General features: G+C 49.5%; 5 protein-coding genes across 5 annotated transcripts; 4 read left to right on the forward strand and 1 right to left on the reverse strand.

The window, feature by feature from the left end:
- Positions 1–17,774: 17,774 nt before the first annotated feature.
- Positions 17,775–28,712, forward strand: nat9 (N-acetyltransferase 9). The gene is made up of 6 exons (XM_080209128.1): positions 17,775–17,918; positions 18,705–18,814; positions 20,078–20,218; positions 21,265–21,324; positions 22,839–22,933; positions 24,673–28,712. The coding sequence occupies exons 1-6, from the start codon at positions 17,842–17,844 to the stop codon at positions 24,826–24,828; spliced, it is 639 nt and encodes a 212-aa protein (XP_080065254.1). The 5' UTR covers positions 17,775–17,841; the 3' UTR covers positions 24,829–28,712.
- Positions 28,713–30,989: 2,277 nt separating this feature from the next.
- LOC145356416 (uncharacterized) lies at positions 30,990–34,946 on the reverse strand. Its single transcript, XM_080209129.1, has 2 exons — positions 34,912–34,946; positions 30,990–33,463 (listed from the first exon to the last, which is right to left on the reverse strand). The coding sequence occupies exon 2, from the start codon at positions 33,121–33,123 to the stop codon at positions 32,113–32,115; it is 1,011 nt and encodes a 336-aa protein (XP_080065255.1). The 5' UTR covers positions 33,124–33,463; positions 34,912–34,946; the 3' UTR covers positions 30,990–32,112.
- Positions 34,947–35,310: 364 nt separating this feature from the next.
- On the forward strand, positions 35,311–39,531 carry LOC145356504 (uncharacterized). Its single transcript, XM_080209231.1, has 2 exons — positions 35,311–35,351; positions 38,238–39,531. Exon 2 carries the CDS (start codon positions 38,581–38,583, stop codon positions 39,253–39,255), a length of 675 nt encoding a protein of 224 aa, XP_080065357.1. The 5' UTR covers positions 35,311–35,351; positions 38,238–38,580; the 3' UTR covers positions 39,256–39,531.
- A 5,823-nt stretch (positions 39,532–45,354) lies between these two features.
- Positions 45,355–82,542, forward strand: LOC145356613 (baculoviral IAP repeat-containing protein 7-like). Its single transcript, XM_080209428.1, has 8 exons — positions 45,355–45,546; positions 51,495–52,143; positions 60,929–61,028; positions 66,232–66,313; positions 67,046–67,085; positions 76,399–76,608; positions 76,754–76,825; positions 82,349–82,542. Exons 1-8 carry the CDS (start codon positions 45,355–45,357, stop codon positions 82,540–82,542), a joined length of 1,539 nt encoding a protein of 512 aa, XP_080065554.1.
- A 9,714-nt stretch (positions 82,543–92,256) lies between these two features.
- LOC145356418 (HUWE1-associated protein modifying stress responses 1-like) lies at positions 92,257–103,766 on the forward strand. The gene is made up of 4 exons (XM_080209131.1): positions 92,257–92,557; positions 94,375–94,461; positions 100,327–100,599; positions 102,467–103,766. The coding sequence occupies exons 1-4, from the start codon at positions 92,329–92,331 to the stop codon at positions 102,703–102,705; spliced, it is 828 nt and encodes a 275-aa protein (XP_080065257.1). The 5' UTR covers positions 92,257–92,328; the 3' UTR covers positions 102,706–103,766.
- The last annotated feature ends 40,413 nt before the right edge of the window (positions 103,767–144,179 follow it).

Below are 144,179 nucleotides of genomic sequence, written 5' to 3' on the forward strand. Positions count from 1 at the left end.
CCATTCCATTTCATTTCATTTGTCCATACGGGCGGCATGGTGGTTAGCGCTGCTGCCTCACAGCACCAGGGACCCGAATTCAATTCTGGCCCCAGGTCACTGTCTGTGAGGAGTTTGCACATTCTCCTTGTGTCTACATGGGTTTCCTCTGGGTGCTCCAGTTTCCTCCCACAGTCCAAAGACGTGCGGGTTAGGTTGATTGGCCGTGCTAAATTGACCCGAGTGTCAGGGGGACTAGGAGAGTCAATCTGTGGGGTTTCAGGAATAGGGCCTGGGTGTAGATTCACTGGGTCAAATGGCCTCCTCTGCACTGCAGGGATTGTCTGACTCATCACTGTGGTCAGCCTGGGTTCAGAGCCAGTGCCCTACCATGTGGCAGAGGAGCTCCATTGACAAACAAAAGCAGTTTTTAAAAACTCAGCCAAATTTTATTTGGGATATGAGAATTGCTGCCAAAGTCAGCCCTGGTCCTGACCCATCCCTGACCCATTTCTTGAGAAGGCAATGATGAGCCACCTTCAGGAACTACAGCAGTCCATGTGGTAAATTTTATTTATATAATATAATATAGGCATTTTATTCCTATATTAGAGGCAAGAGAGTAGTTAGAGGGAAAATTGGTCCTCTTAGGGACAAGAGTGGAGAGTTGTGTATTGAGTCGGAGGGAATGGGGGAGCTCCTGAATGAATACTTTGCGTCGGTATTCACGAAGGAGAGGGGTTCGGAATCGTGCGGTCTCTTGGAGGGAGCGGAGGTTCAGTTGCAGGATATAGTTATTACGAGAGAGGAAGTGCTAGGGCTTTTAGGTAGCGTAAGGACGGATAAAGCTCCGGGGCCTGATGGTATTTATCCCAGGCTGCTTAGGGAGGCGAAAGATGAAATTGCTGGGCCTCTGGCGCACATCTTTGTCTCTTCTTTGGACACAGGTGAGGTCCCAGAAGACTGGAGGGTAGCAAATGTGGTCCCGTTGTTCAAAAAAGGTAGTAGGGATAACCCTGGGAATTATAGGCCAGTGAGTTTGACGTCGGTGGTAGGGAAGTTAATGGAAAAAATACTTAGGGGTAGGATGTATGAGCATTTGGAGCGTTGCGATCTGATTAGGGATACGCAACATGGCTTTGTTAGAGGGAGGTCTTGCCTTACGAATCTGGTGGAATTCTTTGAGGAGGTGACAAAAACGGTTGACGATGGGAGAGCCGTTGAGGTCATCTACATGGATTTCAGTAAGGCGTTTGACAAAGTCCCTCACGGTAGGCTGGTAGAAAAGGTTAAGGCGCATGGGATACGAGGCCAGGTAGCTAGGTGGATTGAGAACTGGCTGGGAAATAGGAGACAGAGGGTAGTTGTGGAGGGTACCTTGTCGGGCTGGAGGTCAGTGACCAGTGGTGTGCCGCAGGGCTCGGTACTGGGACCTCTCCTCTTTGTAGTCTACATAAATGACTTAGAAGAGGGAGTAGGTGGTGTGATCAGCAAGTTTGCTGATGACACCAAGATGGCAGGGTTGGCGGGTACAGAACTGGATTGTCAGGTGATACAACAGGATATAGATAGGTTGGTGCAGTGGGCAGATAGGTGGCAGATGGCATTTAATCCTGACAAATGCGAGGTGATGCATTTTGGAAGGAATAATGCAGAGAGGAGTTATGTGATAAAAGGTAGGCCGATTAGGAGTATAGATGTACAGAGAGACCTGGGAGTGCAGGTCCACAAATCCATGAAGGTTGTGTCACAAGTGGAGAACGTTGTTAGGAAGGCTTATGGGATGTTAGCCTTTATAGGAAGGGGCTTAGAGTATAAAAGCTGCCGTCTAATGCTTCAGTTATACAGAACGTTGGTTAGACCGCATTTGGAGTACTGCGTCCAGTTCTGGTCACCTTATTACCGGAAGGACGTGGAGTCTCTGGAAAGGGTGCAGAGGAGGTTTACCAGGATGTTGCCTGGCATGGGGGGACTGGGTTACGAGGAGAGACTGAAGAGACTGGGGCTATTCTCCTTGGAAAGAAGGAGATTGAGAGGGGACATGATAGAGGTATATAAGATACTGAAGGGAATAGATAGAGTTAATAGTGAGAGACTGCTCCCTAGACTGGGTACGAACACAAGAGGTCATCAATTAAGGGTGAGGGGGGGGAGGTATAATTTGGAGGTAAGAGGAAGGTTCTTTACACAGAGAGTTGTGGGGGTCTGGAATGCGCTACCGAGTAGGGTGGTGGAGGCAGGCACGTTGGACTCGTTTAAGATGCAGTTAGATAGGCATATGAGTGAAACGGGAATGGAGGGATATGGTAGGGGCTATTAAATAGGGTAAACCTCGGGAGACACCGGAAGGGCAGGCTGTATAACTAATATGTTTTGTCTTTATTCCACAGGTGGAGGTCCACCTCGTGTCAAGCGAGGGGCATGCACACGGCAGGTTGTGCGTGGGCTGCTCTTGGAAGTCCAGGAGTGGCCTAGTACTTCATGTCGGTGTGTGTGCTTGATCCTGGACCGATAGACGGGCTCCACAACAGCTCAGTGACTAGCACTGCTAGCTGTGCAGATACATGGATTTGGGCCTGTGTCTGTGGGAGTTTGCGCATTCTCCCTGTGGTTGCGTGGGTTTCCTCCGGGCGCTCCGGTTTCCTCCCACACCCCAAAGATGTGCTCTTAGGCTAATTGGTTTCCACCAAATTGACACTATTTCTTCCCTGAATCTGACTGAGTAGGGTTCCATTCGTAGACATGCAGGGTAGAATAGGTGTAGGGTGATGCGGCGGCGCGGGCTCGTTGGGCCGAAGGGCCTGTTTCCCGTGCTGGGTTGTTCTTTGTTCTTTGTTCTTTGTAAATATACAGCCACAGTACTGTGTGTTTTGACCCAACAACAAAGAAGGAACAGCAATATATTTCCATCTCAGATTGGTGTGTGACTTGGAAGGCGATTAGTAAACAGTGATTCCATGCGTCTTCTGCCCTTATTATTTTAGGTGCAAGAGCTCACATATTTTAGAACATAGAAAAACTACAGCACAAACAGGCCCTTCGGCCCACAAGTTGCGCCGAACATATCCCTACCTACTAGGCTTTTTTGAACTAGGTTGCCGCAGTAGGTGATGTACAATTGTTTAAGGTGCTGGATGGGATGCCAACCAAACGGGCTGCTTCAGTTTGGATGGTATTTAGCTTGCATTTTCTGTGGTGCATGTAGATCCGCAGGGCCATTAGGAAGGAATTCCAGGATTTTGACCTGTGAAGGAACAGTGCTATATTTCCAATCAGGATATTGAGTGGTTTGAAGGGGAACCTCCAGATGGTGGTGTACACACAGCATAGCATAGCATCCCTACAGTGCAGGAAGAGGCCATTCAGCCTAACCTGCACCAACAATAATCCCACCCAGGCCCTATCCCCATCACCCCACATATTTACCCTGCTAATTCCCCTGACACAAAGGGGCAATTGAGCATCAATCTAACCCACACATCGTTGTAGATAAATAGAATCTTTTATATACTGTCACAAGTAGGCTTACATTAACACTGCAATGAAGATACTGTGAAAATCCCCTTGTCCCCACACTCCATTCGGGTACACTGAGGAGAATTTAGCATGGCTGCTAAACTTGCCTGAACTTGTAACATCTCACTTACTGTCATGTCTGGAGACAATACACATCTCTTTAACCTGTGCTTAATGCTATCTCCACTCACATTGTCTGCACCTTTGAGACTTGAATAGCAGATTAGCTGTAAAGACTCACATTCTAATCAGTATTCTGTAAACTGTGTGCCTTTATATGCCCTGTTTCTGATCAGAACTCTCCAATCACCTGACGACGGAACAGTGCTCCGAAAGCTAGTGGCATTTACTATCAAATAAACTTGTTGGACTTTAACCTGGTGTTGTGAGACTTCTTACTGTGTTTACCCCAGTTCAACGCCGGCATCTCCACATCAATATATCTCCAAGTCAGCATGGTGAGTTGTTTGGAGGGGAACTTGCAGGTGGTGGTGTTCCTATGTATGTCTGCTGCCCTTGTCCTTCTAGATGGAAGTGGTCATGAGTTTGGAAGGTGCTGTCTGAGGACCTTTGGTGAATTGCTGCAGTGTATCTTGTAGATAGTACACACTGCTGCTACTAAGTATTGGTTGCAGAGGCAGTGGTTATTTGTGGATATGGTGCCAATTAAGCAGGCTGCTTTGTCCTGGATGGTGTCAAGCTTCTTGAGTGTTATTGTAGTTGCACCCATCCAGGTAAGTGGAGAGTATTCCATCACACTTCTGATTTGTACCTTGTAGGTGGTGGATAGGCTTTGGGGAGTCATAAGGTAAGTTACTCACCACAGTATTCCTAGCCTCTGACCTGCTCTTGTAGCCATTGTGTTTATGTGGTAAGTCCAGTTGAGTTTCTAGTCAATGGTAACCCCGGGGGGGGATTCAGTGACGGTAACAACATTGAATGTCAAGGGGCTGAGATTAGAGTGTCTCTTATTGGAGAAGGTCATTGCCTGGCATTTGTGTGGCATGAATGTTACTTGCCACTTGTCAGCTCAAGCCTGTATATTGTCCAGTTCTTGCTGCATTTGGACTTGGACTGCTCAGTATCTGAAGAGTCACAAATGGTGCTGAATCTTGTGCAATCATCAGCAAACATCCCACTTCTGACCTGAAGCATAGGTTAAAGAGATGTGTATTGTCTCCAGACAGGACAGTAAGTGAGATGTTGCAAGTTCAAGCAAGTCATACAAATAGTGTGACATGAACCCAAGATCCCGGTTGATGCCGTCCTCCAGTGTGCGGAACCTGGCTATCAGTCTCTGCTCAGCGACTCTGGGCTGCCATATGTCATGAAGGCCGCCTTGGAGAACATTTACCCGAAGATCAGAGGCCGAATGCCCATGACCACTGAAGTGTTCGCCAACAGGAAGGGAACAGTCTTGCCTGGTGATTGTCAAGCTACGTTCATTCATCCGTTGTCGAGCATCACCATGGTCTCCCCAACGTACCATGCCTCGGGACACGCTTAATGCTATCTCCACTCACATTGTCTGCACCTTTAAATCTTGATTAGTTGTAAAGACTCACATTCTAATCGGTATTCTGTAAACTGTGTGTCTTTATATGCTCTGTTTGTGATCAGAATTCCCTACTCACCTGACAAAGGAGCAGCGCTCCGAAAGCTAGTGGCGTTTACTACCAAATAAACCTGTTGGACTTTAACCTGGTGTTGTGAGACTTCTTACTGTGTTTAGCCCTGTCCAATGCTGGCATCTCCACATCATGACTGCTTTTTGTGTACAGGACATACCTGGGCAATTTTTCATATTGTTGAGTAGATGCCAGTGTTGTAACTGTACTGGAAGAGCTTGGCTAGGGGAACAGCAAGTCTGGGGCACAAGTCTTCCGTACTATTATCAGGGTCCATTGCCTTTGCAGTATCCAGTGCCTCCAACCATTTCTTGATGTCACGTGAGGTGAATCGAATTGGCTGGAGACTGGCATCTGACATACTGGGGACCACTGGAGGAAGCTGAGATGGATCATTCACTCGGCACTTCTGGCTGAAGATTGCTGCAAATGCTGCAGTCTTATCTTTTGCACTGATGTGCTGGGCTCCTCCATCATTCAGGATGGGAATGTTTGTGGAGCCTCCTCTTCCAGTGAGCTGTTTAATTGTCCACCACCATTCACGACTGGATGTGGGAGGATTGCAGAGCTTAGGTCTGATCCATTAGTTGGGATATTGCTTAGCTCTGCCTATCACTTTCTGTTTTTGCCAACTGGCACACAAGTAGTCCTGTTTGGTAGCTTCACCAGGTTGACACCCCATTTTAGGTATGCCTGGTACCACTCCTCACATGCCCTCCTGCACTCTCCATTGAACCAGGTTTGATCCCCTGGCTTGATGGTCATGGTTAGTGCGGGATATGTCAGGCCATGAGATTACAGATTGTGCTGGAATATGGTTCCACTGCTGTTGATGGACCACAGCGCCTCATTGACGCCCAGTTTTGAGTTGCTAGATTGGTCTGAAGTTTATCCCATTTAGCACGGTGATAGTGCCACAGAACACCATGGAGGTTATTCTCAGTGTGAAGGCAGGACTTTGTTTCCACAAGGACTGTGCGGTGGTCACTCTTACCGATGGACAGATGCATCTGCAGCCGGCAGATTGGTAAGGATGGGGCCAAGTATGTTTTTTCCTCTTGTTGGTTCCTTCACCATCTGCTGCAGACCCAGTCTAGCAGTGAGATCCTTTAGGACCCAACCAGTTCAATGAGTAGTGCTGCTGCTGAGCCACTCCTGATGATGGACATTGAAATCTCCCACCCAGAGTATATTTTGCACCCTTGCCACCTTCACTGCTTCCTCCAAGTGTTGTTCAACATGGAGGAGTACTGATTCATCAGCCAAAGAATGGTATATGGTGTATAGTATCAGCCAGAGGTTTCCTTGTCCATGTTTAACCTGAAGCCATGAGGCTTCATGAGGTCCAGATGTTAAGGACTCCCAGGGCAACGCCATCCCAACTGTATAGCATTGTGCCACAACCTCTGCTGGGTCTGTCCTGCCAGTGGGACAGGACATATCCAGGGATGGTAATGGTGGTCTCTGGGGTGTTATCTGTAAGGTATGATTCCAAGAGAATGACTATGTCAGACTGTTGCTTTACTAGTCTGCGAGAACGTGCTCCCAATTTTGGCACTAGCCCCCAGATGTTAGTAAGGAGCACCCGGCAGGGTCGACAGGCTGTTTGTTTTGCATTGTTTTTTCTGGTGCCTAGATCAAGGCCAGGTGGTCCATCTGGTGTCACTTTTTTGTTGAGACTTTGTAGTGATTGATACAACTGAGTGGCTTGCTAGGCCGTTTCAGAGGGCAGTAGAGACTCAACCACATTGCTGTGGCTCTGGAGTCACATGTAGGCCAGACCGGGTAAGGACAGCAGATTTCCTTCCCTAAAGAACAATAATCAACCAGGTGGGTTTTTCTAACAATTGACAACTGTTTCATGGTCATCAGTGGACTCTGAATTCCAGATTTGTTTTATTGAATTCAAATTCCACCATCTGCCGTAGTGAGATTCAAACCCAGGTCCCCAGAACATTATCTGGGTTTTTGGAGGTTGAGCAGTATCACAAGGCCATCACTTCCCCAGATTGCACAGAGCATTTTGTAGATGAATTGTGGCTTTCAAAAGCGTATTGCATAATTGTCTGAATAGATATTTATTCTGAATCTTCTCACGGGCTATTAGGAATTACCCTCGTGGCCTGGGGCTCAGCTCCTCTCTCCGTGACTGGATCCTAAACTTCCAGACTCACAGACTGCTATCAGTAAGGACAGGCAACAAACCTCCTCCACGATCATCGTCAATACCGGTGCCCCAAAAGGCTGTGTCCTCAGCTCCTTACTATACTCCGTATACATCTACGACTGTGAGGCCACATTCTCCTCCAACTCGATTGTCAAGTTTGCTGATGATCTCACCATAGTGGGTCGGATCTCAAACAATGACAAGACGGAGTACAGGCAAGAGATAGAGAATCTGGTGAACTAGTATGACGACAATAATTTCTTCCTCAATGTCAACAAAACAAAGGAGATAGTCATCGACTTCAGAAAGCATAATGGAGAACATGCCCCTGTCTACATCAACGGGGATGAAGTAGAGAGGTTTGACAGCTTCAAGTTTTCGGGTGTCCAGATCACCAAAGAACAAAGAACAACACAGCACAGGAAACAACCCAACAACCCATCCTGGTCCCTCCATTCCAACACTATAGTTAAGAAAGCTCACCAACAGCCCCTCGACTTTCTCAGGAGATTAAGGAAATTTGGTATGTTCACTACCATTCTCACCAATGTTTACAGATCCACCATGGAAAACATTCTTTCTGGATGTATCCCAGCTTGGTTTGGCTCCTGTCCTGTGCAAGACTGCAAGAAACTACAAAGGGTTGTGAATGAAGCCCAGTCCATCACACAAACCAGCCTCCCAACCACTGACTCTGTTCACACTTCCCGCTGCCACGGAAAAGCAACCAGCGTAATCAAGGACCACATGCACTGTGGACATTCTCTCTTCCACCTTCTTCTGTCGGGAAAAAGATACAAATGTCTGAGGACACCTACTAACCAACTCAAAAGCATCTTCTTACCTGCTGCAATCAGATTTTTGAATGGACTTACCTTGCATTAAGTTGATCTTTCTCTACACCCTAGCTATGACTGTAATACTACATTCTACACTCTCTCCTTTCCTTCTCTATGAATGGTATGCTTGTACAGCGTGCAAGAAACAATACTTTTCACTCTATACCAATACATGTGACAACAATAAATCAAATCAAATGGACAATAAATACAGGCCTAGCCAACAAAATCCTCACCCTATAAATGATTTAAGAAAGAGCCAACAAGGACTCGTCACGCTGAATGGCCTCCTTTTGTGTTGTAGTCAGAATCATAGAATCCTATAGTGCAAAAGATGGCCATTCGGCCCATTGAATCTACACCAACAACAATCTTACCCAGGCCCTATCCCTGTGAACTCATATTTATCCTGCTAATTCCCCTTGACACTAAGGGCCCATCAATCTAACCTGCACATCTTAGGAGCGTGGGAGGAAACCGGAGCACCCGGAGGTAACCCACGCAGATACGGAGAGAATGTAACAGTATCCCAAGATTACATCACATCCAACAGCCAAAGAGAATGACATTCTATGAGCAATTTTGTTTTAATTTTTATTTTTTATTTATATTCAATTCAATCCAATCAGAGTCTCAGCAAGTGAGATATTCCAGATTTAAGCTGACAAGACCGCCTGGACACTTCCTGCCTTGAGCTCGATCTATATGATCCAAGCTGATTGGGGCAGACATCTCACCTTCTCCAAGGCTTGATCTCATTTGCATCTTAGCCAAAAGGCCAAGATGCAGCTGTAAAAAATTGCTTCAAATGAAGCCTCAGTGTAACCTTATAACTTCAACCACGCACAGCACAGCTAAAAACTATACTTGATCTTAGCCAAAAGACCAAGATTTTTTTTTTGTTTACTTTATTCCAATCCAATCAAGTCAAATTAAAGCCAATTCAGAGTCCCAACAAGTTGGGACATTCCCAATCCAAGCTGACAAGACAGGGCTCTCAACTCCTATCTTGGGCTTGACCTACATGATCCAAGCTGATTGGAGTAGGCATAGCTCCTCCTTCAAGGCTTGATCTCATTTGCATCTTAGCCAAAAGGCTGAGATGCCGCTTTTAAAAATTGCTTCAAATGAAGCTGAAATGTAACCTAATGACTTCAACCAAGTGCAATATGTCAATACTAATATAAGAACATAAGAACATAAGAAATAGGAGCAGGAGTAGGCCATCTAGCCCTTCGAGCCTGCCCCGCCATTCAATAAGATCATGGCTGATCCGTTGTGGCTCAGTTCCACTTTCCCGCCCTCTCCCCATAACCCTTAATCCCTTCTCTTATCAAGAACCCATCAACCCGCTTCTTAAAAATATTTAGCGAGGCAGCCTCCACCACTTCAACGGGCAGAGAATTCCAGAGATTCACCACCCTTTGAGTGAAGAAGTTCCTCCTCAACTCCGTTCTAAACCGCCTCCCCTTTATCTTGAGGCTGTGCCCCCTAGTCCTACTGTCTTTTTTGAGCGGGAAGAGTCTCTCCACCTCTATCCTATCCATCCCATTCATCATCTTATACGTCTCAATGAGATCTCCCCTCATTCTTCTAAACTCTAACGAGTACAAGCCTAGTTTATTCAGCCTCTCCTCATAGCTCAATCCCCTCAACTCCGGTATCAGCCTAGTAAACCTCCTCTGCACTCCCTCCAGGGCCAAAATATCCTTGCGCAGGTGCGGCGCCCAAAACTGCACACAGTACTCCAGCTGCGGCCTCACCAATGCCCTATACAGCTGCAGCAAGACCTCCCTACTTTTATATTCAATCCCCCTCGCTATGAAGGCCAGCATCCCATTCGCCTTCCTGACCACCTGCTGCACCTGCAAGCTGGGTTTTTGCGACTCATGCACAAGGACCCCGAGGTCCCTCTGCACCGTCGCCTGCTGCAGTTTTTCGCCACGTAAGTAATAGTCCTTCCTACCATTCTTCCTACCAAAGTGGACCACCTCACACTTGCCAACATTAAATTCCATTTGCCATTTCCTGGCCCATTCGCCCAGCCTATCTAGATCCTTCTGCAGACTCTCCACACCTGATCTTAGCCAAAAGGCCAAGAAGCAATCCTTGACACCGGATCTCCTGGGACACCAATTGAAGCCGGGCCTCCCTTGTAAATATAAATTATAAAATGCACTCACAATGACAATGAACTGAAGAACACAACACATTCAAACAGATACAAACCACATCTTTGTCCACCTAAAAAGAGTGCACGCACGTTGTTTTTCATTGTGATCAGTATTAATCCACATCACAGGGGTGTGCAACTCTGTAAAAATAACAGTGAAATGTGATGAATATATATCGTTTTGTTAAAGAACTGAACCTGTAATGAACATAATGTCTTGGAACAGAGCACCACAAAATATTGTAAATATGGCTTTTTTTGCACTGTTTGTAATTATTGGAAATGTCATTTCTGCAATAGTTTATTTCAGAGTATATTTATAAATAAAGTATAGTTTTAAAATAAAAAAAATCACATAAGAACATAAGAAATAGGAGCAGGAGTAGGCCACCTAGCCCTTCGAGCCTGCCCCGCCATTCAATAAGATCATGGCTGATCTGAAGTGGATCAGTTCCACTTTCCCGCTTTCTCCCCATAACGCTTAATTCCCTTGTTTATCAGAAACCTATCTACCCGTGACTTAAATATATTTAGCGAGGTAGCCTCCACCACTTCAATGGGCAGAGAATTCCAGAGATTCACCACCCTTTGAGTGAAGAAGTTCCTCCTCAACTCCGTTCTAAACTGCACCCCCCCTTATCTTGAGGCTGTGCCCTCTAGTCCTGCTGTCCTTTCTGAGCGGGAAGAATCTCTCTACCTCTATCGTATCCATCCCCTTCATTATCTTATACGTCTCTATGAGATCTCCCCTCATCCTTCTAAACTCCAACGAGTTTAGAAGGATGAGGGGGAACACCACAGGAACTAGCTAGGAAATTACTTTTTGAGAAAGCAATTTAACTGCAAGCATTAATGCCCAGCCAGTTGCACAAAGAATATTGTTGTATGTATACAGCATTAATCTGGGCATTAGGCCCAGTATAATTGTAAGTAAAGGATGCCCTCTGTTGGCTGTCATTGCTGGGAGATTCACAGAATGCAGATGTTATACTTTAGTATGGCCTGCATGCAGTGGCGGGGGGGGGCTCTTTCAGGTCAAACCAAGTAGACAAACTCAAATTACGTTAGGACAAAGTAAAAGGGGCAGCTCCCCAAAAGGAAGGGGAACAGCCCAAACAAAAACAAAACTACAAAGGAAACTTAAGACACGTCAAATCAAAATGTGATTGTTGGAGTCTATAATGCACCTCAGCCCCTGCGGCGCCCAACGGGCACGGAAGGTGTCGACTGTGCCCACGGACACCACATGCTCCCTCTCCAGGGACACCCGGCCACGAACGTAGCCACGGTAGAGGGGCAGGACCTGCCTACGGGAGTCCATCAAAGTTCTCTGCAGATATTTGGTTTGAGCTGTCTTCAATCACTGTTTATTGCTCTGGAATGTTGTTGGAAGCAGGACATACTCACATCGAACACATTAAAATATACAACAAGAAAAGGCCATTCAGTCCATCGAGCTTACTCCTTTCACAAACCAGGTACAATCTTCCATCACATTATGTCCTGGTTTAATCTCTAAGAGAAGGTTAACATAGAACATTACAGCACAGTACAGGCCCTTCGGCCCTCGACGTTGTGCCAAGCTATGTCCAAACCCAAGGTCAAGCTATCCCACTCCCTATCATTCTGGAGTGCTCCATAACCAATAACCGCTTGAAAGTTCTTAAAGTGTCCAACGCCACTTTCATAGCAGGCAGTATATTCCACACTCCAACCACTCTCTGAGTGAAGAATCTACCTCGGACATCCCTCCTATATCTCCCACCATGAACCTTACAGTTATGCCCCCTAGTAACAGCTACGTCCTCCCAAGGAAGTAGTCTCTGTACGTCCACTCTATCTATCCCCCTCATCATCTTATAAAGCTCTATTAAGTCGCCTTTCATCCTCCTCTGCTCTATAGAGAAAAGCCCCAGCTCCCTCAACCTTTCCTCATAAGACCTACCCTCCAAACCAGGCAACATCCTGGTAAATCTCTTCTGCACTCTCTCCAATGCAAATTTCTCCAGTGAAGGTTCTATATGAATACTGATTGCTAAACATAATCAAGGGAAATTGATTTAATCGAATCAAATCAAACGAAGAATGTGAATTTATCTTCTTATTTTCAACTAGAGGCAACAATTTCCTGAGTGGTACATAAAATAGGTCATCTTATGTAATGATTTAATTGGAACCATTTTGTACTGCAAGAGTATGTGTTTTATGAATTTAATTCTTTGAGCAAATTTAATAATAGCGAGAAATCTTAATTTCTCCTTAAACGGGTTGACTGCCAGTGGCAACAAGCGTTTCACCAGAATGCCTGATGCAATAGTAACCTGACATCCTTTCTAATGAATGTCTTATAATGATCTCCTGAATCATAGAACCCTACAGTGCAGAAGCTGGCAGTGAGCTGCTTTCTAGAACCTCTGCATAGGTGCTCCCACAGTGCTGTGAGCGAGGGAGTTCCAGGATTTTGCCCAGTGACAGTGAAGGAACAGTGCTACGTTTCCAAGTCAGGATAGATCATAGACCATAGAACCCTACAGTGCAGAAAGAGGCCCTTCGGCCCATCGAGGCTGCACCGAGCACAATCCCACCCAGGCCCTATCCCCATATCCCTACATATTATACCCACTAATCCCTCTAACCTACACATCCCAGGACACTAAGGGGCAATTTCTTAGCATGGCCAATCAACCTAACCTGCACATCTTTGGACTGTGGGAGGAAACCGGAGCACCCGGAGGAAACCCAGGCAGACACGAGGAGAATGTGCAAACTTCACTCAAACAGTGACCCGAGCCGGGAATCAAACCCAGGACCCTGGAGCTGTGAAGCAGCAGTGCTAACCACTGTGCTACCATGCCACCCAAAATCCCCTCTGCCAAGATCAGCAGCTTTCCATTACCCACACTGCAGCCACTGGGAAGGCAACTCATAGTAGCATCGGGATGAATAAGGGTATGTGGGGAACAGACAGTAAGGATGATTGGTTTATTTTCGTATGCGTTGTATAATTATTGAATTTGTAAATTGCATTGTAATTTGCATTTTCTGGTGTTTTTTTATTGTTGGTTTGTCAGAAAGAGAATGATGTAATCATCTGTGACAGAGGAAAAGGGGTGTGAGACCACTGGGGATTGGGGAGTTATCGTTGAGGCTACTAGTTTGGTTCAATGATTATTCGATCACATGGAGCCTGGACCTCCCTTCCTCTTGGCCTTCCTTCACTTCCTCCAGCTCCTCAACCTTTCATCTGATGGAAACGGCTGTTCCCTCATAATGGTGACTTTGTGTGGCATGTAGCATTAATCATGATACCACCTCAGCTCAGGCAGTGAAAACCTGCTTGTTGACGCTGGGCTCAGGTAGAGTGGGCTCCCAGTTTAGACTTGCTTTGCACATGTGCATGGGTTACACACCCGAGTCATGACCCATGTCATGTGTGGATAACCCTCATCACCCAGCTGTCTACCTTGGACTTTACATAGTGGACCAAACACCGATGGCACAGAGGAATACTGCAGAATAAAGAAATTGTGACAGTTGCCAGGATAATGGACATTCCCTGCATGATGCGCTGCTGTTATCACATACCAAATACATACTGAGGAATTGGAATGAAAATGGCAGAGTTCTTAAAAGCCACACACAAGGCTGTGTGTGTGTGTGTGTGTGTGAGAGTGTGTGTATAATGAATGACCTCCACTATTCCTCTCTCCCAGCCAACACTGCACCATGTGGAAACTTACAATTAGTGCAAATCCTTGTGGTTATTCTGCCTGCTTGCCTCTAGTAAGATGGAATAAACTGTCTCTTGTATACAGCACCCCTCTTGCAGCAATATACTGGCAACTGGAAGATTTTTTTCTATCTCTAGCTGTCAAGACGAAACCAGAAGCATACAAGAGTCACGCTCACTTTGACAGCAACATATCCCACAACACCAGCTTAAAGTCAGGTGGCTGGGAGAACTCCCATCCACCTGACGAAGTGACAGCTTGTCCCGAAAGCTTGCGGCTTTTGTTACAAATAAATCTGTTCGGACTTTAAGCTGGTGTTGTGGGATTTCTGTTTCACCCCAGTCCAATGCCAGCATCTCCACATCATCACTTTGACAGCCACAGGCAATACTATCCTTCCTCTGCCTTGAGGTTGGTTGTAGACAGTTGGCAGATTTCAATCACAATCTTTTGCGAAGCAAAGAAATCTCATTCATAGGTCCTCAATGCAGTCGAGGTAAGAAAATTGATCCTTGGCAAATTTTGCTTCCGATTAAAAGCCTTTATCTCCTTCATCCTCCTCCCTCTTCCAAGAGCCTGTCCTGTTTGTGTGACCTCTTTCCATTCTCAAAGCCTGGCCTAAGTCCCAGAGGGAGATCTAGCAGAACACTCATGTCTGGAAGTAACTTGGCTTGACTTATAAAACAAACAGAGAAATTTAAGCATCAGTCAAAATTGGAGATTGGTATGTAATTGGAATGTATATCATTCCTGTTTTAACTAAGCATAAGCAAACTTTGTAAACATACACAATTGCACAGCAGCCAGAAGAAATACTCCACAACTAACCTGTAAATAATTCATGACCTCTTTGAGTAGTGCTGATGGAAAAGAAGGATTTGTTTAAATCTGTTCAGCTTTGTGAATTTAAGACTGGAACGTTAGCTAAAACATGGGAGTTAATAATCACAGAATACTACAGTGCAGAAGAGGCCCTTCAGCCCATCAAGTCTGCACCGGTGCATGAAATGCCCGTCTAATCACACTTGCCTGCATTTGGCCCATAGCCTTGAATGTTAATAATGGCAGCACTGGCATCAAATTAGCATTACGCACCAATTTATAATCTGCCGCCTAATAGGGAAACTATTGGAGAAACTTCTTTTGGAGAACATCCATCTGCATTTGGCAGCCAGGTTTGATCAGGGATAGTCCCTAGCATGGCTCATCAGAGGGAGGTCATGCCTAACAAATTTAATTGAACTTTTTGAGATGATGACCAGGTGTGTAGGTGAGGGTAGCGCACTCGATGAAATTAATCTGAATTTCAACAAAGCCTCTGACAAAGTCTCACATGTTGAATTCACACTGAATACAAGGTAATTTAGTAAAGTGGATTCAAAATTAGCTCAGTTGTAGGAGACAGGGTAATGACTGCTGCTTTAGTGATTGGAAACCAACGTCCTCTGGCATACCACAGGGATCTGTGTTGGGTCCCCTTTTATTTGTCATTTATGTAGACGACATAGGGAATAGGATTAGTAAATTTGCGGATGACACAAAGGTTGGCCAGGAGGTTAACAGTAAAATTGAGTGTCTTGGGCTACAAGATATAAATGGAATGGTCAAATAGGCAAATGAATTTAACCCTCAAGAGTGTGAAGTGATACACTTTGGAACGAGTATTTAACAAGGAAGTATTCAATGAATAGCAGGACACTAGAACGTTCTGTGGAACAAAGGGACCTTCATGTGTTTGTCTACAGATCTCTGAAAGCAGAAAGGCATGTTATCAGGATGGTGAAAAAGGCACATGGGACACCTGTCTTTATCAATTAAGGTACAGATTACACAATCAAGTAAGTCGTGTTAGAATTGTTTGGAACTTTGGTGAGGTCACAGATGGAGTACTGTATGCAGTTTGGTCACCACATCATAGGAAAGATGTGGTTGTACTGCAGAGGAGATTCACCAGGATGCTGTCTGGGATGGAGCATTAAAGTTATGAAGAGAGATTAGGTAGACTTGGGTTGTTTTCATTGAATCAGAGAGGACTCGGGGTAACCTGATCAAGATGTACAAAATTATGAGGGACAAGGACAGAATGGCTAAGGTGTAGCTGAAGGATCAGTCACAAGAGGACACTGATTCAAGGTGAGGGGCAGGAGGTTTCGGGGGGTGGGGGGCATCTGAAGAAACACCCTTTTACCCTGGGGGGGTGGTAGACACAGATTGCCTCATGGCCTTTGAATAGTATCTGGATGAGCACTGTGCAGGTGAATGAAGCACTGGCTGGTATTTACCCAATGCCATTTTGTACATGATGTGGAGATGCAGGGCTGTGTGGTGTTGTGGTCACTGTCCTCCTGTCACACATCTCCATTAAGGGTGATCACATCAGCACCTCCCTGTACTGCAAGCCCACAGATAACCTAACGATGCTCCACTTCTCCAGTTTCCACCGTAAACACATTAAAGAAGCCATCCCCTACGGACAAGCTCTCCATATACACAGAATCTGCTCAGTTGAGAAGGATCGCAACAGACACCTCCAGATGCTGAGAGATACCCTCATAAGAACAGGATATGGTGCTCAACTCATTGATCGACCATTCCGACGCGCCACAGCGAAAAACCACACCAACCTCCTCAGAAGACAAACACAGGACACGGTGGATAGAGTACCCTTCGTTGTCCAGTATTTCCCCAGAGCAGAGAGGCTACGACATGTTTTCTGGAGTCTTCAAAATGTCATTGATGAAGATAAACATCTCGCCAGGGCCATCCCCACACCCCCACTTCTTGCCTTCAAACAACCGCACAACCTCAAACAAACCACTGGCTGCAGCAAACTACCCAGCCTTCAGGAGAACAGTGAGCACGACACCACACAACCCTGCCACAGCAACCTCTGCAAGACATGCCGGATCATCGACAAGTGCCATCATCTCACGTGAGAACACCATCCACCAGGTACATGGTAAATACTCTTGCAACTCGGCCAATGTTGTCTACCTGATACTTTGCAAGAAAGGATGTCCCGAAGCATGGTACATTGGGGAGACCATGCAGACGCTACGACAACGGATGAATGAACACCGCTCGACAATCACCAGGCAAGACTGTTCCCTTCCTGTTGGCGAACACTTCAGCGGTCACGGGCATTCTGCCTCTGACCTTCGGGTAAGCATTTTCCAAGGCGGCCTTCACGACACACGACAGCGCAGAGTCGCTGAACAGAGACTGATAGCCAAGTTCCACACACATGAGGACGGTCTCAACCGGGATCTGGGGTTCATGTCGCACTATCTGTAACCCCCGTGACTTGCCTGGGTTTGCAGCATCTCATTTACAATCCTGTCTGGAGACAATACACATCTCATTAACCTGTGCTTAATACTGTCTCCACTCACATTGTCTGCACCTTTAAGAATTGACGACCTGTAAAGACTCACATCCCAATCAGTATTCTGTAAACCGTGTGTATCTTCATACGCTCTGTTTGTGATCAGAACTCCCCACTCGCCCGACGAAGAAAGAGTGTTCCGAAAGCTAGTGGCGTCAAATTATCCCGTTTAATTTTACCCGGGTGTTGTGAGGCTCCTCACGTCCCGCCCTCAACGCCCCACGTGACCGAAAGCCGCACATGCGCGCGAGACATTCCACGTCTCCGGAGGCCACGCATGCGCGCGAGACATTCCACGTCTCCGGAGGCCACGCATGCGTGAGGGGGCGCCACACGTGACCGAAGGCCGCGCATGCGCGGTGCGAGGCGGACTGGCCTGGCTGGGTCGTGCCGGGCTAGTGTGTGGCCGGTCGCCGGGGAAGGATGCTGCTAAACGCTGAGGTGGAGCTTCGGGGCCGGCTGGTGGCTCTGGTCCCGTACCGGGCGGAGCACGTCCCCAGGTGCCAGCATCCCGTCGGAGCGCGGCAGCCCCCCCCCCACACCCACCCCCACACAAGTCCTGTGGGAAATGAACCTGCGGGTGACCCCCAGACCCCCCACCCCCCCTCCAACTCCACCCCCCAACCCCCACCTCCTACTCCACCCCCAACCCCCACCTCCACCTCCAACTCCACCCCCAACCCCCCCCTCCCTCCACCCCCACCACCAGGATGTATCAGGTAGAGGGGTTAGTGAGATAAATATGTGAGGTAGCAGGGACGGGGCTGGGCCTGGGTAAGGTGCTTAGCTGAGTCAGTGCAGAGTAGATGGGCTGAATGGCCTCTTTCTGCACTGTAGGAGTTCAGTGGTTCTTCGAAATGTTTCCTGGGGTTTCATAGAAGAGCCTGATCTCAGAATCATCCTGCTGACCTCACACACAAGTTCTTGTGTAAAATAAAAAGCAAAATTGTAGCCGAGCTTAATCTCCCAATTTATATTTTTGTTGACTTTACCTGGGACTCCCAACCCACATCAATACTTAACAATTAGCCAGGCAAGTTACCCCATTGCATCCAATAAGATATCCCAGCACCACCACCCCCTCAAGGACAAGAATATTGAACAGTAAATTCTTGCCAGTCATATCGTGATCATTAATTTAAAAAGAGGTCATACAATTTTTTTGGTCCGTAGATTGTGAGGATAGTGCTTTATTCTCAAGACAATTCCTCCTCTCAGTTATTTTTCTCTTGTCAGTTATAATCACAGAGAATGTATTTGATTTATTTATGTCTAATTGTTTACAGGTATCACCAATGGATGCAATCAGAGGAGTTACAGAAGCTCACGGCCTCAGAGCCACTTACCTTGGAGCAGGAATACCAGATGCAGAGAAGCTGGCAGGAGGATGCTGACAGTAAGAACTTGTTAATAATACCAAGGCCCTCCTGGGCTGTCATTGAGTAGGCCCAGTAAAAAGTCTGACAACACCAGGTTTTAGTCCAACCTATTTATTTGATAATATTATCAAATAAATAGGTTGGACTAAAACCTGGTGTTGTCAGACTTTTTACTGTGTTTACGCCAGTCCAACGCCGGCATACCCACATCATTGAGTAGGCCAGCAGCAGAGAGCTGGATCTCCATTTGTTGTACGATGACCAGGACAAGACTGAATTCATGCAAGATCTGTTTTATTTGTGTCCGTCAAGCTGATGAATATTGGAGAAAGGAAATGTAAATCATTCCATTTCAGAAGCTAAGCGTCAACATCAACAATGTCCGCTCATTCTGTTGTTTGATATGCCTCGCCCTAAATCAGGAAATGTTGGTACTCTATTACGATAATGTTTTCTCACACCGCCTGATTTTGGAGCACTTTTTCCATCTGACATGTTATGTCTAAATAAGAATGATATTGAGATCCAAGTGGATGCTTACAGCCAACCTGAATTCCATCAGTCCAAGCTTAATTTGAAACCTGGTTCCAGAGGTAAAGGATCAATCTGCAAACCACTGCACAAACTTGCCTAGCAACAACTTGCATTTATATAGTGTCTTTAATGGTTAGTAGCTTAGGACTGGCCCCAAGTTATAAATTGTATGTATCTAATCAGTAATGTATCTTTTCACTGCATCACAAATGGGAGATCGATATTTAACAAGGTGTTGCCATAAATAGTGATTTGTCCAATATAGTCATAGAAACATAGAAGTTAGGAACACAAGGTGGCTATGTGGCCCTTTAAGCTGTTCTGCCATTCATTACAATCATGGTTGATCGTCCAACTTAATAGGCTAATCCTGCTTTCTCCCCGTAAGCTTTGATCCCATTCACTCCAAGTGCTATATCAAGCATAGAAGTCATCATCACTCAACCTCTATCAGACAAATAGTTCTAATTGTCATTACCGTAGGAGTGGATAACAGAGGCAATGCTTAAAATGTTTAGTGTGCTGCCCGATTTTTAAGTAGTTCAGTACTTAAAAATTTAAAAGCTATGCTGATTTCAGTCAGAGTCTGCTGTTCAGACTGTTAACAATTAGGGGTGTTATGTCATTACCGCAGTCTATTATGATTTGCCATATACCGTGCATAGCATATTAACAGAAACACCACCCCAAAATATGGGTGAGGTCTAGATTTAAAGATCTGAGCACTGGTCTTTGTATTTTGACAGAATGTACCTTCATTGTGTTGGACAAACTGAGGTGGATGAGTGGTTCTTGCACAGAAGAGGATTGCATGGTGGGGGATGTAAATCTGTTCCTCACGGATCCTGAAGACCCTACAATGGCTGAAATTGAAATCATGATTGCAGGTTAGCTACCAGTTACAGCACTCGCTAGGATTCCAATAAGATGGACAGTAGTCATTGGATCATGTTTGCTGTTGTAGAGAGCAGCAATTAGTTAAACTTGGCCTCCTTGCCTGTTTAATGTTAATGAAATTTTGCACTCCAAGTAGCTGGAAGTGTGAACTGAGTTGAGGCAAACTCAGCATCTGGGATTTGAATGAATGTGGCAAGTAGCTGTGTATCTCCTAACCAGTCAGATTGAAGGGTTGGAAAATTAACAGAACAAAGATTGAGAAGGAAGTATAAGTTAGAGTGGGTGAATTATTTGTCAAATCAGGTATAGAAAGAGAAATCAAGAGGGAGAAAGGAAGATCGTGTTACACTAGAGGAGCCAGATAGAAAAAAAACGATTAAAATTACATTTTCATCTCTAAAATATCCAACAAGAACCTGAAGGAACGAGATCTACGCACTTAGATCATTTTTGATCCCGTGGAGCTTCATTGGCAGTAACAATTAGCGCACATTTAAAAGAATGTGCACAATCTTAAATGGCTCCAAAACATACCCCTTGCATCACTTTACAGTAGCCCTAATTTTGGTGAGTTTAAAAAGAAAGATTTAGATATTTAGTACTTTTCATGACCACTGGATGTCTCAAAGTCCTTTTATATCCAATATAGTGTAATCACTGTTGTCATTTAGGAAACTGCAGCTACCAGTTGCGAATTGTCCTGACAAGTGCAAAATGTAAAGCTTCAATGGCATGTTTTTTTCAGCTACTCAAATTCTGTATTCCCAAACATTGAAATTGTACATTTTCAAACCATTCAGGGTGGGGTCCCATCTGCACATATTGACATACTCCTAGGTATTTCACTGCACGTGGTGTACTCCTGTGGATGCCTCTGCATGTCTTGGTATACTCTTGGGGACTCCTGTGCACATGTTGATGTACCCTTGGGAGTGCCTTTGCAAATACTGATGTGTGGTCGTTTGACTGGGGTACGCACGGTATTTGTAGTTGTATTCTCTGGTGATATTAAATAGTGTAATCTTTTGCTTTTTAGAGCCTAGTTACAGAGGAATGGGGTTTGGAAAGGAAGCAACAATGATGATGATGTATTATGGTGAGAACATGTATACTAATGCTGTCATGCCATTGGCTGTTTATTCTATAATATAATAGTTACTATTTTAAAAATAAATTACTATTACTCTGTAAAGCAGCTGTGAATGTCAGAATCTGAAAATTGGCAAATTGGTGAGTCATTTAAGGATCAATATTACAAGGTGATCGTCATATTTGGAGACGTTCACAGCAAAAACAGTCTGACCTTCAGAACAGAAGGGGGAGAGAGCAACTATCTTTCTTTAATAACTGCTAACCTGGAAAACGTATTCAGCAGGAAGCTTTTCCTCATCCTCAGCAACTTTAAATCTTATCCAAAACTCAGCATGCCTGTCTGTCTAAAAATTCAGTATCCACTTAAACTCTCATACCAAACCCACAGTCACCCTCTTGATCCTGCCACTTCCATACAGTCTACAAGGTCACAATCACCAAGAGGCTGATCACTCATCCATCTCATTTTCTGTATCTGCCCTTTCTTTACACCCTGCAGAAAAATTTTTCCTTAACTCCTAAACCAACAACTTCTGTCTTTCAACTCAATCATCTCCTTTGTGATAAAGGTTAGACCTAAGGATGCACCTTGTTTATTATCTCCTCTACCCCTCAGCTAAATGATCCTCCAGCACTGAGCAAGCTTCCACATGTCTGCCCACTATGCTCACCTCCACCTTTCACATGCAATAGGAAACCTGTCCATTCTGAGATTCTTGTTAAAGTCAGACCCCACTCTTCAGTATATTTCCTATCTGCCTTCAATCATAAGTATAAGTAAAATGATAATATTAGCACTTTTGTTATAGTAAAATATCACAAGGTGGTTTCAAACAAAGTCTGATTTGGTCTACAGAGATACTTGGACAGACAACTAAAAGCTTGGTCAAAGAGGTTTGGTTTAATGCGCTTGGAGGAATGTGAGCTAGTTAAGGATTATAGATTGTGAATGTGGGTGAACAGGATTTGGTGCGAGTTAGATTTGGGCAGCAGTTTTAGGTGAGTTCAGGTTTATGGAGTGTAAAGATGGGAGGTGTTGATGTAGTCAAGTCTAGAGGTAACAAAAGTATGGATGAGGGTGTCCATGTTGGGTGAGTTGAGGCAAAGGCAATACTACAGAGGTAACAGGCAAAGTTGGTGGTGGATATATAACTGGCAGCTCATCCTGGGGTCAAATAAGGCACCCAGGCTATGAAAAGTCTGATTCAGCCTTAGATAGTTGCCTGGGAGAGGGATGGAGTAAGTGAGTAGGGAAGAGTGTTTATAACAGGAACTGAAGACAACAGTTATGGTCTTTCCAACATTTAGTTGGAGGAAATTTTGCACATTCAATCCTGAATAACAAACAGTCTGTCTAGATGCTGTCAGAGCTTCTGAAATTTTCCAGCATTTTCTGCTTTGGTTTCAGATTCCAGCATTCACAGTAATTTTGTGTTTTTATATTAAGTCCATGTGCTCCTTGCACTTGTTGGTTGTGTGGTAAATATTTGTTTATGTGGTTGCTTTATTTCCCCTCAGGAGTGACCAAACTGGGGATAAAGAAATTTCAAGCCAAAATCAACCTGGAAAATACAATCAGTATTGCTATGTTTCAAAACTTTCACTTTAAAGAGGTAATGCACCTTATCCATGTGCTAATTTTACATTCCAACACTTTGGCTGTACCACAATCTCTGACGGAAATGCCTGCTGCATTGAATTGTTGGATCTGTATAAATACACCAGGAGCTGAATGTTCCATTACTATAGAACGTAGGAACAGGTGTCGGCTTTTGAGCCTTCAAATCTGCTCCACCGTTTACTGAGACATTGGCTGATCTTATCCCGTAATACCTTTAGTGTACAAAACCTTATCAATCTCAAGTTTTAAAATCTAGAATTCATCTAACTTCAATTGCAGTTTACAGAAGAGAATTCCAATCTTCTACACTCATTCCTAATTTCACTCCTAAATATCTGATTCTAACTTTGAATATGCCTCTGAGTCTTAGACCAATTAGTGTAACCTTGTTTCTGTCCACTGACAAGGATTGAAACATAAGAGGATGGGTTATGAACAGAGTAAAGCTCCTGCTACACTGTCCCAATCAAATGCTCCCAGACAGGTACAGCACGGGGTTAGATACAGAGTAAAACTCCTTCTAAACTATCCCTATCAAACATACTCAGGCCAGATACAGCACAGATCTGTGGTTGCTCTGGAAAGTTTTATGGGCAGTTTATCCTTGGTCTCAGCTGATCTCCAGCTTGAGCCAGAGCTGCAGTAGTATAACCCAACCCTTGTATTGAGAGAGGTCAGTGGCAGAATAATGAGCCATAGTTTCTGTTCCTGGTCACTATGCTGCCGGAAAGCCCCCATTTAAATGCATCAGGAAAGACTCAGCTTCTGCTTCCTATCTTAGGGATGGGTGATAAATGCTGCCCTTGCCAGCAGTGCCCAAATCCAATACACACATTTAAAAACAGTTAAAACAGTTGTCATTTGGAGAAATATCTGTACTGGTCTTAGGTGAGGGCAAGAGTGGGTTCAGCTGTGACACTGCCCTGTCATAGCCTAGTACTGCAACACAGCGAGGGCCAATCAGTATTACGTGGAGTTTGATGGCATTTTCCAGCTCCCAGCAGTTTCCACTCGTCTCTCAAAGTCCAACAGGTTTATTTGGTAGCACAAGCCACTAGTTTTTGGAGCGCTGCCCCTTCATCAGATAAGTAACTTACCTGATGAAGGGGCAGCGCTCCGAAAGCTAGAGGCTTGTGCTAGCAAATAAACCTGTTGGACTTTAACCTGGTGTTGTGAGACAACTTACTGTGTTTACCCCAGTCCAACGCCAGCATCTCCACATCTTTGGTATGTCAACAGAACAGTTATTCTGATGCTTGATGACGAATTTTAGATTGGTGTTTGTCTCTAATGACATAGCCACATAGTGGCTGGTAGTGAACTGTTGCAGAATGTTGATATACCACAGTGCCGCACAGTTATACCCCATATCACTTTAGCCACAATGCTGGGTTTCATCTTACACCATAGAAGACAAAGACTTATAGAATGCTTTCATTTGGTCCATTGAGCCTGCACCAACTCTCCAAAAGAGCATCCCCCTCCCTTGCGCCCTATCCCTGTAACACCACACAATCCCACACCATTTTGGACACTAAGGGGCAATTTAGCATGACCAATCCACCTAACCCTTTGGACTGTGGGAGGAAACCGAAGCACTTAGAGGAAACCCATACAGACATGGGGAGAACGTGCAAACTCCTCACAGATAGTGACCCAAAGCCGGAATCGAACCTGGGTTCCTGGCACTTTGAGGTAGTAGTGTTAACTTTTGTTTTCTGATGTTTCAAGGTTTCTATCAGTGACGTTTTCCAGGAAGCGACGTTCTGGTTAACTGTCAACAGCTGCAGGAGAAAATGGCTCATCGAACAAATGAATCATGTTGAGGAGAAGCAGTACAGTCAGCCGGCAGAGGAGACCATTGGGAAAATCCACCAGCCCCACTGAAATATGAGCAGCCTTACATTGTGGACTGACTGTCTCAAAAGCCGCTTACTGCCTGTGTAGGGAGATTATTGAGAGTGCCATTCAAAGGATGTTGAACCGTGTCTGGGATAAATGCAGGCAGCCTCCAGCTTCATAATGTCAGACAGGACCAGTTATTATTTGTTCCTGGTCCACGTACTCCCCTGATTAAGCTGAATTCAAAATGACTTTTTGTGTAATTTCCCCCTGGATTTAGTGTACAAGGGTTCTCAGCATTCAGCTGCACAGGCCAGAGAGAGTGCAGCTTTCACAGGGCAGCAAGAGGATGCTGCACTTAGTCCCTGGTTCTGCGCACTTCCCAGTGGAACTGGACTGCAACATGTACAGTTATGCTGTGCTGCATCAGAAAGATAAATAGCCTGTTACTGTGATATGGAACAACTGCTGCTGTCAGATTGTAAACAGATTGAGATTACCTCCAAGCTGGGTAGGAAAGCACATTGTTTTTATATTAAAATCCACAGCTGTACAATGGGATATTCCAGCTGTTAGTTGCAAAACATTTTACCAGTCAATGGCTGGGAGGATTCTGTCCAGTGTAATCTACTCCTGTGGTGAAACCTGGAGCACGAAGTGGGACACATACAGCAGACAATCAGTTGCAGCTGGTGATATAAGCTTATATCACTATAAATCCATCCATTTTAAGCTTGAATTCATAATCCTGTGCACTAAATGGATACTTATTTCTCAAATGTGTAAAACTCACCATAACAATCATAGTCCAAGCCACAGTGATGCCAGCAGCAAACTGATGAACATTTGAGATTAGAAAGTAAAATGAGCAAAGAATTAATCAAAACTGCTTCTTCCACAGGCCATTCCCACACTCATCTAATCTCTATTGTGTACTTTCTCATCTTGTATACAGGGGGACACAGTGATTAGCACTGCCGGCCCTCACTGCCAGAGACTCGGATTCAATTCCAACCTGGAGTTAACGGCTGCCGGTTGCTGCAAGCTATCAGCAGGGCCACATACAAATACAGCTTCAAGGAGCTGCTGCTAGGGCACAGCAATGCAGCATCCTTTCTGGACACACCGGTTACAAAGAGTAGGCCTCCAGGTGTTGTTCTTTCCCTCAAGTTGAGTTGAGGCAGGGACCAAGATCTCACTGTATCGCCTCTTGCAGCTGTCACTAACAGGGACAGAGTGGAGGTCAGAGAGATTCTTTTTAAACAATGTGTTGCATATCAATCATTTTCGAAAAAGCAGGAACATAAGCTACTGACAAATAAAAGCCCTGAGGAACTTGAACTCCCCCACCCCCCACCCAATTAATGGAACACTTGGTTCCTGTCTAAATATAGATGGAACCAAATATAAATCATTTGTTCCTCGCTGTGCAGTGAAACTTGAGTTTTGTGCACACAGGTATAAAGTGCTTTCCAGCCTTTTTGTTAAAGGTTACTGAGATACGTTTAAAAGATGTCTTTTCTTTGTTTCCATGCAATTTTCAAATAAGTCTAAGAATTTTAATATTCTCCTTTACTTTTGACCGCACAGTTGGGTACATTCAGACAATGAGTGCTGCTGTATATGGACTGATTCTGTGTGGAATTACATTCTTAAAGGCAGAGGTATATAATTATTTTAAGAGAAAATTGACAAATGGAAGTAGGAGTGCAAGAGAGAGACAAGAAAACAGCACACACAATTTGTATTTGGAAAAGTGGAGAACAAAGGGACTGTGGAATCTCTGTCTGTAACTCCATAAAGGTACCAGCACAAGTAGACAAGGTGACCAAAAAGACATGGGATAGTCTGGAGCATGTGAGCAGGGAGGTTATACTAAAACTATAAAACACAAAACAAACAGACACAGGCTAGAGATATATATCAGGTTAAATGAGTAGGAGTATAATGTGGGGAAGTGTGAAGTTACTCACTTTGGTCATAAACGATTTTTCTAAAGGCAGTTTGTAAATATTGATGTTCAAAGGAACTTAGTGTACTCAATACAGTCAGCACATAGATACAGCAAGCAGTGCAGAAGGCAAACAGCATATTGGCCTTTATTGAAAAGTGATTGGGGTACAAGAATACAGAAGTCTTGCTACAGTTGTGCAGGATTTTAAGACCAGTACAGGGGTACTGAGTACAGTCTCAGTCACCATATCAAGGGACAGATAGAGTCAGGTTTACAGCATTGAAACAGGCCCTTCAGCTCAACTTGTCCATGTCTCCCAGTTTTTATTGTTAAGCTAGTCCCAATTGCCCGTGTTTGGCCCAAATCTCTCTTGACAATATTACCCATATAACTGTCTAAATGCTTTTTAAAAATGAAATTGTACCTGCCTCTTCTACCTCTGGCAGCTCATTCCAGACACCACCCTCTGTATGAAAAAAAATTGCCTCTGTGGACTCTTTTGTATCCTTAAACCAGTGCCCTCTAGTTTTAGATTTCCCTACCTTTGGGAAAAGATGTTGACTATCTACTTCATCTGTGTACCTCATTATTTTATAGACCTCAGATCACTCATAAGCCTTCTACGCTCCAGGGAAAAAAAGTCCCAGCCTCTCCTTGTAATTCAAACCATCTAATCCCAACAGATATACTTGCATTGGAACCACCACATCAGTAGTTAACTAGATTGATTCTTGGATTGTTCTGTGATGAGTGGCTGAGTAAATTGGCCCTATTCTCTGGAGTTCTCATTGAAACATACAAGAATCTGAAGGAGCTTGACAGGATAGACTCAGAGGTTCTTTCCCCTGGTTGGGAATCTGGTACATAGGTGCACAACTTCAGGGAAAGGGATCAATCTTTGAGGATTCATTCAAAGGATTGGGAATTTCTGGAATTCTCTACCCCAGATGGTTGCAAATGTTCCATCGTTGCAATATTTAAAGCTAAGATAGTCAGATCTTCAGACTCTCAGGAATCGAGCTATGGGGAATGGTTGGAAAAGTGGAGTTCAAGCCCCAGAGATCAACTGAATGACAGAGTCAGCTACAAAGACTGGTATACCACTATTCTTCCATTCCTTGGCCACACATCTAAACCCGTATTTGTTCATTATCCCTGTACTTAAAGCCAGAGAGCTTGATTTTTTATATATAGATACTTAAAGTGGCAGGGAAGCAGAGAGATGGCTGTGTTAAAGCTATCATATTGCTCATCTGGCCCTCAGTTATGTAGTTCAGTCCTGGTGCCTAAACAAAACACTTCTGCTGAGACTGGTGCACCAGTTTAGCTTATCACCTTACACTCCAGCAAGCGGAGTATTTTGAGAGTTTTAAATTTTACACCTTGAAATTTGTGTACTCAATATCTAAAGGTGTTTAAGAAATTACAGAGTCATTTATCTGCTTACAGCTGATATTCTTGACTGCACTGTGGTAATCTGGTGAGCTCAGTTAGCTGTTGAAGAAAGGCCAGCCATTAGTATGGGTTTATATTCTCTTATAATGGGGTAACTGGAAAAGTCACCAACCGGGGCCAGATCAGAATTCAACTGCATTAACCTCTCAACACTTCTACAATTCTTGGTGTATCAGGTGCTACTTTCAGTGATGTTCAATGTCAGTCCAAAGATACCAGTTGCTAGGTGAACAAAACCACTAGTTAAATTACTAGCAACTGCAGTAGTCATTAAATGGTTGCTACCGGTACTTAGAACAGCACTAATAGTTATTCTTGTGGGAAGGACAGATACAGATATTTCCATGATTTTGCTGATTTTTGACCTGAAGTTGATTGTCAAAATATTTTGAGCAGCCAAACATTGAGAAAATATTTTTGAGCAATTTGACTAGAAACTGTCCTGAAACACCAGCGAATATAGAGAATGAAGATACTCTCTTGTAATTAAAAGTAACTTTCCTCACAACAAACAAGAGGTACTCTTGGATGATTTGATGGGTTGTGATTTTTTGTGGCAGGTTAATATTTACAATATATAATGTTTACATTTTCAAGATAAAAATCCCAGGCATAGGACTTAAACATCACCTATTTATGTGCGTGGGCTAGAAACGTTTACATTTCACTATAAAAACTGTTAGAATTTTCCAGCCCTGCAGTGACTCTGCCACTCTGCAGCGACTTTGCCACTTTGTGCTGTGCTGGGGATGTGAAAATTCCATCATTTGGTGGAATTCCAACTTGTATTTTCTGACTCCTAACTCCCATCAGCCACCAAACACCAAAGCTGGGAAGAGAGTCTCAGAAAGTCTGGAAAATCTCTGTCACAAGGCTGGGAGCAGTCTCTTAGGAGGCACCATGCATCCCACCAAGAGATATAATTAGTGGAATCGGGAGTGGAGCCCCAGTTTCCACGGGGTTCAGTAGATCTGGGGTGGGGTTTTTAAAGAGCGGCTCTGAGTGAGTGGGGCAAAGGGGAGGTTGGAAGATGAACTGCTGAGTGAGTTGAGGTGGTTTGGGAAGGTGGGCTATTGTGAGTGAATGGGGGGGAGGGCGGAGGTGTTGGGGAATACAGGTTGATGAGTAAATTGGGGTTTTGGGAAAATGGGGTTGGAAAGGAGTTAGTGGTTAGGGAAGGGGATTAAGACTAGCTGTTGAATGAGTGGGAGTTTTGGGAGAGGGGCTGTTAAGTGGGGAGGGGGGTTGGGATAAGGAGATAATTCCAGTTGTGTGTAGGAGGCAGGGGAGAGGGCTTCACTGAAACTTCGATCACAAATGATAAAAAGGGGCTAAACTTATACAATTCTTTGTTCCAAAAAAAGTTTCAGATCTTTATGTCTCAGCCACTCCTCCCTGGGTTCCTTTCTAGAGGGATAGAATTGAAAAGCAGAGAGGTTTTGTTCAATCTATGTGGAACCATGGTTAGGTTATACCAGGAGTACTGATAACTCTTGGACTTTCAAAAGACTTTCAACAAGGTCCCAGCTAAGAAATTAGCATGTAAAATTAAAGTGCGTGAGATTGGTGGTAGTCAATTGAGATGGATAGAAAACAGGTTGGCAGACGGGAAACAAAGGGTAGGAATAAATATCACAGGGATCAGTACTGGGATCCCAGCTATCATTATATATTGATTTAGATGAGGGAACTAAATGTAATATATCCACATTTGCAGATAACACAAAGTTGGGTGGGAGAGTGAGCTGCAGACATCATTCAATGTGATTTGGACAAGTTAAATAAGTGGACAAATGCATGGCATTATAATATCAATAAATGTGTGGTTATCTACTTTGGTAGCAATAGTAGGAAGGCAGATTATTTTCCAAATGGTTATAGATTTTGAGAGGGGAATGTGCAGTGAGAGCTGGGTGTCCTTGTACACCTGTCACTGAAAGTAAGCATGCAGATGCAGCAGGCGGTGAAAAAGGCAAACAGAGGATTTGAGTGCAGGAACAGGGATGTCTTGTTGCAATTATAGGGGGCATTGGTGAGATCATATCTGGAATATTGTGTGCAGTCTCGGTCTCCTTATCTGAGGAAGGATGTTCTTGCTCTAGAGGGAGTGTAGAGAAGGTTCACCAGTGATTCCTGGGATGGCAGGACATATGAGGAGAGATTGAGTCAGTTAGAACATAGAACACTACAGCACAAACAGGCCCTTCGGCCCACAAGTTGCACCAATCACATCTATACCTACCAAACCATAGAACTATCTGTAACTCCCAATCCCAATAGATCCCATATACTCATCCAGAAGTCTTTTAAAACACCCCAGCGAGTTTGCCTCTACCACCACCAACGGCAGCCAATTCCACTCTCTCACCACCCTCTGAGTGAAAAACTTACCCCTAACATCTCCTCTGTACTTGCTTCCCAACACCTTAAACCTGTGTCCTCTCGTAGCAACCATTTCAGCCCTGGGAAATAGCCTCCGAGAATCCACCCTATCTATTCCTCTCAACATTTTATAAACCTCTATCAGGTCACCTCTCAACCTTCGTCTCTCCAGGGAGAAGAGACCTAGCTCTCTCAACCTATCTTCATAAGGCACGCCTCCCAATCCAGGCAACATCCTTGTAAATCTCCTCTGCACCCTCTCAATAGCTTCCACATCCTTCCAGTAGTGAGGCGACCAGAACGGCGCACAGTTCTCCAAGTGGGGTCTGACAAGGGTCTTATAAAGCTGAAGCATTATCTCCCGACTCCTAAACTCAATCCCTCGATTAATGAAGGCCAGTACACCATACGCCTTCTTAACCACATCCTCCACCTGCGAGGCCGATTTAAGAGTCCTATGGACCTGGACCCCAAGATCCTTCTGGATTGGAGTTAGGATTGTATTCACTGGAGTTTAAATGAATGAGGGCGCGATCTCAGTGAAACCAATAAAATTCTAACAGGACCAGCCAGGGTAGGTGCAGGAGGAATTCCCAATGGTAGTGGTGGTTATGGCCAGAACCAGAGGTCACAGTCTAAGGATGCAGGGTAAACCTTTTAGGACGGTGATGAGGAGAAATCTCTTCACCCAGAGAATGGTCAGCCTGTGGAATTTGCTACCACAGAAAGCAGTTGAGGCTAAGAAACAGATATAGCACTTGAGGTGAAGGGGATCTAAGGAAAATGGGGAAAGGTGGGAATAGGCCATTGAGTTGGATGATCAGCTATGGTCATAATGAAGGGCAGAGCAGGCCCGAAGGGCCTCCTCCTACTCCTATTTTCTATGTTTCTATTTGCAGTCTCCATGTAGTAAAAAGGACATAGAGGCACTGGAGATGGTATGAGAGAGAGTCACAAAGATAATTCCACAACAGGGTATTTAATCACTGTTGAACACTTTCCCTCTTGGAAAAAGACAAAATGGTGATCTGACGAGAAATTTTAAGATTAATAACCCGACAAGGATTTCATTACAAATTCTTTACCCAGCAAGTGGTGAGAAAGTGGAACTCACCATGATAGTGAGTGGTTGAGGTGAAGTGCACGAATGTATTTCATTCAGGGCAAGCTAGGTAGATACATGTGGAGAATAGAAGGATATGCTGATGGGGAGGATGTTGAGGGCTGGCTGAAGGCTATGTGGACTGACACACCAATTGAGGTGACAGGCCTCAGTGGACAGAGGCAAATGTATTTCTTTTAGATCTACCTGTGCTGTCCTGGATAAATGTCCTTCATCATCTTTTGTGGATCATTTCAGTGGAAATGTGTACTCACAGCGTCAATGTCCATCAGCCCAATGGAAGCAAAGTTGAGAGATCAGCCAGGTCAGCAGAAAGAAACACCCCGCACCCCTACTTCATCAACTGTCAGAATGAGTATAGTTCAGTCCTAGATATGATTACAAGCAATGATAACAGCAGAATCCAACCCTGTAATCACTTGTGAACTCGTTGGTGTGTCAGTAGGTTGGATAACTGAGTGAATCCCTTCCCACACTTGGCACAGGTGAATGGCTTCTCTCCAGTGTGAACTCGCTGGTGTCTCAGCAGGTGAGATGACTGAGTGAATCCCTTTCCGCACTGGGAGCAGGAGAATGGCCTCTCTCCAGTGTGAATCCGCTGGTGCTTTAGCAGGTGTGATGACCGGGTAAATCCCTTCCTGCACTTGGAGCAGGTGAACGGCCTCTCTCCGGTGTGCACTCGCTGGTGTGTCTGCAAGGAGGATGACTGAGTGAATCTCTTCCCACACACAGAGCAGGTGAACGGCCTCTCCCGGGTGTGAACACGCTGGTGAGTGAGCAGGTGTGACGACTGAGTGAATCCCTTCCCACAGTCAGGACAGATAAATGGCCTCTCCCCGGTGTGAACTCGCTGGTGTATCAGCAAGGTGGATGAATCACCAAATCCCTTCCCACACTCGGAGCAGCTGAACGGTCTCTCCCCAGTGTGAACTCGCCGGTGGGTCAGTAAGTGTGTTGACTGAGTGAATGCCTTCCCACAGTCGTAACAGGTAAACCGCCTCTCCCCGGTGTGAACACGCTGGTGTGTCAGCAGGTGTGATGACTGTGTGAATGTCTTCCCACAGTCAGAGCAGGTGAATGGCCTCTCCCCGGTGTGAACTCGCTGGTGTTTCTGCAGGGTGGATAATTGACTGAAATCCATCCCACAGTCAGAGCAGGTAAACGGTCTCTCCCCAGTGTGAACTCGCTGGTGTCTGAGCAAGTGGGATGAATCACTGAATCCCTTGCCACACTCAGAGCAGTTGAACGGCCTCCTTTCAGTATGAAGTAGCTGGTGTCTCAGCAAGTGTGATGACTGAGTGAATCCTTTCCCACATTCAGAGCAGGTAAATGGTCTCTCCCCAGTGTGAATGCGCTGATGAGATTCCAGCTCAGACGGGGAACGGAATCCTTTCCCACAGTTCCCACATTTCCACGGATTCTCCATGGTGCAAGTGTCTTTCGCACTTTCCAGTTTTGAGGATCAGTTGGAGCCTCGTCGACACAGAAGACGTGCACGATCTCTCCCTGTGGTGTATGCTGCAATCGTTAAAGCCCTTTCCACAGTGAGTAGACTGGAGCACTCTCCCTTGGTGGGGTGTGTATCTCAGTTATTTTCCAGTCACAATGATGTTTAAAACCTTACAAAAGAGACAGAACAAACGAGCTTTTCTCCTTCTAAATTCAGAGCCGGTGATATTCGGGTGCCAATGAATTGAGTGACTGTCTGACCTTGTTGTGATATTTTGATTGAGATTTCTGTCTGCAAATTCTGTGCTTTGAATAACCTGGAAAAGGAATTTGCAAAAGTTCTCACAGTCAATACAAGATAGAAATTCAGAACAATTTCAGTTTCTACAGAAAATTATTTTTTCTTCCGTTCCCCAAAAATTATAAATCTCCATTCTATACACACTCCCTCCATCCTCACTACGCTTTACCTAATATATGCCCACGCCATTCTTCTGAAAGTGCCAATTCAAGGGGATCAGCAGATCCATGCTCATCATTTACTGATGATGTGGGTATGCCGGCGTTGGACTGGTGTAAACACAGTAAAAAGTCTGACAACACCAGGTTTTAGTCCAACCTATTAGGTTGGACTAAAACCTGGTGGCATCATTTACTGTCCAGGTCTACAGACCTGAAAATATTCATGTGCATAATATTCATTACCATATTACTTGATTTGAGATACACCTGGAACGTGAAGATACATTTTATTTAGGGAGCTGGAACTCACTGCCTATCAGGATGGTCGAAGCAGAGATGATGAATGATTTTGAATGGATGTTTGAAGGAATTAAATTTGCAGAGCTCTGTAGTGGGTCTGAGCAAATTTCTCTAGAGCACTTGCTCCAGAGAAGTGGACTCAAGTTATTGATGGACTCCTGTGTTATAGTATTGTTGTACAAGAATAGAAACAATGAATGCAAAAAGAACATAAATAACATATCTAATTTGCACCAAAAAACAACATAAGACATCTCCATGTCCTTAATCACTAGACTGCCTCTAGAATTCTAGATTAGAAGGTTCACCAGGCTGATACCGGAGATGAGGTGGTTAGCTTATGAAGAGAGATTGAATAGACTGGGTCTGTACTCGTTAGAGTTTAGAAGGCTGAGGGGGGAATCTTATAGAGACTTACAAGATAATGAAGGGGCTAGATAGGGTAGAGGTCGAGAGATTCTTCCCACTTAGAAAGGATAGCAGGACTAGAGGGCACAGCCTCAAAATAAGCCGGGGGTGTGGTGCAGTTTAGAACGGAGTCGAGGAGGAACTTCTTCACTCAAAGGGTGGTGAATCTCTGGAATTCTCTGCCCATTGAAGTGGTGGAGGCTACCTCGCTAAATATATTTAAGTCACTGGTAGATAGATTTCTGATAGACAGGGGAATTAAGGGTTATGGGGAGAAAGCAGGAAAGTGGAACTGATCCACTTCAGATCAGCCGTGATCTTATTGAATGGCGGGGCAGGATCGAAGGGCTAGATGGCCTACTCCTGCTCCTATTTCTTATGTCTCCTTAAATGTTGGCCACCTCCAGGGGAAACCACCCCCTGAAGGGTAAACATTGGTAAAGAGGCCACCCTTTCAGCCAGACAAATAGGTGAGTCAAGCTGAGGAAGGAAAGGATATCCATGCGTGATGAGTGGAGTCTGCACCCTGCCTGGAGTCAATAATTAAACCCAGAATGAAAGAGGAGATGTGAAGAGGGGAGGGTGTATTACTCACAGTTGTTAGACACACAGAGGGAAGGTTCATTCAGTCTGGTACTAACTCACCCACAGAGGGCACAAGCTCATGACCATTGGCACAATGGTCGCGCTGGGATTGGCTGGAGGACCACACTGCTTCCGGTCCTCCCTATGTTCCCATTGGTCAATCAAGGCACCGCCTGGTAAGGGTCCGGAAGGAGCCCCTCTCCAACCAATCAGAGCGGGGGGTATATGCCCCGCCCCCTCCAATGAGCAGCCCAGGGAACGGGCTTTGTGACGTCACCCCGGCTCGGACTGTCCGTGCGCAGGCGCAGCCCGCCCCCCCCGCCCCCCCCCCTCAGGCCAGCTGGCTGGAGCAGAGCGGCTCCTCACTGACCGCTGGTCACCGTGTCCCTGCGACCGGCTCCGGACAGAGCCCGGGAACCCCACCCGCCACACTGCTCCTGCTCCGGACAGGTCAGTGAGTGGAGTGGAGCGGCGGGAGCTGGCCCTGTGCTCATGGTGCTGGAGCTGAGGCCGGCTGCATGGCAACAGCCTCAGCAATGTGAAAACACCGGGCCCTGAACACCAGGCAGCGGGCCCTGAACACTGGGTACCGGGCCCTGAGCACTGGGCACCAGGCACTGGGCCCTGAACACCAGGCAGCGGGCCCTGAACACTGGGTACCGGGCCCTGAGCACTGGGCACCAGGCACTGGGCCCTGAACACCAGGCAGCGGGCCCTGAACACTGGGTACCGGGCCCTGAGCACTGGGCCCTGAACACTGGGTACCGGGCCCTGAGCACCGGGCCCTGAACACCAGGCAGCGGGCCCTGAACACTGGGTACCGGGCCCTGAGCACCGGGCCCTGAGCACCGGGCCCTGAGCACCGGGCACCAGGTCCTGGGCACTGGGCGCTGAACACCAGGCAGCGGGCCCTGAACACTGGGTACCGGGCCCTGAGCACCGGGCACCAGGCCCTGGGCGCTGAACACCAGGCAGCGGGCCCTGAGCACCGGGCACCAGGCACTGGGCGCTGAACACCGGGACTGGGCAGCGGGCCCTGAGCACCGGGACTGGGCAGCGGGCCCTGAGCACCGGGACTGGGCAGCGGGCCCTGAGCACCGGGCACCAGGCACTGGGCGCTGAACACCAGGCAGCGGGCCCTGAACACTGGGTACCGGGCCCTGAGCACCGGGCCCTGAGCACCGGGCACCAGGCACTGGGCGCTGAACACCAGGCAGCGGGCCCTGAACACTGGGTACTGGGCCCTGAGCACCGGGCACCAGGCACTGGGCGCTGAACACCAGGCAGTGGGCGCTGAGCACCGGGACTGGGCAGCGGGCCCTGAGCACCGGGACTGGGCAGCGGGCCCTGAGCACCGGGACTGGGCAGCGGGCCCTGAGCACCGGGACTGGGCAGCGGGCCCTGACCACCAGGCACCGAGCAGCGGGCCCTGAACACTGGGCACCAGGCCCTGGGCACTGGGCCCTGAACACCAAGCAGCGGACCCTGGGCTCCAGGACTGGGCAGCGGGCCTTGAACACCGGGCCCCGAGCAGTGGGCCCTGGGCACCGGGCCTGTTGTTCACACCTCACCCACTGGAACCGCGCCGGGGCTGGGGGAATGGGGTTTGGGGAGGGTGGGGCTATGCTTGTTGTCCACAAGGTATTGCAAGGGAATTAGGCCATTTGGCCCATTGAGATTGCTCCATTAGTCAACGATGTTATCTGACATGACAATCCTCAACTCCACTTATTCCACTTATTCATGTCACAGCTGTATAAAACTCTGGTGCGGCCACACTTGGAGTATTGCGTACAGTTCTGGTCGCCGCATTATAAGAAAGATGTGGAGGCATTGGAAAGGGTGCAGAGGAGGTTTACCAGGATGTTGCCTGGTATGGTGGGAAGGTCTTATGAGGAAAGGCTGAGGGACTTGAGGTTATTTTCATTAGAGAGAAGAAGTTTACAAGGTGAGCTAATTGAGGCATACAAGATGATCAGAGGGTTAGATAGAGTGGACAGTGAGAGCCTTTTACCTTGGATGTTGATGGCTAACACGAGGGGACATAGCTTTAAATTAAGGGGTGGTGATTATAGGACGGATGTCAGAGGTAGGTTCTTTACTCAGAGGGTAGTAAGGGCGTGGAATGCCCTGCCTGCAGCAGTTGTGGACTCGCCAACTTTAAGGGCGTTCAAATGGTCAGTGGATAGGCATATGGATAACGTTGGAATAGTTTAGGTTAGAGGGTCATTAGATTGGTTCCACTGATTGGCGCAACATTGAGGGCCGAAGGGCCTGTACTGCGCTGGAATGTTCTACGTTCCACTGTGAGCAGTGGCCCTGATGAAGGATCATCTTGACTCCCAACATCGGCTCCGCGCTGTCCCCACTGACGCTGTCAGAGCTGCTGAGATTTTCCAGCACTTTTCTGTTTTTGTCTAAACTCCACTTTGTTATCTCCATAACCCTCAATTCCCTCACTGATTAAAATCTGCCTGTCTCAGCCATGAAAATAATGAACAACCCAGGCTTCACGGTAAAGAATTCCACAGATTCACTACCCTCCGAGGGAAGAAATTTCTCCTCATCTCTGTCTTACACGTGCCCACTTTCCAGTCCGTCAACACTGAATCATGCAACAATACAGCATGGAAAGAGACCATTTAGCTCATCAGATCAAAGTGCAAACCAGTTAGTCCAACTCCCCGCTCCATTCTTTCCCCATATTCGTAAATTATTTCTCCTTCAATTATTTATCCAACTCTCTATAGAAAGACTCTCGTGCAACTAGGGATGGCAATAAATGGTATACAGATTAGGTAGATTGACCTTGCTAAATTGCCCCTTCGTGTCCCAAGATGTGTAAGTTAGTGGGGTAAATATATGAGGTTACGAGAATAGGATCTGGGTAAAATGTTCTTGTGGAGAGTTGGTACAGACATGATGGGCATGCCACCTTCTGTACTGTAGAGATTCTGTGATTCTCTGATTATTTGAAACCACTTTTATCAAATCTCTTCAAGGCTTTTCGGTTCAAATGAGACTAACGTGGCATTTCACTGGGAGACCAGGACTATTGGGGATTGTTGGCCTTGTCAGGGGAGCTAGCATCCAATGATAGAATGAAATAAACAACCACTGATTGCTATCAATAGCGGAAACCCATCAATAGAGGAGACTATTCAGAAACATTACAATAAATTGTCATTTTCCAGAGAAGAGGGAGAGTGTGGGGAACGGGGATTTACAGCTTTGGTGAAACAAGAGAGGGAAACATGTTTTATAGAAACTAGAATGATCTGTTCTGGATTTCTGTCCTGCATTGGCATTGATGACTGTTGTAAACTCCTTTTGCAGGGTGTTAGAATGTGAGGATTTGCAGACAGGAAACAAACCAAATGTCACGTCAATCAGACAGAGTCACTCGATTAATCAGAACCAGAATATCATCAGCCTTTACATGTCCAAGGAAAAATATTTGTCTGTGGTCAAGTATTTCAGACATCAGTGTGACTGGAAAGCACCGATTCACACGGACATTAGAGTGAGTGATCCACTGTAGCCGCTGTGTAAAGAGCTTTAATGAGTTTATGCAGCCTGACTGCACCATGCAGAACAGTGAGAGAGTGCGTATGTGTCCTCTGAGCGGTGAGATTTAAGCTGTTCATCGAATCTCAGGAGTCACGGGGACACCCACGCCATGGTGAAACGATGGAAATGTGGGGACTGTGGGAAGAGCTTTCGCTCCCCGTCTGAGCTGGAAACGCATCGACGCGTTCACACCGGGGAGCGGCCGTTCACCTGCTCTCAGTGCAGGAAGCAATTCACTCAGTCATCCCACCTGCTGTTACACCAGCGAGTCCACACCGGGGAGAGGCCATTCATCTGCTCCCAGTGTGGGAGTAGATTCACCGATTCATCCACCCTACGGAAGCACCAGCGAATTCACACCGGGGAGAGGCCGTTCACTTGCTCTGTGTGTGGGAAGGGATTCACTCAGTCCTCCAGCCTGCTCAGACACCACGGCAGTCACACCAACGAGAGACCTTTCAAATGCTCTGACTGTGGCAGTGGCTTCAAAAGCTCCCAGGAGCTGATGGTCCACCAACGCATTCACACTGAGGAGAGGCCGTTCAGCTGCTTGCAGTGCTCAAAGAGGTTTAGGAAGTCATCCAATCTGCTAACCCACCAGCGGGTTCACACCGGCGAGAGGCCGTTCACCTGCTCTGTGTGTGAGAAGAGATTCACCCGGGTAGCGCACCTGCAGATTCACCAGCGAGTTCACACCGGGGAGAGGCCATTCACCTGCTCTATCTGTGAGAAGAGATTCACTCAGTTATCCAGCCTGCAGACACACCAGCGAGTTCACAAGTGACTTATAGGGTTTGGATTCTGTTATTGTTGCTGCTAGTCACATCCAGGACTGAACCATATTCGTGCTGACACCTGGCCAGGTGGGAGGTTTAGAGAGTATCTTTTTCTGGCCTTTGTTTCCAGTGAGCTGATGCTCTTTGACGCTGTGCGTGCACATTTCCACTGAAATGTTCTTCAAAAGATGAAGTACATTTATTTTGTCATGGGTGTTTTTCCAATCTCCACTGGTAGATCTGAAATAAATACATTTGTTTTAGTTCTATTGAGTCTACAGCACAGAGCCTGGCCGATTGACTTAATTGGTCTGTGTCAGTATTTGTACTCTACAAATTCTCCAACCACCCCTTTTCTTTTTCACCACTGAAGGGTCAGATTAACTACATCGAATAACCCAGCACTGGATGGAGAACAGGATTACACCCAGTGTCCGTTATTAGAGGCAGCAGCACCTGTTGGATGTCTAGTTTCATTGTACAGCTGGGAACTAGTCTACCCAGATAGGTTTCTAAAGCATCATCCCAACAGCATGCCTGGGTAGCTATCAGCTGCTCGAATTATTGCTGCATTTTGGGCTGCCGGCTTCCTTTTGGGTTGGTCATGCCTCCTGCAGGTTCACATACTGTTGTTGCCATTCTCTCCTCCCTCTCACCTCGCTGGCTCCCATCCCCTGTTGACCCAGGTCCGAGTGTAGCAAAGGCAGGAGCATAGTGTCAAGGCGTAGATCAGCTCTGAGCGGACTGAGTGACAGAGAAGGTCCAGGCTCCCCTTCCTGTTCCTGTGTAACTGGCTTGAGGGGCTGAATGGCCTCCTGTTCCTGTGTAACTGACCTGAGGGGCTGAATGGCCTCCTGTTCCTGTGTAACTGGCCCGAGGGGCTGAATGGCCTCCTGTTCCTGTGTAAAGTAAAAAATAAAAGTTAAGTTTATTAGATACAAGTAAGGCTTACATTAACACTGCAATGAAGTCACTGTGAAATTCCCCTAAGCACCACAGTACAGTGCCTGTTCAGGTTGATGCACCCTTTCAGACTGTGGGAGGAAACTGGAGCACCCGGAAGAAACCCATGCAGACATGGGGAGAATGCGCAAACTCCACACAGATAGTGACCTGAGCCAGGAATCGAACCCGGGTCCCTTGTGCTGTCAGGCAGTAGTGCTAATCACTGTGCCATCTGTGTAACTGGCCCAAGGGGCTGAATGGCCTCCTGAGTAACTGGCCCAAGGGGCTGAATGGCCTCCTGAGTAACTGGCCCAAGGGGCTGAATGGCCTCCTGTGTAACTGGCCCAAGGGGCTGAATGGCCTCCTGTGTAACAGACTTGAGAGGATAAATGGCCTTCTCCTGTTAATATGCATGGGGATTTTAATGGGAACTGTGACCAGTTCTAATGTTTCTCTTTTTCTGTCTTAAAAACTTGAATGAGTGTGGATGAAGCTTTTCCATCTTAGATACTCATCAAACCCATTTAGGTATCCATTTTATTGATCTGCTCCACGCTTTACTGGCTTTCCTTTGGGTCCCTCCCAGCTTTTCGTCACTTACTCAGTTAGCAAAAGGAAAATTGAATGGGCACTTGAGGGAAGTAAGCTTGCAGGGCCATGGGGATAGGATGCAGATAAGACTGACTGGATTGCTCTACAGAGAACCTTCATGGAATTGATGGGCTGAATGGCCTCTTTTTGTGCAGTAATAATTGTGAGTCTACGCAAAGGCCATCCATTCCCCTTCCCTCAGGGAATCGGAGATTGAGAGGTGATCTGATTGTGACCTCTGTGAAAGGATTTGAGTAGATAGATGAAGAGAAATGACTTCCCCTGGGGTGAGGAGGGGTCCAGAACAAAGGAGCAGAACCTTAGAATTCGAGCCAGGCTAGGTTGGAGTAAATCAGGAAACACTTCTTCACACGCACTGTGTTGGAAAAGGGGAAAACTCTCCCCACCTCCCCCGAAAGGCAGGAAAGGGGGGGCACTGTGGTTAGCACCGCTTCCTCACAGCGGCAGGGACCTGGGTTCAATTCCAGCCTCAGGTGACTGTGTAAAGTTTGCACATTCTGTCCATGTCTGCGTAGCTTTCCTCCGGGTGCTCCAGTTTCCTCCCACACTCCAAGGTTAGGTGGATTATCCACGGTAAATGTGTGGGGTTACAGGGATAGAGCAGAGAGCTGGGCCTAGGTGGGATGTCCTTCGGAGACTTGGTGCAGACTCAATGGCCCAAATGGCCTCTTCGGCACTGTAGGGATTCAATGGAGAGTGGGGGAGGGATGTCACCACTTGGTACTTTCTAGACTGAGATAGATGGATTTTTGATTCGAGAGTGTATTTAGGAATATGGAGCAAAGATGGCCAAATGGAACAGAACATAGTCAAAATCCGTCCCTAACAGCACTATGGGTGTACCTACACTTCATAGAACATTCCAGTGCAGTTCAGGCCCTTCGGCCCTCGATGTTGCGCCGACCAGTGGAACCAATCTAATGACCCACTAACCTAAACTATTCCAATGTTATCCATATGCCTATCCACTGACCATTTGAACGCCCTTAAAGCAGGCAGGGCATTCTACGCCCTTACTACCCTCTGAGTAAAGAACCTACCTCTGACATCCGTCCTATAACTACCACCCCTTAATTTAAAGCTGTGTCTCCTCGTGTTAGCCATTACCATCCGAGGAAAAAGGCTCTCACTATCCACTCTATCTAACCCTTTGATCATCTTGTATGCCTCAATTAGGTCACCTCGTAACCTCTCTAATGAAAATAACCTCAAGTCCCTCAGCCTTTCCTCACAAGACCTTCCCACCATACCAGGCAACATCCTGGTAAACCTCCTCTGCACCCTTTCCAATAATGCGGCGACCAGAACTGTACACAATACTCCAAGTGCGGCCGCACCAGAGTTTTGTACAGATGTAACATAACCTCACGGCTCCGAAATTCAATCCCTCTACCAATAAAAGCTAACACACCGTACGCCTTCTTAACAACCTTATCAACCTGGGTGCCAACTTTCAGGGAGCTATGCACATGTACCCCGAGATCTCTCTGCTCGTCAACACTACTAAGAGTCCTTCCATTAGCCCTATATTCTGTACCCCTGTTACTCTTACCAAAGTGAATCACCTCACACTTTTCCGTATTAAACTCCATCTGCCACCTCTCTGCCCAGCTCTGCAGCTTATCTATGTCCCTCTGCAAACTGTAACATCCATCCTCACTGTCTCCAACTCCTCCGACTTTGGTGTCGTCAGCAAATTTACTAATCCACTGAGGTGAATTGAGGTGTACAGATCAGTCATGAGCTGACTGGTTGCTGGAGAGGCTGAATGATTAGCTCCTGATTCTAGTGTTCATATACTTGTGACCTTGCCTGGTGCTGCTATTCCAAACTGTGTGTGTTTTCCTGCAGGCCCAAGCCCCCAGCCAGGGCTCCCTTCCAGATTCCCACTGCCCTGTGTGTGAAGGAAGTGCTTCTTTCAATTCACCCACTACTGCAGCGTTTTGTTGTTGCTCAGTATTTCGGGGTGTGGATTTTCCCTCCCATGTTACTCTAGCAGTGTGGTAACGTTATCACTTTATGGCTTCGATTGCCTAGCAACCAACCTCCCTCAGCACTGCTTGTCATGGTCTTGAAACATGTTCACCTTCTCCAACTTGCATTTGTATAGCACCTTTAACACAGCAAAACACCCTGAGGCGTTTCGTAAGAGCGATTTATCAAACAGATACAAGACTCAGCCGCGTTAGGCTGGTGATCTGAAGCTTGGTCAAAGGATTAGGTTTTAAGGGCTGTCTTGAAGGGGAGAGAGGTTTTGGTGGTAATCCTGCAGCTCACAGCCCAGGCAGCTGAAGGCACAGACACCAACGATGGAGTGATTTAAAATCAGAGGCTGGAATTGGAGGAGCACTGATATTTCAGAAGGTGGTTGGGATGGAGGAGATTTCAGAGATAGGGAGGAAGCAAGGCCACAGAGGGATTGAAAACAAGGATAATAATTTTAGACTCAAGGCATCCGGGGGCCAACGTAGGTTGGAAATTACAAGGGAGGATGATGGATGAGTTGATCAGAGTTAAGAAACCTGCTCCCACTAGAAGAATCATCAGTGCCAGCAGGGAAGAAGGGGAAAGGACCAGGGCTGCTGGAGAAATGGGATCTTTAAGGGAAGGGGAAAAAGAACTCACAGACGTTGGGCAGAGGAAGTTTTAGTGTGTGTGAAGCTAACTCTTTGCTCAGAGAGTGAGCAGAAGCTGCAGCAGTTTTACTGAGCGGCACTGAGCAGGTTAACAAGCTGTTTGTCTGAATGCAGAAGTTGGGCAGTGTGAGAATTCAGTCTCACCCCTGGCACAATTCCTGCTCTCACTTCAGGACCAGAAACCTCCTGACCCTCCAGCTTTTCCCATTGACCAATAGCTCAACACACCAGGAAGACTGACCAGTAGGAAGGTCTGGTCTGTTTGCCAGGCTACAGGCTCTGTGCCAATAGCAACACTCAGCTGCCCCATTGCTCCTTCCCCTCTGAATAAACATCAGACTAAAACGTCCTCGTCTGTCCAACATCTGCAAGTAAAACACTTGTATTCCCCCGCCCCTTTCGATTTCTTCCCTAATTCTGGGTTCAGCGTGTTGACATGTAGGAATTAAAGGAAATGAATCCAGGGAGGCTGCAGACTCTGGGAATGTTGATTCACTTCTGTCAGGCTTCTTAAGCAGAGAGTTCCAGCTCATGACAACAAGCTGTCTAAATGAAGCTGCTCTTCATCTTCCTGCTGTATCTCTATGCTCTGAATTTTGCACACATTTTGAGTCCAGTAACAAGTACATATTCAGGCCTTTACGACCCTGCAGAGAGCATGGATCTGTCAATCGGCATGACTTGGATCTTCAGGAGAATTGTCCATCAGTTACAACAGTTTGAGAAGGGAGGGAGAGTGTGTGGAACGGAGAGTTGCAGCTTCAGGGGAACGAGAGAGGAAATATAGAAGCAAGAATTGTCTATTCTGAATTTCTGACTGACAGAATCTTTGGAAACCCCTTTAGTAGGCTATTAGAAAAGGAGGATTTATAGACAGAAACTTCAAACCAAATGTCACATCAAGATCTGATAGAGTCACTCAACTCATCAGACTATTATTGGCCTTTCAATCCAGAAAGAGAAATGTTTATCTGTTTTCTCTGCTTAAAAGAATGTAAACATCATTGCGGCTGGAAACACATCGAGACACAGACACCCAAGTGCGTGCATTGATTGGAAAGATATTTAACCAGTTACACAGCTTGAAAGAGACTTCCCTATTCACATTGCGGAGAGACTGTGCAGTGTTCTAACTGCAGGTGAGGGTTCAACTGGTCCTCACCCTTGGGGAAACACAAGGATGCCTGGACCATGGAGAAACTGACTATGTAGAAACTGACTTTATCTAACCATCCTAGCTACAAATTCATGGACACAGTTACACTGCAAAGAAACCATTTATCTGCTCCATCTGTGGGGAGGAATTCACTTCATGCACACCAGCAATAATCAAACTCAAAACTGGTGAAAGAGGAGGAGAGGAGAAGCCAACATTTGCTCAGTTTTCTAACTATTGCCCCACCAGTGTCAATAGGTATCTTTTTTACACTTTTTGAGCAAACTGAAACCAAATTAACTCATTAACAACCTCTTAAAGGGGCAGTAACAAAAACAAAACTTGAAACTTACCAAAATTAAAATAATAGAATCCCAGAAGGAGACCATTCAGCCCATTGAGTCTGCACCAACCCCAACAGGTCCTATTCCATAACCCTTCATATTTACCCTGCTAGTTCCTCGACACTAGTGTGAATTTAGCACGGCCAATCCTCCTAACCCGCACATCTTTGGGAGGAAACTGGATCCGAGGAAATCTACACATACACAGGGAGAACGTGCAAAATCCACACAGACAGCCCAGGGCTGGAATTGAACTGGGGTCCTTGGCGCTGTGAGGCAGCAGTGCTAACCACTGTCCTGCCCTGGGGGGAGAGATAATACATTCCATCTTCTGCAGTGTCCACTGATCATGAAAGGCCTCAAACATGCAGATGGACAGCATGCCTTTCTCTCCAGGGACACCCAGACATAACCATGAAAGAACGGCAGATAGCCGGGATGACCCCTCAGCGGTCTCCGATCTGGTTTTCCCTCCTATGCCAGGTGCCAAAGATCAGGAGGGTTGTGCCTAAGAGCAACCAAACCTTGAGGAACAGCCCTCAAATAACAAAAATTAGGCTGATACCTCACACAATCGATGTCAATGTGGAACACAGAACCCTCAAGGTACAGAAATTACACGCAACCTGAGAGCCTGAGAAATGGCCTAATCTATGGTTCATAGAGTTCCTACAGTACAGAGAGAGGCCATTCAGCCCATCGAGTCAGCACTGACCACAATCCCACCCAGGCCATATCCTCATATCCTTACGTATTTACCCACTAATCCCTCTAACCGACACATCTCAGAACACTAAGGGGCAATTTATAGCATGGCCAATCAACCTAACCTGCACATTTTTCGACTATGGGAAGAAACTGGAGTACCCGGAGGAAACCCACACAGACACGAGGAGAATGTGCAAACTCCACATAGATAGTGACCCGAGCTGGGAATCGAACCCTGGTCCCTGGAGCTGTGAGGCAGCAGTGCTAACCACTGTGCTACCCAAATCTATCTGAATCTGGATGCAACGCTTAAATATTTTCAGGCTTGTCCAGTGGCTAGTGTGCCTCATCATAAAATTGAATCTGAGCTCAGAAGACTGGAAGATTCGGGTATTATAAAACCCTTACAGTTCTCCAAATGGGCAGCACCCATACGCCCTATCCTAAAACAGAATCATATTGTAAGAATCTGTGAAGATTATACCATCAGTAGGGAAACTCAGATGGACAAATACCCCATTCCTAGAATTGAAGATACCAAACTAACCAGGGGTTTAAAATACACCAGATTAGACCTCAGACCAGTAGCTGGATGGTGACAATCAACACACAAGGGTTTGCGTACAAACTCTTTTGAAGTCTCATCAGCCTGTGCCATTTTCCTGTGTATGATGGAGAGTTTATTGCAAGACACCCCCAAGGTAGTGGTTTATCTGGATGATGTACTAACTTCTGGAACCTCACCCGAAGGACACACATCGAATTTGGAAGAACTATTGTGACAGTTTAAGGAAGCAGGTGTTTCATTGGAAATGAGGGACCTGAGCAACTGGCGGTTACATTAATTGAGGAATCAGCAGCAGTGAAAGGAGAATCCAGACGCTGGATTGTTTCTTTCCATCCGTTCAGCCTGATTCTTCACATTTTGAAAAGCCTGCCAGAGAACGGAGGATTCTGCCAGAGTCCGGGAGTCCCCGGACCAGCTAAACTTATGAGTGTTACCCTTCAATGAAAAACTTGTTTGTGTTTCTAGTCCCGTTCTTTGTTCCTCCGTAGGTGAACTCTGGAGCTGGGGGAGTGGGGGGAAAGAGGATGGGAGTGTAGCTCTTTAAGAGGGCGATACCTCAAGGGCCACGTTATCGGGCCAGACCCTATAGATTGTTGAGGTGGGAAGCAGATCCATTCGTGAGTAAGGGCATGTATCCTGGGTCAAGGAGGTCACTGCAAGGGTTATGGATAGAGACCTCAGCAGTTTGAATAACTCATGCCCCATCACAGTCAGAAAGCTTCAAAACAGAGTCTCAATTGTACAAGTTCTCATTTATTCACAGAACCAATTCCCACTCACTGGAAAATGTGTGACTAATGCTTGAAGTGGAATCCTTTTGTAAAGATGTGCAGGTCGAAGAAGATTTCATTGGTTAGACACACGGAGGAGTCTGTTCCTGAGGGTGAGGTCTAGCCTGTGTATACCATCACCAAGTGTAAAGTACTGGACCATTTTTCACAAATGCTCAGTTGACATCACATTCCAGTGTTGCTTCTCATCGATATTGGTGCAAAATAACTATATTGCATGACAAATTCTGCCATCAGTATTTTATATACCTTCCTCTCATTCCTGCGACAGACACTCTTCAAACGTATGATGACCCCGTTGTCCTGACCTGGGAATAATCACAGTTCCGGAATGCCACAACAATGTCATCCTGGACAGGCTCATGTCCCACGGTGCTAAAGGCAGAAGCTTTATGGGGGTAAACTTTTTTAAACTAGGGTTCAAATTTGGAAACCTCAAAAGGCACACATTAATATGAGTGATGGCACCTACTGTGTTTCCACAGCACCCTTCATTACTGATCAGGTTTGAGGAGATGAAGGGGTTCTGTCTTGCTTCATGCAGTGACTTGTCAGTGCCACCTTTTTGCAGAGTTGAGATGGTTGCCATTTGCGATCTACACAGATGTGTCATAGGAACTGAAGTGCTTTTTCAACTCCCCAGAGCTTCCCCTGAGCCCTCACTACCTAGAGCCAAACCAGCTCAGAGCTAATAGCTGCACCTTAGCCTGCGCGGGGAGTCTTCTTCCTGAGTCTTGAACTAACAAAAACTTGAATTCACTGGCCCTTTAACCGAAGTAGATGATCTATCAAAACACAGCAAGACGGTCCAACCCTTATTACTGGGCAGGATTAAAGGTAGTAAAAAGTCTGACAACACCAGGTTTTAGTCCAACCTATCCAACCTATCCAACTAAAACCTGGTGTTGTCAGACTTTTTACTGTGTTTACACCAGTCCAACGCCGGCATACCCACATCATCAGGATTAAAGGTAACAGGCACTGCAGCATCCTGTGCGCTGGATGGTACATTAGAACATAACATAAGAACATAAGAAATAGGAGCAGGAGTAGGCCATCTAGCCCTTCAAGCCTGCCCCGCCATTCAATAAGATCATGGCTGATCTGAAGTGGATCAGTTCTACTTTCCCGCCCTCTCCCCATAACCCTTAATTCCCCTGTCTATCAGAAACCTATCTACCCGTGACTTAAATATATTCAGCGAGGAAACCTCAACCACTTCAACGGGCAGAGAATTCCAGAGATTCACCACCCTTTGAGTGAAGAAGTTCCTCCCCAACTCCGTTCTAAACTGCCCCCCTCTTATCTTGAGGCTGTGCCCTCTAGTCCTACTGTCCTTTCTGAGCGGGAAGAGCCTCTCCACTTCTATCCTATCCATCCCCTTCATCATCTTGTACGTCTCAATGAGATCTCCCCTCATCCTTCTAAACTCTAACGAGTACAAGCCCAGTTTATTCAGCCTCTCCTCATAGCTCAACCCCCTCAACTCCGGCATTAGCCTAGTAAACCTCCTCTGCACTCCCTCCAAGGCCAAAATATCCTTGCGCAAGTGCGGCGACCAAAACTGCACACAGTACTCCAGCTGCGGCCTCACCAGTGCCCTGTACAGTTGCAGCAAGACCTCCCCACATTCCCCACAGATTACAAAGCGCACAGTGTCAAAAAATAAAACTGATTTTGTGACAGCAGGTAGCTTAATGATTTCCATTGATCTCTCGACAGTATCATCTTCCTGAGATCTAGACTTATCACATTGGTGTTATTGGCGTGTAGACGCAGTGGTTTCCTATATTTTATCAGAGTGCTGATGGAAACTGTGGAAGACCAGCCTGAAAACAATTTCATCTCAGCGTGGGTTTTAGATGCGGCTGGAGTGCTGGGTGTTCGATAGCTGGACCATTCCCTTAACCTGATCGAGGTTTATAAAATGTTGAGAGGTATTGATCGGGTGGATTCTCAGAGGTTATTTCCCAGGGCTGAAATGTCCTTAATGTCACCACAATTGTTATTGCGACCTCGTAGGATCTAGCCTCACGGAACACTTTAGATATTTCTGTGGGAAAGTAGGTTCCCTCGGTAGGATGTATGACACAAACGAGGCACTGCTACAGGCCGATTGAGTGCTGTCTTCACTCTCTCATCTGCTTTTTTAAGAAACATTTCCTACATGCCTGAGAATTTGGAAGTACATTTGAAATAGAATCGCCTTTGTTATAGAACACTACAGCATAAACAGGCCCTTCAGCCCACAAGTTGCGCTGATCATATCCCTACCTACCAGGCCTATCTATAACCCTCAATCCCATTAAATCCCATGTACTCATCCAGAAGTCTTTTAAAAGACCCCAGCGAGTTCGCCTCCACCACCACCGACGGCAGCCTCACTCACCACCCTCTGAGTGAAAAACTTACCCCTGACATCTCCTCTGTACCTGCTCCCCAGCACCTTAAACCTGTGTCCTCTCGTAGTGACCATTTCAGCCCTGGGAAATAGCCTCCGAGAACCCACCCTATCTATACCTCTCAACATTTTATAAACCTCTATCAGGTTAAGGCAGAGACCGATTTATGAACAGCAAGATCCCACAGACAACTCTATAATAATGACTTGCAGGTGCAGCAGGTGGTCAGGAAGGCGAATGGGATGCTGGCCTTCATAGCGAGGGGGATTGAATATAAAAGTAGGGAGGTCTTGCTGCGGCTGTATAGGGCATTGGTGAGGCCGCAGCTGGAGTACTGTGTGCAGTTTTGGTCGCCGTACTTACGCAAGGATATTTTGGCCTTGGAGGGAGTGCAGAGGAGGTTTACTAGGCTGAAGCCGGAGTTGAAGGGGTTGAGCTATGAGGAGAGGCTGAATAAACTAGGCTTGTACTCGTTAGAGTTTAGAAGAATGAGGGGAGATCTCATTGAGACGTATAAGATGATGAATGGGATGGATAGGATAGAGGTGGAGAGACTCTTCCCGCTCAGAAAGGACAGTAGGACTAGGGGGCACAGCCTCAAGATAAAGGGGGGGCGGTTTAGAACAGAGTTGAGGAGGAACTTCTTCACTCAAAGGGTGGTGAATCTCTGGAATTCTCTGCCCGTTGAGGTGGTGGAGGCTGCCTCGCTAAATATTTTTAAGACGCGGGTTGATGGGTTTTTGATAAGAGAGGGGATTAAGGGTTATGGGGAGAAAGCGGGAATGTGGAACTGAGCCACGACAGATCAGCCATGATCTTATTGAATGGCGGGGCAGGCTCGAAGGGCTAGATGGCCTACTCCTGCTCCTATTTCCTATTTCTTATGTTCAGTCTGTTATAGTGGTGCCAGAACACCAGGGAGAATTTTTCTGCTGTTCCTTCAATGGAGATATGGGATTGTTTACATCCAGCAGAGGTGACAGTCGAGATCTTATTTTAATGTCTCGTTCTAGAGACAATATCTCAAACGGTGCGGCACCCCCTCAGTGTTATGTTTGAGTGTCAACCCAGATTTCTGGGAGGAGTGAGTCTTGAACTCGCAACCTTCTGACTCAGAAGCAAGAGTACAAGCCACAGCAGATAGTCAGGGAACACTTCCTCTGCTAGTGTCTTAGAGTAACCAAACTCATGGGTGAAGTCATGAAGGATTTTGGGAGTGATATTTGGGTCTAACTATCCATGTGAAAGTTAGTTTGTGTTTGAAAGGTGATGTGGCACAGTTACAAAGGGTTGTGATTGTGCGAGTGGGGACCAGCTCAGCAAAACGTGGCTCTGGCTTTTTCCAGCCCAGACTGAGTGTGATCACATGGAATCAATCAGGGTTTGACACTGTCTGCACTGACACAACGAACTGTCCAGTAACCTGCCCTAACACAGAGTTATCCTGCGAATATTTACAGCGCTGTCGGAGGAATGGGATGGCTGTGAGCTGAAAGCAGTCTGACCGCTGATACGTGTGTTATTTAGCGCTAAGTAATGTCTTTGGTTGACGGATTTCTGTAAGTTTGTCTGACGTTTGTCCTGAGATAAAAGGAGGCTTTATCTGATTCCCATCTGATTCTGCTGGAAACAAGTGCAGTCGTTCGAGGGGTCACTGGAGGCTGTGTGCTGTCATCAATACTTCCCAATGCTTTGAAGCTGGACTCGCTTCCTGCAGTCAGTCGTTCTGACAGCGTTATTGCAAAGATGTTGTTTTAATCCTGGAATTAGAAACTAGCGCCAACTACTCGGAACAGGATGGAGAGTGAGGAGTGGATGGGCGTGTGGGGGAGGAGTACGGACAAGGGGAGGGAGGCTGTGGAGAGGGGGGTCGAGGAGAAGGAGGATGAGGAGAGGGAGGGTGAGGAGAGGCAGAGTGTCGAGTTAGGGGGTGGAGAGAGGGAGAGCGGAGAAAGGGGGAGTGTGGTGAGGGGGGGGAAGGAGAGGGAGAGCGAGAGTGCTCAGGGGGGGTCTGCAGAGAGGGAGAGTGCAGAAAGGGGTGGAATAACCCCCTCTGATTTCTATGGCGTTGGGATCCATGAGCAGTTCACCAGCGCAGGTGACCCCCCACCATCCCACAGCCTGACCCAGGCTGTGCTGCATTGCCCAGCTGACCAAGCCCACGGCCTAGGAGCTGGGCCGGCTGTGGGGATCTTGTATCCGGGCGGAGGAGACGGTGAAGACTGCGGTCAGCCTCTTGCCACCTCAGAATTCTCTGTGCTGGCTGGTCCCAGCAGGTATGAGGGTGTGGGAGTGGATTGCTTGAAGACTGAGTACGGTCCTGACCCACGCCGAGCTCCCTTGTATCTGAGGTCAGACGTCAGGGCCCAGAGAATATCCCAGAGCCAGCCAGGCCGCAGCCTGTGTTTCCACGGGGCCATCTTCAGACGCTGGTCACCAAGCAGGCAACGGCGGCTGGAGAAGGTAAAATGCTGCCCCCTTCGCACCCGTGCCTTTGGCATCGATTGCAACCTGGGCAACGGTGGCGCCGACCTTGGCCTGGAGTGGCAAAAGGCCGACAGTGTGGATGGACAAATCATTAGCCAGCTCCAGCGGATGAGTGTGGAGGAAGCAGCACCGCCAGTCAACGTGGAGATGGAGGCAGAGGAGGCGCGACTGAGAACCTTCGACAACTGGCCGGCTGGTGCCACAATCCAACCGTCGCAACTGGCCCATGCGGGATTCTTCTACACGGGTAAGAACATAAGAAATAGGAGCAGGAGTAGGCCATCTAGCCCTTCGAGCCTGCCCCGCCATTCAATAAGATCATGGCTGATCTGTCGTGGCTCAGTTCCACATTCCCGCCCTCTCCCCATAACCCTTAATCCCCTCTCTTATCAAGAACCCATCAACCCGCGTCTTAAAAATATTTAGCGAGGCAGCCTCCACCACTTCAACGGGCAGAGAATTCCAGAGATTCACCACCCTTTGAGTGAAGAAGTTCCTCCTCAACTCCGATCTAAACCGCCCCCCCTTTATCTTGAGGCTGTGCCCTCTAGTCCTACTGTCCTTTCTGAGCAGGAAGAGCCTCTCCACCTCTATCCTATCCATCCCATTCATCATCTTATACGTCTCAATGAGATCTCCCCTCATTCTTCTAAACTCTAACAAGTACAAGCCTAGTTTATTCAGCCTCTCCTCATAGCTCAACCCCCTCAACTCCGGTATCAGCCTAGTAAACCTCCTCTGCACTCCCTCCAAGGCCAAAATATCTTTGCGCAGGTGCGGCGCCCAAAACTGCACACAGTACTCCAGCTGCGGCCTCACCAATGCCCTATACAGCCGCAGCAAGACCTCCCTGCTTTTATATTCAATCCCCCTCGCTATGAAGGCCAGCATCCCATTTGGATGCTCAACACCGACTCAAAAATAAGGGCTGGGTGTAGATACAGAGCAACGCCGAACTGAAAATACAGGAAGACACGGATAATCTTGCAGACTGTAGTTGATAAATGGAATTTTGCTAAGTGTGAGGTGGTATATTGTGGCAGGGTAAGGATAGAAACATCAATGTGTTTGATAGTGAGGGAGAAAGTGACAGACGACCAGCTCTCTCCACCTTATAGTCTGGGGACTTTGGGGAAATATTGGGCCTCGTGGGCTGTCTGATTCTCCCGCCCTGCCACCAACTGATACAGCCAAGGATCAGGGCATTATTATTTGTAAAGGCCCCCCCAGTGCAGAGAGGATAAAGCAGTTCACCGAGGAAACCCCTGGGCATTGCCCCTGACCATACCCAGGCAGTGTGGGGAGTGTTGGAGGGCAGTGTCGGGGTTTAACACTAGGGGGCAGTGCCAGGGATTAATGTTGGGGAGCGGTGCCAGGGGTTAATGTTGGGGGGCGGTGCCGGGGATTAATGTTGGGGGGCAGTGCTGGGGGTTAATGTTGGGGGGGGCAGTGCTGGGGGTTAATGTTGGGGGGCAGTGCCGGGGGTTAATGTTGGGGGGGGCAGTGCTGGGGGTTAATGTTGGGGGGCAGTGCTGGGGGTTAATGTTGGGGGGCAGTGCCGGGGGTTAATGTTGGGGGGGGCAGTGCTGGGGGTTAATGTTGGGGGGCAGTGCTGGGGGTTAATGTTGGGGGGCAGTGCCGGGGGTTAATGTTGGGGGGGCAGTGCTGGGGGTTAATGTTGGGGGGCAGTGCTGGGGGTTAATGTTGGGGGGCAGTGCCGGGGGTTAATGTTGGGGGGGCAGTGCTGGGGGTTAATGTTGGGGGGCAGTGCCGGGGGTTAATGTTGGGGGGGCAGTGCTGGGGGTTAATGTTGGGGGGCAGTGCTGGGGGTTAATGTTGGGGGGGCAGTGCCGGGGGTTAATGTTGGGGGGCAGTGCTGGGGGTTAATGTTGGGGGGCAGTGCCGGGGGTTAATGTTGGGGGGGCAGTGCTGGGGGTTAATGTTGGGGGGCAGTGCCGGGGGTTAATGTTGGGGGGGCAGTGCTGGGGGTTAATGTTGGGGGGCAGTGCCGGGGGTTAATGTTGGGGGGCAGTGCCGGGGGTTAATGTTGGGGGGGCAGTGCCGGGGGTTAATGTTGGGGGGGCAGTGCTGGGGGTTAATGTTGGGGGGGCAGTGCTGGGGGTTAATGTTGGGGGGGCAGTGCCGGGGGTTAATGTTGGGGGGGCAGTGCCGGGGGTTAATGTTGGGGGGCAGTGCCGGGGGTTAATGTTGGGGGGGCAGTGCCGGGGGTTAATGTTGGGGGGCAGTGCCGGGGGTTAATGTTGGGGGGCAGTGCCGGGGGTTAATGTTGGGGGGCAGTGCCGGGGGTTAATGTTGGGGGGGGCAGTGCTGGGGGTTAATGTTGGGGGGGCAGTGCTGGGGGTTAATGTTGGGGGGGCAGTGCCGGGGGTTAATGTTGGGGGGGCAGTGCCGGGGGTTAATGTTGGGGGGCAGTGCCGGGGGTTAATGTTGGGGGGGCAGTGCCGGGGGTTAATGTTGGGGGGCAGTGCCGGGGGTTAATGTTGGGGGGACAGTGCCGGGGGTTAATGTTGGGGGGGCAGTGCTGGGGGTTAATGTTGGGGGGGGCAGTGCCGGGAGTTAATGTTGGGGGGACAGTGCTGGGGGTTAATGTTGGGGGGGCAGTGCCGGGGGTTAATGTTGGGGGGGCAGTGCTGGGGGTTAATGTTGGGGGGGCAGTGCCGGGGGTTAATGTTGGGGGGCAGTGCTGGGGGTTAATGTTGGGGGGGCAGTGCCGGGGGTTAATGTTGGGGGGGCAGTGCTGGGGGTTAATGTTGGGGGGGCAGTGCCGGGGGTTAATGTTGGGGGGCAGTGCCGGGGGTTAATGTTGGGGGGGCAGTGCCGGGGGTTAATGTTGGGGGGGCAGTGCCGGGGGTTAATGTTGGGGGGGCAGTGCCGGGGGTTAATGTTGGGGGGGCAGTGCCGGGGGTTAATGTTGGGGGGGCAGTGCCGGGGGTTAATGTTGGGGGGGCAGTGCTGGGGGTTAATGTTGGGGGGGCAGTGCCGGGGGTTAATGTTGGGGGGCAGTGCCGGGGGTTAATGTTGGGGGGACAGTGCTGGGGGTTAATGTTGGGGGGGCAGTGCCGGGGGTTAATGTTGGGGGGGCAGTGCTGGGGGTTAATGTTGGGGGGGCAGTGCCGGGGGTTAATGTTGGGGGGCAGTGCCGGGGGTTAATGTTGGGGGGGCAGTGCCGGGGGTTAATGTTGGGGGGGCAGTGCCGGGGGTTAATGTTGGGGGGGCAGTGCCGGGGGTTAATGTTGGGGGGCAGTGCCGGGGGTTAATGTTGGGGGGGCAGTGCCGGGGGTTAATGTTGGGGGGGCAGTGCCGGGGGTTAATGTTGGGGGGCAGTGCCGGGGGTTAATGTTGGGGGGGCAGTGCCGGGGGTTAATGTTGGGGGGCAGTGCCGGGGGTTAATGTTGGGGGGGCAGTGCCGGGGGTTAATGTTGGGGGGGCAGTGCCGGGGGTTAATGTTGGGGGGGCAGTGCGGGGGTTAATGTTGGGGGGGGGCAGCGCTGGGGGTTAATGTTGGGGGGGCAGTGCGGGGGTTAATGTTGGGGGGGGCAGTGCTGGGGGTTAATGTTGGGGGGGCAGTGCCGGGGGTTAATGTTGGGGGGCAGTGCCGGGGTTAATGTTGGGGGGCAGTGCCGTGGTTAATGTTTGGGGGGGCAGTGCCAGGGGTTAATGTTGGGGGGGGCAGTGCCGGGGGTTAATGTTGGGGGGGGCAGTGCCGGGGGTTAATGTTGGGGGGGGCAGTGCCGGGGGTTAATGTTGGTGGGGCAGTGCCGGGGGTTAATGTTGGGGGGGCAGTGCCGGGGGTTAATGTTGGGGGGGGCAGTGCTGGGGGTTAATGTTGGGGGGGGCAGTGCTGGGGGTTAATGTTGGGGGGGCAGTGCCGGGGGTTAATGTTGGGGGGCAGTGCGGGGGTTAATGTTGGGGGGGGCAGTGCTGGGGGTTAATGTTGGGGGGGCAGTGCCGGGGGTTAATGTTGGGGGGCAGTGCCGGGGTTAATGTTGGGGGGCAGTGCCGTGGTTAATGTTTGGGGGGGCAGTGCCAGGGGTTAATGTTGGGGGGGGCAGTGCCGGGGGTTAATGTTGGGGGGGGCAGTGCCGGGGGTTAATGTTGGGGGGGGCAGTGCCGGGGGTTAATGTTGGTGGGGCAGTGCCGGGGGTTAATGTTGGGGGGGCAGTGCCGGGGGTTAATGTTGGGGGGGCAGTGCCGGGGGTTAATGTTGGGGGGGGCAGTGCCGGGGGTTAATGTTGGGGGGGGCAGTGCCGGAGTTAATGTTGGGGGGGCAGTGCTGGGGGTTAATGTTGGGGGGGCAGTGCCGGGGGTTAATGTTGGGGGGGGCAGTGCTGGGGGTTAATGTTGGGGGGGCAGTGCCGGGGGTTAATGTTGTGGGGGGCAGTGCCGGGGGTTAATGTTGGGGGGGCAGTGCCAGGGGTTAATGTTGGTGGGGCAGTGCCGGGGGTTAATGTTGGTGGGGCAGTGCCAGGGCAGTGCTAGAAGATAGTTAGTACCTAGTCATAATTCTATCCCCCTGAGCTCTGTACTCAGCTGAGTTCCCCGGGGATCCGTGCTCACCAAGTAGCTGCTTTAGGAGACTGGGTGAGATTGACACTGTTCTGCTTTCACCCTGATGTGAATGGACTTTCTGATAGCGGGGAGAGGGTTCGGGGCCTGATAATTACACACTAATGTGTTCAAATGATTTTCCTGACATTGAATGTCAGGTAACACACCAGTCACTGACCGGGGATGGGGGGACACCCACACCCTGCGTTTACACTGACCTGAAACACCACTGTGGTGTCCTCACGATATTCCTGTGCCATTGCCGTAATGGGAAATCCAGCCTTTGTAAAATACATTGGCCAGTTTTAAAGTTCTGATTAAAAGTGTGGTTCAGCCCCCACTCCGCTTCCCTTGAAGTGGGTGGAATTTAACCCTCTCCCCTAGGGGAGGTTTGTGTGGGGCGGGGGAGCTGGGCGGTTTATTGTGAGAGGGGCTGGTAAGTGGTGACACATCTGCCTTTCCACCTCCGACATGATCAGGTCCAGGGCAGGAAGGCTCACGGACATTGTGGCCTTTACATGGGCCTCCATTACCCACCTAATGGCCTCATCCTTTCACCAGTGTCAGCCGTGTGAGGGAAGCAACACTGCCATGTGTGACTGAGGTTTCCAGAGTGCAAATCCCTCGCACAAAGACACTCAGTGCTTGATTGAGGGATCTAGCGTTGGGAAGGAGTTGACAGCAACTCACTGCACTGTCCTGGCTGCTGAGCGCCCCCCGCTACGATCCCCAGCCCACTAGCACTTGCTGTGATGTAGCTCCCTTGGTGACCCTGGTACTTGGGTGTGTGCATTGCCATCAGCTACCACCAGTCTTCCAATGGCGCTGTTGAGCAATGTACTGCTGCCAGTCTCCGTCCTTGTTGCCAGTGAAGATCTACTTCCATCCAATTCACTGCTTGGTTACCACTTAATTCGATGGACCCTCCCAAAAGGAGTCAACATGGAGCTTTTGTTACCTCCATTAAATATTGCCAAGTGAGTGTGTAGGGATTTAATTTGAGTTTTGAACAATGGTGTAAAGCTACTTGGTATTGAGTTGGTCACACTTCATGCTCCATTCCTCGGATTGCCAAACCTGTTAGCTTCATTAGAGCTGAAATGTCTCCTAGGATTCTATCTTCAGCCAAAGGTAAAATTACTCCAACTTCCTAAATGCAATTTTGTTTTATTTTTGAACAATAACTAATCCTTTAAAGGTGCTCTCAAACCAATGATTTGTAGAGCAAAGAACGCTAAGAAAACTTTCTTGATCTGTGTGCTTCCAGCCCTATATGGGAGGAAGAAGTGCTGGATTTAATTCTGGGAAATGAGGCATTCATAATGAGGCCATTTAGAGAAACAAATGCCTTGCCAATTATTTCTGTTGATACAGTTCCCAGATGGCCCCTTTATGAATGCTTAGTTAAGCTGCAAGATTCGCTGACATATTAGATCTACAGGAAGTTTGTTTTCACAGACTGAAGTAAAGTGTTTGCTTTGACTGATTGACGTCTTAACTCATCTAACCTTTGAGGTTATAATAAGTAACTTATTTAATATTTGCAATGTATCTTTATTTGGACATGATTAGGAGGTGTGAGTGAGGAAAAGCCTCTGTTATTGGTGTGAGAATGGCTGTGTCTGATTGAAACTTTTACAGGGCTGTAAGAGCAACAGGTTTTTCAAAGCAGATTTCTGAATGGGTGTTATCATCAGCATTGCTAGACTTGCCATAGTTATTATATACCTCACTGGTTCTGTACACAGTGCATACTGGACAAGTGGGCATGGGATCCAGATGTGGGATAGAGTCACAAAGGTGGCATGGGTGGATGGAGGTGGAGTGAGGGAATAGAGGTGGCATGGAACCATGGAGATGACATGGGGAATGGAGGTAGCAGGTTGATGAGTGGGTAGAGGATGATGAGATGTGAGGGGTGAGGGCTAGAGGATCTAACACCCTAATGTGGCCTAATGATGTAGAGTGGCACAGTAGTTAGCACTGCTGCCTCACAGTGCCAGGGAACCAGGTTCAGTTCCAGACTTGGGCGACCGTCTGTGTGGAATTTGCACATTCTCCCCATGTCTGTGTGGGTTTTGTCCGGGTGCTCTGGTTTCCTCCCACAGTCCAAAGATGTGCGGGTTAGGTGGATTGGCCATGGTGAATGCACAGAGTCACAGGAATAGGGTGAGGGAGAGGGTAAGATGCTGCTTTGGAGAGTTGGCGCAGAGTTGATGGGCCGAGTGGCCTCCTTCTGCACTGTAGGGATTCTATGATTCTAATTTACAGACAACCTGTCCCACAATCAGTAAACAAGTCTTCGAGAAGCAGAGGCCTTCTAACCAGAATTGGCTCACCTGCCTTTGGGGTTGGAGGGAGGGGCCCAACTCAATTTGGGCCCCTTCCCCAGAGCAGAATTAGTGTGTCAGGAGGCCACTTATGTAGAGACAGATTTACCATGCTGGGACATTTACCTTGTGCAGGCAAGGGTCTGGCTGAGGTATCAGATACGAGCCACATTGAGTCAGATGAAAATAGACAAGGAGAAACAAAGGAGTAGGCTAGTCATACTCAAGGCAAGAAAAGTCACCCAGTCCAGATGGGATGTACCCTTGATACTGAGTGGACTAAGGAGAGAGAGAGTCTGACCACAATCTTCCAAATCCCCCTGGCAATGGGAGTGGTGCCAGAGGACAGGAAAACGGCAATAGTTACATCCCTACATTACAGCTCAGAAACAGGCCTTTTGCCCCTTCTTGTCTGTGCCCAACCATTTTTTGCCTAGTCCCACTGACCTGCACTTGGACCATATCCCTCCACACCCCTCTCATCCATGAACCTGTCCAAGTTTTTCTTAAATGTTAAAAGTGACCCCGCATTTATCCGGCAGCTCATTCCACACTCCCACCACTCTCTGTGTGAAGAAGCCCCCCCCCAAATATTCCCTTTAAACTTTCCTCCTTTCACTCTTAACCCATGCCCTCTGGTTTTTTTCTCCCCTAGCCTCAGTGGAAAAAGCCTCTATCGATACCCATCAAAATCTTATACACCTCTATCAACTCTCCCCTCATTCTTCTACACTCCGGGGAATAAAGTCCTAACCTATTCAATCTCTCTGTAACTCAGCTTCTCAAGTCCCGGCAACATCCTTGTGAACCTTCTCTGCACTCTTTCAACCTTATTTACATCCTTCCTCTAATTAGGTGACCAAAACTGCACACAATACTCTAAATTCAGCCTCACCAATGTCTTATACAACCTCACCATAACATTCCAACTCTTTTACTCAATACTTTGATTTATAAAGGCCAATGTTCCAATAGCACTCTTTATGACCCTATTTGCCTGTGACACCACTTTTGGGGAATTATGTATCTGTATTCCCAGGTCCCTCTGTTCTACTGCACTCTTCAGAGTCCTACCATTTACCTTGTACGTTCTACTTTGGTTTGTCCTTCCAAAGTGCAATACCTCACACTTGTCTGCATTAAACTCCATCGGCCATTTTTCAAGCTGGTACAAATCCCTCTGCAAGCTTTGAAAACCTTCCTCACTGTCCACTACACCTCCAACCTTTGTATCATCAGCAAATTTAAAAAAGGCTCAAAAAGTAATCCGGGAAATTATAGGCCAATAAGTTTGACGTCAATAGTAGGTGAATTATTGGAGGGAGTATTAAGAGATAGGATCTACAAATATTTGGATGGACAGGGATTTATTAGGGAGAGCCAAAATGGCTTTGTGCTTGGTATGTCATGTTTAACCAATCTATTAGAGTTTTCCAAGGAGGTTACCAGGAAAGTGGATGAAGGGAAGGCAGTGGATGTTGTCTACATGGACTTCAGTAAGGCCTTTGACAAGGGCCCGCATGGGTGGTTAGTTAGGAAGGTTCAGTCGCTAGGTATACATGGAGAGGTAGTAAATTGGATTAGACATTGGCTCAATGGAAGAAGCCAGTGAGTGGCAGTGGAGGATTGTTTCTCTGAGTGGAGGCCTGTGACGAATGGTGTGCCATAGAGATCAGTGCTGGGTCCATTTTTGTTTGTCATCTATATCAATGATCTGGATGATAATGTGGTAAATTGGATCAGCAAATTTGCTGATGATACAAAGATTGGAAGTGTGTGCAGCAATAGGGATACCCAGCACTGTGTTCAGCAATGGGTATACTCTGCAGTGCGTACAGTAACGGGTATACCCGGCAGTGTGTGCAGCTGTGGGTGTAACCAGTAGTCTGTACAGCAGCAGGTATACCTTACAGTGGGTACAGCAGTGTTTATATCCAGCAGTGGGTATACCCAGCAGCGTGTACAGCAGTGGGTATACCCAGCAGTGTGTACAGCAGTGGGTATACCCGGCAGTGTGTACAGCAGTGGGTATACCCAGCAGTGTGTACAGCAGTGTGTATACCCAGCAGTGTGTACAGCTGACTCTCTCACTGAATCACTGAAATGACTTACTGGAGGTTTTCTGCTCAACAGGTCACCGTGACAACGTGAAGTGTTTTCACTGCGATGGGGAACTTCGAAACTGGGAGCTGGGAGATGATCCATGGGTGGAACACGCTAAATGGTTTCCACGGTACTGGCTGCAGACATTAACAAGATACCTGTTTTTATATCTAACTGTGACAGTCCATGTTACCGGTGTTCTGTGTCTCGGCCTCTGTGTGTGTATGTGAGTGTGTATCCGTGTGTGTGCGTGTGTGTGTGTGTGTGTGTGTATGAGTGTGTGTGTGAGTGTGTGTGTGTGTGTGTGTAAAATAAAAGTAACATTTATTTACTAGTCACAAGTAGGCTTACATTGACACTGCAATGGAGTTACTGTGAAAATCCCCAAGCCGCCACACTCCAGCACCTGTTCGGTTCACTGAGGGAGAATTTAGCACGGCCAATGCACCCTAACCAGCACATCTTTCAAACTGTGGGAGGAAACCAGAGCACACTGAGAAAACCCACACAGACACAGGGAGAATGTGCAAACTCCACACAGACAGTGACCCGAGCCGGGAATCGAACCTGGGTCCCTAGCGCGGTGAAACAACAGTGCTAACCACTGTGCTACCGTGCCTCCCCTGAGTGTGTGTGCATGCACGTGTGTGAATGTGTGTGGCTGGATGTGTGTGTGTGCGAGCATGCAAGTGAATGTGTGTATTTATATATGATTGGGTGTGTTTGTGCATGTGTGTGGTGTGTGTGTGTGTGGTGTGTGTGTGTCACACTGTGCTGTGTGAGTGACAGCGTGTTTGACAGTGTGTGACTGTGAGCTGAAGTTGAACATAAAAAGGGGTAGCAGTAGGCCACTCGTCCATCTAGCCTGCTGTACCATTCAATACTATCATGGCTGATCCAATCCCATATCTCTCGCTTCCCGGAGAGACCAAAAACCTGTCTATCCCAGCCTTTAAACAATTCCGCAGTGGAGAACCCAGAATGCCCAGCGGGAGAGAGATTTCCAAAGATTCACAAACTTGTGTAAGGAATTGTCTCTTCGTCCGAGTTCTAGAAGATCGACCCCTCATCCTGAGACTCTGCTCCCGTGTTATAGATTCCCTGACCGGCGGAAACAATCAGAGTACCCCCCCATCAAACCCCTTCAGAATTCTGTACTTTTTAATGAAATCACTTCTCATTCTTCGAAACTCCGGAGAAAATAATCTCAGCTTCTCACCACAGGGCATCTCCCTCTTCCCAGGGATTAATCCAGTGAACCCTTGCTGTAACTGTCTCTGACGTGAGTCTATCCTTTCTGAAATGTAGAGACCAAAACTGCTGACGGTATTCCAGATGTGATCTCACCAAAACCCTGCCCAACTGGAGCGAGGTGTCTTTATTCCCGTATCCCAATCCCCTCCCATAAAGACCAACAGTCACCTTCCTCATTGCTTGCTGTACCTGCACGCTATCTTTCTGATTGACCTGGTGAGGAAACTTAGTGAATGGCTGGAGACAGAGGGTGAGGAAAATGAGGAAGAGCTCTAACTGGCAGGATGTAGTGAGTGGTATCCCACCTGGAACAGTCCTGGGTCTCGACTTATTCACCAGAATGGAATGCTGGCCTCTATGTCCAGACGATTGGAATACAACCAGACAAAGTCCTGGAGAATGACGACAAGGATTGAACAGTCAGAAAAGGAAAGAGGGTGAATTAGTCTCAAATTAGATACAGAAAGAGAAATGCAAGCTTATTTCTAGTCCAAATCAGACAAAACATTACCTACTAACCTTACGATGATATTTTCTGATGAAGAGTCCTTCCAAGTGTAATAATTCACATGTGGAAGAGTGAAGGGCATCATCACATTCCCTTTTCCCAGTGTTAGCTGCTGTCATCAGGTACGTCTTTTGTTATTCATTCATGGGACATGGGCACCGCTGGTTGGCTAGTATTTATTGCCCGTCCCTAGTTGCCCCCTGAGACGGTGGTGGTGAGCTGCCTTCCTGAATCGCTGCAGGCAGTGTGCTATGGGTTGACCCACAATGCCGTCAGGGCTTTGTCGAGACTTTGTAGCGATTGACGCAACTGAGTGGCCAATTCAGACAGTTGCTGTGGACCTGGAGTCACAGTAGGTCAGACCGGATAAGGAAGGCAGATTTCCTTCCCTAAAGGACATTGGTGAACCAGTTGGGTTTTTCCAACAATGGATTCACGGTCATCAGTAGATTCTTAATTCAAGATTTTTTTTTATTGAATTCAAATTCCACCACCTGCTGTGGCAGGATTCGAACCAAGAATATTAGCTGAGTTTCTGGATTAATAATCTAACAATAGTACCACTAGGCTTATTGCCAATAGCCCAAAGCCACTTTGAGAAACTGTAGAGGAAAGTGTGAGAGGTAAGTGGATGAGGGGGGTTTGGGTTCCAGGTAAGAAGAGTGGGAGTAGGCTCCCTCGAGTTCAGCACCTCGAGCCTGACCCCGCCATTCAATATGATCATGGCTGACCCCATCTCAGCCTCAACTCCACTTTCCTTCCCGTTCACCATTACCCTTCAAACCCATTTGTCCGCCACTTCCTTAAATTTACTCACTGTCCCAACATCCACCGCGCTCTGGGACAGTGAATCCCCAGATTCCCCATCCTTTGAGCGAAGTAATTTCTCCTCATCTGTTTTAAATCTGCTTTATTCGAAAACTGTGACCTCTCGTTCCAGATTTTCCCACAAGAGGAAACACCCTCTCTACATCTACCCTGTCAATATATTTTACCATCTTTAAACCTCAATTAGATCTCCTCTCACTCTTCTAAACTCCAGGGAGTATCAGCTAAACTGCCCAATCTCTCTTCATAAGACAAACTCCTCATCTCTGGAATCAATCTAGTGAACATAAGAAATAGGAGCAGGAGTAGGCCATCTAGCCCTTCGAGCCTGCCCCGCCATTCAATAAGATCATGGCTGATCTGTTGTGGCTCAGTTCCACTTTCCCGCCCTCTCCCCATAACCCTTAATCCCCTCGCTTATCAAAAACCCATCAACCCGCGTCTTAAATATATTCAGCGAGGCAGCCTCCACCACTTCAACGGGCAGAGAATTCCAGAGATTCACCACCCTTTGAGTGAAGAAGTTCCTCCTCAACTCCGTTCTAAACCGCCCCCCCTTTATCTTGAGGCTGTGCCCCCTAGTCCTACTGTCCTTTCTGAGCGGGAAGAGTCTCTCCACCTCTATCCTATCCATCCCATTCATCATCTTATACGTCTCAATGAGATCTCCCCTCATTCTTCTAAACTCTAACGAGTACAAGCTCAGTTTATTCAGCCTCTCCTCATAGCTCAACCCCCTCAACTCCGGTATCAGCCTAGTAAACCTCCTCTGCACTCCCTCCAAGGCCAAAATATCTTTGCGCAGGTGCGGCGCCCAAAACTGCACACAGTACTCCAGCTGCGGCCTCACCAGTGCCCTATACAGCCGCAGCAAGACTCCCTACTTTTATATTCAATCCCCCTCGCTATGAAGGCCAGCATCCCATTCGCCTTCCTGACCACCTGCTGCACCTGCAGGCTGGGTTTTTGCGACTCATGCACAAGGACCCCGAGGTCCCTCTGCACCGTCGCCTGCTGCAGTTTTTCGCCACGTAAGTAATAGTCCTTCCTACCATTATTCCTACCAAAGTGGACAACCTCACATTTGCCAACCTCCTATGAACTGCCTCCAGTACAACTCCATCCCTGCTCTACTGTTCAGTGTGGGCCCTGGTTGCTAGGCAACTGCTTAGTTTTTTTTAACCTCTGTAATTGTCTTTATGCTGCAAACATTTAATTACAATGCAGGCACAGTTTAAAGTGAAACTAAAACTCTCAGACCTGCAGGCACCTTTGTTTAACATGAAGCTAACCAAAGTTTCAGCCTTTAGGTGGCGCACAAGTACAGAAACTCAAATTAAGCTCAAATTTGTATCTCATTCCCGAAATCCATAAACACAAATAACATTTAAACCAGCTCTATTTCCTAACACTCACCACGAGTTGAGTGATTTATACATTAAGAACATTGAGCATCGTTAACCTTGCTGTTATTTTGCCAGCAAATTCTGGACCAAAATGTTTCTTCAGCCAGGTCAACCGAGTTATATGAAGCCTCAGGGATACATTGGACTATAACCCAGTTAAATTCTCTAAATTCAGCCTGCCTCACACACTGCACCGTTTAGATCGGAGTTGAGGAGGAACTTCTTCACTCAAAGGGTGGTGAATCTCTGGAATTCTCTGCCCGTTGAAGTGGTGGAGGCTACCTCGCTAAATATATTTAAGTCACGGGTAGATAGGTTTTTGACAGACAAGGGAATTAAGGGTTATGGGGAGAAAGCAGGAAAGTGGAACTGAGCCACTTCAGATCAGCCATGATCTTATTGAACGGCGGGGCAGGCTCGAAGGGGCTAGATGGCCTACTCCTGCTCCTATTTCTTATGTTCTTGTCTAAAGGTCATCTTTGACCTGCAGAGAGTTTTTCATCTCGTGACAATCACAGATTGTTCTTCACTGCCCATGTCCTAGGTGATCTCGGTCAGTGAGAAATTATACAACTGATTCCCCAACTCACTGGGACTTCTGCTCCATTCTGAGTCTCGTTTCAGGCTAAAATAAGTGTCAAAAGCTTTAAGAATGATCCCAGAGTCCGCAGCGGTCTCCTCCGCTCCATACCTCAGGAGAACGTCATCTTCTATTGGACCAACAGCATAGAGAGAGTTACTGACCTGATGCTTCTTTGCCTTAGTGTAAACACCCAATGTTGTTCAACATTGAATGAAATGGCACTTCTATCATTCTCACTCTGGCCTCTCTGCCGGCCATCGGAATAGTTAAACGGTTTGAGTAGGTGTAGGGACTGCTCACTGGCTGTGCCATCATTATCTCTCTCCAGTTTGCCTGCTCCTCCTGTCAAGTCATAAGTGTGAGCTGCTATCAAGCTGCACTTCACTCCGTGGTTCCTTTGATAACAGCAATACGCTTTTCTGCTTTGGTGCTCCACTGCTGCCCCCATGTTGTGAGATGGTCCTCCTGGTCTGTGGACCAGGCCATAGTACTTGGTTCCTCTGGTTAGACTCGTATTAGCCTGGGTCTCCACTCCAGGCCACTAACTAGTACCTTTACACATCAGGTCAGGAGGGCAGTGTCCTGACAGATGGGACTGTGAGCTCAAGTGTGAAGATTGATCACTTAGACAAGGAGTCATCAGGAGAGATGGGGAGGGAAGTGGCTGGGACTGGCACTGGGGACAGAGAGATTCTATGTGTGTCATTTGATGGATTACTTTCTGTAACTAATTTTGAATGTCCTGTTTCCACAGCTGCGAGTATGTACTCCAGGTGAAAGGGAGAGATTACGTGAACAGGATCCAAGAATTAAATTCCCATTTCATGGAATCAGTGGTAAGCTCAAAGCTTCTGCCTATGCTTGCACATGTGTGTGTGTCTGTGTGCATGCGTGTATATGTGTACACACGTGTGTGTCTGTATATTTATATGTGTGTATATGTCAAAATATGTTGTATTACAACAAAGGTGCTACATAAATGTATGTGTTCATGGATCTATAATTTATATGTATCTGTGTGTGTGTCTACTTGTGTGTGTGTGTGTTTATCTATGTGTGTGTGTCTGTGTGCACCTGTGCATCTATACATGTGTTGTGTGTGTGTGCATGCGTGTGTGTCTATGTGTGTGTTTCTCTGTGTGTGTGCATCTGTATGTGTATGCATGAGTGTTTGAATGTATGTGTGTGTCTAGATGTGTGAGTGTGTGTGTGTGTGTGTGTGTGTCAATATGTGTCCATGTGTGTGTTTATGTGTGTGTGTGTATGTGTGTGTGTGTATGTGTGTGTCTGTGTCTGTGTGTGTCTGTGTCTGTGTGTGTTTATGTCTGTGTGTGTATTTGTTTATGTGTGTGTCTGTTAGTATATGTCAGTTTGTGTGCATGAGTGTGCATGTGTGTGTGAGTGAGTGTATGTCAGTGTGTTTGTGTGAGTATGAGTGTGTGTGTGTGTATGTGTGTGCCGGGTCTCTGTCAGTGTGTGCCTTCTTGGGGAGTGTGTGTGTCAGGGGTATTTGTCTGGCTGTGGTACAGTATAAGTACGAGGGAGCTGATTGCTGTGTTTTCTTGTAGTTTCAGGGTGGATCCCAGCCACAAACATCGACCAGACAAGGTGTGTGTCTCATACAGTTTCTCAGCTGATTATCCAGAAATCTGTTGTGATTCTCAAAGGGGAGATCTGTAAGAAAAGATACTTTGTGAGATTGTAGAATTAGCAGGCACACTGACATTGCAAACTTATTTTTCTAATTCTGTCAAGTGTTCAGGTTTAATTTCTCTCAGCAGTGAGGTGGTCAGCTGCAGTGTCCATCTGAATTCCCACCTCTTTTACCTTCCGTACGCCAACTCGTCTCCACCCATTGTTAGGGTCCTAGACCAGAACCCCAGGTTACATTCCGAAGCCAAACTAGACCCCAACAATGTTCCTGATTTTGGCATAAACATGAGGATAGGATACTTCCTTCCAGGAATGATTCCACTGACAAAGCAGGGATCATTTATAGTAAAACAAACATTATTTAATAACACAGTTTAAATATAACTCTAACAAATGAAGCAGCTTAACCATTAACAGTTGAACGACATTTAAAAATGAAAGGGAACAGCTTTAATTTCTAACTTATCACTGCTTTGGCTCCAAATAAGCAACATTCCTCTTACAGGCTTAATTGCCACTTTAATTGCAGTTAGTAACCATGAATACACTTGCTACCATTCGTATAAAAAGTTTTGAAGCTTGCAGGGAGATAGAGTTCCAGAAGTCTACAAAATCCTCTTAACTTCAACCAAGTGTCAGCTGCAAACTAAACTGCTTTCTGCAAAAAGCTTCTTCTCTCTGCTACAGACCCAGGACATAAACAAACCACTTCATCACATAACCCCATCAATCACTCTAAACAGTAATCCCAGGAAAACTTAAACAAAAGTCCATTAGTTCGACGTAAAATAAACATTTGCAAGGCTGAAGAGAGTAATAATCATGCTTCGCCAGAATCTGAGCTGCATTCCCTCCAGACATACTGACTGCCTGTAGCATAAAGCTCAATGTTTAAACATTCCTCTTAAACACAGAAAACATTATATCCAACCATAATAATTGCACTCCTATCATCACACCATCTTTAACTGAAATGTATTTGTCTGGACATGCTCAGAAATGTAACTGGAATCCCCATCACTTACGATCTTGACCAATCTGATATCTCTCGCTGATATCCCACTCTGATACCCCATTCCGATACCCCACTCTGCTAGCCCACTCTGATTGGCCACTCTGATTGGCCACTCTGATAGCCCACTCTGATATCCCACACCGATACCCCACACCGATATCCCACACCGATACCCCACACCGATACCTCACACCGATATCCCACACCAATACCTCACACCGATACCCCACACCGATATCCCACACCGATACCTCACGCCGATACCCCACACCGATACCCCACACCGATACCTCACACCGATATCCCACACCGATATCACACACCGATATCCCACACCGATATCCCACACTGATACCTCACACCGATATCCCACACTGATACCTCACACCGATACCCCACACCGATATCCCACACTGATATCCCACACCGATACCTCACACCGATATCCCACACCGATACCTCACACCGATATCCCACACCGATACCTCACACCGATATCCCACACTGATACCTCACACTGATACCTCACACCGATATCCCACACCGATACCTCACACCAATACCTCACACCGATATCCCACACCGATATCCCACACCAATACCTCACACCGATATCCCACACCGATACCTCACACCGATACCTCACACCGATATCCCACACCGATATCCCACACCGATACCTCACACCGATATCCCACACCGATACCTCACACCGATACCTCACACCGATATCCCACACCGATACCTCACACTGATATCCCACACCGATACCTCACACCGATATCCCACACCGATACCTCACACCGATATCCCACACCGATACCTCACACCGATACCTCACACCGATATCCCACACCGATATCCCACACCGATACCTCACACCGATACCTCACACCGATATCCCACACCGATATCCCACACCGATACCTCACGCCGATATCCCACGCCGATACCTCACACCGATATCCCACACCGATATCCCACACCGATACCTCACACCGATATCCCACACTGATATCCCACACCGATATCCCACACCAATACCTCACACCGATATCCCACACCGATACCTCACACCGATACCTCACACCTATATCCCACACCGATATCTCACACCGATATCCCACACCGATATCCCACACCGATACCTCACGCCGATATTCCACGCCGATACCTCAAACCGATACCTCACACCGATATCCCACACCGATACCTCACACTGATATCCCACACCGATACCTCACACCGATACCTCACACCGATATCCCACACCGATATCCCACACCGATACCTCACACCGATACCCCACACCGATATCCCACACCGATACCTCACACTGATATCCCACACCGATACCTCACACCGATATCCCACACCGATATCCCACACCGATACCTCACACCGATACCTCACACCGATATCCCACACCGATATCCCACACCGATACCTCACGCCGATATCCCACGCCGATACCTCAAACCGATACCCCACACCGATATCCCACACTGATATCCCACACCGATACCTTACATCGATATCCCACACCGATACCTCACACCAATACCTCACACCGATATCCCACACCGATACCTCACACTGATATCCCACACCGATACCTCACACTGATATCCCACACCGATACCTCACACCGATACCTCACACCGATATCCCACACCGATATCCCACACCGATACCTCACACCGATACCCCACACCGATATCCCACACCGATATCCCACACCGATACCTCACACCGATATCCCACACCGATACCTCTCACTGATATCCCACACCGATACCTCACACCGATATCCCACACCGATATCCCACACCGATATCCCACACCGATACCTCACACTGATATGCCACATCGATACCTCACACCGATATCCCACACCGATACCTCACACCGATACCCCACACCGATATCCCACACTGATACCTCACACCGATATCCCACACCGATATCCCACGCCGATATCCCACGCCGATACCCCACGCCGATATCCCACACCGATATCCCACACCGATATCCCACACTGATATCCCATGCCAATATCCCACGCCGATACCCCACGCCGATATCCCACACCGATATCCCACACCGATACCCCACACCGATATCCCACACCGTTACCTCACACCGATATCCCACACCGATACCGCACACCGATACCTCACACCAATACCTCACACCGATATCCCACACCGATATCCCACACCGATATCCCACACCGATACCTCACACCGATATCCCACACCGATACCTCACACCGATACCTCACACCGATATCCCACACCGATATCCCACACCGATATCCCACACCGATATCCCACACCGATACCTCACACCGATATCCCACACCGATACCTCACACCGATATCCCACACCGATACCTCACACCGATATCCCACACCGATACCTCACACCGATATCCCACACCGATACCGCACACCGATACCTCACACCGATATCCCACACCGACATCCCACACCGATATCCCACACCGATACCTCACACCGATATCCCACACCGATACCTCACACCGATACCTCACACCGATATCCCACACCGATACCTCACACCGATACCTCACACCAATATCCCACACCGATACCTCACACCGATACCTCACACCGATACCCCACACCGATATCCCACACCGATACCTCACACCGATACCCCACACCGATATCCCACACCGATATCCCACACCGATACCTCACACCGATACCCCACACCGATACCTCACACTGATACCCCACACCGATACCTCACACCGATATCCCACACCGATACCTCACACCGATACCCCACACCGATATCCCACACCGATACCTCACACCGATACCCCACACTGATATCCCACACCGATATCCCACACCGATACCTCACACCGATACCCCACACCGATATCCCACACCGATATCCCTCACCGATATCCCACACCGATACCTCACACCGATATCCCACACCGATATCCCACACCGATACCTCACACCGATATCCCACACCGATACCTCACACCGATACCCCACACCGATATCCCACACCGATGTCCCACACCGATACCTCACACCGATATCCCACACCGATACCCCACACCGATATCCCACACCGATATCCCACACTGATACCTCACACCGATACCTCACACCGATATCCCACACCAATACCTCACACCGATATCCCACACCGATACCTCACACCGATATCCCACACCGATACCTCACACCGATATCCCACACCGATATCCCACACCGATATCCCACACCAATACCTCACACCGATATCCCACACCGATATCCCACACCGATACCTCACACCGATATCCCACACCGATACCCCACACCGATATCCCACACCGATACCTCACACCGATACCTCACACCGATATCCCACACCGATATCCCACACCGATATCCCACACCGATATCCCACACCGATACCTCACACCGATATCCCACACCGATACCTCACACCGATATCCCACACCGATACCTCACACCGATATCCCACACCGATACCTCACACCGATATCCCACACCGATACCGCACACCGATACCTCACACCGATATCCCACACCGACATCCCACACCGACATCCCACACCGATATCCCACACCGATATCCCACACCGATACCTCACACCGATATCCCACACCGATACCTCACACTGATATCCCACACCGATACCTCACACCGATACCTCACACCGATATCCCACACCGATACCTCACACCGATACCTCACACCAATATCCCACACCGATACCTCACACCGATACCTCACACCGATACCCCACACCGATATCCCACACCGATACCTCACACCGATACCCCACACCGATATCCCACACCGATATCCCACACCGATACCTCACACCGATACCCCACACCGATACCTCACACTGATACCCCACACCGATACCTCACACCGATATCCCACACCGATACCTCACACCGATACCCCACACCGATATCCCACACCGATACCTCACACCGATACCCCACACTGATATCCCACACCGATATCCCACACCGATACCTCACACCGATACCCCACACCGATATCCCACACCGATATCCCACACCGATATCCCACACCGATACCTCACACCGATATCCCACACCGATATCCCACACCGATACCTCACACCGATACCCCACACCGATATCCCAAACCGATGTCCCACACCGATACCTCACACCGATATCCCACACCGATACCCCACACCGATATCCCACACCGATATCCCACACCGATACCTCACACCGATATCCCACACCGATATCCCACACCGATACCTCACACCGATATCCCACACCGATATCCCACACCGATATCCCACACCGATATCCCACACCGATACCTCACACCGATACCCCACACCGATATCCCACACCGATATCCCACACCGATATCCCACACCGATATCCCACACCGACATCCCACACCGATATCCCACACCGATATCCCACACCGATACCTCACACCGATATCCCACACCGATACCTCACACTGATATCCCACACCGATACCTCACACCGATACCTCACACCGATATCCCACACCGATACCTCACACCGATACCTCACACCAATATCCCACACCGATATCCCACACCGATACCTCACACCGATATCCCACACCGATATCCCACACCGATACCTCACACCGATATCCCACACCGATACCTCACACCGATACCCCACACCGATATCCCACACCGATGTCCCACACCGATACCTCACACCGATATCCCACACCGATACCCCACACCGATATCCCACACCGATATCCCACACCGATACCTCACACCGATATCCCACACCGATACCCCACACCGATACCTCACACCGATATCCCACACCGATATCCCACACCGATATCCCACACCGATACCTCACACCGATATCCCACACCGATACCCCACACCGATACCCCACACCGATATCCCACACCGATATCCCACACCGATACCTCACACCGATATCCCACACCGATACCCCACACCGATACCTCACACCGATATCACACACCGATATCCCACACCGATACCTCACAGCGATATCCCACACCGATATCCCACACCGATATCCCACTTCTGGAACCACTTTGTTAGTTTTACTTCCAAGAGTCACAAATGTCCCAAAAAAGGATTTCAAAATCATTGATGATTTTAAAGTAATTTTTTCATCGTTTATTAATGTTTAGATATGAGGCATAAACTAAATAGTTACAAAAAGCGTCTGAAGTGTGATAATGAAAGCAGTTCACAGACAGAAGGATAGCGTGGTTGAAGAGTTAATCTCCAGAGGCCAATGTTCTGCTCTCCGGCTGTGATTGGTTACCCTTCCCTGGTCTCCCTCACTCTCCCCCAGTTAGAGAAACAGCTGTCCGATGAGGCCTGCCCCCTGCCCATTGGGCACCCATTAATATACTCGATTTCCCGGGGCCAGTGGTTTAATCACTTGTTTGAATATCTCTGGCCAGACACTCAAAATGTCGCCTCCCCTCTGTTTCTCACTTTAGCTGAGGTCACCTTTCAGTTTCTCTGATTCCGGTTACCATCTGGAAACAAGGTGCCGTAGGCCTCCCGGAGAGCATCACTGTCCTCGGCAATTATCAGCCACTGGCTGTTAGGGACAGGCAATGGATTCTTCAAGAGAATGAATAAACAAACCTTCTGCCAAATGGTTCCTGCAAAATCGACAAGAATTCTACAATATTCTGAAAATTATCGTTTCTTACAATGGGGCCTGTCCAAGGAGGAGACTGTGCTGGACTGAGTCCGTCCAGGGAGAGTCTCTCCAGGGAGAACCTGTCGCACAGAGTTTGTCCAGGGAAAGTTCAGGTCCAGAGTGTGTCCAGGGAGTAACTTCCAAGGGGAGTCTGTCCCGGGGGAGTCTGTCCCAGGGGAGTCTGTCCCGGGGGAGTCTGTCCCGGGGGAGTCTGTCCCAGGGGAGTCTGTCCCGGGGGAGTCTGTCCGAGGGGAGTCTGTCCCGGGGGAGTCTGTCCGAGGGGAGTCTGTCCCGGGGGAGTCTGTCCCGGGGGAGTCTGTCCCGGGGGAGTCTGTCCCGGGGGAGTCTGTCCCAGGGGAGTCTGTCCCGGGGGAGTCTGTCCCAGGGGGAGTCTGTCCCGGGGGAGTCTGTCCCAGGGGAGTCTGTCCCGGGGGAGTCTGTCTGAGGGGAGTCTGTCCGAGGGGAGTCTGTCCCAGGGGAGTCTGTCCCAGGGGAGTCTTCCCAAGGGGAGTTTGTCCCAGGGGAGTCTGTCCCAGGGGAGTCTGTCCCAGGGGAGTCTGTCCCAGGGGAGTCTGTCCGAGGGGAATCTGTCCAAGGGGAGTCTTCCCAAGGGGAGACTGTCCCAGGGGAGTCTGTCCCAGGGGAGTCTGTCCCAGGGGAGTCTGTCCCAGGGGAGTCTGTCCAAGGGGAGTCTGTCTGAGGGGAATCTGTCCGAGGGGAGTCTGTCCGAGGGGAGTCTGTCCAAGGGGAGTCTGTCCCGGGGGAGTCTGTCCAAGGGGAGTCTGTCCAAGGGGAGTCTGTCTGAGGGGAATCTGTCCGAGGGGAGTCTGTCCGAGGGGAGTCTGTCCAAGGGGAGTCTGTCCCAGGGGAGTCTGTCCAAGGGGAGTCTGTCTGAGGGGAATCTGTCCGAGGGGAGTCTGTCCGAGGGGAGTCTGTCCAAGGGGAGTCTGTCTGAGGGGAATCTGTCCGAGGGGAGTCTGTCCGAGGGGAGTCTGTCCAAGGGGAGTCTGTCCCAGGGGAGTCTGTCCAAGGGGAGTCTGTCCAAAGGGGAGTCTGTCCCGGGGGAGTCTGTCCAAGGGGAGTCTGTCCAAGGGGAGTCTGTCCCGGGGGAGTCTGTCTGAGGGGAATCTGTCCGAGGGGAGTCTGTCCGAGGGGAGTCTGTCCAAGGGGAGTCTGTCCCAGGGGAGTCTGTCCCGGGGGAGTCTGTCCCGGGGGAGTCTGTCCCAGGGGAGTCTGTCCGAGGGGAGTCTGTCCCAGGGGAGTCTGTCTGAGGGGAATCTGTCCGAGGGGAGTCTGTCCGAGGGGAGTCTGTCCAAGGGGAGTCTGTCCAAAGGGAGTCTGTCCGAGGGGAGTCTGTCCCAGGGGAGTCTGTCCAAGGGGAGTCTGTCCCAGGGGAGTCTGTCCCGGGGGAGTCTGTCCCGGGGGAGTCTGTCCGAGGGGAGTCTGTCCCAGGGGAGTCTGTCCGAGGGGAGTCTGTCCCAGGGGAGTCTGTCCGAGGGGAGTCTGTCCCAGGGGAGTCTGTCCGAGGGGAGTCTGTCCCGGGGGAGTCTGTCCCAGGGGAGTGTGTCCCGGGGGAGTCTGTCCCAGGGGAGTGTGTACCAGGGGAATCCAAGGGGAAGGATTTGAATTCGAGTTTGAAATTTTCAGGACATTCCAAAAATTTGAAACAAAAATTCATAACCAGTGAAATATTTCGGTATTGTAGTCATGGCAACCAAATTTCACACAGGAGGATCTCACAAACTGATTACTCTGTTAATTATTGAAAATGTGTTCAATGTGATATTGATTTAGGGATAAATATTTGCCAGGATGCTGGGCAGATCTGCCTCTCTCCCCTGGAGTGGGATCATTTCCATCCAGTGTCCAGCACAATCTAAACGAGGGCAGCTCGGACAGTGCGGCGTTCCCTCAGCGATCCTGAGTGAAATGCTCAAATCCCTGCAGTGGGACTTGGACCAATATCTGTCTGCTCAAGGGATAGGAGTGCAGTGGGTTAGCACTGCTGTTTCACAGCTCCAGGGTCCTGGGTTCGATTCCCGGCTCGGATCACTGTCTGTGTGGAGTTCGCACATTCTCCTCGTGTCTGCGTGGGTTTCCTCCGGGTGCTCCGGTTTCCTCCCACAGTCCAAAGATGTGCGGATTAGGGTGATTGGCCGTGCTAAGAAATTGCCCCTTAGTGTCCAGGGATGTGTAGGTTAGAGGGATTAGTGGGTATAATATGTAGGGATATGGGGGTAGGGATTGTGTTTGGTGCAGACTTGAAGGGTCTCTTTCTGCACTGTAGGGTTTCTATGATCTATGATCTATCAGTGCCTCCTCCAGTGGACCAGAGTTCTGAATGGAAAGGGGAAGGTTTTAATAGGAGAGAGATTGTGGAAATGGCCAAACAGCATTTCTACATTCCCACTGTTACCTGCCTCCTGTCCCAGGAGAGGGAGAAAGCAGGAGGTGAAGAGACAGGAGAGGAACACTCTTAAATTCTCACAGTAAATCTATCTCCTTGCAGGTCTGGTTGGAAATGCGGCACTCTCTCCTCTCATGCAATCCACAGTGGCTCAGCATGTGCTGCAGATGGGTTTTGATCGCAGTTTGATCGAGAGTTTAGTTTATAACAAGTACTTGCTATCTGGGTCACAGTATAGCTCAGTCAGTGACCTTCTCTCTGATCTACTGGGGGCCGAGGAGTCAGGAAGAGAAAGGAGACAGCTGAACACAGGTATTGACTCGAAACAGAACCAGTGCCTCTCGCTGCCTCCCCGACGATTTCACTGGCTTGAAATGCGGAGCGTCGCTGGCAAAACTCGGAGTGTGTTCATCGGGGACTTGTGATAGACTGATTGGTCATTTTGTTACTTTGACAGGAGCTGACCGGAGGCCACAGGTGGACAGAGCTGCTGCAAATGAGAGCAGGGAAGCAACAACGCAGAGAAAGGGTAAGCGGCAGGACGGGAATCTCCAGACGGTAAGAAGTCTGGCAACACCAGGTTTAAGTCCAACCGATTTATTTGATAGGAAAGTCACAAGCTTTCGAGGTTCCCCTCTTCAAAGCAGTTGGACTTAAACCTGGTGTTGTCAGACTTCTTACTGTGTTTACCCCAGTCCAACGCCAACGTCTCCACATCGTCTCCAGACGGTTCAGAGGCTCAGGCTTCTCTCTGTTAAGGCGTCACCTGTACGCCTCCAATGAATCTCCTCATCACTGGGGTTGGATGAAATGGAATTCATGGGAACATAAAAGAAATAGGAGCAGGAGTAGGCCATCTAGCCCTTCGAGCCTGCCCCGCCATTCAATAAGATCATGGCTGATCTGTCGTGGCTCAGTTCCACATTCCCGCCCTCTCCCCATAACCCTTAATCCCCTAGTGGCAGCCATAGGTCATTCATTGACCCCTGTCCTATTGTGTATGCGGTGCCTGTCCCTTTAAGACCGTACAGCAGAAGTGAGCACCTGATTTGAGGAAACAATGGGAATGGAGGATTAGACCAGAGTCCGCTCCCATCTGGAAGGCATGTTGTAAGTGTGTAAAGACTGGAGCTCTACTCTAGAACGTCCTAGAGCTGCAAACCTCCTGTTTCTCTTCTCTTCCTAGCATTCCTACTCAACATCTTTTCCGTCGACTGTTTTATCACATTGGTTCCATGTACCTTCCCATTAGTGTGACCGGTTCAGCTATCTTGCTGTAGCGTGTAATCTCAGCTTCCTCCTCTGCCCAAATTGCTGCTTTGTCTGGTTCTCTGTAGCACAAGTCCCAGCTGGGAAGCTTGTGTCCACTTTCAGAATGGACAGGAGCTGACAGTATCGCTCAGGATTACACACTGACTGAATGAGGCTGTGCTTGCTGCACTAGCTGGACTATCTAATGTCTGGCTGCTTCTTCTGGTCCTGAATAGTTGATTACCAACCCCACGGAGCTGATTCTCAATAACAGGGGAACTTTGAACAGTTCCAGATCAGACTGCAATGGCTTTTCTAAATTATTTTCTAATTCTCTAATTTCTTTACTTTTATCACCCCCCCCACTCTTTCCCTCTACTTTCTCCCACTCTTTTCTTACCTTTTCTCCCCTTTTCCCCATTTTTTTTCTTAATTTTACCTCTCTCCCACCCATTCCTTTCCCTTTCCCCCCACATCTTTATCTGTCACAGTTTACCCTCTGATATCAGTTTCTCTGCCGTTTAGCCATTCACACCCTGTATTCTCTCTGTGGGCTGCCATTAGCAGCCTTTCCCCTGGTTTCTGTGGCTGTGACTCATCTCTCATTCCCTCCCCCTGCAATATAAATATCTCCCACTTTCCCAGCCTTTTCGCTTTGACAATGGGTCATCTGGATTCGAAACGTCAGCTCTTTTCTCTCCTCACAGACGCTGCCAGACCTGCTGAGATTTTCCAGCATTTCCTCTTCTGGTTTCAGATTCCAGCGTCCGCAGGAATTTGCTTTGCTCCAGTTTTTTTTTTCTAAACGGAGGTTAGGAGACCTGGATGGATTGTGGGTTGTGAGGCCATGCCTGAACCATGTCGTCCTCAGGGTGCTTTGGGCTTGAATGAGGCAGGGGGTGAGCTGGGCAGCCCAGTAGAGGTGTCACGTTCCACCAGCCAGAAAATCGGACAGAAAGATTGTTAGCAGCCTGCTACTGCCTTGCTGAGTGGAGCAGCAGTTCATCAGAAGGTCAGGATCTGAAGCACAGTGAGTGGTGGGGGTGATGTGGTGGTGGAGGTGGACATGGCGGGGGTGGTGGGGAGGGTGGGGGTGTGGGGTGTGTTCATTGAGGGGGCGAGCAGTGTAGTCGGAGATTGGGATAGACGGACGGGTTTATTCATGCAAGGAGTGTGGGTGCCGATGGTGAGGACAGCATTTACTGCCCGTCCCTAGTCGCCCTCGAGAAGGTGAGCTGTCGCCTTGAACTGCTGCGTTCCCTGAAGTGTAGGTAGGTGCACAGTGCTGTTAGGGAAGGAATTCCAGGATTTTGACCCAGTGACAGCGAAGGAACGGTGAAATACATTTCCAAATCAGTCTGGGGAGTGACTGGGAGGGAAACCTCCAGGAGGTAGCGTTCCCAGATATTGCTGTTGTAGCCTTTCTAGATGGCAGTGGTTGTGGGTTTGGAAGGTGCTGCCTGAGGAGCGTTGGTGTGTCCCGGTGGTGTATCTTACAGATGGACACATGGCTGTCACTGTGTGTCAGTGGTGGGGGGAGTGAATGTTTGTGGATGGGGTGAGGATCGGGCGGGACTGCTTTGTCCTGGATGGTGTCGAGTTTCTTGAGTGTTGTTGGAGCTGTACCCATCCAGGCAAGTTGGAGCTGTACCCATCCAGGCAAGTTGGAGCTGTACCCATCCAGGCAAGTTGGAGCTGTACCCATCCAGGCAAGTTGGAGCTGTACCCATCCAGGCAAGTTGGAGCTGTACCCATCCAGGCAAGTTGGAGCTGTACCCATCCAGGCAAGTTGGAGCTGTACCCATCCAGGCAAGTTGGAGCTGTACCCATCCAGGCAAGTTGGAGCTGTACCCATCCAGGCAAGTTGGAGCTGTACCCATCCAGGCAAGTTGGAGCTGTACCCATCCAGGCAAGTGGGGAGTATTCCATCACACGCCTGATTTATCCCCTGAAGATTGTGGTTGGGCTTTGGGGAGTTGGGAGTTCATCACTGCATCATTCCTAGTTTCTGACCTGCCCTGGTAGCCAGAGTATTTATATAGCTAGTACAGTGCAGTTTCTGGTTAATGGTGACCTCCAGGATGTTGACAGTGGGGGATTACATGTTAGTAATGCCATTGAATGTCTTGGGGCGGTGGCTGGATCGTCTGGAGATAGTCGTTGTCTGGAATTTGTGTAGCAGAAATGTTACTTGCCGCTCGTCAGCTCAAGCCTGGATATTGTTGCATTTGGACTTGGATTGTTTTAGTATCTGAGGAGTCACAAATGATGCTGAATCTTGTGTGATCATCGGTGAACATCCCCACTTCTGACCTTATGACGGAGAGAAGGTCATTGATGGAGCAGCTGAAGATGGTTGGGTCCCGGACACTATCCTGAGGGACGCCTGCAGAGATGTCCTGGAGCTGAGATGACTGACCCTCCACAACCACAACCATCTTCCTATGTACCAGGTATGAACTGCTGCAAGGATATCCTGGAGCTGAGATGATTGACCTCCAACCTCCTCAACCATCTTTCTGGTGTAACTCTAACCAGTGGAGGGATTTCCCCCCGATTCCCGTTGATTGCAGTTCTGCTGGGGCTTGCTGATGCCGCACTTGGTCAAATGCTGCTTAGTGTCCAGGGCAGTCACTCTCACCTCCCCTCTGGAGTTCAGCTCTGTTTGAACCAAGGCTGTAATGAGGTCGGGAGCTGAGTGATCCGGGCAAAACCCAAACTGGGCGTCACTGAGCAGGTTCTTGCTGAGCAGGTGCTGGGGATCGCGCTGTCGATGACCCCTTCCATCACTGCACTGATGATCGAGAGTAGACTGGGCAGTAATTGGCCGGGTTGGATTTGTCCTGCTTTTTGTGTACAGACATACCTGGGCAACTTTCCACATTGCCGGATAGATGCCAGTGTTATAGCTTGGCTAGGGGCACAGCAAGTTCAGTACTATCACCGGAATACTGTCGGGACCTATAATCTTTGCAGTATCCAGTGCTTTCAGCTACTTCTTGACGTCACGGGGAGTTAATCGAATTGGCCGGAGACTGGCATCTGAGATCCTGGGGACCACTGGAGGAGGTGGAGATGGATCATTCACTCGGCACTTTTGATTGTTGTGAATGCTACAACCTGATCTGTTGCACTGGTCTGCTGGGTTCCTCCATCATTCAGGATGTTTGTGGAACCTCCTCCTGCAGTGAGTTGTCTAACTCATCACCATTCACGACTGGATGTGGAAGGACTGCAGAGCTTAGATCTGATCCGTTGGCTGTGGATCAGATACTCTATCACTTCGGCTTATGCTGTTTAGCACACAAGTAGTCCTGTTTGGCAGCTTCACCAGGTTGACACCTTATTTTTAGGTGCTGCTCCTGGCAATGCCCTCCTGCACTCTCCACTGAACCAGGGTTGATCCCTTGGTTTGATGGTGGGGGATGTGTCGGGCGGTGAGATTACAGATTGTGCTGGAATATAGTTCCGCTGCTGTTGATGGCTCACAGCGCCCTGTGGATGCCCAGTTTTGAGTTGCTAGATCGGTTTGAAGTCTATCCCATTTAGCACGGTGATAGTGCCACACCATGGAGGTTATTCTCAATGTGAAGGCGCGACTTTGTTTCCACAAGGACTGTGCGGTGGTCACTCTTACCGATGGACAAATGCATCTGCAACCAGCAGATTGGTAAGGATGAGACCAAGTATGTTTTTCCTTCTTGTTGGCTCCTTCACCATTTGCCACAGACCCAGTCTGGCAGCTTTAGGATCCTTTAATCTATGTTAATCCTTCTCAGTGATGGGCACTGAAGTTCCCCCACTCAGAGTACATCCCTTGCCACCCTCAGGGCTTCCTCCTAGTGCTGTTCGATATGGAGGAATATTGATTCAGTCGCTGAGAGGGGGACAGTACACGGTGACCAGCAGGAGGTTTCCTTGCCCATGTTTCACTCTTACCTCTCCCCCTTCGCCACGCTCCCCAATCCTGGGAGGAAACCCGCACAGACACGGGGAGGGTATTTCCATTTGAAGAGAAAAGCAAAACTAGAAACCTTCAATAGTCACCAAGAAATTAGATAAGGAACTCAGGAGAAAGCTTTCCAGCCCGAGGGTGGTGAGAATGGGGTATCTGCTCTCATGGGGAGGTGAGGTTGAGTGGTGGTTACAGGGAGATTAGATAAACAGGTGAGAAATAGAGGATAGAGTTAGTTGGGAAAGGACGGGAGGAGGTTTGAATGAATTATAAATGGATTGGTTGAGGTTCTGGGCTGTATCATTCACCAGGACAGTAACTTAATCATCAACTAGTCAGACTGAGGGAATGGACTAAGGGAAAATATAAATATCCAATCCACACCACAAGTTAAATCTCTGGGTTACACCACTGTCCAAGGAGACGTGAGGCAGTGTGACCCAACCCCCACCCAAGTAAGAGTCTGAAGCAGATCTGACTTTCAAACACTAATACAAAGTGAAGAACACAAATAATGTGACAATTTTTACCCGGCTTTAACGCAGACGTGACCTAGTTTTTATGAATCAATATCTCCACTGAAGCAGCAGGCGGAGAAATACTGCCAATCTGATTTGGTGAAATAGTGTGGGTTTGGTACAGAATCGGAGGAGTGACTGGAGATAATTTATTACCAATAACCCGAGCTGGATCTCAGGGGCAGTGAGAGAGGAAGGTCAGTGCTCTCTCTCCAACTAGAGAGCAGGTACAGAGTAACATCCAGAAGGAGCTGCAGACGGGTTATACTCCACTCTGACTTTAGAAAAGATGTGATCTAAATATCCTTGCGTCTACATCTGTTTACAGACTTGAGTGCCGAGGAACAACTGCGGCAGCTGAAGAACGAGAGAACGTGCAAGGTGTGCTTGGACAGAGAGGTCTCCATTGTTTTCATACCTTGTGGACACCTGGTTGTGTGCCGAGACTGTGCCCCAAATCTCCGCAGCTGCCCAATATGTCGCGCTCTCATTAGAGGCAGCGTACGAGCCTTCATGTCCTAATGTCTGCAGGTACAGGAAGCTTCTCAAGTCTTCTCAAGCCTCGTTCTATAGTCTGTTAAGGAAAGTTGTCCCATGTTAAATGAAAAACACACAGCCCCTGATCCACACGGAGAGAGTGTAAGACCACTGTCTGCCCTACTTCACCAAGGCCCTGCTGTTGCGGGGAACGACCAACTGAAATTCAAACATTTCCCCCACAAAGATTTTATGGAAGATCACACACACACACAGTGTCTCCTGTTCGTTAGACTGGGTATACCAGAGAGAAGTGCCTGGGTGAAGTAACCAACAGTTTGCTGTTCAGTAACCAATGCTCCAGCCATACTGACCTCTCACCCCAAGCACCATCTTGTGCAGGAGGTAACACCTTACTGAATGACATTGGGTATTTGGAGAGATTGGAGGAGCTGGGATTGGTTTCCTTAGAGCAAAAAAGGTTCAGAGGAGTTTTGATAAACACATGTAAAATCTTGAAGGATTTGGATAGAGAAAATGAAGGGAAACATTAACCAATGGCTGAAGGATTAAAATCAGAGGACGTAGATTTATGGCGATTGACAATCTGGGGGAAACCATATTGACTAATTCAGGTTTGGAATACAGTGCCTCTTGGGACAATGGTTACAGATTAAATTGTAGCCTTCAAAAATAAAATAGATAATGCATGAGAATCGTAGAACCCCTACAGTGCAGAAAGAGGCCACTCAGCCTATCGCATCTGCTTGAACCATCTCAAAGAGCATCTTACCCAGGTCCTCCTCTCCCCGTAAACCCGTGCGTACGTCATGGCCAATCCACCTAACCCACACATTCTTGGATTGTGGGAGGAAACCCACGCAGACACTGGAAGAATGTGTAAACACCACACAGTCACCCAAGACCAGAATCGAACCCGGGTCCCTGGCACGGTGAGGCAGCAGTGCCAACCATTGCGCCACACGTACTTGAAAAAAAAAACAATTGCAGTGATGGGGGAAAGAGGAGGAGGGAGTGGGGTCAACTGGATTGCTCTTAGAAACCAGCAATATCGACCTGACGGGCTGAATGGTGTGCTTGTTTACCCTTCCATTCTATAATGTAAAACATTGTTAACTCAGGCCAAAATCTCCAAATTTAAGCGGAGTTGGTAAATCAGATAAGTTAGTGTTACCCTTAAATGTCAGAATCTGTTCCAAAACGATAAAAACTTCACACTCAGGGAATCTATTCAGTAACTCTGAATCCTTTGGACCTTTTTAGCCCCAGAGAGTCAAACACAAAGAGTGTAATTTTCACCTTAACCTCCTGGACAATTCTAAAGCCAATCACCCAAAGATTATAGGATCCATTCTGAAGGTTTGAATGGGAAGGAGGTGAGGCAGGTTCCACAGTGGGAGAGAGATGGGATCATCGGATCAGCAGATGGCCACATGTAACTTTTTAATATCTCATTATTTCATCCGCTGGCTGAATTTCCTGTGGGATGAAAAACGCCTTTAAAAAAGGCGAGAAAAATAAGAGCTGAGTCTTTATTGTAGGTGTAAAAGACTCCTGAACATTATTTTGTTTCAAATGAACCTGTTTGAGTAGCGTAGCTGCACCAGGGTTATAGATATTGCCTTTGGTTTGAGTAACAGTCTATCTCTGTGACCGTGACTCTTTCTAATATAACCAAAATGGTAACTTATTCTGGAGGTGCGATGAGAAATTATTTTATTGTAAGAATCAATAACCAAAAGAAGTTTTAGTTCTTCACCTTTTCAGTTCAAGTTTGCTTCAAAGATTACTTTACAAACAAAATTATAGTTAAATCAAAAATCGTAAGAATTCAAGAGGTTTTCTTAAACTTTGACTTTGTCTCCTATTGAAAGCTAAATATGTATTTTATGGATTACTATTATAGTTGCTATAGATTATGAATTCTACTAATGGAATCTACCACATATTTGGGTTAGAAATGCTAGATTTTTAGCTTGTGGCTTCCAATAATTTTAATTTTTTTTGAATGGGATGTGGTGTTGCTGGGTGGGTCAGAATTTATTACCCCCAACCTTAACTGCCCACCACTCCCGAGGGCATATAAGAGTCACCCACATTGCTGTGGATCTGGGGTCACATGTAAGGACAGTAGATTGCCTTCCCTAAAGGACATTAATGAACCAATGGGTTTAATATGATAATCAACAGTGGTTTCCAGATTGTCTATTAAATTCAAATTTCACCATCCGCCTCGGTGGGATTTGAACCTTGGTCCCCAGATCCTGCCCTGGGTCCAGTGAAAATACCACGCCACCTTTGCTTCCCTGGTTGGATGAAACGTCGCCATAGAGAATGCACCACAATGGCCCCTCAGGCTTTTGCTTATTCAACAAACATGCAATGTCTGGACATGTTCCTTTTGCCTGCAGTGGACAGGCCTCTGTGTAGCTTCCAGCAAGCTACATTGTGAGCCTGGCTGAAAATCTTCAATTGGTTGCTTTCGTAATTACTTGGAAAATGATGCCCAATTGTGTAACCACATCTAACGTTAAACATTATGGGCGGGATTTTATGGCTTTGCTTGAGGGAGACCAAAAATTTCCACCTGAGGCCAATAAACATTTCCATTGTCTACCTCTCACTCGCTCCGATTCTGTGGCAGGTGGGACGGTAAAATTCTAGCGTGTGTTTCTGAGTTTTGTGAGCGTGGGTTTGTTGATTACAATGAACCAATCAAGAGGGCAAATAGAATGATAGAATCCCTACAGTACAGAAGGAGCCATTCGGACTATCAGCATGAACTAACAATAATCCCATCCAGGTTCTATCCTCCTGAACTATGAGGAGAGGCTGAATAGGTTGAACTCTGAGGAGAGGCTGAATAAACTAGGCTTGTACTCGTTAGAGTTTAGAAGAATGAGGGGAGATCTCATTGAGACGTATAAGATGATGAATGGGATGGATAGGATAGAGGTGGAGAGACTCTTCCCGCTCAAAAAAGACAGTAGGACTAGGGGGCACAGCCTCAAGATAAAGGGGGGGCGGTTTAGAACGGAGTTGAGGAGGAACTTCTTCACTCAAAGGGTGGTGAATCTCTGGAATTCTCTGCCCGTTGAAGTGGTGGAGGCTGCCTCGCTAAATATTTTTAAGACGCGGGTTGATGGGTTTTTGATAAGAGAGGGGATTAAGGGTTATGGGGAGAGGGCGGGAATGTGGAACTGAGCCACGACAGATCAGCCATGATCTTATTGAATGGCGGGGCAGGCTCGAAGGGCTAGATGGCCTACTCCTGCTCCTATTTCTTATGTTCCTATGTTCTTATGACCCCATGTATTTACCGTGCTAATCCCCCTGACACTATAGGGCAATTTAACACAGCCAATCAACCTAACCCATACATCTTTCAGACTGTGGGAGGAAACCCATGCAGACACGGCAAAAATGTGCAAACTCTGCACAGTGACTCAAGCCAGGAACTGAAGCCGGTTCCTTGGCGCTGTGAGACGTGTCACCGTGTTGTCATTTATTGCCAGGGTAATGGAGTGTGAAAATAGGGAGGTTTTTGCCACAGGGCATTCACATCTGGAATACCTTGTACAGTTTTGGTCTCCGTACCTGAGGGAGGGTATCATTGCATTAGAAGCAGTTCAGAGAAGGGGTTGTTTTAGGAGGAAAGGTTGTTCAAGTTGGGCCTCTATAATTGGAGTTTAGAAGAATGGGAGGTGGTTTCATTGAAACATACAAAATGCTGACAAAAAGTGAATGCTGAATGAATGTTTCCCCTTGTGGGTGAGACTAGAACTGGGGGGGGGAGCAGTTTGAAATTAAAGGGTCTTGTATTTAAGAGAGGGGTGAGGAGTTTTTTTCTCTGAGGGTCTATGGGGAGCAGTGGAGGCAGCGTCACTCAATATTTTTCAGGTTGGGTTAAAATCAGGCACCTCCACAGGGCTCCAGCACCCCCACAGGCCCCAGCGCCCCCACAGGCCCCAGCGCCCCCACAGGCCTCAGCACCCCCACAGGCCCCGGCGCCCCCACAGGCCTCAGCACCCCCACAGGCCCCGGCCCACAGGCCCCGGCCCACAGGCTCCGGCACCTCCACAGGCCCTGGCAGCCCCACAGGCCCCAGGAGCCTCATAGGCCCCGGCACCTCCACAGGCCCCGGCACCTCCACAGGCCCTGGCAGCCCCACAGGCCCCGGCCCACAGGCTCCGGCACCTCCACAGGCCCTGGCAGCCCCACAGGCCCCAGGAGCTCCACAGGCCCCGGCCCACAGGCCCCGGGAGCTCCACAGGCCCCGGCCCACAGGCCCCGGGAGCTCCACAGGCCCCGGCCCACAGGCCCCGGGAGCTCCACAGGCCCCGGCCCACAGGCCCTGGCAGCCACAATGTCAAGCCTGTGCCCTTTCCCCGAGGCCATTCCTGTACAGCCTCTTATGGAGTCCCACTGGCCATGTGACCATTGAAAGGACTGGCCTAAAGGGCCTCAAAAATGGGGAAGAAACACAAAATAAAACCATTGCTCGACAGATCAATCCCAACAGCTCAATCCTTTCTTTTACGATTTGCAGCTTTTTTCCGGGGAAGATCTCTCTCTCTCTCTGATCTGAAGATAGTCTCGCAGACGCAGGATTTGAACTTGACGAGCGAAGAGGACGCAGTCACATGACCATTAATATGAACTGTGACTTTGGAGATAAACTTCCGTCAGTAGCTGCGGCCAATAGGATTTGGTGGTGGTGGTGGGAGGGGTGGGGGTGGAGGGGGGGGGAGGTGGTTGTCGAATGAGAAGTCCAATCTTGCAACAGCAGCCCACCCCCACCCCCACACCCCCCACACCCCCCAAACCCTCACTGTGTTTCTGTTTTGCTGTTAAATACAGATGGAATGAAGATTCTGAATTGTGCAAGAATGATCTGCATTGATAATTAAACAATAATGGTGACTAAAACACTGCATTTATTTTTAACTCTGTGCTTTCTCTGGTCATTACAACGCGGTGGGTACAAATCTGTACAGTGCGCACACTCACTCATTGACTTGTCAAACGCTCGTGATGCTTCTGAGTTGAAACATTGAGGGATTGTGCCTGGAACTGGCTCCTTCCTGTGGAGTCCTGTGACAAGAAGCCTGGCCACTATCTTCACCGACCTGAAAAAGCAACCAGTGTTTTTCCCCAGTAACCCCCTTTCTGACCACGAGCTGCTATTTCTCCTACAGTCAACGCAAGTCATCAAGTGTATCGCTAACTCTTACAGCAGAGTAAAGCCCTGGAGCTTTGATCCCTGCTCCAGGCCGAGTTTTCAGCAGTTGGAACAAGCCCCGGGATCAAAAGGTTTTAACAGTGAAAGCTGAAGCGAGGGGATGGTGCTGGGGGGAGAAGTTAGAGAGGCCTTGTCTTTGTGTCTTTGGATCTAGATAGGCTGGGCGAATGGGCCAGGAACTGGCAAATGGAATTTAATGTTGGCAAGTGTGAGGTGGTCCACTTTGGTAGGAATAATGGTAGGAAGGTACTTACGTGGAGAAAAACTGCAGCAGGCGACGGTGCAGAGGGACCTCGGGGTCCTTGTGCATGAGTCGCAAAAACCCAGCCTGCAGGTGCAGCAGGTGGTCAGGAAGGCGAATGGGATGCTGGCCTTCATAGCGAGGGGGATTGAATATAAAAGTAGGGAGGTCTTGCTGCAGCTGTATAGGGCATTGGTGAGGCCGCAGCTGGAGTACTGTGTGCAGTTTTGGGCGCCGCACCTGCGCAAGGATATTTTGGCCTTGGAGGGAGTGCAGAGGAGGTTTACTAGGCTGATGCCGGAGTTGAGGGGGTTGAGCTATGAGGAGAGGCTGAATAAACTAGGCTTGTACTCGTTAGAGTTTAGAAGAATGAGGGGAGATCTCATTGAGACGTATAAGATGATGAATGGGATGGATAGGATAGAGGTGGAGAGACTCTTCCCACTCAGAAAGGATAGGAGGACTAGGGGGCACAGCCTCAAGATAAAGGGGGGGGCAGTTTAGAACGGAGTTGAGGAGGAACTTCCTCACTCAAAGGGTGGTGAATCTCTGGAATTCTCTGCCCGTTGAAGTGGTGGAGGCTGCCTCGCTCAATATTTTTAAGACGCGGGTTGATGGGTTTTTGATAAGCGAGGGGATTAAGGGTTATGGGGAGAGGGCGGGAATGTGGAACTGAGCCACGACAGATCAGCCATGATCTTATTGAATGGCGGGGCAGGCTCGAAGGGCTAGATGGCCTACTCCTGCTCCTATTTCTTATGTTCTTATGTTCTTATGTGAGGGAGAGTTATGAGTTGGCAAACCAGGCTCGGATCAAACACTATGGTGAGACAGGATGGAGAGCAGCAAAGGATTTGGTCAATCCAGTATTAAACGGGAGGAAGTTCTGATTTATCTCAGGTCGGACATCTGTTGTAAAGTTGGGTAGAGTCATTGTAGATTGGGGAAGGTAGGAGATTAGAATTTGGTGTTTGTAAAATTGTAAAGTGCTGGGGGTTGGGGGAGAAGGAGTATTGCGTGGTCCCTTTGAAAGCTTTTTCTGTGCTAAGAGATTTAAAATGCAAGTACACAGAGAGCCCAGACTGAAACATTAGTCTCAAAAGGCCAAGCAGCAGTTTTTATCAAGACAACATGGGCAGCACGGTGGTTAGCACTGCTGCCTCACAGCGCCAGGGACCTGGGTTTGATTCCCAGCTTGGGTCACTGTCTGTGTAGAGTTTGCACGTTCTCCCTGTGTCTACGTGGGTTTCTTCTGGGTGCTCTGGTTTCTTCCCACAGTCCAAAAGATGTGCTGGTTAGGTGCATTGACCTGAACAGGCGCCGGATTGTGGCGAATAGGGGAATTTCATAGTAACTTCATTGCAGTGTTAATGTAAACCTTACTTGTGACTAATAAATAAACTTTAACAGGCTTTTGAATTTAGCCAATCAGTTTGAATCGGGCACTTGGACACCAAAAACCTATTAAATTTAAATCTGATGGTTTTGACAACCTGGAGCAAATCCTATTGTGGGAAATATTGATATGTCATCATGGATATGAAAGAAGGAGGCAGTGGGACAAAGAGGGGAGAGCAACTGCTACCTTCCAGAGCTAACAGCTCTCAGCTCTTAACTCTCTCGAGAGAAAGAATCGGCTCTCGTAGCTTCAGCTATGTCTTAGAGAAAGCACCATCTAGATAGCAAAGATACCAAAGAAGAAAGAAGTTCCAGACAGAAGAATCAACAGAGAAGATCCAGAATATTCTGGCAGATGCAAAACCTGGTTGTAATTTAGAGAGTGACTAAATTCTATTTTTGTGGGAATTGTATTTGTTTAAACAGCATTCCATTAGAATCTTATTCAGGAATAGTTAATAGTTAGGGATTTATTTAGTTTGATAGTTTAATTAATTTGCTCATTGTTAGATAAATAAATGGTTGTGTGTTGATTTTAGAATGAGTGTCAAGGATTTATTTAACCACAAGAAGTTGCTTGAGCAAAGATCACACCACTTCACACATACAGATTCTAGGGTGAGGTACTCCTCTTTGGGTGTTTCGGTGTTAGTTCTCAGAGCAGGGATCTACCTCTGCTTTATAATGGATCAGAGAAATGATCTGGCAGCACTGCAGCCTCACAGCTCCAGGGACCTGAGTGTGATTCCAGCTGTGTGGAGTTTCCACTTCTCTCTGTGTCCTCGTGGGTTTCCTTCATCTGGTGGAAGAGAAAGTGATGCACGGCTGGGGGAGAGGGAGTGTAAAAATTAAGTCTGAGGTTCCCATTACAGAGTGCAGTTCAGAACATGTCTTCTTGAACATAAAGCTTAAGAATGGGGTTGGGATCACTTGAGTCAGACTAGAATTTGACAAATTCATACACAATGTAAAGTATATATTTCATCAGACTTCCCATTTAAAATGGAGAAATCCTTTACTGTTTCTTCACAGCTTTCTCAAGTTTCAAGTTTTAACATTGTGAACATTGGCGCCGGAGTGTGGCGACTAGGGGATTTTCACAGTAACTTCATCGCAGTGTTAATGTAAGTCTATTTGTGACACTAATAAATAAACAAAAAAAAATCTTTTAATAATTAGCTACTATTGTTTTGGGATTGGTTAAACCATGCAGCATTGTTAACATATATTTAACTGTAAAATGTGTCAAAATAAGAAAATATTACCTTTATATTAAAAAGTTTATTAGTGTCACAAGTAGCTTACATTAACACTGCAATGAAGTTCCTGTGAAAATTCCCTAGTTGCCACGCTCTGGCACCTGTTCAGGTACTCATAGAATCATAGAACCCTACAGTACAAAAGGAGGCCATTTGGCCCATCAAGTCTGCACCAACCACAGACCCACCCAGGCCCTACCCCCTTTTCCCTACATATTTACCCACTAATCCCTCTAACCTACACATCTGAGGACTGTAAGGGGCAAATTTAGCATGACCAATCAACCTAACTCGCACATCTTTAGACTGTGGGAGGAAACTAGAGCAAACCCACGCAGACACGAGGAGAATGTACAAACTCCACACAGACAGTGACCCAAGCCAGGAATCGAACCCAAGTCCCTAGAGCTATGAAGTAGCGGTGCTAACCACTGTGTTACCATACACTGAGGGAAAATTTAGCATGGCCAAGGTATCTAACTAGCATGTCTTTCAGATTGTGGGAGTAAACCAGAGCACCAGAGGAAACCCACACAGACATAGGAAGAATATGCAGATTCTACAAGACAGGAATCGAATTTGCTACTGTAAGACCATAAGAACAGAAGTAGGCCATTTGGTTCATCAGGTTTTCTCTATGATATCATGGCTAATCTGATGTGACCTCTGGGAGCTGTGTAACTGCATAGCAAGGGGAAGCCAGATAAGGGAGAAGCTTAAGGGGGAAGGGGCAAATAGTTCTGGGAAGACTGGAATAGTCAGTTACAAGCACCAGTTCAGACCATTACTCTTATATTCCCGCCTTTACTATTTTTTTCCTGTTGGCTAAGATGGGAGGAGGCTCATTTGGAGGCGCGTAAACACTGGCATTGGACTGGTTGAGATAGATAGCCCCTTTGGAACAGACTAGAAGGGCTGAATGGCCTACTGCTGTTCCTATGTCCTGTGCCATATGTACTTAATCATAGATGTAAGTTGTGAAGTAGAATGGAAATAGGATTAAATGATATAGCTGTTGGTTTAGTGCAGTAAAGTACACGGGTGCTGGCACTGTGGGTGCTATACAAAATAAGAAATCTCATAACACCAGGTTAAAGTCCAACAAGTTTATTTGGTAGCAAAAACTGGCTGCCAGCACTCCTAAAGCTAGTGGTGTTTACTACCAAATAAACCTGTTGGATTTTAACCTGGTGTTGTGAGGCTTCTTACTGTGTTTACCCCAGTCCAAGGCCAACATCTCCAAATCGGTGCTATACAAATGCAGCTGCTTAGCTCAACATCCGGGTACAAATGGACGGGTTACTATCGGGCACATCACATCACGTGACGCCACAATCAGCCCGTCCTTATTGGACCGCGCTACAGCACGTGATCTCAGGCTGGGCAATGACGCAACGCAGGAAAAAAAATAACTACAACTCCCAGAGGGCAGCGCGGAGATGGCGCCTGCGCATTCGGAGCAAGCTGCGGCCCCGGGGGCGGGGAGCGGGCGCGGTGCATGCGCATTTCCGGAGAGTGGCCGGGACGGCAAACAGTGCCTGCGCAATGAGCCGGCCGCCGGCAGGGGGCGGGGCCGAGCGGCTCCGCGCAGACGCAGCGGGGCGCCGGCGGCTGGATTGCGGCTGTGCCGGGCGGCCGGCGGCGGTGGGGCGGCTTTTCCCGGGCCGCCGATGGAGGAGGCCAAGGCTCCCAGCGACTCCGTGATGGCAGGGCACGGCCCTGAAAACTGGCTGTCCGGCTGGGAGCGCCAGTGTCTGGAAGAGGACGAGCGGCAGGGAGCTGGGCCCGGGGCGGCGGCGGCGGAGAGCGGGGCCGGCGGCACCGAGGCCGAGGCCCAGAGACAGCGGCTGTGGCTCTGCTTCCAGAACTCAGCCACCGCCATTGCCCAGCTCTACAAAGGTACCGGGGAGAGGGGAATGATATGGTGGGGGTGAAGGAGATACGTGAGGGGGAGGAAATGATGAGGGGGGGGTGGGGCAGTGATCTGGGGGGTGGGGGGGGGTGGGGCAGTGATCTGGGGGGTGGGGGGGGGTGGGGCAGTGATCTGGGGGGTGGGGGGGGGTGGGGCAGTGATCTGGGGGGTGGGGGGGGGTGGGGCAGTGATCTGGGGGGTGGGGGGGGGTGGGGCAGTGATCTGGGGGGTGGGGCAGTGATCTGGGGGGTGGGGGGGGGTGGGGCAGTGATCTGGGGGGTGGGGGGGGGTGGGGCAGTGATCTGGGGGGTGGGGCAGTGATCTGGGGGGTGGGGGGGGGTGGGGCAGTGATCTGGGGGGTGGGGGGGGGTGGGGCAGTGATCTGGGGGGGTGGGGGGGGTGGGGCAGTGATCTGGGGGGTGGGGGGGGGTGGGGCAGTGATCTGGGGGGTGGGGGGGGGTGGGGCAGTGATCTGGGGGGTGGGGGGGGGTGGGGCAGTGATCTGGGGGGGGGGGTGGGGCAGTGATCTGGGGGGGGGGGTGGGGCAGTGATCTGGGGGGGGGGGTGGGGCAGTGATCTGGGGGGGGGGTGGGGCAGTGATCTGGGGGGGGGGGTGGGGCAGTGATCTGGGGGGGGGGTGGGGCAGTGATCTGGGGGGGGTGGGGCAGTGATCTGGGGGAGGGGTAATGTGATGTGGGGGGAGCAGATGTCATGGGGAAGGGGTGTAGGTGGGGGGGGTGTTGTAGGGGTGGGGGGTGTTTTGGGGGAAGGAGTGTGGGTGGGGGGGGTGTTGTAGGGGTGGGGGGTGTTTTGGGGGAAGGAGTGTGGGTGGGGAGGGTGTTGTAGGGGTGGGGGGGTGTTTTGGGGGAAAGGATGTCGGTGGGGGGGTGTTTTGGGGGAAGGGGTGTGGGGGGGCAGGTGTTTTGGGGGAAGGGGTGTGGGGGGGCAGGTGTTTTGGGGGAAGGGGTGTGGGGGGGCAGGTGTTTTGGGGGAAGGGGTGTGGGGGGGGCAGGTGTTGTAGGGGTGTGGGGATTAGGTATATGGAGGAGTGGGGGGTGTTGTAGGGGTGTGGGGATTAGGTATATGGAGGAGCGGGTGTGGAATATGGAGGTTGGCCTGAAATCCAATTGCCACTGTGCCACCCAGTCTAGAAGTAGAGAAGTGTTGGTGGGGCCAGTTCTGGTCTCCTTATTTGAGGTGGGATGTGATGGCATTGTTGGCAATTCGGGGGAGGTTCACCAAACTGATTCCAGGTACAGGTCTGTCACTGTATAACATTGGGGTACGTTACTGTTGGGGATGAGTCTGTCACTGTATAACACTGGGGGAAAATAGTGGTGGGTACAGGATCTGACTATAACCCTGAGGTACAGTACAGATAGGGATGGGTCTGTCTCTATATAACTTGTGTATAGTACTGGTGGGGATGGTGTGCCACTATCATATGGGTACAGTACTGGTGGGGGTGTCACTATATGGGTACAGTACTGGGTCAGTAACATTGGGGTGCACTGTGGTCAGCAGCATCCCACTAAACTTAATAGGCTCAAATGAGATCTTTGTCATTTTTCTTTGTCCCATATAGTTGTCTGAGGGATTTTATTAACAATAATCTGTTCCAGTTATTAATAGTTACTTTATTTCAGTCCTGTTGTTTGTTTTTGAGTGAATGGAGCTCAGCTCCCCAACACAAATGGATTGGTCAGAATTGAGTAGAAGTGGTTTAATCAGCATTTTGGGGGTGGGGTGGAGTTTACATTTCAGTTTTAAGATTCCAATTGAAGACATTTTGTTGCCTTTTCAGACCGTGTTTATGAGCAGCAGCTGGGTATTCAGAGTCTGTGGAAGCCATTCCAGACAGCAGCCACTTCTGTTACTTGCCTGTATAAAGGTACGTTACGTAACTGTGCATCATCAAATCATTAGTGCCCATGGGTCCCAAATGGTTCCCAGATCCAGTGGACTATTTGTGCTCAGTGGCTTGTTCTACATCAATGTCCCATGTCTACAAGTTTGGAAAGGGCTTTTCTTCAGCCCTGCTGTTTCTTCAATGTGTAAAATCCTAAATTAACGCTATCAACAATTTTATAGGGCACCATAATCTCAATCACAAAGAGCTTCATGTCGTGTGAGTTACTGATATATCAGTAAATGCAGTGTCCCGGCCACAAGAAAGCACAGAAATTTTGAACCTGAATGATCCTCTCGAGCGACGGGAGGTCTTGAAATAGGGGAATAGATACCGTTCTCTGCAGCTGTGATGGGGGGATTCTGAAGGTTAGGTTGCCTACCCAGTGCTGGGTTCAAACATCTCATGACTGGAGAACAACTTAGAATGGGGATAATCCACTAGCAACCAATGACAAAGGTAGAACTAGGGCTTTTAAAAATTAATTCAAGGCTATGGACTTCACTGGCTTGGCCAACATTTATTGATGTACTGGGCTTCCCTAAGATTGCCCTTGAGAGGGTGTAGTGAGCTGCCTCCTTGAACCACTGCAGTTCCTGTGGTGTAGGTATACCCAGTAAGAAGTCTGACAACACCAGGTTTAAGTCCACCCGATTTATTTGATAGTAAACTCACAAGCTTTCGAGGTTTATCTCTTCGTCAGGTGAATGGAGAGTTTTGGCCTCAGACAGAGCATATAAAGCGCAGACAGTTTACAGATTACTGATTAGAGGACGTGTAGGTATACCCACAGTGCTATTAGGGAGGGAGTTCCAGGGCACCTCACATTCAGGGATGCCTGGTGTTGCTTCTGGCATACTCTCCTGCATAATTCATTGAACCAAGTTGATCCCCTGACTTGGTGGTAATGGTTGAGGGGGGTGATATGCCATGAGGTTACAGATTGTGGTTGAGTAGAACTCTGCTGCTGCTGATGGCCAGTCTTGACTTGCTAGATCTCTTCAAAGATTTGTCCCATTTAACACAATGGTAGTGCCATACAACACGATAGGCAGTATCTCAATGTGAAGGTGGGACTTCATTGCAACAAGGACTTTGGTGATTGCTTCTGCTAATATTGTCATGGGCAGATGTATCTATGGCAGGTTGATGAGAGTGTATGTTTTTCCCTCTTATTGGTTCCTTCACCACCTTTTGCAATATCCTTAGGACTCGACCAGCTCATTCAGCAGAGGTGCTTAAGGAGCTTGAGGAACTGTATTCTAAATTCATTGGGATTACAACTTAAACCATGTGCAAATTAGCATACGGTCAGGCAGATTGGAGAATTAAAGAGTGGTATGGAAAGAAAGAGTTTTGATCCATGAGGAACTGACACCAGTACAGGACGGTGAGGTAGCTGGATTATTGCAGGAGCTCCATTTATTCTGACTGGGATTAGTGTCCTCAAATCATGTAACAAACTACAGATAGGGATTTTAAACCAAAAATGGTGGGAGGGATCAGATAAAGGGAGATTAAGAGGAAAAACAATCAATAGATCACTTGCAACTTGGGTAAAGACCATTGGGTCAGAGTGACAGAATGTAACAGCAATCAGCTGCTCTGATCCATTCAAAAATAGAGCTTTCAGTAAAATGTAAGGCACTTTATCTGAATGCATGAAGTGTTTGTAACAAGAGACAAACTAACAGCACAAATCAAAATGAACAGGTTTAATCAAATCGCATTGCAGTGACACAGTTGCAAGCTGACCAAGGTTAGTAAATATTCTAGGCTGCACAACTCAGCAGCGTGGAAGAGGAGGACTGGACATAATAGGATGCGACAGGCTATTGTAAAAAAAAATCAGGACGAGGAATCAGTTTGGTAGAGATCAGGAGTAATGAGGATCACTGCTGCAAGCAGTTTATAAGCCTCCTTCCTAACAGTAGTTATACGATTGATTAAACACACAACTGGAGCTGGTAACAAAAAGGAATGTAATTATCGCAGGCAACTTTAAACTTTATACAAACTGGAGAAATCAAATTGACAAAAGTAGTCTGAAAGGTAAGCTTGTAGAATACTTTCATGTCAGCATCCGAGAACAATATGTTGTGGAACAATTAGCGATGATGTTATCATATATCTAGTATTGTGTGATGAGACATATTTAATTAGTGAAAGGACCATTGAGAAAAAGTAATGACAATGCATTGAATTCCATGTTAAGTTGAGGGTGACGACAATGTCCAAACAAAAATCTTAAACTTAATATGAAGTCAGTTGCTTAGGTATGAGGAGAGAGCTACCTAAGTTCAATTGGATGAAAAGACTGAAAGGTATGGCAGTAAATAAACAGTGGGAGACACTTCAAGACATTACTCAATTTTCAAAAATACGTTCCATTAAAAGAAACTTGGTGAGAATGGCTCATCTAGGGCTTACTAGAGAACTTAAACATAGTAAGAAATTTAGAAGAGGCTTATAATTTTGTGAAAACTGGTGGTCAGAGTTGAGAAATCAGCAAAGAGTGACCAAAGAGTTGATAAAAGGCTGCAAAACAGACTGAAAGTAGTCAGGCTAGCAATATAGAATTGGAGTAGCCAAAGTAAATGTTGATCCCTTTGATTGGGATTGGAGAGAATTTTGGATTGAATGAGAAATGGCAAAAATGAGGACAGATATTAATATATTGAATTGGGTTACCACCCTAACCCACTAAGTTAATAAGAAGATAGAGTATTTAACATCAACATGGAAAAGTGTAAGAAGAACTTAAAATACAAAAAGCCAGTGATTCCCTGGGACCTGGAGAAAGATCATTCTAGAGATAATGGTGTGATGAAACTGCTATCTTTATGTATTTGTTTGTGAGGGACTATTTTCGGATGCAGTGATTTCCTACAGAGTCAGTTTGTTTGGAAGGAATGCAGAAGTTGCTGAAAAAGCAGGATAATTACTCATTTTAGCCATTTAAGTGTTGATTACAGGTGTACAGGAACAGTCATGTGATATCAGAAATGGCAGGCGCTAGGATTGTAGTGCCTTTTTAAGATTTCAACATTTTAAGAAGGCAGTTGCTGACTGGAGCATTTAAAAAGAGGCTCCCTCTCCCTCCCCCCCTCTCTCTCCCTCTCTCTCTCTCTGTCTCTCACTCTCACACACATTCATTCTGTCTCTGATATTACGTCTCTGAAATCTCCAGGGCAGTTTGCTCCAGTCAAAGCTAATTTGACTGAATTTGCTAACTCATTTTAGATTGGGATATTAAGTCTATAAGAGGAATATTGCTTAATTGGAACCGATCTGTAATAAGTTAGAAGTTAAGAATTTGTTTCTTATCTTTAAAGATTGTTCAATAGTTGAGTTAAACTGTTTCATTCTGTTAGTCATTTTAAACTGTTATGAATAAAGCTTGTTTTGATTTTAAAAATCCCTAATTTGTCAGTGGGATCAGTTCTGGGGCGAAGCATTTTTCTACTGAGAAATAAACAGCCTGACTTCATAATCTACCTTGGGATTTCTGATCTGGCACCCTAAGGTGGCACAGTGGTTAGCACTGCTGCCTCTCAGCGCCAGGGATCCGGGTTCAATTCCCGGCTCGGGTCACTGTCTCTGCAGAATCTGCACATTCTCCCTGCGTTTGCATGGGTTTCCTCCCACAGTCTGAAAGATGTGCTGGTTAGGTGCATTGGCTGTGCTAAATTCTCCCTCAGTGAACCCAAACAGGCGCTTAAGTGTGGTGACATGGGGATTTTCACAGTAACTTCATTGCAGTGTTAATGTAAACCTACTTGTGACGCACAAATAAACTACTGAAATAACAATATTGCTCATTCTGCAGAATTTCCTAGATTTTAGAATAGGCCTGTGGATTGAAAGTTAGCAAACGTGACATCATTGTTCAAGAGAATACAGCTTGTAGATAAAAGGGATCCATTGATGGTGTATACTTAATTTTTCAAAAATAATTAAAATGGGCCCAGACAAAAGGTGGGGCTCATGGGGTAAGGGGTAATGTATTAACATGGACGGAGGATTGGCCAATGGGAAGAAAGCTGAACTTAAGGATATATGGGACATATCTCTGCAGTTTCTTGTGGTCTTGGGCAGAGCAGGAGCCATACCAAACTGTGATACAACCAGAAAGAATGCTTTCTATGGTGCATCTGTAAAAGTTGGTGAGAGCCGTAGTGGACATGCCAAATTTCCTTTGCCTTCCTTAGCATATGACAAGCTGCCATATGGAGTATAATGTGGGGAATTGATGTGATTCACTTTCTTTGAAGAAAATAAAATCTTTTAAGAGGTATGGCAAGCAACTCAGAAGGCAAGTTACACGCTTACATAGAATCCTAGGATCCTTTCAGCCCCTTGGGTCTGCACAGACCACAATCCCACCCAGATGCCACCCCCTTAACCTCATGCATTTATCCTACTAGTGTCCCCCTGACACTAAGGTGTAATTTAGCACAGCCAATCAATCTAACCCACACATCTTTGGACTGTGGGAGGAAACCCGTGCAGACACAAGGAGAATGTGCAGAGTTTACATGGTCATCTGAGGCCAGGATTGAACCCCCCCCCCCCCCCCCCACCCAGCCCCTGGCATTGTGAGACTTCAGTGCTAACTACCGTGCCGTGTTGGTCTTTATTGCAAGGGCATTGGAGTACAAGATTTGAAAACACAGTTGAGACTTTTTGAATTGAAATGTTGTTAGACCAGGAACCAGGTTAAGTCAGTGAGCACGGGTTAGAATAGGGGCAGCAACATTTTAATGAGTTGAAGTTTACATAGCATGGAGATTGAAAGGTTGGCCAAGGCAGCATGGGAATAATCAATTCTAAAGGTAACAAAGGGTTTTGGCTGTGGCAGCGCTGGAATTGGGTGAGGTTGGAGGTCTCCCTGATGGAGTGGATGTGAGACGGCATGGCTCAGCCTGAGACAATGGCCACACACAGCCCAGCTCCCTTCTGCAGAACTGCTCACTCTATCCGGATCATCTTGGAATAACCCTTGTCTTTTCCTTTTAAGAGTTTTTTAAAGCTACCTCTCCCTCCAGAAGGAAGTTGGTGAGGAGTTCTCATTCTTTGCCATCCATGTCTGTTGCTTCTTCCACTCACCCGCCATGCCAAACTTCCCTTGGGTTATTCCTGTGCCCTGTCCCGAAACTCCCATCTTTCTCTCCTTGCATTTTTGTCCCATGAGATCAACTCCTCAGCCTTATCCCACTGAGTGGCCACCCAGCTTCCCTTCCAGCCTCCCATGTTGTTAATGATTCTCCCTCTTCAGATGCTGTTCCTTTGCCTTTCAATTTTGCTGTGGTTTCTCTGTTCCTGTTAACCCTTCTCTGTCCACTGCCCCAACTCTAACCTTCCTTCAGCTCAAGCCCTTGAATATGTCACCCCTCCCAGCGCCATGTTTGAATCCCTCCAATCAAGTTTCTGCATCTTGTCACAGTACTTTTGTTACATTCACCAATGACATCCTCTGTGTGTGGGGTAAGCTGTCGCCCTCTGCCTGTCTGTTAATCACACCCTCCTCTACCAGCATGCCTCCATTGTCACCTTGCCTTGTTTCATCTGTCCACCCAACGTCCCAACACCTGTGCTATCCCCAAGATCTTGCCACCTGTCCACCCAAGTTCCTGTTTTACATGTTGCCCGTCTACATTATCTGAAAATATATTGGTTACTGGGTCTGCAGCTCATTCTATACCTCACTGGACCCCAGTGCTATTTGGTTTCATCTTTTAGATGCCACGCTTCTTTTGAAAGTAGACTTTGTAGGAAGGCTCTAGCTGTGTCACCTTGGTAACTCCATCTGCACCCACAGTCTAACTTTCACCTTTCACTTTCCAGATGGGCTTGAGGCGTACAGAGCCAGTTTGGATTTGGGTGTGCAGGCAGGCTATCAGAGGAGGAACAAGGAAATGCTGGCCTGGGTGAAGAAAAGGAGACACATCATTCACCGAGAGGACTTGCTCAGCTTCCTGTGTAGGAAGTCACCACCCTCGAGGAACAGCAGACTGACACCTCGACTAAACATACCCTCTTCAGTGTTGGCACAGGAAGATTCAAACAGGACTCCTGAGGGTGACCTGCAGGCATTTACTGATGCCATTGCTGTGCATGGTAATTGAAGGATTGTTCAGAATGCTTTCTGACTGAAATCTGCTCACAACTGGGTTTTTTTTATTTGAGAAGCTTTAAACCGTTCCTATTGCCACATCATCTTGCTGCACTCTGCTCGCAGCAGAGAGCTCCCTCCCTCACTCCACTTTGTGCTATCTCTCCTTCCACCTCCATAGTCTCTTAAAAAGCCATCGGCTACATTTCTGGTCACCTCCCAAACACACTAATTGTGTGTTTCTGCCCATTGCCTCTCAGACCCTCGCTGTGAATTGAAGTTTCAGGGTTAAATAGTAGAACAGAATCTGACACGTGTTTAAGAAGTATCCTGTGATCTCCCATCTCTCCATCACAGTAAAACAGCCTGGGTCTTTGATGTGAGAAAACTGTTCTCTTCCTGGGCTCATTGGTGCATTTTGCCTCTCCCATCCAGTAATAAGTCATGTCCCAGTTACCTGCCATTCAGGCAGTATTAACCTAGAAATGTTGCAATCCAGACTCCGCTAACTACAAGTTTAAACATTTGAATGCAGTATCAGAGTATCAAGCCATCTGATTTTAAATCTAATTTACTTTCCTGCCTTCTGAGCAGACAGAATCAGCTGGGTATATATTTTATAACATTACCTAATATCTGAATTCTACAGTAATGGGAGGGAGCCTCCTGGGTGTCTGGGAGGTTGAGTTGTGAACTATTTTATTGAAAAACATTTTTTCAAGGCCTTGGTAGAGGGGGAAATGAATCCAGGACAGACCGAGTGAAGGGTTTCCCTTTAATTATACCCCGGGTGTGGTCATCACCAGTAAGGCTAGTATTTATTGTCCATCCTTAGTTTCCCTTGCTGGCCTTAATGGCCTTCATGAAGTCACCTTGTCCTTTGTAGCACTTTGATATGACCGATTGGCTTGTCTGACCATTTGAGAGGATAGTGAGGAATCAGCCGCATTGGTCCCCTTGTTCTCCATGTAGTGGCTTGTTAATGGGTAGCTGGAGGTGAGAGACATATTCACTGGGAGGTGAAGCTGGCTTCAAATCTGCCCTTGTGGGATGGACAGTTTTAATAAATCTCCATTGTGTGCGCAAACTCAAGCCATAATAAATATTTATAACTTTGTGACGTAGAACAAAAGAAATTTATACTAAAGACAGTTGACCCGTTGTCTATGTTGGCTGTTCACTGGAGCAATCCCAATCTAATCCCGCTGCCCTGTCTGTCTGCCCTGGTGCCTGTATCTATTATTTCTAAAAAGATGCAATCATCTCAGCATTAATTTCTCCCTGTGTCCAAACCTGTATGGAGATTGTTCCTCATCCTCCTCGCTCTTAGGATCCACTTGATATTTCATGTCCCCTCATTGCCAACTCCCCAAACCAAATCTTCCCCCATTCACATCATAATTTTAAAAGCTCAGTTGAATCTGTTTAAATCTCTGCTGCCATGGAGACGGTCTTGCTATCTCAGGTTTCTAATGATTAAAGCTTCTTATCGGTGAGGAATCTATGCTGGAAGCTCTCTCTGGATTTAGTGTCCCCTGGAATGGATCACCCAGTATTGCGCAGAGTTCTGTAACCAGCTTCCTCATTCCCTGTTCAAGTTGATCACGACCTCTTTGCACTTGCACACCCTGTTCCTATTTATAAACCCCAGTGTGATATTACTCCCCTCTAACTTACCTGCTCCTCGTGTTTAGGGAATTGTGTATTTGCCTTGTCCATTTCCTTGGGTTGACTGATCCATCTGTGGTGGAAGCTCTTAGATCTGTCCTGTCCTCCTGACTGTTTGAAAGACAGTGTAATGTTGGTCACAGAGTGGCAGATTGTGTAGAATTGAGATTGATATTCTGTCTTTGGTCTTTGTGTCCCCCACAGGCCTCAGTGGCGCCATGGCAAATGTCAGCGTGCGCTCGGCAACACCTGGGTCCCCGACACATGCAGGCAGCAACTCTGCCTCGGTGCGCAGGCGCGGCAGCCTGCAGGATGTGGACTTAAATAGCTTTATAGCCGAGGAGATGGCCCGTCACCTGGACAGCTCGAGGAAGAGGGCGCCAGCCCAATGCAGCGACGTCATCACCGAATCACCCAGTCACAAGAGAAGCCGGATGCTATGAGCAGAGAAATGAGCTGAACACTGCTCGCAGCTGAAGCAGGGAATAGTAGGAACCAAAAAAAAAACACACAAGTAAACCTTTGGCCAAACTTTGGAACAAATGTTTATTAAATAAAAGTGTATTGTGATTACTTCAATCTTGCGAGACACTTGTACTTGAAAATGCAATATCAAAGTGGGTTTTTAAAGGGCATTATGAAGATTTTGATCTAAGTATTGCCTGCGTACTGCATTACATGGCTCAGTTATGTATTTTATGTTTTTTGTAATTTTCTTTTGGCACTTTATTTAACAGTAATTTTGAGAATTGTTTGTAACCTGCCTCTCAGTTACTTGACCCTGTGTGGCTCCTGGTGCCTGCATACCAGACTGCGTGCCATCCTTCCCTTCCTGACCTCACTGTTACTGTGTTCAAAACAGACCAAAGTATTTGGTCCTTAGAATCACGAGGGTGAACATTTCTCAAGAGCTTGGTTGTTGTCAGTGACCCAGAACAATTGGGCCACTTGTGCTGAGGATACTTGATCCACCTCTGGAATCCCTGTGTGCCCTGGAATGGGAAATTTACAAAGTTGTCACGATGCAGTGCCAGCACACACCAAACATGGGGAGTGACAGAAAACAGGGTGTTGGACATTTGTCCATCTCCACCCACAGAAAAATGGGCTTAGCGTGCATGAAAACTTGCTGTTAACGGATAAATTCCTACAGCTATCCACTGGCATGCCTGTAAAGGGATCGCTGCATTCTGTGCCTGCTGTTTCTGGAGTCCCTCAGTGTCTTCATTTAAAACCAGATTACCTTGATCTTGTACCTCAAAGGCTAAACAATGTATTGCCAGCCTTTAAGGTTACAGCACACATTACTGTAAAGTAGTGTGACTCAGAGAAAGCTGTGTGAATGTTGCATTGCTGACCATTGTATTGTCCTAGTCACAGAGTCAAGTAATTGTGAAAGGGTTTAAAATGTTAATCATACCTGTTTAAATTGTGCAAAACTTTGAATTGCAATGTCCTGGCTAATCACAGTTGTGAATCCAATAAATACAGAAGCATCAAATTACTCAACCTGTCCAGTCTCCTCCCTCAGTTGAAGATGTTAGTCTTGTGTGTCAGTCACAATGATGGACTGAACAAGTTGTTACACTTTAGGACTGGTTGGATGTGCGCACATTATTGGGGAAGTTGAAATTTCTGATGGGCTGGATCATGTTATGCCAAACACAACACCAATGTCTCTTGCACTGAATTCAGAGACTTGGCACTAACCCCAGAAATGTTGCACAGTTTAATCTCTGGTGTAACTCATGGATTTGCCTGAACCAGCTATTCCCCCTACCTGAGTATCCCCCTCATCTGCCCACTGAAATATACCCGGATACTCCAGCTGGTGTTCCTCTACTCCAGTGTTATCTTTGAAAGTCTGAGGTGATTCATTCCTGGTCAAAGCCCAAGCTGGAAGAGTGCGCAGATCATGCAGCAGAAGATCTGGGCCGTTGAGTTCTGTTGGGATTCAGTTTCAAGGATGCGCCTTTTCCCAACCTGCTCCATGCTCCCATTTGTGGTTTTGAACAGATTGGCAATGGGATGCATCACATCAGCCAATCCAATTGTCATTTGATGTCCACGCGGTTACTGAGTTTGTGAGAAGTAGCTCACGCGTCGAAATATTCTCTTCAATGGCTGAGGGATCACTTTCTCATCGAGTCAGGTTGTGGGTTCAAGGCTTATCTGGAGGCTTGGACAGGACTATGACGGCACTCATAATGTTAAAATGGCGGCGTGGGCTCGTTGGGCCAAAGGGCCTGTTTCCCGTGCTGTGTTGTTCTTTGTTCTTGAAGGAGTGCAGCACTGTTGGAGGTGCTGGGTTTTGAATAAGCCATTAAACCCTGTCTGTCTTGGGTGGGCATATATTCCATGGTGTTATTGAAGAGTAGCAATGAATTCTCGCCCATGTCCTCACTAATACCGATGCCTTTGCGACCATCATGTGAACAGGTTTTGGATTACTATCTCTGTTCTGTTGGAGAGCCTTTACAGTGTTGCATTCCCTCCATTACTTCAGAAATGCTTAATTGTAAACCTTTTTGATGACAGTATCTTGAAAGATGCTATAAAAATTTAACTTTTTTTAATACTAATTTTGAACAAATACTTTTGAAGATTTTTCCCCATTTTTACAAATACACACAGTCCGGTAGGGTGCAGAATCATTTTCCATACAGAAAAAGACAGGAAAACACCTTTTAGTTGGTTTGGGTTATTCATTGTCGTCAGTGCTTCCCACCATATAAATAATGTCTTTTCCCAGAATATGTCTAGCTTTATAGGAGTAAATCAGAGATTCTTCGTCTCCAAAATAACCAATTTAAAGTATACACAACACCGTTGGTTCTAAGGGGGTTTCCTCACCAACTGAGGACTCAAGGCTATACCCACAACCTCTTAGCCATCTGCCCAGCTCCCTGCAGTGGATCTATTCCTCTTGATTAGAATAAAGGATACTGTTATGAATCATGCTGATAAATGTGAGGGAATCCCAAAACCCAGAAGGCTAATTTGGGTCCCTGGTTTGTAGTGATGTAAGTGTTTTATGGTGATCTGGTGAACAGTATGCAACCCAGAGAGGAAACAGTCCAATTGTGTGAAGAATCAGTTAGCTCAGTTGGCTGAATAGCTGGTTAGTGATGCAGAGCAACGCCAACAGAATTCCAGAGATTCACCACCCTTTGAGTGAAGAAGTTCCTCCTCAACTCCGTTCTAAACTGTACCCCCCCCCCCCTTATTTTGAGGCTGTGCCCTCTAGTTCTGGTTTCCTTTTTAAGTAGAAAGAATCTCTCTGCCTCTACCCTATCTAGCTCCTTCATTATCTTGTAAGTCTCTATAAGATTACCCCCTCAGCCTTCTAAACTCTGACGAGTACAGGCCCAGTCTATTCAATCTCTCCTCATAAGCTATCTCTGGTATCAGCCTGGTGAATCTTCTCTGTACTCCCTCCAAGGCCAATATATCCTTTTGCAAATAAGGGGACCAAAACTGTACAATAAATCAAATCAAATCAAAAAGTTGTGTGTGTTAGGTGGATTGGCTATGGTGGATGTGTGGGAATGGGAGGGTGGGCCTTGGTGGGATGTCCTTTCGGAAAGTTGGTTCAGACTTGATGGGCCAGTGGCCTCCTTCTGCACTGTAGAGACTCTATGGTTCTAAAGCTCCAAGTCATTTAAGGACACTGATGGCTATAAACACAATTTTCCATGAAACTATCCCTTGGTTGCCAAAACTATCGATATTTTACCTGAAACTCTAGTAACTTTTCCCAAACAACATTAATATTAAGTCACTGTGACCTAAACACAGAAAATAACAACCACAACCAGGTTATGGTGGCCACTTCTGGGAAATAGTCAAATGTGTAAAATACTTGTTCCTCACTGGCGGGCTAATTCACATCTCATCACTTCTCCAGCTGTCTCCTTTAATCAACTCTTTGCCATGACTTCGTGTTTTTAATCTTAATTTTCCTTAGTTCTTAATACAGTATAATATATTCCACTATTATCAATGCAAGGGTTATTAGAAGCAAAGACATAAGTATTGCGCAGTTCTAATATCATTCAACCTTCAAATGCACTCCTCAAACAAAAGGAGGAGACCGAGGGGTCTATGCTATTAAAGATAAATGGATGTCCCTGGTTTCAAAAGAATAACAGGTGAAATTCATCTTAATGATCATTTATAAGATCACCCCCATCATATTACACAGGATTAATAAGAAAATCCAACAACAAGGGGTATAGTCCAAGATTAATGATGAGTTACAAGTTGTGTTTTCAAATCATTGCCTTCTACAGTGTTTAGAAAGACCAAAGTCTTAGTAAGATTGTTGAACATCTTCGAAGACCTGTTGCTGTGTAACCCTCAAAGTAGCGGGATCTAGAAGGGCATATTGCTTTCAGATCTTTCCCAGCTTTATCAAAACCTTTGCGCCTCTGTATCGCTGCTGAGCAAGTCCTGGCCACTCTTTGGCAATCTCCCCCAGCTCCTGCCTCCCCCATTCCCCTGCCTCTCCCTCCACACCAAGGGTGATACTGTGGTTAGCAACACTGCCTCACAACGCCAGGGACTTTGGTTCGATTCCCAGCTTGGGTCACTGTGTGGAGTTTTGATTAAAAAATTCCTAATTTTGTCAATGGAATCACTCCTGGGGCAAAGCATTCTCCTAATGAGAAATCGCCTGGCTACTGGGGTTTCTGATCTGACACCCTAGGGTGGCACAGTGGTTAGCACTGCTTCCTCACAGCACCAGGGACCCAGGGCGGTACGGTGGCACAGCGGTTAGCACTGCTGCCTCACAGTGCCATAGACCTGGGTTCGATTCCCAGCTTGGGTCACTGTCTGTGTGGACTCTGCACATTCTCCCCATGTCTGCGTGGGTTTCCGGGTGCTCTGGTTTCCTCTCACAATTCTGGTTAGGGTGCATCGGCCGTGCTAAATCCTCCCTCAGCGTACCCAAAAAGATGCTGGGAGTGTGGCGACTGGGGGATTTTTCACAGTAACTTCATTGCAGTGTTAATGCAAGCGTGCTCATGACACTAATAAGCTATAAAACTGATAAACTATAAACACCTCTCCTCCCTCCCCCTGCCTCTCTCCACTTCACCACCCCCCCCCATGATCTTTGAAGAAAAGCAGGGACGCCTGATCAATATTTATTCCTCAACTAACATCACCAAAACATTCCTGGGAGAGAAGTGGCAGCAAATCCATCACTAGTACCAAATGTTACCGATAGTGGGAATGTAGCCTTAACTGAACTTGCTGGAAGTGTGCGCCATGTTTGGAGAGGAACGATTACCATTTCAGGGTGATGACCTTTCACCTCTGTTCCGTGTAGGATTTGCAGAGTGAAATTTGGCTGCTGTATCTCCGATAGTGAGGAGTAGGCCATCTAGCCCTTCGAGCCTGCCCCGCCATTCAATAAGATCATGGCTGATCTGAAGTGGATCAGTTCCACTTTCCCGCTTTCTCCCCATAACCCTTAATTCCCTTGTCTATCAGAAACCTATCTACCCGTGACTTAAATATATTCAGCGAGGCAGCCTCCACCACTTCAACGGGCAGAGAATTCCAGAGATTCACCACCCTTTGAGTGAAGAAGTTCCTCCTCAACTCCAATCTAAGCTGTCCCCCCCTTATCTTGAGGCTGTGCCCTCTAGTCCTGCTATCCTTTCTAAGCGGGAAGAATCTCTCTACCTCTACCCTATCCATCCCCTTCATTATCTTATACGTCTCTATAAGATCCCCCCTCCTCCTTCTAAACTCCAAGGAGTACAGACATCCTGAGTTGTGAATGAACAGAACAAAGAACAAAGAAAATTCCAGCACAGGAACAGGCCCTTCGGCCCCTCCAAGCCTGCACCGACCATGCTGCCCGACTGAACTAAAACCCCCTACCCTTCCAGGGACCATATCCCTCTATTCCCATCCTATTCATGTATTTGCCAAGATGCCCCTTAAAACTCACTACCGTATCCGCTTCCACTACCTCTCCAGGCAACAAGTTCCAGATACCCATCAAACTCTGTGTAAAAATCTGCCTCATAATCTCCTTTAAACTTTGCTCCGTGCATCGTAAACCTGTGCCCCCGAGTAATTGAGTCTTCCACCCTGGGAAAAAGCTTCTGACTATCCACTGTGTCCGTGCCTCTCATAATCTTGTAGACTTCTATCAGGTCTCCCCTCAACCTCTATCGTTCCAGTGAGAACAAACCAAGTTTCTCCAACCTCTCCTCATAGCTAATGCCCTCCATACCAGGCAACATCCTGAGAAACCTTTTCTGTACCCTCTCCAAAGCCTCCACATCCTTCTGGTAGTGTGGCGACCAGAACTGAACACTATATTCCAAGTGCGGCCTCACTAAGGTTCTTATTTGATTTATTATTGTCACGTGTATTAACATACAGTGAAATGTATTGTTTCTTGCATGCTATATAGACAAAACGCACTGTCCATAGAGAAGGAAACAAGAGAGTACAGAATGTAGTGTTACAGCCATAGCTAAGGTGTAGAGAAAGATCAACTTAATGCAAGGTAGGTCCATTCAAAAGTCTGACAACAGCAGGGAAGAAGTCAGTTCTTGAGTCAGTTGGTATGTGACTCCAGACTTTTGTATTTTTTCCTGAAGGAAGAAGGTGGAAGAGAGAATGTCCGGGGTGCATGGGGTCCTTAATTATTCTGGCTGCTTTGCCAAGGCAGTGGGAAGTGTAGACAGAGTCAATGGATGGGAGGCTGGTTTGCGTGATCGATTGGGTTACATTCACAATCTTTTGTAGTTCCTTGTGGTCTTGGGCAGAGCAGGAGCCCATACCAAGCTGATACAACCAGAAAGAATGCTTTCTACAGGGCATCTGTAAAAGTTGGTGAGAGTCGTAGCAGACATGCCAAATTTCTTTAGCCCCCTGAGAAAGTAGAGGCGTTGGTGGGGCTCTTAACTATAGTGTCAGCATGGGGGGGACCAGGACAGGTTGTTGGTGATCTGGACACCTAAAATCTTGAAGCTCTCGACCCTTTCTACTTTGTCCCCATTGATGTAGGCAGGGGCATGTTCACCTCTATGTTTCCTGAAGTCGATGACACTCTCCTTCGTTTTGTTGACATTGAGGGAGAGATTATTGTTGCCGCACCAGTTCACAGATTCTCTATCTCATTCCTGTACTCTGTCTTGTCATTGTTTGAGATCCGACCCACTACGGTGGTATCGTCAGCAAACTTGAAAATCGAATTGAAGGGGAATTTGGCCGCACAGTCATAGTTGTATAAGGAGGGGACTGAAAACACAGCCTTGTGGGGCACCGGTGTTGAGGATGATCGTGGAGGAGGTGTTGTTGCCTATCCTTACTGATTGTGGTCTGTGAGTTAGGAAGTCCAGGATCCAGTTGAAGAGGGAGGAGCTGAGGCCCAGGCCATGGAGTTTGGAGGTGAGTTTCGTGGGAATAATGGTGTTGAAGGCTGAGCTGTAGTCAATAAATAAGAGTCTAACGTAAGTGTCCTTGTTATCTAGGTGTTCCAGGGTTTAGTTCTACAATATTCTATAAAGCTGCAACATGACTTGCCAATTTTTAAACTCAAGCCAGTTACATTTTCCTCCGAATCATTTATATATATTACAAACAGCAAAGGTCCCAGCACTGATCCCTGGTGTGATATAATAGCTAATGATCAACAATGCAGTGTTAAACAGTACACAATGATACGAGGTTAGTGACACACACAGAAACCCAGATTGTCCTCTTTACAGACCCAATCATAACCCGAATCCTAACCCTGACTCTAACCCAAACCCAAAACATGATGACCACAGTTGTTTGTGGGGGTTGCACTCCTGTTATTCTATCCCGTTGGAGAATGGTCCCTGGTGTTGTTTGTGGGAAGTAAAATTTAGTAAAGATATATGGAAATTGTGCCTCTGACATTCTCGGCTCTGAAGCAGTCTTTTTCCCGCCAAATATTACCTTTGTAATATTTCATGGAATCCCTACAGTGCAGAAGGAGGCCATTTGGCCCATCGAGTCTGCACCAACTAACAAAGAACAAAGAAAATTACAGCACGGGAACAGGCCCTTCGGCCCTCCAAGCCTGCACCCACCATGCTGCTCGACTGAACTAGAACCCCCTACCCTTCCGGGGACCATATCCCTCTATTCCCATCCTATTCATGCACTTGTCAAGATGCCCCTTAAAACTCTCTGTCGTATCTGCTTCCACTATCTCTCCCAGGAATGAGTTCCAGACACCCACCACCTTCTATGTAAAAGACTTGCCTCACAGATCTCCTTTGCCCCTCACACCTTAACCCTGTGCCCCCTAAGAATTGACTCTTCCACCCTGGGAAAAAGCTTCTGACTATCCACTCTGTCCATGCCTCTCATAATCTTATAGACTTCTATCAGGTCTCCCCTCAACCTCCATCGTTCCAGTGAGAACAAACCAAGTTTCTCCAACCTAATGCCCTCCATACCAGAGCAACATCCTTTTCTGTACCCTCTCCAAAGCCTCCACATCCTTCTGGTAGTGTGGCGACCAGAATTGAACACTATATTCCAAGTGCAGCCTCACTAAGGTTCTATAAAAGCTGCAACATGACTTGCCAATTTTTAAACTCAATGCCCCGGTCGATGAAGGTAAGCATGCTGTATGCCTTCTTGACTACCTTCTCCACCTGCATTTCCACTTTCAGTGACCTGTGTACCTGTACACCCAGATCCCTTTGCCTATCAATACTCTTAAGAGTATTTTTCCATTTATTGTATATTTCCTATCTGTATTAGATTTTCCAAAATGCATTATCTCACATTTGTCCAGATTAAACTCCATCCGCCATCTCTCCGCCCAAGTCTCCAACTGATCTATATCCTGCTGTATCCTCTGATGGTCCTTATCACTATCTGCAAATCCACCCACCTTCGTGTCATCAGTAAACTTACTAATCAATCCAGTTACATTTTCCTCCAAATTATTTATATATATTACAAACAGCGAAGATCCCAGCACTGATCCCTGAGGAACACCACTTGTCACAGCCCTCCATTCAGAAACACACCCTTCCACCGCTACCCTCTGTCTTCTATGACTGAGTAAAAAGTCTGACAACACCAGGTTTTAGTCCAACCGATTTATTTGATAGTAAACGCACAAGCTTTCGGGTTAGTCCCTTCGTCAGGTGAATGGACTAACCCGAAAGCTTGTGCGTTTACTATCAAATAAATCGGTTGGACTAAAACCTGGTGTTGTCAGACTTTTTGCTGTGTTTACCCCAGTCCAACGCCGGCACATCCACATCATGACTTCTATGACTGAGCCAGTTTTGTATCCACCTTGCCAGCTCACCTCTGATCCCATGCGACTTCACCTTCTGCATCAGTCTGCCATGAAGGACCTTTCTACAGATTATCCTATCAGGCCCTATCCCAGTAACCCCACACATTTAACCCAATAATCCCCTAATCTACACATCCCAGGACACTAAGGGGCAATTTAGCATGGCCTATCTACCTAACCCACACATCTGTAGGAGGAAACCGGAGCTCCTGGAGGAAACCCATGCAGACATGGGCAGAATGTGCAGACTCCACACACACACTGTGCTGATCTGAAGTAGGAGTACCCACCTTTCATCTTACTTCAAGACAGTTACTGAGTTAGGTGGGCACCCACCAGAGATAGGGCAGCACAGTAGCACAGTGGGTTAGCACTGCTGCTTCACAGCTCCAGGGACCTGGGTTCGATTCCTGGCTCGGGTCACTGTCTGTGTGGAGTTTGCACATTCTCCTCGTGTCTGCGTGGGTTTCCTCCGGGTGCTCCGGTTTCCTCCCACAGTCCAAAGATGTGCGGGTTAGGTTGATTGGCTAGGCTAAAAATTGCCCTTAGTGTCCTAAAATGCTTAGATTAGAGGGATTAGTGGGTATAATATGTAGGGATATGGGGGGTAGGGCCTGGGTGGGATTGTGTTCGGTGCAGACTCGATGGGCCGAAGGGCCTCTTTCTGCACTGTAGGGTTCTATGATTCTATAAAATACACAGCAAGATTCCAGTTTGTGTGATCTTTATACTGGAGCATCCTGACAGTGTCAGGGAATCCAGATTAAACTGTCGGGAAAACCAGGCCATCCTGATGCCGGGTTCAGCACCTTTCCCGGGAACTCTGTCTCAAGCAGCCGTGCCTCAGTGGTGAAGTTTTTGGTTCTACTCTTTGCTTTCAAATGTAACCAAGGCACCGACAGCCCCCTCACTGAGGCACCAGGCGTGACCACAGCTCCTCAATTATAATTCTCAGCCTCATAACAGGGAGCTAATCCTGTCAAATCAGTCCATTTTCCGTGCATTTTTCTGTCAATAAGTCAGCGATACGCTTTGTGAAGGAGACTGAATTTATACAATCTAACAGATAACCATCCAATCTCTCAGAACACCCGGGGGTGCAAGTGCACAAGTCTTTGAAGGTGGCAGTGCAAGTGGAGAGTGTGGTGAAGAAAGCCTATGGTATGTTAGCCTTTATAGGAAGGAGTATAGAATATAAGAGCTGGAGTCTAAAGTTGCAGTTGTACAGAACGTTGGTTAGGCCACATTTGGAGTACTGCGTCCAGTTCTGGTCGCCTTACTACCGGAAGGACGTGGAGACTCTGGAGAGAGTGCAGAGGAGGTTTACCAGGATGTTGCCTGGTATGGAAGGACAGGGGTATGAGGAAAGATTGAAGAAATTGGGGCTCTTTTCCCTTGAAAGACAGTGACTGAGGGGGGATCTAATAGAGGTATATAAGATTATGAAGGGTATAGATAGAGCAAACAGAGGGAAGCTATTTCCTATAATAGAGACACGTAGGACAAGGGGCCATGGACTTAAGGTGAGGGGGGAGAGGTACAACACAGATATTAGAGGGAGGTTTTTCACACAGAGGGGTAGTGGGGGTATGGAATGCTCTGCCAAGTAAGGTGGTGGAGGCAAACACGCTAGAGTCCTTTAAGAGAGACAGGCACATGACTGAGTTGGAGATGGGTGGATATAGGAGAACCTTTAAATAAGGGTCATTAGCATTGGGGCATCCCTGGTAATGTAAATGGGTATAGTATGATAATAATGTTTTTCTCTTTTCATTCACAGGTTTTAAGTCGGTCCACCTCGTGTCCAACGAGGGGCATACACGCGATGGGTCGTACTGGGGCTGCTCTTGGTTGTTCGAGATTGGCCTAGTGCTTCATGTCGTTAGTGTGTGCCTAAACTGGACCAGATACTGGGCAAGACGACAGCTCAGTGACTATCACTGATTGCTGTACAGACACATGGATTTGGGCCGGTGTCTGTGGGAGTTTGCGCATTCTCCCCGTGCTTGCGTGAGTTTTCTCCGGGTGCTCCGGTTTCCTCCCACACCCCAGAGATGTGCTCTTAGGCTGATTGGCAGGAATAAATTGTCCCTAAATCAGCTTCCCTCAATCTGGATGGCCATAAAACATTAGACAGGGGTCGTGGGTGGAGAGGGGGACTGGTGGTGTTGAGATGGCGGCGCGGGCTCGTTGGGCCAAAGGGCCTGTTTCCCCGGCTGTTTTTGTTCTTCGTTCTAACTCGGATCAGTTGAACATTCTTTAGTCGCTGAGATTTCTGTGCTGTAATATTTTGCAATCTGATGAACTCCTCCCAACCCCCTCCCCCTGTGCCCTCCCTCCCCACCCCAAGACTTGACTTGTCTTGACTTGACTTAATGTCTCTACATTAAGTTGATGGAATCACCTTGGTTCCTGGGTCTGGTGATGTGATGGAAAGTTTGCAGAGGTTCCCGCACTGCCGTTTTCTCCAGGCTTCCCCCTGATATGTCTAATCCTCTCTGGTGTCCAGCGGGCCCCCACCATTCTTCCAGCCATCTGTCACACACCTTGGGTGAGATCTCCTGATATTTGGTCCCGTTGACAGCAGGGCCGCTGAGATCACCGTCACCATTTGTACATTTGCAACTCGAGCTGGTTTGGGTTTACACTTCCACTCGACCACGTTTCTTCACCCTCCCTTCCCAGTATCTTCAGATACATTATTCCTACCCCTTGAATGGGGTAACCCTTGGCTACTGGGCACAGGAGGGTAACAGAGTGACTGGCAGGGTAGGTGGTAGAACGGATTGTCTTTAGCAAAGGACTGCATTGCCTCAAAGCTTCCAGCCTCTGGGGAGAAGAATCTCTTTGGTTAACAGCAATGTATTTGACCAGTCCGGGACCCCACCCACAAGAGGATTGGATCACTAAGGTGATCGCCCACGGCAAACCCCATGTGTGAAATCAATTCTAAGAATAATCTTCCAGTGAGGAGTGTGTGTGGGATGGGGGGATAGAAATACTGGCCCAGGGAATGGAGATAATATTAAGTCCCCATTGTAAAATTATTCAAACTGTCTTTATTGCTGTTAAAAAGAAACTTGTGGCTTTATATCCTTATCCGTGCTTTAACCAGTCAACCTCCCCCTGGTTTGGGAAGCAGGGACAGGGAGTATCAGCTGAGGATGCAGTTGCACCAGTTTTAGCAGGAAAATGTGACAGGTTTACATGGAGTTTACATTACAGGCACAAACAATAATTGGGTCAATTCATTCAACGGTGTGATCACAGGAAGAGGATTTGTGTCTATAGAAACAACCCTTTTCTTGCACGTGTTTGGGGTCAGTGTAGCAATTATGTGGCTGGGATCCAGAGTCCGGGATTTGGAGTTAGAACATAGAACACAAGTTGCGTCAATCATATCCATACCTACCAGGCCTATCTATAACTCTCAATCCCATTAAATCCCATGTACTCATCCAGAAGTCTCTTAAAAGACCCTATCGAATTTGCCTCCACCACCACCACCAATGGCAGCCGATTCCACTCACTCACCACCCTCTGAGTGAAAAACTTACCCCTGACATCTCCTCTGTACCTGCTCCCCAACACCTTAAACCTGTGTCCTCTCGTAGCGACCATTTCAGCCCTGGGAAATAGCCTCCGAGAATCCACCCTATCTATGCCTCTCAACATTTTATAAACCTCTATCAGGTCACCTCTCAACCTTCGTCTCTCCAGGGAGAAGAGTCCCAGCTCCCTCAACCTATCATCATAAGGCATGCCTCCCAATCCAGGCAACATCCTTGTAAATCTCCTCTGCACCCTCTCAATAGCTTCCACATCCTTCCTGCAGTGAGGCAACCAGAACTGCGCACAGTACTCCAAGTGGGGTCTGACTAGCACTAGTTAAAAGTTCAAATCTCACCAGAGCAGCTGGGAAATTTAAATTTGGTTAATCAGTTATTTTTAAAGAATGAGGAATGGTGATCGTAGATTGTTGTTGAAATGTGCTTCAAAAAAAGGGTAAGGGCAATCTGCCATCGTCACCCAATCTGGTCTACATGTAAATACAGAACCACAGCAAACTGCCCTCTGAAATGCCCCAACCAGCCACACATAAAGGGAAGGCTCATCGGTTCTTTCTCAGGGGCATTTGGGGTTGGGCAATAAACACCAGTGAGTGAATTGTAAGGAACGGTGTTTTTAGTTACATTAAGGAGAGAGGCTGGTGAGGGGAACTCTCAAGTGGGGGGCCAGTTGTGTCTTAAACTAAAACAATTCAAAGCTCAAGGCAAATATCTCTGTATAAATATGTAACAAATTTATTAAATATAAAACACAAGACAAACATACAGCTGACCAGAGTCTGTTGAAGGGTTAGAGAGTTAAGGACAGACCTATCGAAAGAACTGGATTACAGAGTCAAACACAGATCAACTATACTTCTTCATAATCAATAATTCTGCCTTTCATTAACTCAAAATCAATCCCATTAAACAGCTATACGTCAATACAAATCTCTGTCCAATACCTCAGCCAATCAGAAGATATTTAATAGCGCAGTGATATCTTCGTCCAAATGATTCTGGACTCACTCCCTCCTCCTCTCGGCTCTGACTCACTCCTTCCTCCTCTCGGCTCTGACTCACTCCCTCCTCTTGGCTCTGACTCACTCCCTCCTCCTCTTGGCTCTGACTCACTCCCTCCTCTCGGCTCTGACTCCCTCCTCCTCTTGGCTCTGACTCCCTCCTCTCGGCTCTGACTCACTCCCTCCTCTCGGCTCTGACTCACTCCCTCCTCTTGGCTCTGACTCACTCCTCTTGGCTCTGACTCACTCCCTCCTCCTGGCTCTGACTCACTCCCTCCTCTTGGCTCTGATTCACTCCCTCCTCCTGGCTCTGACTCACTCCCTCCTCTTGGCTCTGACTCACTCCCTCCTCCTCTCGGCTCTGACTCACTCCCTCCTCTTGGCTCTGACTCACTCCCTCCTCCTCTCGGCTCTGACTCACTCCCTCCTCTTGGCTCTGACTCACTCCCTCCTCCTCTCGGCTCTGACTCACTCCCTCCTCCTCTCGGCTCTGACTCACTCCCTCCTCCTCTCGGCTCTGACTCACTCCCTCCTCTCGGCTCTGACTCACTCCCTCCTCTCGGCTCTGACTCACTCCCTCCTCTCGGCTCTGACTCACCCCCTCCTCCTCTTGGCTCTGACTCACTCCCTCCTCTTGGCTCTGACTCACTCCCTCCTCTTGGCTCTGACTCACTCCCTCCTCTCGGCTCTGACTCACTCCCTCCTCTCGGCTCTGACTCACTCCCTCCTCTCGGCTCTGACTCACTCCCTCCTCCTCTCGGCTCTGACTCACTCCCTCCTCCTCTCGGCTCTGTCACTCCCTCCTCTCGGCTCTGACTCACTCCCTCCTCTTGGCTCTGACTCACTCCCTCCTCTTGGCTCTGACTCACTCCCTCCTCTTGGCTCTGACTCACTCCCTCCTCCTCTTGGCTCTGACTCACTCCCTCCTCCTCTCGGCTCTGACTCACTCCCTCCTCTCGGCTCTGACTCACTCCCTCCTCCTCTCGGCTCTGACTCACTCCCTCCTCTTGGCTCTGACTCACTCCCTCCTCTTGGCTCTGACTCACTCCCTCCTCTCGGCTCTGACTCACTCCCTCCTCCTCTCGGCTCTGACTCACTCCCTCCTCTCGGCTCTGACTCACTCCCTCCTCCTCTCGGCTCTGACTCACTCCCTCCTCCTCTCGGCTCTGACTCACTCCCTCCTCTTGGCTCTGACTCACTCCCTCCTCCTCTCGGCTCTGACTCACTCCCTCCTCTCGGCTCTGACTCACTCCCTCCTCTCGGCTCTGACTCACTCCCTCCTCCTCTCGGCTCTGACTCACTCCCTCCTCCTCTTGGCTCTGACTCACTCCCTCCTCTCGGCTCTGACTCACTCCCTCCTCCTCTCGGCTCTGACTCACTCCCTCCTCCTCTTGGCTCTGACTCACTCCCTCCTCTCGGCTCTGACTCACTCCCTCCTCCTCTTGGCTCTGACTCACTCCCTCCTCTCGGCTCTGACTCACTCCCTCCTCTCGGCTCTGACTCACTCCCTCCTCTCGGCTCTGACTCACTCCCTCCTCCTCTCGGCTCTGACTCACTCCCTCCTCCTCTCGGCTCTGACTCACTCCCTCCTCCTCTCGGCTCTGACTCACTCCCTCCTCTCGGCTCTGACTCACTCCCTCCTCCTCTTGGCTCTGACTCACTCCCTCCTCTTGGCTCTGACTCACTCCCTCCTCTCGGCTCTGACTCACTCCCTCCTCTCGGCTCTGACTGACTCCCTCCTCTCGGCTCTGACTCACTCCCTCCTCTCGGCTCTGACTCACTCCCTCCTCTCGGCTCTGACTCACTCCCTCCTCTCGGCTCTGACTCACTCCCTCCTCTCGGCTCTGACTCACTCCCTCCTCCTCTCGGCTCTGACTCACTCCCTCCTCTCGGCTCTGACTCACTCCCTCCTCTTGGCTCTGACTCACTCCCTCCTCTTGGCTCTGACTCACTCCCTCCTCCTCTCGGCTCTGACTCACTCCCTCCTCTCGGCTCTGACTCACTCCCTCCTCCTCTCGGCTCTGACTCACTCCCTCCTCTTGGCTCTGACTCACTCCCTCCTCTTGGCTCTGACTCACTCCCTCCTCTCGGCTCTGACTCACTCCCTCCTCCTCTCGGCTCTGACTCACTCCCTCCTCTCGGCTCTGACTCACTCCCTCCTCCTCTCGGCTCTGACTCACTCCCTCCTCCTCTCGGCTCTGACTCACTCCCTCCTCTTGGCTCTGACTCACTCCCTCCTCCTCTCGGCTCTGACTCACTCCCTCCTCTCGGCTCTGACTCACTCCCTCCTCTCGGCTCTGACTCACTCCCTCCTCTCGGCTCTGACTCACTCCCTCCTCCTCTCGGCTCTGACTCACTCCCTCCTCCTCTTGGCTCTGACTCACTCCCTCCTCTCGGCTCTGACTCACTCCCTCCTCCTCTCGGCTCTGACTCACTCCCTCCTCCTCTTGGCTCTGACTCACTCCCTCCTCTCGGCTCTGACTCACTCCCTCCTCCTCTTGGCTCTGACTCACTCCCTCCTCTCGGCTCTGACTCACTCCCTCCTCTCGGCTCTGACTCACTCCCTCCTCCTCTCGGCTCTGACTCACTCCCTCCTCCTCTCGGCTCTGACTCACTCCCTCCTCCTCTCGGCTCTGACTCACTCCCTCCTCTCGGCTCTGACTCACTCCCTCCTCCTCTTGGCTCTGACTCACTCCCTCCTCTTGGCTCTGACTCACTCCCTCCTCTCGGCTCTGACTCACTCCCTCCTCTCGGCTCTGACTCACTCCCTCCTCTCGGCTCTGACTCACTCCCTCCTCTCGGCTCTGACTCACTCCCTCCTCCTCTTGACTCTGAGTCACTCCCTCTTCTCGGCTCTGACTCACTCCCTCCTCTCGGCTCTGACTCACTCCCTCCTCTCGGCTCTGACTCACTCCCTCCTCCTCTCGGCTCTGACTCACTCCCTCCTCCTCTCGGCTCTGACTCACTCCCTCCTCCTCTTGGCTCTGACTCACTCCCTCCTCCTCTCGGCTCTGACTCACTCCCTCCTCTCGGCTCTGACTCACTCCCTCCTCCTCTCGGCTCTGACTCACTCCCACCTCCTCTCGGCTCTGAATCACTCCCTCCTCCTCTCGGCTCTGACTCACTCCCTCCTCTCGGCTCTGACTCACTCCCTCCTCCTCTTGGCTCTGACTCACTCCCTCCTCTTGGCTCTGACTCACTCCCTCCTCTCGGCTCTGACTCACTCCCTCCTCCTCTCGGCTCTGACTCACTCCCTCCTCTCGGCTCTGACTCACTCCCTCCTCTCGGCTCTGACTCACTCCCTCCTCTCGGCTCTGACTCACTCCCTCCTCTCGGCTCTGACTCACTCCCTCCTCTCGGCTCTGACTCACTCCCTCCTCCTCTTGACTCTGACTCACTCCCTCCTCTCGGCTCTGACTCACTCCCTCCTCTCGGCTCTGACTCACTCCCTCCTCTCGGCTCTGACTCACTCCCTCCTCCTCTCGGCTCTGACTCACTCCCTCCTCCTCTCGGCTCTGACTCACTCCCTCCTCCTCTTGGCTCTGACTCACTCCCTCCTCTCGGCTCTGACTCACTCCCTCCTCTCGGCTCTGACTCACTCCCTCCTCCTCTCGGCTCTGACTCACTCCCTCCTCTCGGCTCTGACTCACTCCCTCCTCCTCTTGGCTCTGACTCACTCCCTCCTCCTCTCGGCTCTGACTCACTCCCTCCTCTCGGCTCTGACTCACTCCCTCCTCCTCTTGGCTCTGACTCACTCCCTCCTCCTCTCGGCTCTGACTCACTCCCTCCTCCTCTCGGCTCTGACTCACTCCCTCCTCTCGGCTCTGACTCACTCCCTCCTCTCGGCTCTGACTCACTCCCTCCTCTCGGCTCTGACTCACTCCCTCCTCCTCTCGGCTCTGACTCACTCCCTCCTCCTCTCGGCTCTGACTCACTCCCTCCTCTTGGCTCTGACTCACTCCCTCCTCCTCTCGGCTCTGACTCACTCCCTCCTCTCGGCTCTGACTCACTCCCTCCTCTCGGCTCTGACTCACTCCCTCCTCTCGGCTCTGACTCACTCCCTCCTCCTCTTGGCTCTGACTCACTCCCTCCTCCTCTCGGCTCTGACTCACTCCCTCCTCCTTTCGGCTCTGACTCACTCCCTCCTCCTCTCGGCTCTGACTCACTCCCTCCTCCTCTCGGCTCTGACTCACTCCCTCCTCTCGGCTCTGACTCACTCCCTCCTCTCGGCTCTGACTCACTCCCTCCTCTCGGCTCTGACTCACTCCCTCCTCCTCTCGGCTCTGTCACTCCCTCCTCTCGGCTCTGACTCACTCCCTCCTCTTGGCTCTGACTCACTCCCTCCTCTTGGCTCTGACTCACTCCCTCCTCCTCTCGGCTCTGACTCACTCCCTCCTCTCGGCTCTGACTCACTCCCTCCTCCTCTCGGCTCTGACTCACTCCCTCCTCCTCTCGGCTCTGACTCACTCCCTCCTCTTGGCTCTGACTCACTCCCTCCTCCTCTCGGCTCTGACTCACTCCCTCCTCCTCTTGGCTCTGACTCACTCCCTCCTCTCGGCTCTGACTCACTCCCTCCTCCTCTTGGCTCTGACTCACTCCCTCCTCTCGGCTCTGACTCACTCCCTCCTCTCGGCTCTGACTCACTCCCTCCTCTCGGCTCTGACTCACTCCCTCCTCTCGGCTCTGACTCACTCCCTCCTCTCGGCTCTGACTCACTCCCTCCTCCTCTTGACTCTGACTCACTCCCTCTTCTCGGCTCTGACTCACTCCCTCCTCTCGGCTCTGACTCACTCCCTCCTCTCGGCTCTGACTCACTCCCTCCTCCTCTCGGCTCTGACTCACTCCCTCCTCTTGGCTCTGACTCACTCCCTCCTCTCGGCTCTGACTCACTCCCTCCTCCTCTCGGCTCTGACTCACTCCCTCCTCTCGGCTCTGACTCACTCCCTCCTCTCGGCTCTGACTCACTCCCTCCTCTCGGCTCTGACTCACTCCCTCCTCTCGGCTCTGACTCACTCCCTCCTCTCGGCTCTGACTCACTCCCTCCTCCTCTTGACTCTGACTCACTCCCTCCTCTCGGCTCTGACTCACTCCCTCCTCTCGGCTCTGACTCACTCCCTCCTCTCGGCTCTGACTCACTCCCTCCTCCTCTCGGCTCTGACTCACTCCCTCCTCCTCTCGGCTCTGACTCACTCCCTCCTCCTCTTGGCTCTGACTCACTCCCTCCTCTCGGCTCTGACTCACTCCCTCCTCTCGGCTCTGACTCACTCCCTCCTCCTCTCGGCTCTGACTCACTCCCTCCTCTCGGCTCTGACTCACTCCCTCCTCCTCTTGGCTCTGACTCACTCCCTCCTCCTCTCGGCTCTGACTCACTCCCTCCTCTCGGCTCTGACTCACTCCCTCCTCCTCTTGGCTCTGACTCACTCCCTCCTCCTCTCGGCTCTGACTCACTCCCTCCTCCTCTCGGCTCTGACTCACTCCCTCCTCTCGGCTCTGACTCACTCCCTCCTCTCGGCTCTGACTCACTCCCTCCTCTCGGCTCTGACTCACTCCCTCCTCTCGGCTCTGACTCACTCCCTCCTCCTCTCGGCTCTGACTCACTCCCTCCTCCTCTCGGCTCTGACTCACTCCCTCCTCTTGGCTCTGACTCACTCCCTCCTCCTCTCGGCTCTGACTCACTCCCTCCTCTCGGCTCTGACTCACTCCCTCCTCTCGGCTCTGACTCACTCCCTCCTCTCGGCTCTGACTCACTCCCTCCTCCTCTTGGCTCTGACTCACTCCCTCCTCCTCTCGGCTCTGACTCACTCCCTCCTCCTTTCGGCTCTGACTCACTCCCTCCTCCTCTCGGCTCTGACTCACTCCCTCCTCCTCTCGGCTCTGACTCACTCCCTCCTCTCGGCTCTGACTCACTCCCTCCTCTCGGCTCTGACTCACTCCCTCCTCTCGGCTCTGACTCACTCCCTCCTCCTCTCGGCTCTGTCACTCCCTCCTCTCGGCTCTGACTCACTCCCTCCTCTTGGCTCTGACTCACTCCCTCCTCTTGGCTCTGACTCACTCCCTCCTCCTCTCGGCTCTGACTCACTCCCTCCTCTCGGCTCTGACTCACTCCCTCCTCCTCTCGGCTCTGACTCACTCCCTCCTCCTCTCGGCTCTGACTCACTCCCTCCTCTTGGCTCTGACTCACTCCCTCCTCCTCTCGGCTCTGACTCACTCCCTCCTCCTCTTGGCTCTGACTCACTCCCTCCTCTCGGCTCTGACTCACTCCCTCCTCCTCTTGGCTCTGACTCACTCCCTCCTCTCGGCTCTGACTCACTCCCTCCTCTCGGCTCTGACTCACTCCCTCCTCTCGGCTCTGACTCACTCCCTCCTCTCGGCTCTGACTCACTCCCTCCTCTCGGCTCTGACTCACTCCCTCCTCCTCTTGACTCTGACTCACTCCCTCTTCTCGGCTCTGACTCACTCCCTCCTCTCGGCTCTGACTCACTCCCTCCTCTCGGCTCTGACTCACTCCCTCCTCCTCTCGGCTCTGACTCACTCCCTCCTCCTCTCGGCTCTGACTCACTCCCTCCTCCTCTTGGCTCTGACTCACTCCCTCCTCCTCTCGGCTCTGACTCACTCCCTCCTCTTGGCTCTGACTCACTCCCTCCTCCTCTCGGCTCTGACTCACTCCCTCCTCCTCTCGGCTCTGACTCACTCCCTCCTCCTCTCGGCTCTGACTCACTCCCTCCTCTCGGCTCTGACTCACTCCCTCCTCCTCTTGGCTCTGACTCACTCCCTCCTCTCGGCTCTGACTCACTCCCTCCTCTCGGCTCTGACTCACTCCCTCCTCTCGGCTCTGACTCACTCCCTCCTCTCGGCTCTGACTCACTCCCTCCTCTCGGCTCTGACTCACTCCCTCCTCTCGGCTCTGACTCACTCCCTCCTCTCGGCTCTGACTCACTCCCTCCTCTCGGCTCTGACTCACTCCCTCCTCCTCTTGACTCTGACTCACTCCCTCCTCTCGGCTCTGACTCACTCCCTCCTCTCGGCTCTGACTCACTCCCTCCTCTCGGCTCTGACTCACTCCCTCCTCCTCTCGGCTCTGACTCACTCCCTCCTCCTCTCGGCTCTGACTCACTCCCTCCTCCTCTTGGCTCTGACTCACTCCCTCCTCTCGGCTCTGACTCACTCCCTCCTCTCGGCTCTGACTCACTCCCTCCTCCTCTCGGCTCTGACTCACTCCCTCCTCTCGGCTCTGACTCACTCCCTCCTCCTCTTGGCTCTGACTCACTCCCTCCTCCTCTCGGCTCTGACTCACTCCCTCCTCTCGGCTCTGACTCACTCCCTCCTCCTCTTGGCTCTGACTCACTCCCTCCTCCTCTCGGCTCTGACTCACTCCCTCCTCCTCTCGGCTCTGACTCACTCCCTCCTCTCGGCTCTGACTCACTCCCTCCTCTCGGCTCTGACTCACCCCTCCTCTTGGCTCTGACTCACTCCCTCCTCTCGGCTCTGACTCACTCCCTCCTCCTCTCGGCTCTGACTCACTCCCTCCTCCTCTCGGCTCTGACTCACTCCCTCCTCTTGGCTCTGACTCACTCCCTCCTCCTCTCGGCTCTGACTCACTCCCTCCTCTCGGCTCTGACTCACTCCCTCCTCTCGGCTCTGACTCACTCCCTCCTCTCGGCTCTGACTCACTCCCTCCTCCTCTTGGCTCTGACTCACTCCCTCCTCCTCTCGGCTCTGACTCACTCCCTCCTCCTTTCGGCTCTGACTCACTCCCTCCTCCTCTCCGCTCTGACTCACTCCCTCCTCCTCTCGGCTCTGACTCACTCCCTCCTCTCGGCTCTGACTCACTCCCTCCTCCTCTTGACTCTGACTCACTCCCTCCTCTCGGCTCTGACTCACTCCCTCCTCTCGGCTCTGACTCACTCTCTCCTCTTGGCTCTGACTCACTCCCTCCTCTCGGCTCTGACTCACTCCCTCCTCCTCTTGGCTCTGACTCACTCTCTCCTTTCGGCTCTGACTCACTCCCTCCTCCTCTTGGCTCTGACTCACTCCCTCCTCTCGGCTCTGACTCACTCCCTCCTCTCGGCTCTGACTCACTCCCTCCTCCTCTCGGCTCTGACTCACTCCCTCCTCTCGGCTCTGACTCACTCCCTCCTCTCGGCTCTGACTCACTCCCTCCTCCTCTTGGCTCTGACTCACTCCCTCCTCCTCTTGGCTCTGACTCACTCCCTCCTCCTCTCGGCTCTGACTCACTCCCTCCTCCTCTCGGCTCTGACTCACTCCCTCCTCCTCTTGGCTCTGACTCACTCCCTCCTCCTCTCGGCTCTGACTCACTCCCTCCTCTCGGCTCTGACTCACTCCCTCCTCTCGGCTCTGACTCACTCCATGTTGCTTGGTAACGTCGATGCCACCACGATGGACGTTCCCATGGGCCCACCGCCAAGTTGAACAAGCCGTGTCCCTGCATTCATATCGATCTGATGTCTGGGCAATGAATAGGAGCATTCTCAACGTTGTACAATGCGTTTCCCTCTCAGGAATTCCAGCCGGTGAGACTTGTTGACTAGTTTGTTCCAAGACCTTTTGGCTTCAAACCATTGCCTCCGCCTTTCGATATCTCTGTCTGACCAAAGCGCACATTCACATTGAAATGCGTTCAGAATGTCTAATGTTTTAAAATCATAATTATTTGTTTCCATTCACTCCTTGTGTTCATGTGTGTGTAAATTGTCTGTGTTAGCTTAACCCAATAATCATTCAACGCTTTGCTGAGTTTTAATCCTTTGAAAGGCTGAGTTCTGCCTATGAATCTATTAGCTGATTAGAAATCCCCTTCCGCAGAAGCCAATTAAGATCCTTTAATGAAAGAGTCAATGTGCGGTCTCAGTAACCTTGCTGTTAAATTTATTCCCATCTTTATAACGGTTGCAATTCCTGCTCAGATCCTTCTGATGGCGGTGTTGATCAGCGTATGGACAATGTGGTGGGCCATCGGAAAGGACCATCCATTTTAATCATGGGGACTATTAACACTCACCATTACAATAAGGAAAAGCAGACACAACACTCTGTCTAGGATACGTTATTTAATTCAGTGATAGCCGAGCGGGCAAGAGAGATCAGAGCTCTCTGAGTCCAAGGAGGCATACAAGATGATCAGAGGATTGGATAGGGTGGGAGCCTTTTTCCTCGGATGGTGATGGCTAACACGAGGGGACATAGCTTTAAATTAAGGGGTGGTGATTATAGGACGGATGTCAGAGGTAGGTTCTTTACTCAGAAGGTAGTAAGGGTGTGGAATGCCCTGCCTGCAGCAGTTGTGGACTCGCCAACTTTAAGGGCGTTCAATTGGTCAGTGGATAGGCATATGGATAACATTGGAATAGTTTAGGTTAGAGGGTCATTAGATTGGTTCCACTGGTCGGCGCAACATCGAGGGCTGAAGGGCCTGTACTGTTCTATGTTCTATGAAGTGTAGGTACACCCATAGTGCTGTTAGGGAGGGATTTTGACCCGGCGACAGTGAAGGAACGGCGATATATTTCCCAGTCAGGCTGGTGGGGACCTTGCAGATGGTGGTGTATCTGCTGCCCCCAGGAATGTGAGGATTGAGGTGTGTGCAGTGCTGAAAGCTGTGTTTGAGCCAATCCTCAAGAACTTTCTGCTGAGAAATATTGTGAAAACAGTAAGAACACGGATACCCGACAGTGCAGGGAGAGGCCCTTCAGCCCATCGAGTCTGCACCGAACACAATCCCACCCAGGCCCTACCCCCATATCCCTACATATTATCCCCACTAATCCCTCTAACCTACACATCCCAGGACACTAAGGGACAATTTCTTAGCATGACCAATCAACCTAGCCCACACATCTTTGGACTGTGGGAGGAAACCGGAGCACCCAGAGGAAACCCACGCAGACATGAGGAGAATGTGCAAACTCCACACAGACAGTGACCCGAGCCGGGAATCGAACCCAGGACCCTGGAGCTGTGGCCGGTTAAGAGGTTGTTGGGGGGAGCAGGGGTGGGGTTGGGTTGGGGGAGGGGGAGGCAGGTGAAAAAGTCAGGCTAAGGGATCGGGTCGGGGAGTCGGGTCGGGGGGGTCGGGTCGGGGGGTCGGGGGGGGTCGGGTCGGGGGGAGTCGGGTCGGGGGGAGTCGGGTCGGGGGGGGTCAGGTCAGGGGGAGTCGGGTCGGGGGGGGTCGGGTCGGGGGGGGTCGGGTCGGGGGGGTCGGGTTGGGGGGAGTCGGGTCGGGGGGAGTCGGGTCGGGGGGGTCGGGGTAGCCGGGTCGGGGGGGTCGGGTCGGGGGGTCGGGGGGAGTCGGGTCGGGGGGAGTCGGGTCGGGGGGTCGGGTCGGGGAGTCGGGTCGGGGGGAGTCGGGTCGGGAGAGTCGGGTCGGGGGGAGTCGGGTCGGGGGAGTCGGGTCGGGGGATCGGTCGGGGGAGTCGGGTCGGGGGAGTCGGGTCGGGGGGAGTCGGGTCGGGGGAGTCGGGTCGGGGGATCGGGTCGGGGGAGTCGGGTCGGGGGAGTCGGGTCGGGGGGAGTCGGGTCGGGGGGGGGTCGGGTCGGGGGGAGTCGGGTCGGGGGGAGTCGGGTCGGGGGGTCGGGTCGGGGGGTCGGGTCGGGGGGTCGGGTCGGGGGGAGTCGGGTCGGGGGGTCGGGGGAGTCGGGTCGGGGGGGTCGGGTCGGGGGGAGTCGGGTCGGGGGGTCGGGTCGGGGGGGTCGGGTCGGGGGGTCGGGTCGGGGGAGTCGGGTCGGGGGGTCGGGTCGGGGGTCGGGTCGGGGGAGTCGGGTCGGGGGGAGTCGGGTCGGGGGGGGTCGGGTCGGGGGGAGTCGGGTCGGGGGGAGTCGGGTCGGGGGGGTCGGGGGAGTCGGGTCGGGGGGGTCGGGTCGGGGGGTCGGGTCGGGGGGAGTCGGGTCGGGGGGGTCGGGGGAGTCGGGTCGGGGGGGTCGGGTCGGGGGGTCGGGTCAGGGGGAGTCGGGTCGGGGGGAGTCGGGTCGGGGGAGTCGGGTCGGGGGGGTCGGGTCGGGGGGAGTCGGGTCGGGGGGGTTGGGTTGGGGGGGGCCGGGTCGGGGGAGTCGGGTCGGGGGGAGTCGGGTCGGGGGGGTTGGGTTGGGGGGGGCCGGGTCGGGGGAGTCGGGTCGGGGGGGTCGGGTCGGGGGGTCGGGTCGGGGGGGTCGGGTCGGGGGGTCGGGTCGGGGGGAGTCGGGTCGGGGGGTCGGGTCGGGGGGTCAGGTCGGGGGGAGTCGGGTCGGGGGGAGTCGGGTCGGGGGGAGTCGGGTCGGGGGAGTCGGGTCGGGGGGTCGGGGGGGTCGGGTCGGGGGGGTCGGGTCGGGGGGGTTGGGTTGGGGGGGCCGGGTCGGGGGAGTCGGGTCGGGGGGAGTCGGGTCGGGGGGGAGTCGGGTCGGGGGAGTCGGGTCGGGGGAGTCGGGTCGGGGGAGTCGGGTCGGGGGGGTCGGGTCGGGGGGGGTCGGGTCGGGGGGTCGGGTCGGGGGGAGTCGGGTCGGGGGGTCGGGTCGGGGGGTCGGGTCGGGGGGAGTCGGGTCGGGGGGGTCGGGGGAGTCGGGTCGGGGGGAGTCGGGTCGGGGGGGTCGGGTCGGGGGGTCGGGTCGGGGGAGTCGGGTCGGGGGAGTCGGGTCGGGGGGTCGGGGGGGGTCGGGTCGGGGGGTCGGGTCGGGGGGAGTCGGGTCGGGGGGTCGGGTCGGGGGGGTCGGGTCGGGGGGTCGGGTCGGGGGGTCGGGTCGGGGGGTCGGGTCGGGGGAGTCGGGTCGGGGGGGGTCGGGTCGGGGGTCGGGTCGGGGGGAGTCGGGTCGGGGGGTCGGGTCGGGGGAGTTTGGTCGGGGGGAGTCGGGTCGGGGGGGTCGGGGGGTCGGGTCGGGGGGGTCGGGTCGGGGGGTCGGGTCGGGGGGAGTCGGGTCGGGGGGTCGGGTCGGGGAGTTGGGTCGGGGGGAGTCGGGTCGGGGGGTCGGGTCTCGGGGGGTCGGGTCGGGGGGGTCGGGTCGGGGGGTCGGGTCGGGGGGTCGGGTCGGGGGGTCGGGTCGGGGGGGTCGGGTCGGGGGAGTCGGGTCGGGGGGGGTCGGGTCGGGGGGAGTCGGGTCGGGGGGAGTCGGGTCGGGGGGAGTCGGGTCGGGGGGGGGTCGGGTCGGGGGGAGTCGGGTCGGGGGGAGTCGGGTCGGGGGTCGGGTCGAGGGAGTCGGGTCGGGGGGAGTCGGGTCGGGGGGAGTCGGGTCGGGGGGAGTCGGGTCGGGGGGAGTCGGGTCGGGGGGAGTCGGGTCGGGGGGAGTCGGGTCGGGGGGGTCGGGGGGGTCGGGTCGGGGGGAGTCGGGTCGGGGGGGTTGGGTTGGGGGAGTCGGGTCGGGGGGGTTGGGTTGGGGGGAGTCGGGTCGGGGGGGTTGGGTTGGGGGGAGCCCGGTCGGGGGAGTCGGGTCGGGGGAGTCGGGTCGGGGGGTCGGGTCGGGGGGAGTCGGGTCGGGGGGGTTGGGTTGGGGGGAGCCGGGTCGGGGGAGTCGGGTCGGGGGAGTCGGGTCGGGGGGGTCGGGGGGGTCGGGTCGGGGGGGTCGGGTCGGGGGGAGTCGCGTCGGGGGGGTTGGGTTGGGGGGTCGGGGCGGGGGTCGGGTCGGGGGGTCGGGTCGGGGGGAGTCGGGTCGGGGGAGTCGGGTCGGGGGAGTCGAGTCGGGGGAGTCGGGTCGGGGGGGTTGGGTCGGGGGGTCGGGTCGGGGGGAGTCGGGTCGGGGGAGTCGGGTCGGGGGAGTCGGGTCGGGGGAGTCGGGTCGGGGGAGTCGGGTCGGGGGGAGTCGGGTCGGGGGAGTCGGGTCGGGGGATCGGGTCGGGGGGGGTCGGGTCGGGGGGAGTCGGGTCGGGGGAGTCGGGTCGGGGGAGTCGGGTCGGGGGAGTCGGGTCGGGGGAGTCGGGTCGGGGGGGTCGGGTCGGGGGGTCGGGGGGAGTCGGGTTGGGGGGTCGGGTCGGGGGGAGTCGGGTCGGGGGGTCGGGTCGGGGGGAGTCGGGTCGGGGGGGGTCGGGTCGGGGGGAGTCGGGTCGGGGGGTCGGGTCGGGGGGAGTCGGGTCGGGGGGGGGTCGGGTCGGGGGAGTCGGGTCGGGGGAGTCGGGTCGGGGGGAGTCGGGTCGGGGGAGTCGGGTCGGGTCGGGGGGAGTCGGGTCGGGGGGAGTCGGGTCGGGGGGAGTCGGGTCGGGGGGGGGGTCGGGTCGGGGGGAGTCGGGTCGGGGGAGTCGGGTCGGGGGGAGTCGGGTCGGGGGAGTCGAGTCGGGGGGGTCGGGTCGGGGGGGTCGGGTCAGGGGGTTGGGTCGGGGGGTCGGGTCGGGGGGAGTCGGGTCGAGGGGTCGGGTCGGGGGGGGGGTCGGGTCGGGGGGAGTCGGGTCGGGGGGGGGGTTGGGTCGGGGGGAGTCGGGTCGGGGGGGGGGTCGGGTCGGGGGGAGTCGGGTCGGGGGAGTCGGGTCGGGGGAGTCGGGTCGGGGGAGTCGAGTCGGGGGGGTCGGGTCGGGGGGGTCGGGTCAGGGGGTTGGGTCGGGGGGTCGGGTCGGGGGGAGTCGGGTCGAGGGGTCGGGTCGGGGGGGGGGGTCGGGTCGGGGGGAGTCGGGTCGGGGGGGGGGGTTGGGTCGGGGGGAGTCGGGTCGGGGGGGGGGTCGGGTCGGGGGGAGTCGGGTCGGGGGGGGGGTTGGGTCGGGGGGTCGGGTCGGGGGGAGTCGGGTCGGGGGGAGTCGGGTTGGGGGGGGGGTTGGGTCGGGGGGTCGGGTCGGGGGGGGGGTCGGGTCGGGGGGTCGGGTCGGGGGGAGTCGGGTCGGGGGGAGTCGGGTCGGGGGGGGGGTTGGGTCGGGGGGGTCGGGTCAGGGGGTCGGGTGATTTCGGGACCGGGTGGTTAGTTTCTCTGGGATTAGAAGCGGGGGGGTGGGGGGGGTTTGTTTCTAACTCTTTGAGAGTCACTCTCAGGGTGAGAGGGGGCAGCCGGGGTTAGTGATTGTCTGACGGTTCCCAGCCCAGTGTCAGTGTCCAGAGAAAATTCACATTTCTGGACAATTCCCGGTAAACCCTAACCCTGGGAACTTCCTGGAGGAATTCTGCAACACACCATTGGGATATACCCCCCAAAATCCAACACCGGGGAATGAGGAGGTTATGGTCTAGTGTCAGGCTCCACATCGATGCTGATGTCTCACAATCCAGCTGATTGGTGCCTCCTGGATTCTCCGGTCAGCTCCGTGGATCGTATCCCTGTCCCTGAGCACTGTCTCAGACTGAGGCTCATAACCTCGAGAACCTCTCCAACCCTCCTGACAAACCAAACCCCTTCACTAAGACTGTATCTGCCTCCTCATTGCCCCCACCCCGTGCCTGCCTCGGCACAGCTCCTGCTAGAAGCCTCATCCCTGCTCCCCTCCCCCCGGGGCACAGACAATGTTCCCCTGGTCTCCCGTCTACCAACCTCAATGGTTTAGCCAAAAACAACCCCTGCTCCGGAATTCAGTCACCCGCCCCCTCTTATTAATAACCCACAGGTTCAGAAGCTGTCATCTTTACCCAGTCTGTCCCACAGGGGTCACACAGAACTGGGACTGAATTTTAATCGCCCCAGGGGTCACCCTGCAGAGTGCTCCTGGTCTCCGACTGAAACAGTATCTTCAGGAGCAGAGAGGAAAGGAGAGGAAAGCTTAACGTGGAAAACATTAAGCTGTGTGCTCAGTCCATAGAATCCCTACAGTGTGGGAAGGGGCCATTCATCCCATTGCCATCAACCATCCCACCCAGGCCCTATCCCCATATATTTATCCATTAATCACTCTAACCTACGCATCCCAGGGCACTAATGGGACAATTTGGCACGGCCAATCCACTTAACCCGCACATCTTTGGACTGTGGGAGGAAACCGGAGCACCCAGAGGAAACCCACGCAGACACGAGGAGAATGTGCAAACTCCCACACAGACAGTGACCCGAGCCTGGGAATCGAACCCAGGACCCTGGAGCTATGGAGCAGCAGTGCTAACCACTGTGCTACCGTGCCGCCCATTCCGTGGTGAATATTCCAAACAACTTTACTCCTGTTGTAATAAAGAAACAGATTCGATATCAAAGTTAGCTTCAGTCCATGGGAGGTGGTGTGGAACTGACAGTGAGCGACCTGAACCCGAAGAGTTAAATATTCAAACACAATCTCCCATGGACTGAATACTTGGGGAATAATAGGCCAGGAAGTGATTTCCCGTCTCATTTTCATATTAATTTAAGGGTCAGCTTTTCCAACAAAGCAGAAACTATTCCAGAACAAAGATGTGTTTGATGCCTTTATGTGTGTTGGAGAGACTGGGCTCAGTGCTGTGCTCTGGAAACTAGTTACTGACAATCAACAAAAACAGAGCTGGAATGCAGCAACTTTCCAATTCAGAAAGAGACAACAGCAAATAGGTGTACAGTGTACCCACACCCACACAGTGTACCCACACTCACACAGTGTACCCACACTCACACAGTGTACCCACACTCACACAGTGTACCCACACCTACACAGTGTACCCACACTCACACAGTGTACCCACACCCACACAGTGTACCCATACCCACACAGTGTACCCACACTCACACAGTGTACCCACACCCACACAGTGTACCCACACTCACGCAGTGTACCCACACCCACACAGTGTACCCACACTCACACAGTGTACCCACACCCACACAGTGTACCCACACCTACACAGTGTACCCACACTCACACAGTGTACCCACACTCACACAGTGTACCCACACCTACACAGTGTACCCACACTCACACAGTGTACCCACACTCACACAGTGTACCCACACCTACACAGTGTACCCACACTCACACAGTGTACCCACACCCATACAGTGTACCCACACCCACGCAGTGTATACAGGTGTAGTGCCAGAAGACTGGAGGATAACAAATGTTGTCCCCTTGTTCAAGAAGAGGAGTAGAGACCATCCTGGGAATTATAGACCGGTGAGTATTACTTCTGTTGTGGGCAAAGTTTTGGAAAGGATTATAAGGGATAGGATTTCTAATCATCTGAGGGAAATAAATTGATTAGGGATAGTCAACACGGTTTTGTGAAGGGTAGGTCGTGCCTCACAAACCTTATCGAGTTTTTTGAAAAGGTGACCAAAGAGGTGGATAAGGGTAAGGCAGTTGATGTGGTGTATACGGATTTTAGCAAAGCGTTTGATAAGGTTCCCCATGGTAGGCTACTGCAGAAAATGCAGATGCGTGGGATTGAGGATGATGTGTACCTCAAGGATCTGTTTTGGGGCCACTGCTGTTTGTCATTTTTATAAATGATCTAGATGAGGGTGTAGAAGGATGGGTTAGTAAATTTGCTGACGACACCAAAGTCGGAGGAGTTGTAGATAGTGAGGATGGATGTTACAGTTTGCAGAGGGACATGGATAAGCTGCAGAGCTGGGCAGAGAGGTGGCAAATGGAGTTTAATATGGAAAAGTGTGAGGTGATTCACTTTGAAAAGAATAACAGGAGTACAGAATATAGGGCTAATGGAAGGACTCAGTAGTGTTGACGAGCAGAGAGATCTCGGGGTACATGTGCATAGATCCCTGAAGTTGGCACCCAGGTTGATAAGGTTGTTAAGAAGGTGTACGGTGTGTTAGCTTTTATTGGTAGAGGGATTGAATTTCGGAGCCGTGAGGTCATGTTACAACTGTACAAAACTCTGGTGCGGCCAATGCACTTGGAGTATTGCGTACAGTTCTGGTCGCCGCATTATAAGAAAAATGTGGAGGCATTGGAAAGGGTGCAGAGGAGGTTTACCAGGATGTTGCCTGGTGTGGTGGGAAGGTCTTATTGAGGAAAGGCTGAGGGACTTGAGGTTATTTTCATTGGAGAGAAGAAGGTTACGAGGTGACCTAATTGAGGCATACAAGATGATCAGAGGGTTAGATAGGGTGGACAGTGAGAGCCTTTTTCCTCGGATGGTGATGGCTAACACGAGGGGACATAGCTTTAAATTAAGGGGTGGTGATTATAGGACGGATGTCAGAGGTAGGTTCTTTACTCAGAGGGTAGTAAGGGCGTGGAATGCCCTGCCTGCAGCAGTTGTGGACTCGCCAACTTTAAGGGCGTTCAAATGGTCAGTGGATAGGCATATGGATAACATTGGAATAGTTTAGGTTAGAGGGTCATTAGATTGGTTCCACTGGTTGGTGCAACATCGAGGGCTGAAGGGCCTGTACTGCGCTGGAATGTTCTATGTTCTATGTGTACACACACCCACACAGTGTACCCACACCCACACAGTGTATCCACACCCACACAGTGTACCAACACTCACACAGTGTACCCACACCCACACAGTGTACCCACACCCACACAGTGTACCAACACTCACACAGTGTATCCACACCCACACAGTGTACCCACATCCACACAGTGTATCCACACCCACAGAGTGCACCCACACAGTGTACCCACATCCACACAGTGTATCCACACTCACACAGTGTATCCACACCCACACAGTGCACCCACACCCACACAGTGTATCCACACCCACACAGTGTACCCACATCCACACAGTGTATCCACACCCACACAGTGTACCAACACTCACACAGTGTACCCACACCCACACAGTGCACCCACACCCACACAGTGTACCCACACCCACACGGTGTATCCACACCCAGTGTACCCACACCCACACGGTGTATCCACACCCACACAGTGTACCCACACCCACGCGGTGTATCCACACCCACACAGTGCACCCACACCCACACAGTGTACCCACACCCACACGGTGTTTCCACACCCAGTGTACCCACACCCACACAGTGTACCCACACCCACACAGTGTACCCACACCCACACGGTGTATCCACACCCACACAGTGCACCCACACCCACACAGTGTACCCACACCCACACGGTGTTTCCACACCCAGTGTACCCACACCCACACAGTGTACCCACACCCACACGGTGTTTCCACACCCAGTGTACCCACACCCACACAGTGTACCCACACCCACACAGTGCACCCACACCCACACAGTGTACCCACACCCACACAGTGTATCCACACCCACACGGTGTACCCACACCGTGTACCCACACCCACACAGTGTACCCACACCCACACAGTGTACCCACACCCACACAGTGTATCCACACCCACACAGTGTACCCACACCCACACAGTGTATCCACACCCACACAGTGTACCCACACCCACACAGTGCACCCACACCCACACAGTGTACCCACACCCACACAGTGTATCCACACCCACACAGTGTATCCACACCCACACGGTGTACCCACACCCACACGGTGTACCCACACCCACACAGTGTACCCACACCCACACAGTGTATCCACACCCACACAGTGCATCCACACCCACACAGTGCACCCACACCCACACAGTGCACCCACACCCACACAGTGTACCCACATCCACACAGTGTATCCACACCCACACAGTGTACCCACACCCACACGGTGTACCCACACCGTGTACCCACACCCACACGGTGTACCCACACCCACACAGTGTACCCACACCCACACAGTGTATCCACACCCACACAGTGTATCCACACCCACACGGTGTACCCACACTGTGTACCCACACCCACACGGTGTACCCACACCCACACGGTGTACCCACACCCACACAGTGTACCCACACCCACACGGTGTACCCACACCCACACAGTGTACCCACACCCACACAGTGTACCAACACTCACACAGTGTACCCACACCCACACAGTGTATCCACACCCACACGGTGTACCCACACTGTGTACCCACACCCACACGGTGTACCCACACCCACACGGTGTACCCACACCCACACAGTGTACCCACACCCACACAGTGTATCCGGGTGCTCCGGTTTCCTCCCACACCCCAAAGATGTGCTCTTAGGCTGATCGGTGTAACAAATTGTCCCTAAATTAGTCTCCCCTCAATCTGGTTTCCAATGTGGAGTGCCATAAGTGTAGACAAGGGTCAAGGGTGGAGGAGGAAAAGTACAGTGTTAAGATGACGGCACGGGCTCATTGGGCCGAAGGGCCTGTTTCCCGGGCCGTGTTGTTCTTTGTTCTAGATAGAACATAGAACACTACAGCACAAACAGGCCCTTCGACCCACAAGTTGCGCCGATCACATCAACACCTACCAATCTATAGACCTATCTATAACCCCCAATCCCATTAAACCCCATATACTCATCCAGAAGTCTTTTAAAAGACCCCAGCGAGTTCACCTCCACCACCACCGACGGCAGCCGATTCCACTCACTCACCACCCTCTGAGTGAAAATCTTACCCCTGACATCTCCTCTGTACCTGCTCCCCAGCACCTTAAACCTGTGTCCTCTCGTAGCGACCATTTCAGCCCTGGGAAATAGCCTCCGAGAATCCACCCTATCTATTCCTCTCAACATTTTATAAACCTCTATCAGGTCGCCTCTCAACCTTCGTCTCTCCAGGGAGAAGAGACCCAGCTCCCTCAACCTATCTTCATAAGGCATGCCTCCCAATCCAGGCAACATCCTTGTAAATCTCCTCTGCACCCTTTCAATAGCTTCTACGTCCTTCCTGTAGTGAGGTGACCAGAACTGCGCACAGTACTCCAAGTGGGGCCTGACAAGGGTCTTATAAAGTTGCAGCATTACCTCCCGACTCCTAAACTCAATCCCTCGATTAATGAAGGCCAGTACACCATACGCCTTCTTGACCACATCCTCCACCTGCGAGGCTGATTTAAGAGTCCTGTGGTCCCGGACCCCAAGGTCCTTCTGCTCTTCAACACAGCTAAGAGTCTTACCCTTGATAGTGTACTCGTTCATCTCGTTGGTCCTGCCAAAATGGACGACTACGCAATTATCTGCGTTGAAGTCCATCTGCCACTTCCCCGCCCAGTCCTGCATCCTATTTATGTCCTGCTGCAACTTCTGACATCCTTCCAGACCATCCACAACACCACTGACCTTCGTGTCATCGGCGAACTTACTAACCCTGCAGAGAGGATGAGCAAACTGACCGCAGCACCTTGGTACAGGGAGCTGTTCAACGGGTGATAGAAGAAAGAACTGTAGCTGTAATTGGGGATAGTTTAGTTAGGGGAATTGATACTGTTCTCTGTTAACAGGATCGAGAATCCAGGAGGTTGTGTTGCCTGCCTGGTGTTCAGGTTCGGGATATTTCATCTGGGTTGCAGAGGAACTTGGAGCAGGATGGTGAAGATCCAGTTGTCGTGGTCCACAAAGGTACCAATTACTTAGCAGAACCTTTGTCCCTGTTCTACCTAAGGGAGTACGAACAGCTAGGAACTAAATTAAAAAGCAGAACCAAAAAAGATAATAATCTCTGGATTACAACCTGAGCCACGAGCTAATTGGCACAGGGTCAAAAAGATTAAAGAGGTAAATGTGTGACTCAAAGATTGGTGTGGGAGGAATGGGTTTGAATTCATGGGACATTGGCACCAGTATTGGGGAAGAGGGGACCTGTTCCGATGGGACGGTCTTCATCTGAATCGTGTTGGGACCAGAATCCTGGTGAATTATACAATTAGAACTATAGATAGGGCTTTAAACGGAATAGTGGGGGAGGGTTCAGTTGTATGGAGAATTAGAAAATCAAAGTTAAAGGAGAGAAGTGCAGGTTAACGATGAGGATTTTCAACTAGTTAAAGGAGCCCAGGGCTCAGGAGGGGTTAGTCAAGTTTCAAGACCACGTGATAGAACAGAGAGTATAGAAGGTGGCAGGAATCTAACCTCAGGCAGAGCAAAAAAGGTGATAAGTATGGGAAGGGAGGTGGTCAGTGCAGGACTGAGGGTGTTGTACCTAAATGTGTGCAGTATATGGAATATGGTAAATAAATTTGTCGCGCACAACAAAATTGGCAGGTACGAGGTTGTGGGCATCGCAGAGACGTGGCTGCAAGGGGATCCGGGCTGGGATCCAAGGAAATGTGTCCCATCGAAAGGACAGGTGGATGGGCAAAAGGATTGTATTGTTAGGAAGGAATGAAGTTAAATCGATAGCAAGAAACAACATAGGATCAGAAGGCACAGAATCTCTGTGGGTGGAGTTGAGGAATCGCAAAGATAAAAAGATCCTGATGGGAGTTATGTACAGCAGTGGTCAGGATGTGGGACAGAAAATAAATCAGGAGATAGAAAAGGCTTAGAACAAAAGCAATATTACAATAATCATGGGGGGGGCATTCAATATGCAGGTGGACTGGGAAAATCAGGTCAGTAAAGATCCCAAGAAAAGGAATTTGTGAAAGATGGGTTTTTGGAGCAGATTGTGACAGAACCGATAGGGAACAGGCATTTCTGGTTTTGGTGATGTGTAATGAGGCAGATTTGATGAGGGAGCTTAAGGTGCAGGAACCCTTAGGGAGCAGTGACCACAATATGATAGAATTTACCCTGCAGCTTGAGAGGGAGAAACTGGAGTCAGATATAATGGTATTACAGTTAAATAAAGGAGCTACAAAGACATGAGCTGGCCAGAGTTGATTGGAAAGGGAGCCGGGCAGGGAAGACAGTGGAACAGCGATGGCAGGAGTTTTTGGGGGTTATGCGGGAGGCACCACAGAAATTCATCCCAAGGAGGAGGAAACAGGCTAAGGGGAGAACCAGGCATCCATGGCTGACGAGGGAAATCAAGGACAGCATAAAAACAAAAGGAAAGTGGTGAGGATTAGCGGAAAGCCAGAGAATTGGTAAGACTTTAAAAGTGAGCAGAGGACAACGAAAAAAGCACTAAGGGGGAGAAGATGGAATATGAGTGTAAGCTAGATAGTAATGTAAAATAGGAAGAGTTTTTTTTTCAATATATAAAAGATAAAATTGGACCACTGGAAAATGAGGCTGGAGAAGTAATAGTAGGGAACAAAGCAGAGGAACTGAATAGTTACTTTACATCAGTCTTCACAGAGGGAGACACCAGTGGGATGCCGAGAGAGTCAGGGGGCACAGTGGGTGTAGTGTCCATCACTGGGGAGAAGGTTCTGGGGAAACTGAAAGGTCTGAAGGTGGATAAATCACCTGGACCGGATGGACTACACTCCAGGATTCCAAAAAAGATAGCTGAGGAAATTGTGGAGACATTGGTGGTGATCTTTCAGGAATCACTGGAGGCAGGGAGGGTCCCAAAGGTTTGGAAAGTAGTTAATGTAACAGAAGTGAGGGAGGCAGCAGAAGGGAAATTATAGACTGGTTAGCTGGACTTTGGTCATTGGCAAGATTTTAGAGTCCGTTATTAAAGATGAGATCGTGGAGTGCTTGGAAGTGCATGATAAAAGAGGACTGTGTTAGCACGGTTTCGTCAAGGGGAGGTCGGGTCTGATAAATCTGTTGGAGTTCTTTGAGGAGATAGCAAGGAAGCTAGATAAAGGAGAACCAGTGGATGTGATTTATTTAGATTTCCAGAAGACCTTTGACAAGGTGCCACATAAGACACTGTTAAGAGCCCATGGTGTTAAGGGTAAGATCCTGGCGTGGATAGAGGGTTGGCTGACTGGTAGAAAGCAGAGAGTGGGGATAAAGGGGTCTTTCTCAGGATGGCAGCCGATGGTTAGTGGTGTGCCTCAGGGGTCAGTGCTGAGACAATATGCATTAACAATCTGGAGGGAGAAACTGAAGGCACTGTTGCTAAGTTTGCAGATGATACAAAGATATGTAGAGTGACAGGTAGTATTGAGGAAGAAGCGGGGCTGTAGAAGGATTTGGACAGGTTAGGAGAGTGGGCAAAGAAGTGACTGATGGAATACAATGTGGAAAAGTATGAGATTATACACTTTGGAAGGAGGAGTGGAGGCATAGACTATTTTCTAAATGCGGAAATGCTTAGGAAATCAGAAATACAAAGGGACTTGGGAATCATTGTTCAAGATTCTCTTAAGGTTAACGTGCAGGTTCAGTCGGCAGTTAGGAAGGCAAATGCAATGTTAGCATTCATGTCTAGAGGGCTAGAATACAAGAGCAAGGATGTATTTCTGAGGCTGTATTAATGGTCAGACCCATTCAGAGTATGGTGAGCCATTTTGGACCCCATATCTAAGAAAGGATGTGCTGGTCTTGGAAAGGATCCAGAGGAGATTCACAAGAATGATCCCTGGAATGAAGAGCTTGTTGTATGAGGAATGGTTGAGGACTCTGGGTCTGTACTCATTGGAGTTTAGAAGGATGAGGGGGGGATCTTATTGAACCTTACAGGTTATTGCAAGGCCTGGATAGAGTGGACGTGGAGAGGATGTTTTCACTAGTAGGAGAAACTAGAACCAGAGGGCACAACCTCAGGCTAAAGGGACGATCCTTTAAAACAGAGATGAGGAGGAATTTCTGCAACCAGAGAGTGGGGAATCTATGGAACTCTTTGCCGCAGAGGAGGCCAGGTCATTGAGTGTCTTTAAGACAGAGATAGATAGGTTCTTGATTAATAAGGAGATTAGCGGATATAGGGAAAAGGCAGGAGAATGGGAATGAGACAAATAATCAGCCATGATTGAATGGGGGAGCAGACTCGATAGGCCGAGTGGCCTAATTCTGTCCTGTGTCTTGTCTTATGGACCCCCACCCAGCCCCCATCTCCACCTCCACCCCATCCCCACACCAACACCCACCCAACCCCACTCCACCCAACACCTACCCCCACCCAACTCCCTGCTCCCAACACTCACCCAAACCTTACCTCACCAAACCCAACTATCACCCAATCATTGTGGGGAGGGATGATTGCTTTGGGGGGAGGTGAGAGCATTGTGAGGGAGTTGCTATGAAAGGTGCTTCCATTAACAGCTTATTCCCTTTGAAGAAACTAATACTGTCAATCAGGCATTGCGTCTGTGTAAATATTGTGGTTAGGAATAATGGGGCTGCTTGAGATGCAATCAAGTGTGAAGGAAAATGTAAATAAACACAGCTCACTGGAGCCTGAGTAGAAATCCATGAAATTGTCAATGGAAACCACTTTCACTGCACTTTGAGATTGACAGAGATGGAATAGAGAGGGTTTCAAAGGTTTTAGCTTGCACAGAAGCTTCAGAAACATCACATCAAAGCTGTGTGAATAATGGACATGAGTGAACAACTGTGCAGAATGTAAACCCTCTCCAAGTCAAACTGACGTCTCCTTTCAGGCAGAGAACTTCAAAGGGGTCTGCTCACACCTACAGCATCTGCCAGGGAGAAAGGGAAATCCCCGTTGCAGGACGGAGTGCTGCAGTGGTTTAAAATCCTACCAGGTGACCAGGGGGCAGAGAGACCTGGCCATTCAGATATTCACAGCTGACTGGTAGGAATACAGATGTTGATCACAGGACTGCCTGAAATCACCGTGCCAGGCGTGATCTGTAGGTCTGCTGGGGTTAGAAGGGGCAGTCCAGCCGCAAGACCCACATTCCAGGGCAGAGTGATGAGGTCAACCCCTTGTTCCCAACCCGAGTCCACCCAACCCTCAGGACCCTTGAGGGAAACTCCCTCTGCAGTGGGGCAGCAGCAGAGGGGCAAACCTACCTCCTCGAGCCCCCCACCCCCACCCCAAGTATTGCCAAGGCACATGGTCTGAGTGGGAGTCTGAGGGGGGGGGTGGGGTTGGCTCGCCATCATGTCTGTGGAAGGGGGGGTAGAGTTGCGGTGGTGGAGGGTGACCTGTTATTGGTGGGTGGGGGGGGGTGAATGGCAGAGGGGTAAATGGGGGAGGGACTGGCGGGGGGTGGTGATTGGTGGGGGTGAATGAGGGGGTGTACGACGGGGTGAATGGAAGGGGAATGAAAGGGGAGGGTAAATGGGTGGGGGTGTATTGGGGGGGGTGCAAATGGCTGTCACTGCTGCCATTGTATTACATAGAACATTAGAGTGCAGTACAGGCCCTTCGGCCCTTGATGTTGCGCCGACCAGTGGAACCAATCTAATGACCCTCTAACCTAAACTATTCCAATGTTATCCATATGCCTATCCACTGACCATTTGAACGCCCTTAAAGTTGGCGAGTCCACAGCTGCTGCAGGCAGGGCATTCCACGCCCTTACTACCCTCTGAGTAAAGAACCTACCTCTGACATCCGTCCTATAATTACCACCCCTTAATTTAAAGCTATGTCCCCTCGTGTTAGCCGTCACCATCCGAGGAAAAAGGCTCTCACTGTCCACCCTATCTAACCCTCTGATCATCTTGTCCGCCTCAATTAGGTCACCTCGTAACCTTCTTCTCTCCAACGAAAATAACCTCAAGTCCCTCAGCCTTTCCTCAATAAGACCTTCCCACCAGTTAGTGAGTTTGCAGAATGGTCAGTTGCCGCCTGCTCTGGTCGGGAATCCGATTGGGATCGGTGGGGCGAGTCGGGTGAATCCTGATTGTTGGCCAATCCCCATTTGGCCGGATCTCTGCCGAGGTGGGAGAATTTCGCCCAGCAGGAGGGAGAATCACTAAATCTATCGTTAAGACGAGAGAGAAGCTATGAGGTGTCCCTCCCCTCTGAGTGTGCTCTGTTTGTGATCAGAATGTTGCAACTGTACACAACTCTGGTGCGGCCGCACTTGGAGTACTGTGTGCAGTTCTGGTCCCCACATTACAAGAAGGATGTGGAGGCTTTGGAGAGGGTGCAGAGGAGGTTTACCAGGATGTTGCCTGGTATGGTGGGGAGGTCCTACGAGGAGAGACTGAGGGATTTGGGGTTGTTTTCGTTGGAAAGAAGGCGGCTAAGAGGGGATCTTATTGAAACATATAAGATGATTAGAGGTTTAGATAGGGTGGACAGTGATAGCCTTTTTCCTCGGATGGAGAAAGCTAGCACGAGGGGGCATGGCTTTAAATTAAGGGGGGGTAGCTACAGGACGGATGTCAGGGGTAGGTTCTTTACCCAGCGGGTGGTGAGGGATTGGAATGCCCTGCCTGCTGCAGTTGTAAATGCGTCTAGTTTGGGGGCGTTTAAGAGATCTCTGGATAGGTTTATGGACGAAAAGGGATTGGTATAGGCTAGTGGGTCATTGTTTTTGTAACTGGTCGGCGCAACATCGTGGGCCGAAGGGCCTGTTCTGCGCTGTAATGTTCTATGTTCTATATGTTCTATGTTCATCTGATGAAGGGGCAGCGCTCCGGAAGCTAGTGCCGTTTACTACCAAAATAAACCCGTCGGACTTTAACCTGGTGTTGTGAGACTTCTTACCGTGTTTACCCCACTCCAATACCGGCATCTCCGCATCACGCTCTGTGTTTATCAGAGCAAAGCTTTCTTCAGCAGAACACTGGTTACTCACCAGTTCACATCTCCATTCACCGGCTCAATCCAACTGTTTGGAATTCACATCAAATTCCCACCCACAGAGGCAGAAATGTCAACGATCAGAGTGAAATTAACTTAACTGGGATATTTATTCACAAACTAAACAAAAGAGGCTCAATAAACATGGGTGGGGAACGGCACTCCCCTGGACACAGCCCTGTTGCTCTCACTGCAGCGAGGGTAGTCCAAATCCCCGGAATAATCCCTGTTATCCTCAATGCACTGTAACCGGGAATAGAGGCTATTGCTCACTCAGAACTGGCCAACACCAGCCCCACCCAGCTACTGGACTGGGAACGTGGGCAATACACTGACCACCCAACTGGAAAATAACAGCCCAATCCCCTACTGGGCAGTTGCTATAGTTTGTTACTTTCTGGAGACAGAAGAGAGAGTGACTGGGAGAATGGGAATAACGGAGAGAGTGACTGGGAGAATGGGAATAACGGAGAGAGTGACTGGGAGAATGGGAATAGTGGAGAGAGTGACTGGGAGAATGGGAATAACGGAGAGAGTGACTGGGAGAATGGGAATAACGGAGAGAGTGACTGGGAGAATGGGAATAGTGGAGAGAGTGACTGGGAGAATGGGAATAGTGGAGAGAGTGACTGGGAGAATGGGAATAACGGAGAGAGTGACTGAGAGAATGGGAATGATGGAGAGAGTGACTGGGAGAATGGGAATAACGGAGAGAGTGACTGAGAGAATGGGAATAGTGGAGAGAGTGACTGAGAGAATGGGAGTAATGATGTTATTAATGATCTGGATGAGGGTATAGTTGGGTGGATTAGTAAGTTTGCTGATGACACCAAAGTCGGAGGTGTGGTAGATTGTGAGGAAGGGTGTCGAAGTTTGCAGGGTGACTTGGACAGGTTGCAGAGCTGGGCCGCGAGGTGGCGGATGGAGTTTAATGCGGAGAAGTGTGAGGTAATCCATTTCGGTAGGAATAACAGATGTGTTGAGTATAGGGCTAACGGGAGGACTTTGAATAGAGTGGAGGAGCAGAGGGATCTAGGTGTATGTGTACATAGATCCCTGAAAGTTGGGAATCAAGTAGATAAGGTTGTTAAGAAGGCGTACGGTGTCTTGGCGTTTATTGGTAGGGGGATTGAATTTAGGAGTCGCAGCGTCATGTTGCAACTGTACACAACTCTGGTGCGGCCGCACTTGGAGTACTGTGTGCAGTTCTGGTCCCCACATTACAGGAAGGATGTGGAGGCTTTGGAGAGGGTGCAGAGGAGGTTTACCAGGATGTTGCCTGGTATGGAGGGGAGGTCCTATGAGGAGAGACTGAGGGATTTGGGGTTGTTTTCACTGGAAAGAAGGCGGCTAAGAGGGGATCTTATAGAAACATATAAGATGATTAGAGGTTTAGATAGGGTGGATGGTGATAGCCTGTTTCCTCGGATGGAGAAATCTAGCACGAGGGGGCATGGCTTTAAATTAAGGGGGGGTAGTTATAGGACGGATGTCAGGGGCAGGTTCTTTACCCAGAGGGTGGTGAGGGACTGGAATGCCCTGCCTGCTGCAGTTGTAAATGCGCCTAGTTTGGGGGCGTTTAAGAGATTGGTGGATAGGTTTATGGACGAAAAGGGATTGGTTTAGATTAGTGGGTCAATGTTTTTTTTAAAAATAAGACTGGTCGGCGCAACATTGTGGGCCGAAGGGCCTGTTCCGCGCTGTAATGTTCTATGTTCTATGTTCTATGTAATGGAGAGAGTGACTGGGAGAATGGGAATAAC

This window comes from Carcharhinus amblyrhynchos, chromosome 21 (genome assembly GCF_965287045.1).
Source record: "Carcharhinus amblyrhynchos chromosome 21, sCarAmb.v2.hapA, whole genome shotgun sequence".
Taxonomy (NCBI): domain Eukaryota; kingdom Metazoa; phylum Chordata; class Chondrichthyes; order Carcharhiniformes; family Carcharhinidae; genus Carcharhinus; species Carcharhinus amblyrhynchos.

Bases quoted from the DNA above. Each gene is read 5' to 3' on its own strand.
- nat9 (XM_080209128.1), top strand. From the start codon at position 17,842: ATGCTGCTAAACGCTGAGGTGGAGCTTCGGGGCCGGCTGGTGGCTCTG. The intron at 18,815-20,077 runs GTAAGAACTTGT...GTATTTTGACAG, and splicing joins CTGGCAGGAGGATGCTGACA to AATGTACCTTCATTGTGTTG. The intron at 21,325-22,838 runs GTGAGAACATGT...ATTTCCCCTCAG, and splicing joins AATGATGATGATGTATTATG to GAGTGACCAAACTGGGGATA.
- LOC145356416 (XM_080209129.1), bottom strand. From the start codon at position 33,123: ATGGAGAATCCGTGGAAATGTGGGAACTGTGGGAAAGGATTCCGTTCC.
- LOC145356504 (XM_080209231.1), top strand. From the start codon at position 38,581: ATGGTGAAACGATGGAAATGTGGGGACTGTGGGAAGAGCTTTCGCTCC.
- LOC145356613 (XM_080209428.1), top strand. From the start codon at position 45,355: ATGAAAGAACGGCAGATAGCCGGGATGACCCCTCAGCGGTCTCCGATC. The intron at 61,029-66,231 runs GTACTGGCTGCA...CTGTTTCCACAG, and splicing joins CACGCTAAATGGTTTCCACG to CTGCGAGTATGTACTCCAGG. The intron at 67,086-76,398 runs GTGTGTGTCTCA...ATCTCCTTGCAG, and splicing joins ACAAACATCGACCAGACAAG to GTCTGGTTGGAAATGCGGCA.
- LOC145356418 (XM_080209131.1), top strand. From the start codon at position 92,329: ATGGAGGAGGCCAAGGCTCCCAGCGACTCCGTGATGGCAGGGCACGGC. The intron at 92,558-94,374 runs GTACCGGGGAGA...TTGCCTTTTCAG, and splicing joins CATTGCCCAGCTCTACAAAG to ACCGTGTTTATGAGCAGCAG. The intron at 100,600-102,466 runs GTAATTGAAGGA...TGTCCCCCACAG, and splicing joins TGATGCCATTGCTGTGCATG to GCCTCAGTGGCGCCATGGCA.